Source organism: Microtus oregoni, unplaced genomic scaffold, assembly GCF_018167655.1.
Source record: "Microtus oregoni isolate MIOR12 unplaced genomic scaffold, Mior012 000003F_ref0000135, whole genome shotgun sequence".
NCBI classification, from domain to species: Eukaryota; Metazoa; Chordata; class Mammalia; order Rodentia; family Cricetidae; genus Microtus; species Microtus oregoni.
Window position 1 is genome coordinate 70078536 of NW_024543062.1, and position 119667 is coordinate 70198202.

A 119667-nucleotide genomic window follows, 5' to 3' on the forward strand; every position below is an offset into this window, starting at 1 on the left:
ATTTTCATATTGCATTATATATTATTCTTACCTCTGATCAAGATACTTACACATTGTTTACACTTTGAGGTCATTGTCCTCATTTGTTTCACATTTGTTTACAGATTATTTACTATTCTGACATGAAGTCTTAGTCTTTAAGTTAAACAGGTATTAAATATTATAGGTAAATAGTTGTTCATATTTGATATATATATATATATATATATTCAGATTAATTAGGTTCTTTAGATACATAGAAATTGTATTCTGCCTCGATAGGTAATCTTCAGCCACTTAAAGGATCTATAAAACATGACATTTAAATAACTTAGGGCTCTGTTGACATGAGACATGATTGCTCCTGACTGCACCAATCTATTCCTGAGAAAATGTTGAGCACCAAAGACACTGCACTTGGAGTTTGTTTTCTTCTTGGTACAATTGGCCTTTGGGCAAGGAACTGCCCATGCTTCAACCACTGACAAAGTACATGGTATCCAGAAATGAATAAGCAGGACACAAGGAAAAAGACTGTTAAACCTTGCTAAGACAGAGTAAGATGGTTCTGGAAAATTCCCTGCCTCTGAAAATGATCTGTCAGTTACTCTAATCCTTAGCCAAATTTGGTTGCTTCAATATTGCAAATGAGGCCTTGGGTGATTGCTCAGGTGGTCATATGTCTCTGTCATATACTGTTCATTTTGGAAGCTGCTTGATTATACATCCTGCCAGTTCAAGTAATATTATCTCCCTTCTCAGCCCTTTGATGGGGTTGAAGATTAGATAGTTGTAGTTACCATCCTCTTATGATTTAACCAAGCCTATTTTTGATGCAAGACTTAGACTCTTTGAAATAGAATGTCTATTAAAATATTTATCATGTGTTCCTTGCTTAATATTGTCTATGTTGGTTGTAATTTTATACTTAATATCTGTTCCTATTGTGTATAGTTTTGTATTGGGTTTAGATTGCTCTTATTTAGGCAGAAGGGGGAGGTGATGGGGAATATTTGCCAACCAATTATCTTTAAGAGGTGGGACCAAGTTAGGGTGTGGCTTTCTGGGACCTGGAAAAAAATGGGTGTGGCCCAGGTGCCATCTCTCTGTGTGGTTCCTTCGCAGCACAGCTGAGCTTGGGCTTCTTGTTCCTGTTTCATGTGTTTTCCTCTTATACTCAATAAAAATATAATTGTTTTTTTTAAAAAAAGAAATGTTAAAGTAAGGGTCGAACAGTGTCCAAGAGCACCTGGCAGGCCCAAGTGACCTCCAGGAGAAGCAGCCAGACCCAAGCAACCTCTGGAAGCAGCATGCAGGCAAAGGGACCTCTGGAAGCACAACTTGACTTCTGGCATGGTCAGAATTTTGACATTGATCCTACCCTGAGGAGCAATCGTCTGAACCTTTGACACACAGACACCTGGAGGAGGAACCACAGAAGAAACAAACCAAACTACACCAATTGGAGGAAAAGATAAGTAGACAAAATTTAAGAACACACACAATAGCAAAGAGCAACACAGAACCACCAAAACCTAGTGGCTCTATACAGCAAGATTTTGGGTGGCATTTAGTGCTATAAACTTTCTTCTTAGCAATGCTTTCATAATGTTCCATAGGCTTGGGTATATTGTGTCTTTATTTTCGTTGAATTCAAGGAAGACTTTAATTTTTTTCTTTATTTCTTACCTGACCCAGGGGTGGTTCAGTAGTTGACTATTCATTTTCCATGAGTTTGTAGGCTTTCTGGGGGTAGAATTGTTGTTAAATTCTAACTTTATTCCATGGAGATTTGATCAGACACAGGTGGTTACTAAGATTTTTTTGTATCTGTGGAAGTTTGCTTTGTTACCGAGTATGTGATCAATATTTGAGAAGGTTCCATGAGATGCTGAGAAGATATAGACTTTCTTATTTGGGTGGAATGTTCTATAGATATCTGTCAAGTTCATTTGATTCATTACCTCCATTAGTTCTCTTATTTCTCTGTTAGGTTTCTGTCTGGTTGACTTGCCCATTGGTGAAAGAGGAGTGTTGAAATCTCCTACTATTAGAGTGTGGGGTTTGATGTCTGCTTTGAGTTCTAGTAATGTTTCTTTTACATATGTGGGTGTTTTTATGTTAGGGGAGTAGATATTCAGGATTGAATTCACCCTGATGAATTGTTCCTGTTCTGAGTATAACGTGTCCATCTCCATCTCCTCTGATTGATTTTAGTTTGAAGTCAATTTTATTAGACATTGGTATAGCCACACCTGCTTGTTTCTTAGGTCCACTTGATTAAAAAACCTTTTCCCAAACCTTTACTCTGAGTAAATGTCTGTCTTTATCATTGAGGTGTATTTCTTGTAAACAATAGAATGTTGAATCTTGTTTTCGCATCCATTCTCTTAACCTGTGCCTTTTAATAGGTGAATTCAGTCCATTGATATTAAGTGATATTCATGACCAGTGGTTGTTAACTTTTTTTGTGGTAGAGTTTATGTGTTTCCCTTCTTTGTGTTGTGCTGGTAGAGGGTTGTTAGATGTTTGAATTATTGTGGGTGTTGTTGTGTTCCTTGGGTTGTAATTTTCCTTCTATTACTTTCTGTAAAGCTGGGTTTGTGGCTATGTATTGTTTAAATTTGTTTTTATCCTGGAATACCTTGTTTTCTCCATTGATGGCGAAAGATAGCTTGGCTGGGTATAGTAGTCTGGGCTTGCATCCTTGGTCTCTTAGTTTCTGAAGCACATCTATCCAAGACCTTCTGGCTTTCATGGTTTACCTTTATATGTTACTTGACCTTTTTCCTTTGCAGCTCTTAATATTCTTTCTTTATTCTATATGTTTTGTGTTTTCATTATTATATGGTAAGGGGATTTTTTTTATACAATCTGTTCGGTGTTCTGTATGCTTTTTGTACCTTCACAGGAATATTCTTTTTTAGGTTGGGAAAGTTTTTTTCTATAATTTTGTTGAATATATTTTCTGGGCCTTTGAGCTATAATTCATCTCCTTCTACCCCTACTATTCTTAGGTTTGGTCTTTTCATGGTGTCCCAGATTTCCTGGATGTTTTGTGTTAAGAATTTGTTGGATTTGCTGTTTTCTTTGATCAGTGTGTTTGTTTCCTCTATAGTATCTTCAGTGTCTGAGATAATTTCTTCTATCTCTTGTATTCTGTTGGTTATTCTTGTCTCTGTAGTTTCTGTTTGTTTACTCAGATTTTCTATGTCCTGCCATTTCTCAGTTTGTGTTTTCTTCATTGCCTCCATTTCAGTTTTAAAATCTTGAACTGTTTCTATTACCTGTTTGATTGTTTTTTCTTGGGTATCTTTGAGGGATTTATTCATTTCTTCCAACTTTTGTTAGTCTTCTCATCCATTTCTTTAAAGGAGTTTTTCACATCCTGTTTAATGGTCTTTTACACTTTTATAATGTTACGTTTAAAGTCTATTTCTTCTACTTCTTCTGGATTAGGGTGTTCAAGTCCTCCTGTTGTATGTTCACTAGATTCTGGTGTTATCATGTTGCTTTTCAGATCGTTGGAGGAATTTTTCCATTGGTGCCTCCCCATCTCTTCCTTCAAAAGCTGTTATAAGAGTCTTAGCGGCTTGGTCCGATCTTTGCTGTGGCTACCTGTGTAGTTGGGGTTTTTTCGTGGTCTGCCCTCTCTTAGGTCCCCTCAGCACTGGAGTTGTCTCTCAGATCCTCTTCACCCTGAAGTAGGCTGTAGTGGTGGAGCTAAGGACCCTGCATATGGAAAGAATTGCTTGGGGGCAAGCTGGGATGGGATACATAGAGAAAGGCATCCAGAGAGATGCCCCGCTGAATGGCCAAGAAGTTTAGGAGATTGGGGAGTGCCTGTGTTCCATTCTTGGGGTGTCCAGCCTTCCGGTCAGGCACTCACTTACCCCTCAGGATGGAATGTCTGGTACAGGAGCAGGGCTACTTGCTGGCCAGGGATCTTGCAGACAAAAGGGCGTCTTGTTGGGTGCAGGCTCAGTGGAACAAAGAATCTACCGTAACAGTTGCACTCATCACTTTGTCCCCAGACCCTCAGCCCCGAAGCAGGCTAAGTTGGGGTATCCTATGACCCCACAGATGGAAAGGGATGCTCAGGGGGAAGCTGGGATGGAATAAGAAGAGAAAGACAGTAGCCAGGGAGAAGCCTCCGCTGAATGGCCAGAAAGTTTAGCAGATTGGAGGGTACCTGTGCTCCTTTTCCAGAGTGTCTGGCCAGCTGGTCAGGTACACACTCACCCCTTAGCACGAAGTTATTACGTGAGACCAATAGTTATATAAACGCTATGACTGTAGAGAGGACTAAACAAATAATTAAGGACTTGACATCTAACTGTTGGAAAATGATTTCAGAGAGCAAAGAGGAAGGTCAGAATAACTATATATGTGTGAATTAGAATTGGAACATTTGTCTGAATTTCTCCTTAATTTGATATAGATACAGATGGGGAATTGTGGAATTCTATAGATGTGTATTTATTCATACCTTGTCATGCACACATGCATCTCGTAATTCTTTTTAGCATCTGTGGCCACGTGAATTTATTATTGTGTATTTATCACTGTTCCTGGTGTATTTAAGCTGTGATATATATATATATACACACACACACAGTTAAATAAATACTTAACATTTTTTTTTCTTTTTCTTCTTTCTTTCATTTTCCTGATCTGAATTAAAGTTTACTTTCTTTGTTTCCAGCTCCATACAAAACAAAAATAATAATATCCTTTCATTTTATGCTTCTAAGGTCAACAAATATTTTAATTTTAAAATAATGTGAAACTAGATAGACAACTCTGTCTGACTACATCTAACCCTGGAACCAATTCTGTGTGACTACATTGACAGTAGAATAGGTATAACAAGAGCCATTATTCCTCCAGGATATTTTGCAGCTGACTTTCAGCATTATTGTTTTCTTTCCAAAATTTCTATACTAAGATATAATTGGCACATCGAAAAAACCAAAAAAAAAGTATACCACTGCTCATTGTTAAGAACATATTCCTTATTACAAATCTCAATATAAAAAATATCTTGACATAGGTGACTTTCACCACAGTTAATGGTCTTTGAAAATCAGATGATATAACTATTTTTAGATACCAGAATAAAATAAAGTAGCTTTCTGTACTCTGATGTTTCCCAAAATCAATCATTACAATAAATCTGATTTGGACAACTGCCATGACAGGACTAAAGACAAAAAGGAGAAAAGTGCAATTGGCCTTTGTATTCACGTGTGTGACCATCTCTCAGTACATGAATTCCAACATTTTAGCCTTCATGAAATGGCAAATTGATCTGTGAACAATTAAAGAAGAGTTGCAAATATTATAAAAGACTCTCCAACACTTTGGCATATAAATCAATTTCTAGTTTATTGTTTTACTCAGAAAAATAAAGCTTTCTGTACCACCAATAAGCTTACAATAGACTAACAATTTCCCTTGTTCTTTACTGAAACTATAACATGGATCTATCGTCTACTAGTATTGCTAGAGAATAAATATTGTAATATACTTTTAAATAATTTTTGAGAAACACTTTGCAAGTAGAATTTTATTCCCTTATGCTACCTGATAGAAAAGTTTCTATTACATAATCAAATGTCTTCCGGTTGACCCACTCATATGTAAAAAAGGAATATTAATGTCAATATTATGTTTATTATAAATAAGTAGGATTTTAATATGACTAAAGCTTGGAAAATGGATTACTAGCAGTAATCAAATTACTTTTTATATGATGATATTATATCATATATTAAAATATGATCATCTACCCAAAAAAGCTTTTATATAGGCTTTATTTATTTGATTGCTATTATAAAAATTATCTTAAGGTAAGGTAATAGGCTTTTTTACTCTGAGGATAAAATAAAAATTATAATCATAAATTTAAAAAAATTAACTGGGAATGACAATAAGAAGACAATGAAATAAAGAACATATATCTTCCACAAGATTAGGAGATAGCAGGAATAAGAAAAGTCAATATTGTGGAAAGCAGTAAATGTCTCTTTGTACCAGACAGAGGCCATTACAGAAAACCACAATGAGTCAATATGAAGAATTGTGTACTCCAGACTACATCTACTGTACAAATCCTACACCAAAAATGTAAGAATTAGTGCTGAAGAGGGCATTGAAAGATTGTAAGACCCGGAGGATCAGGGGTTTTGCTTTGAGATTGTCTCCTAGTAATGCCAAAAGAAACATCTATAAAGTCACACTGATATGCATGCCTAAGAATGAGTTGAAGAGGGTTTTCAACAATGGACTGAGAGAAGCCCTTGAGTATTCAACATAATAATATTACAAGGAACTAATATCGACCAAGAAATATTGATAGCATGAGAAATAATCTTCCCCCCAAAAAAGCATACCAATTGTTTACCAATTCCATCAAATGTTCAGCCCAGAAATTATACATACAATTAACACTATACACTCTGAACAGTTTGTACATATTTGGAGCATGCCTAAATACATACCATAAATGCATATATTTATATATATTACTATTAACATTCATTAATAAATAAAGTGGGAATGAGTTGAAAGTGAGTAGTGAGAGGTATATGGGTTTGTGGGATGATAAAAAGGGGGGTTATTTAATTATAATCTCAAAATATAAAAAAGAGATTAAAAACCTCAATGAGAGAATAAAGAATATTTTTGCATCACATGGCCTAATAGAAATGAGTTCTGGCCAGTCTGACCATAGCTAGTCTCTCTTCCATACATATGAAGCAGTCCTTTCAGGGAAAATCTGTTATGGAATAAACTAGAAGTTCAGAAGGCAAATTTTATTCCAAATTGTATGTATGTGAAGGAAATATTGACACAATTTTATAGCATTTAAGTGTAATTTGCCATCAGGGCATTTATTGTGCTCCAGGGAAAAGTTACTGCTCTGCCTTTTGATGTCAAGGCTGTTTCCTCTGTTGCCTGGGTTGAGTTCATAGCTTTCAAGACCAAACAGGCTGATCATTTCAGGTATCCAAAAACAGTTTCTTCTTTCTTAACTGACACATTCATCTAATATCTCTCTCAGTTTCTTTAAGGAACTGAAAACATTTCCTATTTGAAACATCTATTCTTTACCATCTTTATACCGACAGTCCAATTAATTTACCTCTGGGAAGTTTCCCCCTATACCAACTAGGCCTGTGTCCAGCCACTGCTTCTTGCTTAGGTGGTCTGGTCTCTCTGGGGATATCCACTGTATAAATATTTTCTTAGAATAATAAGTATGGCCTTGTAAGATTAAAATATTTTGCGTCCTAATGTTTTTAAATTCAAAATCTTTACAGTCCACCTTTTTACAGAAGGATACTTAAAAGAAATCTCACACTAGCTCAGAATTGAGAATAATAGGCGGTTATTTATTTAGAGGTAGGTTCACAATCAGAATTCTCTGCTAGAATGGAGAACAGAAACTGAATCCCACAGCCAGAAAACAGACCAGACACATGCTTTACATCAGCATAACTAGTATATGAGGTTACACACCAGTGGGCAGGTAACTACTGGCTGTAGGATTTCCTGCAGCAGTTTTCTCTTGGTTGGTGCTTCTTGCTGGCCTCAGCTCATCTCATTTTCCCTCCTTTCAGTGTGGATTAGTTTCAGTGTACAGTGTTACTTTATGATATTAGATGATTCCTGACTTAGGGACTTTGAACTAAATGCTTTTATTTTATTTCTTGAGTGGTCTTAATTTCTGGTCTACTTTTGTGCATCAGCTCTTATGCTAACTCCTCAAAAAAATTTTCTTCACAACTCAGTGTTCCAAAATGTGTTTTTGCTATATTTCATTTCTCTTTTGTCTCCAGCAGACATTTTGTCTTTATTGATGACACCCTGGAAATGTTTCTGTTTGCAAAATATATGCAAGATGAAATATTATGAGTTAGAAAAAATGAGGGAGGGAAAAAAACTAACTAGTGACTTTTTTTAACCTTTAGTTACAGCCTAATCAATCAATAGTAAAAGTTAATTTGTGAACATTTGTTCCTCCACCACAGTCATATTGCAAGACGAGCTACAACTATGTACTGAAACTTAAACTTTAGATTTTTTTTTTATTTGAGACTGCTTGGGTTTCAGTAAGCTGTAGGAAGCCTGATGTTTACAACCATTTTTCTCTTGCACATCATAAGGACACTGTGGCCACACCCTTTTAGGAAGACAGCAAAGATTAAACAAATTTCTACAGCTTTGTGGATTTTTTGTTGTTGTTGTTTTGTTTTTTGAGACAGGGTTTCCCTGTAGTTTTGGGGTCTTGTCCTGGAACCAGCTCTTGTAGAACAGGCTGGCCTCGAACTCACAGAGATCTGACTGCCTCTGCCTCCCGAGTGCTGGGATTAAAGGCATGTACCATCACCACCTGATATAACAACTTTGTTTTTGAAACAAAATCCTGCCCTCAAATTCATTTCGCAATTCATTATGACCTTGGATTTGTTTCATCCTATATCTAGAGTGCTAGCATTATAGATACATAACACCACATCTAGTATTTATTTTCTTTCAAACACTTATCCTAGTTAATTTGTAGTTAAATGGCAATTAATCATTCAGGTCACTGGATTTTAAATTCCCTTCTGGTTACAGGAGAGAATTTAGAACTCAGTGCCCTTATGTAAGTGTTCTACAATGACTAGGTTCCTCCTTTATTAACTTCTCTCTTCAGGGGCAACATGTCTAATTATAAAAAAGAATCTGAGAATGTTTTCACTTCCTTACAGCTTCAAAATTTGGGTAAATAGCAAAAAAATGTATTTATATCCCTACAAACGATGAGTAAAAAGACCTTTTACTAGATTTTTTTTTACTTTTTCTAGTCTAATACACTCCTCTGTAAATATTTAAGTTGGACAGACCAGCTCAGGTATACCAGACAGATGCTTTGTATCTTTCAATGTTATCAAAGTTGTGTAACACTGCAGCATTGAAAGCCTCTGAGAATCATAGACAATGTATAATGTTTAAAAACAGAATTTTGAGCCTGTAGACATCTCCTTCTAAGATATAGTAAAAGCATATTGATCACATATACATAATTTTCAGTACATGTTCTCTTTGCTTTGTTAACTTTACTTCTCATGTGAAAAATTACATTGATAAACTTTATATCTTATAACTTAATATTGTTAGAATTAAATGATTAAGATATGGTAAAGATCTTTCAAACTTTCCAAAATTAATGTCAAAACAATAATATTCTTTAACTCACTCTTGGCACAAATCATGATTTCCAGGATATTACTTCAGTTTAGGGTCTTTGTTGTCCTTCTGAAAATGCTCTTTGAGAAAATAACCTAGATCAGAAAACTAATTACATTTTCCAGTGGAGCTGAATTCTTTAGCTAAGTGACTATATCCTTAGGTGTTTATTCATATGTCCTTCCTTAACTTATACATTTAAAGCTCAAATGACCCCATTGATAGTTCTTAAGTGTCAATATTACAGAAGCCTATTCTTGTAGACTGAAGAAATATCTGTGACCAATATTTTATGAGATAGATGTAACCAATCTATTCATCAGTTAGAAACTATAACTTTTTCAAATGATTTAAGCAGAGATAGTATTATGAAGGCAAACACCCATTTTTCTGACAGTTTCTTCTTGATGGATGTATTAGAATATTTTGATTGAAATTGAGTTTACATGAATGATTGCATGAAAGTAAGAGTAATTTTATTTTCGTGGCTTTTACCACACTTTATAAGGTGCAGAAATTTATCAAGTCTTGCATTTCCCTCTATTGTTCATGACTCAATTTTAACCATTGTCCTCATTTAAGTTTCAGAAAGGGTTGAACAGAGACTATTGTGCCTGAGATGTTCTAGTACACGGCAAGACGTTCATGTATGTACAGGGTAAATAACAAACACATGGTGGCTTAAATTACCTGGTACTTATTAAGTTTCATTTAATATTCCATGCATGCAAGGATGTTTGAGTTTTTCTTTATCACCTTTTGATAGTAAATAAAGAACATTGTTAAATCAAATTTCTGGTGCCAACCAGAAATTGTATGTGTGTGTGTGTGTGTGTGTGTGTGTGTGTGTGTGTGTGTGTGTTTATGAGGGTACTTACATGTATGGATGTCAGAGGACAAGTTGGAGGATTTTGCTCTAGTCTTCCAACATGAGGGTCCTGTGGATTGAAATTCAATTGTCAGGTTTGGCCTTCAGCACTCAACCCTTTTGATTGCCCCATCATTTTTTTTCTTTTATTTCCTTTCTTTTTGAGTTAAAATATCTTTTTATTACAGTATAATTTTAGCTCACATTTTTCTTTCATGCCCCAATCAGATTCTTCCCACATCCCTAACTACCCAACTTTATTCTATTTCTTTCTCTCAAAACAAAGCAAAGAAATATCTGCAAATACAAATATTAAGAATAACAAACAGAAAAACAATTGGAAAATATGTGCCAAAACAAAACAAAAGACATTAGTAAAACTACTGAGTTTGTTTTCTGTTGGAAAAACTACCTTTTGTCCTGAGCCCTGTCCTGGAGTGTGATTGATATACTAAGTGTCAGTCTATTAGAGAAACTTATTTTCACATTTGCAGAGAGAATCAATTGCAAATAGCTTCTTGGTAGGCATAAGACCTCATATCACCTTCCCCCCTCTCAGTTTTATGACCAAGATTGCCCTGAATATCTTTTGTTTGCCATCTCAGTCTCTGAGATTTCATATATGCATCAGTCCGGTGTGTCTGGAAGATACCATTGCTTTGTAGTAATCCACAGCTGCTGGTTCTTACAATCTTTCTGCCTTTTCTTCATAGATTCCTGGTTTTGAGAGAAAGGATTTGTTGACAACAATCTGTTTAGGACTGAGGGCTCCAAAGTCTCTTTCTTCCTCGTTATACAGTTGTGTGTTTCTGTGCTAACTCCATTCTTCTGCAAGAAGAAAGATTTCAGGTGAGGGCTCAGCTAGGCAGCCTGTCTTAGCCTAGTGTGCCCGCTGGGGATTCTCGGTAGAGAGTGGCTCTTTGGATCAACTGGTGTCACAAAGAAATGATGTTCACCTACAAATAAAGCTGAAGGGGGCAGTAGTATTATTTTATAAATAAATGTAAATTTGATCTTTCTTTTAAATATATAATGGCACATAAAGGTATTGGTGATTTGGAATGCACTTGGCTATTCATTGATTTTTAAAAACTGAATCCAGCATGTAAAACAAATTAATGAAGAATATGAAAATAAAATCTGGACACAATAAATTCTATGTCTATGTGGCTGATTTTTCTCAAAGAACCAAATCTTTTTCTCAGTGATACTTTGTATTGCTTTCTTTGTTTCTATTTTATTGATTTCAGCATTGAATTTGATTATTTCCTGGCATCTATACCTCCTGGGTGAGTTGGCCTTTTTTGTTCTATCGATTTTAGGTGTGATGTTAAGTTGCTAGTGTAAGATTTCTTCGGGTTCTTTATGTAGGCACTTAGTGCTATGAACTTTCCTTTAGCAGTGCTTTCAAAGTGTCCCATAAGTTTGAGTTTGCTGTCTATTCATTTTCATTGGATTCTAAAAAGTCTTAAATTTCTTTCTTATTTTTTCCTTGACCCAGTGGTTATTCATCTGAACAGTTTTTAAATTCTAAGAATTTGCAGGCTTTCTGAGTTTAGTGTTGTTGAATCCTAACTTTAAACCATGGTGATCTGATAAGATACAGGAGGTTTTTCCAATTCCTTTGTGTCTGTTGAGGTTTGCTTTGCTACCAAGTATGTGATCAGTTTTTAGGCAGGTTCAAAGATGTGCTGAGAATATTGTATCTTCTTTTGTGTTAGGGTGGAATGTTTTATAGATATCAGTTAAACCCATTTAAGTCATAACTTCTGTTAGCTCCTTAGTTTCTCTTAAGTTTTGGTGTGGCAATTCTGTCCAGTGAAGACAGTAAAGTGTTGAAGCCTCCCAAAATTAGTGTGTTTGATTTCATGTGAGATTTAAGCTTTAGCCATGTTAATTTTAAAATATGGGTGCCCTTGTTTTGGGGACATAGATGTTCAGAACCGAGACTTCATCTTGATGTATTTTTCCAGTGATAAATATGAACTTCAACTCTTTGATTAATTTTAGTTATAAGTTTATGTTGTTAGATATTAAGATAGCTATGGCAGTTTGTTTCTTAGGACCATTTGATTGGAAAATCATTTCCCAACCCTTTACTCTTGAGATAATGTCTCTCTTGAAAGTTGAGGAATGTTTTAGGTATATTGCAGAAGGATGGATCCTGTTTTCATATCCATTCGGTTAGCCCTTGCCTTTTTTTAATTTTTGATTTTTTTCATTAAAAATTTCCACCTCCTCCCCTCCTCCCATTACCCTCCCCCAACTCCTTCCCCTCCCTCTCCAGTCCAAAGAGCAGTCAGGGTTCTTTGCACTGTGGGAAGTCCAAGGTCCTCCCTGCTCCATCAAGGTCTAGGAAGGTGAGCATCCAAACAGACTAGGCTCCCACAAAGCCAGTACATGCAGTAGGATTGAAACCCAGTGCCATTGTACTTGGCTTCTCAGTCAGCCCTCGCTGTCAGCCACCTTTGGTTTAATCACATGCTCCATCAGTCCCAGGCCAGCTGGCCTTGGTGAGCTCCCATTAGATCAGCCCCACCGTCTCAGTGGGTGGGTGCACCCCTCACAGTCCTGACTTCCTTGCTCATGTTCTCCCTCCTTCTGCTCCTCATTTGAACCTTGGGAGCTCAGTCCAGTGCTCCAATGTGGGTTTCTGTCTCTATGTCCATCTATCACCAGATGAAGTTTCTATGGTGATATGCAAGATATTCATAAGTGTGGCTTAGGATAGGGTCATTTCAGGCGCCCTCTCAGTTGCCCAAGGAACTAGTTGGGGACATCTTCTTGGACACCTGGGAAGCCCTCTAGAGTCAAGTCTCTTGCCAACCCTAAAATGGCTCCCTTACTTAAGATATATACTTCCCTGCTCCCATATCCCACCTTCCTCCATCCCAACTGTCCCATTCCACTAAGCTCTCCCCATCCTTCCCTTCTCACTTTTCTCTCTCCATTTACCCTTAGCCCACCCCACCCCCACCCCCAAGCTCCCAATTTTTGCCTGGCAATTTGTCTACTTCCAGTATCCAGGAGGATAACTCTATGTTTTTCTTTGGGGTTCACCTTATTTAGCTTCTCTAGGATCACGAATTATAGGCTCAATGTTCTTTATTTATGGCTCGAATCCACTTATGAGTGAGTACATACCATATTCATCCTTTTGAGTCTGGGTTATCTCACTCAGGATAGTGTTTTCTATTTCCATCCATTTGCATGCAAAATTCAAGATGTCATTGTTTTTTACCGCTGAGTAGTACTCTAATGCATAGATATTCCACACTTTCTTTATCCATTCTTCCATTGAGGGGCATCTAGGTTGTTTTCAGGTTCAGGCTACTACAAATAATGCTGCTATGAATATAGTTGAACAAATGCCTTTTTATATGTGAAGTCTCAATCCTGTCTTATTGACCTGTCCATTGGTGAGAGAGGTGAGTTGAAGTCTCCTAATATTAGTGTGTGTGGTTTGATGTCTGCCTTGAGTTCTAATAGTGTTTCTTTTACATAAGTGGGTGCTTTTATATTAGCGGCATAGATATTCAGGATTGAGTCTTCATCTTGATGAATTGTTCCTGTTATGAGTATAAAATGAGCATTGCTATCTCTTCTGATTGATATTAGTTTGAAGTCAGATTTGTTAGAAATTAGTATGGCCACACCTGCTTGTTTCTTAGGTCCATTTGCTTGATAAGCCTTTTCCCAACCCTTTACTCTGAGTAGATGTCTGTCTGTGTGGTTGAGGTGTGTTTCTTGTAAACAGCAGAATGTTGGATCCTGATTTCGTATCCAATCTCTTAGCCTGTGCCTTTTTATAAGTGAATTGAGTCCATTGATATTAAGTTATATTAATGACCAGTGGTTGTTGACTCTGGTTATTATTATCTTTTTGGTAGTATAGTTTGTGTGTTTCCCTTCTTTGAGTTGTGCTGGTGAAGGGTCGCTAGATTTCTGAGTTATTGTAGGCAGTGTTGGCAATGTTGGATTCCTTGGGTTGTGATTTTCCTTCTATTACTTTCTGTAAGGCTGACTTTGTGGCTACGTATTGTTTAAATTTGTTTTTATCCTGGAATATTTTGTTTTCTCCATTGATAGTGAATGAAAGCTTGGCTGGGTATAGTAGTCTGGGCTTGCATCCATGGTCTCTTAGTTTCTGCTGCACATCTATCCAGGACCTTCTGGTTTTCATGGTTTCCATAGAGAAGTTCAGTGTAAGTCTGATAGGTTTACCTTTATAAATTACTTGACTTTATTCCTTTGCAGCTCGTAATACTCTTTCTTTATTTTGTATGTTTTGTGTTTTGATTATTATATGTTGAGGGGAAGTTTTTTTTTTTTTGATCCAGTCTATTCGATGTTCTGTATACTTCTTGAACCTTCATAGGAATACCTTTCTTTAGGTTGGGAAAGTTTTCTTCTTTAATTTTGTTGAATATATTTTCTGGGTTTTTGAGCTGTAATTCTTCTCCTTCTTCTACTCCTATTATTCTTAGGTTTGGTCTTTTTATTGTGTCCCAGATTTCCTGGATGTTTTGTGATGAGAATTTCTTGGATTTGCTGTTTTCTTTGACCAGTGTGTCTATTTTCTCTATGGTGTCTTCAGCATCTGAGATTCTTTCTTCTATCTCTTGTATTCTCTTGGTTATGCTTGTCTCTGTCATCTCTGTTCATTTACCTAGATTTTCCATATCCAGCTGGCCCTCTGTTTGTGTTTTCTTCATTGCCTCCATTTCAGTTTTCAAGTCTTGAACTGTTTCTATTTTCTGTTTGATTGTTTTTTCTTGGTTTCCTAGGGTATCTTTTACGAATTGACTCATTTCTTCGTACTTTTTGTCATTTTTTTTTCATCCATTTCTTTAAGGGAGTTTTTTACATACTTTTAAGGGACTCTATCATTGTCATAATGTCAATTTTTTCTACTTCTTCTGGATTAGGGTGTTCATGTCTTCCTGTTGTACGTTCACTGGGTTCTGGTGTTATCATGTTTTTCAGATTGTTGGAGGAATTCTTGCATTGCTGCCTGCCCATCTCTTCCTTCAAATGCTCTCCGATGGATCTTCTGGTACAGGATCAGGGCCCCTTGCTGGCCAGTGACATCACAGACAAAAAGCCTAGCTTGCTGCCTGCATGCTTGGTGAAACAAAGGCACTCCATCCCAGTTGCACTCAACACCCTGTCCCAGCCCTAAAACAGGCTGAGCTGGGGGATCTTATAGCCCCAAAGAAGGGAAGGGGTGCCTAAGCACAAGCTGGGATGGGATAGGAAAAGAGAGACAGTAGCTGGGGTGAGAAGTCCATGAAGAATGACCAGAAAGATTAGTGGACTGAGGAATGTCTGTGCTCCATTTCCGGGGCTTCTGCCGCCAGTCAGGAACACAACCCATCCCTCCGATGGATCTTCTGATACAGCTAGTCTTTGTCTTTTTATAAGTGAATTAAAGACCATTGATTAATATTAAGAGATATTAATGTCCAGTGATTGTTAGTACCTCTTAATTTTGGTTTAGTTGTGGTTGGTGGTATTATGTGTGTGTGTTCATGTTCCTTCTTGTGGGTTTTTCTGGTATGGGATTATCTATCTTGCTTGTGTTTTGCAGGTGTAGGTAGCCTCCTTGGTTTGGAGTTTTCCTTTTAGTACTTTTTGTAGGACTGGATTTTTGGATTGGTATTGACTAAATCTGGTTTTGTCATGGAATACCTTGTTTTTTCTGTTTATCATGATTGAAAACTTCACTGAGAATAGGCATTTGGGCTGGTATCTGTGGCCTCTTAGTGTCTGCTAAACATCTATACAGAGCCTTCTCCCTTTCATTGTTTCCATTGAGAGGTCAGGTGTAATTCTGATAGGTTTGCCTTTATATGCTATTTTGCTTTTTTTTCCTTTGCAGCTCTTAATATTCTTTCTTCATTCTGTATGTTTAGTGTTTTGATTATTATATGGTGAGGGGGCCTTTTTTTGTTCAATCTATTTGGTGTTCTGTATGCTTCTTGTACCTTCATAGGTACATGCTTTGGGTTGGGAAAATATTCTTCTATGATTTTGTTGAATATATTTTCTGTGCCTTCTAGTCAGACTTCTTCTTTTCCTTCTTCTTCTTCTTCTTCTTCTTCTTCTTCTTCTTCTTCTTCTTCTTCTTCTTCTTCTTCTTCTTCTTCTTCTAGTCCTATAATTCTTAGGTTTGGTCTTTTAATGGTGTTCCAGATTTCCTGGATATTTTCTGTTAAAAGTTTGTTGGATTTAACATTTTATTTGACCAATGTTGTATCTTCAACACACCTGAGATTCTCTCTTCCATTTCTTATATTCTGTTGGTTATACTTGCATCTGTAGTTCTTAATCATTTACCCAGATTTTCCATTTCCAAAATTCCCTTAGTTTCTGTTTTGTTTATTGCCTCTATTTCAGTTTTCATGTCTTGAAACATTTCCTTCAGCTGTTTGATTTTTTCTCTTGGCTTTTTTTAAAAAGGATTTGATGATTTCTTCCAATTTTTTATTTGCCTTTACTCTATATTTTTTGGAAATTTGTATTTCCTCTTTAAGGGCCTCTATTATCTTCATAAAAATATTTTTTAAGGTCATTGCTTTGTCTGTATTGGGATATTTGTGTCTTGCTGATTTATAACCACTAGTTTCTGGTAGTGCCATATTACTCTTTATGTTTTTGAATGTGGTTTTACACTTCCATCTGCCCATCACTTCCTCTACTGGGTGGCAGGTGGGGTCTGCACTTTAGAGTGTTCCCTTCCTCCAATTGGTACAGTTGGAGCTTATTGCTTCACCCAGGGCCAGGCATATTCATGGCTTTGTGGATGCTGATATAGCACTAAAACTCCTCCAGTTGTAGGTGGCACCAAGACTCTGGTGGTCCCAGATGTCATGGGTGCTGTTTGGGGGTACGGGCAGGCTGCTGACAGGTAGATTAGAGGTTGTTCCTCTGGGACCTAGGGCCTTTCAGCTGAGACCAAGATACTCATTTCTCCAAGTGCATTCAGGCCAAGGCGCTAGTGGTTACAGATGCCATGGAGGGTGATTGGGGGTGTGGGGAGCCTGTTCCCAATTCTGTGGGGCTTCAACAGGTGGGAGTACATCAAGGTTTGTGCCTGCAGGTGCTAGGACATAAAGGGTAGGTCCCTGCAGCCTGGAACCCAGTCACTCACAGATCCAAGTGTAGGTGGGGCTAAGGCCTGGGTGGTCTCAAATATGGGGTGGTTGGGACTGTGAGGAGGCTTCTCCCAGGTTTCTTGGGCTCTTGATGGTGGGGCGGGGCATAGGATCTGTCCCTGGTTCTATGGCCTAGAGAGTAATGTGTCACCTGATTTCACTAGAAAGCTGATTGATACTACTTATTGCCTACTTACACATTTTGACTGGTTGAAATCTCTCCCTCAATATGTTTCTAGTCAAAAAGGAAAAGAAAGAAGATACTGATCTCTCTCTCTCTCTCTCTCTCTCTCTCTCAAAGGGGGTTTATTTTGTGCATTATTGATGTGGGAGTGTCATATATCAATCTGTTGATTTCATTGGTTAAGAAATAATGAAACTGCTTGGCTGGCCCTCATAGGTTAAAACATAGGTGGGAGGAGTAAACAGAACAGAATGCTGGGAGGAAGAGGAAGTGAGCTCAGACTCGACAGCTCTCCTCTCGGGAGCAGATGCCTCAGAGAGATGTCATGCTCCGCTCTCCCAGGCACGAAGCTCCGACCCAGGATGGACGTAGGCTAGAACCTTCTTGGTAAGCCACCACGTGGGCTACATAGATGATCAGAAATGGGCTAATCCCGGTGCGGGAGTTAGCCAAGAAGAGGCTAGATAGAAATGGGCCAAGCAGTGATTAAATGAATACAGTTTGTGTGTTGTTACTTCAGGCATAAGCTAGCCTGGCGGCCAGGGTGCTGGGGACGCAGCCCCGCTGCTCCTATTACTACACATTATGACAGAACTTTTTCTAAGATCTACTTACCTTGTATGCTTGGCAGCAAGCACATTTAAGCCTCAATTTTTTTCTTGACATTGGAATTTGCAAATGTCCCCCAGTGTATGTGACAGTTATGAAAACATTTTTATCACATCAATCTCTAGAGCTTTAATCACAAGGTTTATGTTCAAATATTTTAGGGACATTTTATCTTAGATTCTTCAAACTGATATGCCTGAGAAAAATGTTATTCTTCCTACCCAAATAGTCAATAACTATAAAAGGCAAATTCTGGGTATTCTTTGTACAACTTGGATATATAGTGGTCATTATTGTCACTGCATGTGTTGTTACATACAAAATCTAAAAATTCCATGCATTTTTCCTGCTAACCCTCATTTCACAGCACCTACTTGGCTTCTCCTAGTCACTTTAAACTGTCTAAACCTTTGTGACCACAGTGAGGTCATTAATTTATATGTACATTCCAGGTGTGTTTCAAACCATCCATCCAAGACAGCTATATCGCCCTTAAGAAAAACAGGATGTGTATCTATACATTTAATTCTCATCACAAGTATCCCATGCCTCTTGAGAAGTATAAAAAAACTACAATTAATTTGTTAGAAATTACTTACACCATTTCCCTACTAATTATCACACACATCTGTTGTGGGAGGTTCTTCCGCTCCTCCAGCCAATAGCCACTTAGATACCAGCCCATTGGGGCATGGTCTCTCTCCCTTTAAAAAAGCGGCCACTTCCCTTCTTGCTCTCTCTTACTTCCTGCTCCGCTTCCAGCGACTAGACTCCCTTTCTGATTGCGCAGAGGGCTGTTGTCTGGGACGGTGATCTGTAAGTTTTTTCCCCTTTAAATAAATAACCATTCTATTAATCATAATTCTAAACTGGTGTGGGAATGTTTTTGACTTATGCCTTTGCCTTCACAGATCTTGATCTGTATTCTTTGGAAAGTAGTTTGACTTTTAAGGTTTTACTGGGATGTTTTTGTTTTTGTGTTACTTCTTCAATCATGCTAAATGCATCCCTCTGTAGCTTGTTCTTCCTCTCTTATTAAAGTCTGAAGTTCTTTTTTATTTTCTGTGACATGTCTCTCTTTTATTGAAGCCAATCAATCCCCCACAAGTTGGTCAGATTTCACTATGGCAGGATACTATAACTGCAGTACATATTTATATGATGCTGATTTATTTGAATTTGTTTAAAAAATTTATATTACTGTTTCTGATACTAAGAAGGGAAACAGATAATGTTAATCATTTTATGGTTCAAAATACAAAAAAAAAATGCTAGTGCTCATATAACAACATTAGCAGAGAACAACACTAAAAGTTTTATTGGAAACCAAAAATATTTACATTGATTAATAGGAATGTTGAGTGATCAGTTATGGCATCAGCTGTTCGTGCTGTAATATACAAGATACTTTATGTAAAACAATTAAATAGATGCAATAACTTTGCTGTTTGTAGGAGAATCTGGTGTTTGTCTCTTAAAGTATCAGTCACGTCACATTAGAAATCTCAGAGGTAAGTTTGCTTGACTCTTGTTAATGCTTTCTCATTATCATGAACTGTAATTATTTATGTCTTTACTTTTAGTTATTTTAATCTACTTCAGTCATTGTTCTATCCTACAGTGTTGCCTTTTACCTAATCAAAGCGCATTTTCTCACTACTTTATGGCTGGAAATGAATATATGATCAGTGCTCTATATAGTTGAAACAAAACAAAAAGCAGAATGTGATACAATCAATAATACCCACCCTCACAACCATGAGCACCTAATCCATCTCTTTGTATTGTTAATACTAATGCCTCATAAGAATTTTGGTCTACACAAATTTTACAGAATGTTTAATAGTTGTTATCATTTTGCTTAAAATGTTATTGATTGAAGAGGATGAATTGCAATTGAATATAAGTTTTTTTAAAGGAATATGCTTTGCAGGAAAGACAGTAGACAATATAGAATCCATTTAATTGAAGGTCATATTATAGGAAAATAACTTTATATTTTGTTATGTTTGCATATAGTCTCTAACCTTAGACAATTACTATCTTATATTTTAACTAAATGAATGAAACATAAAGGTAGATTAGCAAAAAATATGTGAGGATATTTGAGCCAGGGTTGTTTGACAGTATAAAAGAAAATGCTTGTCCATAGTTCACAATGCCCTCGTTCAATCCCTATCAATCATTTATCTTCAAAACAATAAAAACACATGAAACTGGTGAAAAGTTAAACAAAGCAAATGAAACACTAAATGGAAGAAAAATTACCTAAATATTGCTTAAGAAATGAGTGATATTTTCATGCTAGATTATATATTTGGAAGTTGTCAAAAAGTAATTTTTTCTGTAAGTATTTACTGTACAATAAAAATGAGATCGAAAAATATTCCAAATCACAAAGCAATGGGATATCACATTTTTAATGAGTTGGAGTAGGGAGCCCTCCTTTTCACACAGGTACCAACTTACTGATTCATGTTTTCTATGGTCACTGTCCCTGTAAAAGCGTGTTCTCTTTATCAAGCTTCCATGTAAGTAGGACCATACAGGTTCTGTGCTGGTCTACTGTACAATGGGTATGGTGAACTTGTGTACAGTTAAACTGATGTAAAGAACAGAAGCACAGTATGTAAAACATGACATTTTAATAGGCTTGTTTTGATCCTTTCAAACAATAAAACAGATGCAATCTATGCACCCAGAGCCTTAGAGTTTCACTATTAAATTCCTTTTTATTTGTAATATAAATACATTTACCATTTATTTAATGTGTATGTGTATCATGTGCAGGAACACACAAGGACATAAGCTTGCATAAGTTGGATTCCTGTGATTCACGGGGATCAAACTGAGGTCATAGGACTGTTGGCACACATCTTTACCTGCTGAGCAATTTTGCTGGCTTAAATTATGCTCAAGGAATGATTAATCCAGAGTCATTTTTACCAGCCATGAACAAAGGTATAAAGTATGCAAGTATATTTGGAGTAAGTAATTCTAAATTATTTATACAGCAAAAAACACAGAGTTTTATTGTGCAGTTTAGTTAAAAACAGCAGAATTCATTGAGTGCAAGTTTGGTGAAATTTTTTGAGTTGGGTAATTATAGAAAGAAAAAAGAGACCAAATTAATTCCACCAAATATGAACTCATATAAATGATGTGAAAAGTCTTCAGATGAAAATCTTTACTAATTTCAGTATGATCATATGTATTTGAGTGTATATGGAGACCTGAACCTTTAAAATGTCTTGGTCAAATTGACTTTTCCATTATAATATGGAACAAGGAACCAAGGTAATCTTTCAAACAAGTCATTATTCTGATGTTAAAATTTTTGTCCAGAATAGTGATGAATCTTTCCCCCCTTGCTGATTTCCCAGGAATTCATTGTCAGTTTCTGTAAATGATGGCAGGGAACCCATCCAAAGGTCAACTCTTTGTAGACTTGTCAAAAGTTAATGATTCTGGGTCTACCTTGCAAGTTACCCAACTCTGTTTTCACATAGAAACTTTGTTCATTCTTGTTGCTGCTTCCACATCTGAGGGGAATTGAAGCATTCAGGAAGCATTAGGCAAGTTTATTAACCCATGGATGGTTACATGTATTTATTTGTCTAAATCTTTATTGCATTGTTACCTACTCTGTCATTTCTAAGGTGTGTGACTGATTCTCTGCCTTAGTATCACCAGGCTTATTGACTTTTCACAGTGACTTGAAGGAAACTGATCTTGGATTCAAACTCTGTTACTAATTTCAGAAAAATACAGAACTCCCAATGTTAGAAAAGACTCACATGCACCACTTCCCATAATCCTGTATATGTGAACTTATATCATAAAACTTTATTACTGATTTTTAAAAAAAATATATAAAATATTATAATAGTATACCAAAAATAATTCTAGTTGTTTTACAATGATATATTATAAACACTGCATTGTGTACTATTTGACAATCTGAAACATTATGTATTTGTGTGTGTTTTGTATAAATTTACTTTAAGAAATCTAACAGCAAGTTAGCTATATAAAATTTGCTTATGTGCATAAAGGCTTTATAAGGAAGTATAGTACGAGGAAAACGTTCCCAAGAGCCAGCCAAAGCATTAGAAATAGACTGCCATGGGATTAACTCCCACTGTTAGGAGTGCCATAAATAGATCAAGCTACATAGATACAACATATATGTGTGGGGTTTAGGTCAGTCCATTGGAGGCTCCCTTGTTGTGAGTTCAGACTCTGTGCGTTCCTATGAGTGATGTGAGTTGTTTTGTGGATTTCCTTGTGATGTCCTTGACCCTTGGGGCTACTAAAAGCCATCTTCCCTCTTCTCAATAGGATTCTCTGAGCTATATCTAATGCTTGGTGTGGGTCTCTGTGTCTGTTCTCATCAGTTACTGAATGAAGGCTCCCTGTTCACCACTGGGGTAGTCACCAATCTGATCACAAGAAATGGTCCCTTCAGACTATGTATCCACTATTGCTAGGAGTCTTAGCTGGGATCATCATTGTAGATTTGTGGGAGTTTCTTTTGCATTAGGTTTTTACATGAATCTAGAAGTTCCCCTTCCAGTACTCTCCTTGTCCACTCACCCCCAACCTAATTACTCAGATTCCCATCACGGCCAACTCCCAGTCTAACTAGGAGATCTCTTCTGTTTACTCCTCTTCGGGAAGTTCATGAATTTCCCTTTGGGCTCTCCTTGTTACCTAGACTCTTTGGGGCTGTGGATTGTAGCATGATTATCCTATACTCTACATCTGATATCCATTTATGAGTGAGTACATATCATGTGTATCTTTCTGGATCTTATTATCTATCACTCAGTATAATGTTTTCTGTTTCCATCCATTTGCCTTCAAATTTATTCAGCCAAAGCATGGACAAAGAAAAGGAGGTACATTTGTACAATGGAATATTTGTTAGCACTTGTTTACTTTTGGTCAGTATATTTTTATCAACTAGAAAAAATGAATGTATATGGAATTTTGAGTCTTTAAAATGCCTTAGTGACTAATGATGCTTGTTTCTAAGTTAAGATCCTGAGTTCTTTCCCTTGGACCCACATGGTAGAAGGAGGAGATGCACTTCTTGAAGTAGTCTTCTGATCTTTACCATTACACACACACACACACACACACACACAGAGAGAGAGAGAGAGAGAGAGAGAGAGAGAGAGAGAGGGAGAGACTGCAATAAAAGAAATATAAAATTATGAACTTTGTTGTAGTTAATTATTCTGCACATAAATTTAATGAGTATCATAACCTGATTTCTTTTTCTTTTTTTTTTTTTCGAGACAGGGTTTAGCTTTGGTTCTTGTCCCGGAACTAGCTCTTGTAGACCAGGCTGGCCTCGAACTCACAGAGATCCACCTGCCTCTGCCTCCCGAGTGCTGGGATTAAAGGCATGAGCCACCATAACCCAGCTCATAATCTGATTTCTATACTTCTGTTTCATATAGGGATTAAAAAACATTAATAAAATTATACAGCAATTAAACATTTTTATGTGCTAGGTATTTCATGGAGAATTAGTATATTTAATTCTCATAATAGATAATAATTAAGTTAATAGCATTGCATTTCTGTTTCAGATGAGTATAAAGTTGAAATAAATTAAAGAATTTATCGATGTTATCACAGAGCTCATAAATAAAGGTTTGGATAGCACTGTTGTTACTACCAGTGTTGTTGTGCTTTTCTGTAGATTGGGGGGCTCTTCCTCCTGTAAGTTAGAGGGAATTTGTCCTCAATTTATATCTTCACCTGAACATTCAATGCAAGATTGATCATGTCAGTGTTTTTCAACCTTCCAAATGCTGTAAACCTTTAATTCAGTTCCTCATATTATAGTGACCCCAAACCATCCTTGCTACTTTATAAATGCAATGTAATGAATTCTAATATAAATATCAGTGTTTCTTCATTATTTAGGTAACCCCTATGAAAGGGTCACTTGACCCTAAAACAGGTCACTGCCCAGAGGTTGTGTGAATCTGTTCATGAGTGTGAAAGCAGAGACCATTCTCAGTGTCAGCTTGTTTTCCACAGTCCTTGAAAATAGTCTCTTCTTGTTCACTGCTGCATACACCAGGCTTATAGGCCCTTAGCTTTTAGAAAACTGCAATCTGTACCTCCCATTTTCCAGAAAGCAATTCCCAGACAAAGTTGGAATTATGCATGTGCCAATGTGTCTGGTTCCGGGATTTCAACTTAGGTCATCCAGCTTACACCTGGAGAGCCTTGTTATCATTCTGGTACCTGTTTTTAATTATGAGGCACAAATTAGAATTACAATGCCTACTAGTTTCATATAAAATGTTTATTTAAAAATTTCATAGTACAGCCTTGGTAAGTATACATATTAATTTTAATCTACTAAATAATTATAAATGGATCTAGTTTTATGTATAATAAGCAGTTCATTAACAAGGAGAGGTTGATATAAGTTTTACATTTTAAATTGTATTTTTAAAAAAAGCTTAAGCAAGTAATAGACAATAGTAATATTTTTATTATAATTAATTAAGTTGTAATGAGAAGTAGCTATCCAGTCACACAACAATATTGTTTGATTTGCAGACAGTGCAAAGTTAAGATGACTAAAAACATTCAATTGTAGATATTACTAGCAAAAACTGCTTTGTAAAATTCTTCAGCTACCTTAAACTATGGATATAATTAAAGGTCCTAACCTGCACTTAACTGATTGAAACGTTCTAGCATTTTAATTAAAGGCAAATAGAATATTTTATGAATGTGTGGCATTTGAGCACAGTCTCTTTATCAGAAAAATCTATGCATGTCTCTCCTAAAGCCATTTCTGAATGCAGATACACAACAACCAACCTCATCAAATGTGATGAGAGTATTGGAGTTCTTTGGCTACTCTGTGAATGAATTGATAATTATCTATATTAAAATATATTTTCAACATCTAATAGCTCCTAAGTCCTTATAAAGCATGTTGCAAGTTTGAGAGTTTTAGGAAAAACAAACATTGCTTAAATTCAGTATTAAATTTTGTACCTGAAGTAATAAAAACAGCTTTCTGTTTTCAGTGCTACAATTGTGTTGGCCTTAAAAATGGTTTACCATAACAATAACTGGTCAATTTTTCTATCATGCAAGCCTTTCCTACAACCATATGAACAATCATTAAATATAAATAATTTAAATACATACTTAATTTGAATGATTAGCACATAATTGAAAAAATGACCATTGTTACTCCAAATACTCTCTTGTGTTGTCTGCTCCCTCCCACCATCAACACATACACATGCTTATTACCTAAGGAAGCTTGGTGAAGGAGGTTTTTTCTATCTATGTGTTGCTTTCATTGGTTAATTAATAAAAAAAAAATCTGCTTGGCCTGATAGGGCAGAACATAGGTAGGTGGGGTAAACAAAACTGAATTCTGGGAGAAAGAAAGCAGGATCAGGGATAGCCGCCATGGAGTCAGCCACCAGGTCCGACATGCTAAATCTTTTCCGGTAAGCCACAACCTCATGGTGGAATACAGATTATTAGAAATGCATTAGATCAAGATGTGAGATTTAGCCAATGAGAGGCTAGAGCTTATGGGCCAAGCAGTAGTTTTATTAATACAATTTCTGTATGGTTATTTCAGGGGTTATGCTACCTGGGCAGCCAGGAACAAAAGCTGGCCCAAACTTCTTACTACAGAAGCTGTTTCTAACAGGGATCAGAATGGAATAGGAGGTTGAGTCACAACCAGAGGCACTTAGGGTCTGACGTTTTTTTCTAAGGTTCATGTCTTGATGTTGCTTTTATTAAAAAAATAAAGAACTTAGAACAAGTAAATTTTCAAAATAATTATTAAGATAGTATGAGTTTTAAAAGGTTGTTAAAATTATAGAATGTGTATTCTTACTTTAGAATTTGACAGGCTTGTGCAATTTTCTGAAAAATTTTCACAGTTATTCTAATCCTACCAGGAAATCAAAGATGCACATTACACACACACACACACACACACAAAAACCCACCCCTGACAGTGAGAGGATAAACATTTAGAGTTGGAAAAAAAAAAGTGACAGTGGAGCATGGATCATCAGCCACTACAGGAACACCTTTTATAGTATTGGTATTTATTTATTTTGTATAAAAAATATTTTATTTATTATTTGTAATATTCCTGATGATTTTGGTATTTACTGGCCTGGATGATTCAATTTGGTATTGTAGTATTCACTACCAGGGTCATATATGGGAAAGAAAGTCAAGCATTTGGTTTAGCAAATAGTTTATTAAATCATTCAAATATTTGTAAATTATGTCAGTGATTGACTAAATTCATCTGGTACTTGAACTAATTCATGTCCCAATTTACTCATTTTTATAGCTTTATTTATATAGTTAAGGTATACATTATTACATGGTATAGATATGTTTAATTTATATAAATTTCATTTTTATAAATTTTTATTTACTATATTGTATATATATGTAAATTTATAAGTCAAGTATTAAATTTTGTATGCACTATAATTAAGGTTATTTCTAGTACTACAATTGTTTGTATACACACATATATTCATATTCATGCTTACCATTTTATTTACCAAGGTATTATGTGGCCCAACTTGGCCTCAAACTCATTACAGTAGAGAATGACCTTGAAGTCGTGGTACTCTTGGCTCCAACATACAACTGTTGAAATTACAAGCATGTATAATCATTCTGAGCATGACTTTAGCATTTTTATATAAAACAAATACATATATTACAAATACTCATTGGTCAGAAGAATAAAGAAATACTTCCTTGTTTGTATTTCTCAAATATTTAATATACAATTAAATATTTGCAAATATTGATAGATTAATAGGGTATTATAGGAAACTTTCTTACACTTAATTAAGTTGTACTCAATCTGTAAAATTGCATATGGTCGTTACAACTATCAAATTTTGGCATTACTCTTTTTTTTTGTAAAGCTTTGTTATTTTATTTTTTTTTATTAAGAAAAGAAGAAAAAAAACATAAACAAAAAACAAGTTTCCACCTCCTCCCAGCCTCCCATTTCCCTCCCCCTCCTTCCACCCTTCTTCCCCTCCTCCAACCCTTCTCCCCCTCCCCCCACTCCTCTCCCCCTCCCTCTCCAGTCCACAGAGCAGTCCGGGTTTCCTGCCCTGTGGTAAGTCCTAGATCCTCCCCCCTCCGTCCATATCTAGGAAGGTGAACATCCAAACTGGCTAGGCTTCCACAAAGCCAGCACATTAAGTAGGATCAAAACCCCGTGCCATTGTCCTTGGCGTCTCATCAGCCCTCATTGTTCGCCATTTTCAGAGAGTCCGGTTTTATCCCATGCTTTTTCGGTCACAGTCCAGCTGGTCTTGGTGAACTCCCAGTAGATCAGCTCCACTGTCTGAGTGGGTAGGTGCACGCCTCGTGGTCCGGACTTCTTTGCTCATGTTCTCCCTCCTTCTGCTCCTCATTGGGTCCTTGGGAGTTCAGTCCAGTGCTCATGTGTGGGTCTCTGTCTCTATCTCTATCCATCACCAGATGAAGGTTCTATGATGATATGCAAGATATTCGTCAGTATTGCTCTAGGATAGGGTCATTTCAGGTTCCCAATCCTCAGCTGCCCAAGGAACTAACTGGGAACCTCATCTTGGGCACTTGGGAGCCCCTCTAGGGTCAAATCTCTTGCCCACCCTAAAGTGGCTCCCTTAACTAAGAATTGTGGTTCCGTGCTCCCCTATCACCTTTCCTTTATCCCAATTCTCCTGATTCCGCAAGTCCCCCCTCCTTCCCCTCTACCTTTTCTCTCCCCATCTTCCCTTACCCCCATCACACCCCACCCCCAAGATCCTAATTTTCTCCCCGGCAATTTGGTCTACTTCCCTTAGCCAAGAGGATAACTATATGTTTTTCCTTGGGTTCACCTTCTTACTTAGCTTCTTTAGGTTCACCTATTGTAGACTCTGTGGCCCTTATTTATGGCTAGAAACCAATTATGAGTGAGTACGTCCCATGTTCATCTTTTAGGGTCTGGGACACCTCACTCAGGATAGTGTTTTCTATTTCCATCCATTTGCATGCAAAATTCGAGAAGTCATTGTTTTTTACCGCAGCGTAGTACTCTAGTGTGTATATATTCCATACTTTCTTCATCCATTCTTCCATTGAAGGGCATCTAGGTTGTTTCCAGGTTCTGGCTATTACAAATAATACTGCTATGAACATAGTTGAACAAATGCTTTTGTCATATGATAGAGCATCTCTTGGGTATATTCCCAGGAGTGGTATTGCTGGGTCCAGGGGTAAGTTGATCCCGAATTTCCTGAGAAACCGAAACACTGACTTCCACAGTGGTTGCACAAGATTGCATTCCCACCAGCAATGGATGAGGGTACCCGTTCCTCCACAGCCTCTCCAGCAAAGGTTATCCTTGGTGTTTTTGACTTTAGCCATTCTGACAGGTGTAAGATGATATCTCAAAGTTGTTTTGATTTGCATTTCCCTGATTGCTAAGGAAGTTGAGCACGACTTTAAGTGTCTTTTGGCCATTTGAACTTCCTCTGCTGAGAATACTCTGTTCAGTTCAGTGGCCCATTTTTTAATTGGGTTAATTAGCATTTTAAAGTCTAGTTTCTTGAGTTCTCTATATATTTTGGAGATTAGACCTTTGTCTGTTGTGGGGTTGATGAAGATCTTCTCCCAGTCAGTAGGTTGCCTTTGTATCTTAGTGACTATGTCCTTTGCTTTACAGAAGCTTCTCAGTTTAAGTAGGTCCCATTTATTCAATGTTGCCCTTAATGTCTGTGCTTCTGGGGTTATATATAGGAAGCGATCTTCTGTGCCCATCTCCTGTAGGGTACTTTCCACTTTCTCCTCTATCAGGTTCAGTGTGTTTGGGCTGATATTGAGGTCTTTAATCCATTTGGACTTGAGTTTTGTGCACGGTGATAGATAAGGGTCTATTTTCATTCTTCTACAGGATGACATCCAGTTGTGCCAGCACCATTTGTTGAAGATGCTTTCTTTCTTCCATTGTATACTTTTAGCTCCTTTATCAAAAATGAGGTGTTCATAGGTTTGTGAGATAAAATCCGGGTCTTCTATATGATTCCATTGGTCACCTTCTCTGTTTTTATGCCAGTACCACACTGTTTTCATTATTGTAGCTCTGTAATAGAGTTTGAAGTCAGGGATGGTAATGCCTCCAGAAGATCCTTTATTGTATAGGATTGTTTTAGCTATCCTGGGTTTTTTGTTTTTCCATATAAAGTTGATTATTGTCCTCTCCAGATCTGTGAAGAATTTTGATGGGATCTTGATGGGGATTCATTGAATCTATAAATTGCCTTTGGTAGAATTGCCATTTTTACTATGTTGATCCTCCCAATCCAAGAGCAAGGGAGGTCCATCCATTTTTTGGTATCCTCTTCAATTTCTTTCTTCAATGCCTTAAAGTTCTTGTCAAATAGATCTTTCACTTCCTTGGTTAGATTTACCCCAAGATATTTTATGCTGTTTTTGGCTATTGTGAATGGTGAAGCTTCTCTGATTTCCCTCTCTGCTTCCATATCCTTTGTGTATAAGAGGGCGACTGATTTTTTGGAGTTGATCTTGTATCCTGCCACATTACTAAAGCTGTTTATCAGCTGTAAAAGTTCTTTGGTGGGGTTTTGGGGGTCGCTTATGTACACTATCATATCATCTGAAAATAACCAAATTTCACTTCTTCCTTTCCAATTCGAATCCCCTTGATCCCATTATGTTGTCTTATTGCTATTGCTAGAACTTCTAGCACTATATTGAAGAGGTATGGCGAGAGTGGACAGCCTGGTCGTGTTCCTGAGTTAAGTGGGATGGCTTTGAGTTTCTCTCCATTTAATTTGATGTTAGCTGTTGTCTTGCTGTATATAGCTTTTATTATATTTAGGTATGACCCTTGTATCCCTAATCTCTCCAAGACTTTTAACATTAATGGATGTTGAATTTTGTCAAATGCTTTTTCAGCATCTAATGAAATGATCTTATGGTTTTTTTTCTTTCAGTTGATTTATATGCTGGGTTACATTGATAGATTTTCGTATGTTGAACCAGCCCTGCATCTCAGGAATGAAGCCTACTTCATCATAATGGATAATTTTTCGGATGTGTTCTTGGATTCGGTTTGCCAGTATTTTGTTGAGGATTTTTGCGTCGATATTAATGAGTGAGATTGGCCTGTAGTTCTCTTTCCTGGTTGAGTCTTTGAGTGGTTTTGGTATCAGAGTAACTGTGGCTTCATAAAAGGAATTTGGTAATGACCCTTCTGTTTCTATATTGTGGAATACATTAAGGAGTATAGGTATTAGGTCTTCTTGGAAGTTCTGGTAGAATTCTGTATTGATACCATCAGGTCCTGGGCTTTTTTTGGTAGGGAGGTTTTTGATAACAGCTTCTAATTCTACGCGACTGACAGGTCTGTTTAGATTGTTCACCTGGTCCTGGTTTAACTTTGGTAAATTGTATTTATCTAAAAAGGTGTCCATTTCTTTTCCATTTTCCAGTTTTGTGGCATACAGGCTTTTGTAGTAAGATCTAATGACTCTCTGAATTTCCTCTGTGTCTGTCCCCCTTTTCATTTCTGATCTTATTAATTTGCAAATTCTCTCTCTGCCGTTTGATTAGCTTGGATAGTGGTTTGTCAATCTTGTTGATTTTCTCCAGGAACCAGCTTTTTGTTTCATTGATTCTTTGTATTGTTTTCTGTGTTTCTATTTTGTTGATTTCAGCCCTCAGTTTGATTATTTCCAGTCTTCTACTCCTCCTAGGTGAGACTGCTTTTTTTTTTCTAGAGCTTTCAGGTGGGCTGTTAAGTCTCCAATGTGAGCTTTCTCTGTTTTCTTTAAGTGGGCACTTAGTGCTATGAACTTTCCTCTTAGGACTGCTTTCATAGTGTCCCATAAGTTTGAGTATGTTGTTTCTTTATTTTCATTGAATTCCAGGAAGACTTTAATTTCTTTCTTTATTTCTTCCTTAATCCAGGTATGGTTCAATAGTTGACTGTTCAGTTTCCATGACTTTGTATGCTTTCTGGGGGTAGCATTATTGTTGAATTCTAACTTTAATCCATGGTGATCTGATAAGACACAGATGGTTACTAATATTTTTTTGTAACTGTGGATGTTTGCTTTGTTACCGACTATGTGGTCGATTTTCGAGAAGGTTCCATGAGTTGCAGAGAAGAAGGTATATTCTTTCCTATTTGGATGGAATGTTCTATAGATGTCTGTTAAGTCCATTTGATTCATTACCTCCATTAATTCTCTTATTTCTCTGTTAGGTTTCTGTCTGATTGACCTGTCCATTGGTGAGAGAGGAGTGTTGAAGTCTCCTACTATTAGTGTGTGCGGTTTGATGGCTGCCTTGAATTTTAGCAATGTTTCTTTTATGTACGTGGGTGCTTTTATATTAGGGGCATAGATGTTCAGGATTGAGACTTCATCCTGATGAACTGTTCCTGTTATGAGTATAAAATGCCCCTCTCCATCTCTTCTGATTGATTTAAGTTTGAAGTCAACTTTGTTAGAGATTAGTATGGCCACACCTGCCTGTTTCTTAGGTCCATTTGCTTGATAGGCCTTTCCCCAGTCCTTTACTCTGAGTAGGTGCCTGTCTTTGTGGTTGAGGTGTGTTTCTTGTAAACAGCAGAATGTTGGATCCTGTTTTCTTATCCAATCTCTTAGCCTGTGCCTTTTTATAGGTGAGTTGAGTCCATTGACATTAAGTGATTTTAATGACCAGTGGTTGTTAACTCCGGTCATTTTTTTTTAGTCGTAGAGTTTGTGTGTTTCCCTTCTTTGTTTTGTGTTGGTGAAGGGTCTCTAGATGTCTGAGTTATTGTGGTCATTGTTGGACTCTTTGGTTAGTGATTTTCCTTCAATTACTTTCTGTAAGGCTGGATTTGTGGCTGCGTATTGTTTAAATTTGTTTTTATCCTGGAAAATTTTATTTTCTCCATTGATAGTGAATGAAAGCTTGGCTGGGTATAGTAATCTGGGCTTGCACCCATGGTCTCTCAGTTTCTGCAGTACATCTATCCAGGACCTTCTGGCTTTCATGGTTTCCATGGAGAAGTCAGGTGTAAGTCTGATAGGTTTACCTGTATCAGTAATTTGGCCTTTTTCCTTTGCAGCTCTTAATATTCTTTCCTTATTCTGTATGCTTTGTGTTTTGATAATTATATGGCGAGGGGATGTTTTTTTTTTTTTTTTTTTTGATCCAGCCTATTCGGTGTTCTGTATGCTTCTTGAACCTTCATAGGTATATCTTTCTTTAGGTTGGGAAAGTTTTCTTCTATAATTTTATTAAATATATTTTCTGGACCATTGAGCTGCCCTTCTTCTCCTTCTTCTACTCCTATTATTCTTAGGTTTGGTCTTTTTATTGTGTCCCATATTTCCTGAATGTTTTGTGATGAGAGTTTGTTGGACTTGCTGTTTTCTTTGATCAGTGTGTTTATTTTCTCTATGGTATCTTCAGAATCCGAGAGTCTTTCTTCTATCTCTTGTATTCTGCTGGTTATGCTTGTTTCTGTAGTCTCTATTCGTTTACCTAGATTTTCCATGTCCAGCCGGCCCTCTGTTTGTGTTTTCTTCTTTGCCTCCATTTCAGTTTTCAGGTCTTGAACTGTTTCCATTATCTGTTTGATTGTTTTTCCTTGGTTTTCTAGGGTATCATTCACTGATTTATTCAATTCTTCAAACTTTCTGGTATATTTCTCATCCATTTCTATAAGGGCATTTTTTACATGCTGTTTAAGTATGTCAATCACTTTCATGAAGTCAATCTTTTCTCTTTCTTCTTGATTAAGGGGTTCTTGTCCTCCCGTTGTGAGGTCGCTTGTTTCTGGTGGCTTCATGTTGCTTTTCAGCTTGTTGGGCGAATTCTTGCCTTGACGTCGGCCCATCTCTTCTTCCAAATGCTCCCTATGGATCTTCTTTTACCGGATCAGGTCTCCTTGCCTACCCAACGTTGGCTCTCCCCAATGTTGGCTCTCCTGGCGCCGAGTGATCAGGCCTCCGTGCTGGTTGGGCAGCTCGCAAACAAAGCACCTACCCCGCTTGGTGCAGGCAGGCCACAGAAACAAAGGAACTGCTGCCTGCCCTGGAGCTCCGAGTACTCGGACCCAGCGCCCAGATAGGCTGGGCTGGGCGATGCCACGCGCCAAAAGAGGGCGGTGGGGCCGAAGTGGGGAGGGCTCTGGACGGAAGCTGGGTGGGCCAGGAAGAAAGAGGCAGCACCCAGGGAGTAGAGACCCTGCAGAGAGCCCAAGAAGGCAAGGGGCCAAGGAACCCCCGAGCTCCACATCCCAGGCTGGCGCCATGGGCCAGAAACTCACCCCAATGCTGGGTCTCCTGGCGCCGAGAGATCAGGCCTCTGTGCTGGTTGGGCAGCTCGCAAACAAAGCACCTACCCCGCTTGGTGCAGGCAGGCCACAGAAACAAAGGAACTGCTGCCCGCCCGGGAGCCCCGAGTACTCGGACCCAGCGCCCAGATAGGCTGGGCTGGGCGATGCCACACGCCAAAAGAGGGCAGTGGGGCCAAAGTGGGGAGGGCTCTGGACGGAAGCTGGGTGGGCCAGGAAGAAAGAGGCAGCACCCAGGGAGTAGAGACCCTGCAGAGAGCCCAAGAAGGACAGGGGGCCAAGGAACCCCCGAGCTCCCTGTCCCAGGCTGGCGCCGTGGGCCAGAAACTCACCCCAATGCTGGGTCTCCTGGCGCCGCCTTGGCATTACTCTTGATTTATCAACAGGAAAATAAATTTAGCTGGTTTGTTTTATTTAATGATTTAATTTATGAAACAAAACAGTAAACAAACACTTCTACAATAGAATGAATGGCAAATATTGGGACACTAAAAAACTTAAGAGTATATGTTTTATTTTAGAGTTTATCTCTGTAGAAGGAGTGGGCAACATCCCGCTACCTGGCTAGCTTAACCCATGAAATAACCATAGAGAAACTGTACTCATTTAAATACTGCCTGGCCCATTATTTCTAGTCTTTTATTGCCTAACTCTCACATATTAGTTTAACCCATCTCCATTAATGTGTATCACCACTTGACTGTGGCTTACTGGCATGAGTCTAAGCAGTGTCCATCTCTGGAAGGAGAATGGCATCTGCCACTCTGTCCTTCTTCCCAGCATTCAGTTTGGTCTACTCCACCTATCTACATTCTGCCTTACTAAAAGACCAAGGCAGTTTCTTTATTCAACCAAAGAAAGCAACACATAGACAGAAGAAATTCCGACACCATTTTCCCTTTTTCTGTTTTAACAAAAAGGAAGGCTTTAACTTTAACATAATAAAATTACATATAACAAAACAGTTATCAAGCAAGAATTACAGTTACAATACTTAGATCTATTTTATCTCTTATCACAACCATGAAAAACCATAACTATAACTATCTATCTATTCTTTAACTCCATCAAAGACTCCAGAAAGATATAATATTACCTAAGTAAACAGAAAGTGCACTGTAAGCAACTTTCAAAACTCTAGAAATGACAAGAGACATCCCGCTTCCTGGACAGTCATCCAAAGTCATTTTCTCTACAATTGGGGTATCCATCTTTGACCTTCAGACACATAGTATCCAGCAGACTTTTCCTTGAAGCAGGAATTTTAAAGATAGTTTAGTCACTTTTTTTTATATCCTGTAGAATGTCCTACAGACTTTTTATGAAGCAGGAAAACAGAAGGATCATCTCACCTTTAGGCAAGCTTAGCAGTCATCTCTCTGTGAGTTCTTCATGTCCAGTTTATGCATTAGTCCAGGCAAGAGCAGTTTTTTTTTTGCCCAAATGGCTATCAAACTCCATAAGGAGCCTGTTCAATGCCCATCTTCCTCTTAAAATAACTGTTGCTGATAGGAGCAGACATGTCTCATTGTCATGAAAAGCCCTAAGTTATTAAAACATTTTAAATACCATATTCTGTGGTCTTTGAAAGATATGAAGAATGCCTATCTAACTGAAATATATCTATATCTATCTAGAAAATCTAACTAACATGACTATAAGCTTCACTATTATCGATGATTATCAATTAACAACCTATATTACCTAATTATACATTACATTTTTAAATGAACTACACAATCACAATACCTTAATCAAGAGCAGAAATATACATATAACAAGAATGACCTTAAATTTGTATTAACAAATCAAGATTTATTCCAATGTAAATTGTTTACATCTATATCATACCCCCATTTAAATGTAAAAGAACATTTATAAACAATTTTGGGTATAAGGGCACAGTTATTTCTCTCCAAACTGCTTCATGCTGTGGGGGGGGTGCCGTTATTCATGTCTTTCATGGTGTATCTGATATGCTTGGTACATCTAAGTTAGCAGTTGAGCAAAGTAAGTTTTTGAGGGTACTTGGTCTATCATACCATATTGGTGTAGAAGGAATCCACAGGGTCTCATCCTCTGTGAAAACAAAAGAACCTCTTTTCCAAAGCATCATATTCTTAGACCCAAATTCTGAAGTCACGAAACCTTTATAATATAGATGCTGGTTTAGTTTAGCCCATACAATGAAATGTCTCTTTGTACTTAGCTCTTTTACTGTCAAAAAATTCAAAGAAAATACAATAATACACAGAATCCAGGCTCTGAATTTTCCATTTTTATGTAGCTTATTTTTTTTAATCTATGACTATCTGTACTCTGTCTCTTTAAAGACTTTATATGACTCTCTATACTCTTTAGGTTTTACATGGAATTAGTTGACCACGTTGAGGAAATATTCTGTAACATGGAGAGCTGACTGGTTGGGGTTTATGTCCTGCACAGACTACCAAAGAAGCAGGATGTGATCTACCCTGCTAAAAAAGATATTGAGCCATGTGGCTAACATAGATAAAAATAATGGGTTAATATAAGCTATAAGAGCTAATAAGAAGCCTGAGATACTGTGCCAATCAGTTTATAACATAATGTAGATTCTCTGTGTCATTTTCTTTGGGGGCTTACCAGCTGTGGGAACTGGGCAGGACATAAACCCCGACAAGCCAGCCCTCCATGTTACATATCTCCATTAAATACTCCAGGTGACAGTTATATAAATGATTAGATGTTAGCAAATTCTCAAGTGAATTTGAGCTTTAACAATTTCTTATTTGATATCTATATATTTATTAGAAGCTGTTGCCACATTTGCATCCTCTAAAGCTCTATATTCTTTTATCTATATAAATCAATTTCTTTAGATCACTATCAATTAAGTTCTTCACACAGCTTGTCCACTATGCATTGATATTATTGCATGTAGTGGAAGTTTTTTCTTCTGGGAATTGAATCCAAGCTCTTTGTTTTAGCTGTAGTTATTTCTGATAACTATATGTCAGTAATAGCATTAAAATGATTCTATGTGTCAGTAATAGTATTAAAATGATTTTCTACAAAAAAGGGTCACCCTTAAAGAAAACCCTCCATGTGAATTGGAAGTGGATAAATTGCAGAAAGGGGTGAAAAGAGACTGTTGGCCACCTATCATTGTTCTAAGAGGTGGGATGAGCAAGACAACTCTTAGGGTGATAGACTATATATAGTATGTACATTTCTAATCCTAGTTCCATACAAAAGACTTCGGATTTAATGATACCTAATACATTCTTCAGCATAATTCCCCACACAAGAAATAAGGAGTAGGAGTCTCCAAAAAAATTCCAAAGGTGAGTTGCATGATTTCACTGTTTTACTGAAAATGACGCTTAGAGAATGTTGCCTATTAACAATGTTAATTAGCAATCATGCCTCAATGTTTTCTTCAGAATTGTTTTGTTTGGATTAGTTTCTTGGGCTATTGTTTCTATTCTCCAGTGAAAACATTTTTTTTTTGAAGAATCTAAATTTATCACAAAGTGCCAGAAATATAAATCATTATGCATTTGAGAAAATAATAATCCTTAGGTCTTAAAATCACTACTTATGAAGGACTGAATCATGTTTTTTAGTTACTAAATTTGCAAATTGAAGAACATTAACAAGAGAAAAAGAATTTAGAATAAAAGTCTAACCATGTCCTCAGATTACAAACAAACAGTGAAATTTGACTTGAAACTTATAAGCATATCTGTTTGCTCTCTCTAACTAAGTAGTTCTAGCTGAGTTGGTTTAGCCAGAAAATAAAGATCAGCAGTATTCCTAATTTGTGCAAAGCATATTAATGAAGAAATAAAAGTAAAGTTCAACTTTTTTTTGTGCTAAATTCTGAAGTTCTCTGAACATGGAAGCTGAGTTCCCCCCCCCTCCACACACACACAAATATAGTCATTTTAAGCAAGATATGCAACTATCATTTAACTGTAAGCACAAGCATGCAGATGTGGACCAGGCAATGACAAAGCCACTCCAGCAGCATTTCAGTGTTGTTACTCTGTTTCTTGTCTGTGTTTAGGATACAGAGGCCTACTTCTTTCTGAGCAGCCACTGTTAAGTGGACAGCACATCTTTTGTAAGTTTTCTGAAACCCCCTCAGTACACTTTGTTTTCCACTCTGCAAGGTTTTTGCTTATTTTGAGTTAAAAAAAAAATTCAAAAAGCAAAAAAAAAAAAAAAAGTCAAACCTAATACTACACAAACCAACAAAGCAAACAAAAACAACAAGGGAAAAACAAAATAAAGATTGCTACAATGAAACTTTGAAACCTTAAATTTTCACTGAAGTTAAGGAACTATTTATAAACTATGACTATTTTAACATTAAAAACATTGTCCATTATGTCAACACACTTGTTTTATTAATACTTTACATTTTAGTAATCATCTAGCTAAATATGTCCTCCAAGGTAGAGTTTTGTTAAGATGGCCTAACTCTTCACAACCCCAAATGAAAGCAGATGGCTCAAGCAGATAATAATGGAATCAATTGGAGAATTTCTTTAAAAATACATACTGTTTTAAAAATTCTTTTCCAGTTATCTACAGTGGGGACTGGAATATTCGTTGTTTAAGAAGATATGTAGGAAACAGTTCGGTAACTTTTGACTTAAGATTTTTTTTTATGTATTTCTTAAGTGCAGACTTCTCTAAATCAAAATAACTTAAATAAATTGCTGGATTATGATTTCAGTTCTCAAAGAGATAATTTAACTACACTTTGTTTTGTATGAACTTGGATTAGTAAAAGGTAGTATGAGGGCTACATGACATGGTCCTGCACTTTATTTGAACTTCTTGCTCATATGCTTGTAAATTTAAAAAGAAATAAACATTCTCATCCTTTATTAGAAAATGTCTCCTATGAAGTGATTCTATTTCCACAAATTCATATGTTGAAGACTTAACTCTTAAATTCAAGATTTGAATATATCTAGAGATGAGGTGTTGACAAATTTCAGCGGAGTAATGAAGCAACTATTGGGAGTCTCTACTTAAAAGCAATGGTGTCCTACACAAGAAGACAATTTAAGAAAGGTGCATATATGAGGGTTTTTAAAGGAACATGAAAGTGAACAGAAGAGCAAAAGACATGCACTCAGCATAGGATCTCCCCTCACAACTCCAGAAAAAAAACATATTGCATATTGTTACTACCGAGAGTTCACTCTAGCATCTGGATCTGTGGGAATTTAGATTTCTGTGGATTAACCTGAGTTTATGGAGTTTTGTCAAAGCATCCCTGGATCTAATCACTGGACATCACCCATATACATGGTCAGAAAAGATCTCAAATAGTTCTTTTACTAATGTTTTTAAAAAGAACCTAGATGGGCTCCCAGGTGCCCAGGGCTATGTCCCCGGTTAGTTCCTTGGGCAGCTGAAGATAGGGAACCTGAAATGACCCTATCCTATAGCCATACTGATGAATATCTTGCATATCACCATAGAACCTTCATCTGGCGATGGATGGAGATAGAGACAGAGACCCACACTGGAGCATCAGACTGAGCTCCCAAGGTCCCAATGAAGAGCAGAAGGAGGGAGAACATGAGCGAGGAAGTCAGGACCACGAGGGGTACACCCACCCACTGAGACAGTGGGGCTGATCTATTGGGAGCTCACCAAGGCCAGCTGGACTGTGACTGAAAAAGCAGGGGATAAAACTGGACTCTTTGAACATGGCGGACAATGAGGGCTGACTGAGAAGCCAAAGACAATGGCACTGGGTTTTGATCCTACTTCATGTTCTGGCTTTGTGGGAGCCTAGCCAGGATGGATGTTCACCTTCCTAGACCTGGATGGAGGGGGGAGGACCTTGGACTTTCCACAGGGTAGGGAACCCTGACTGCTCTTTGGACTGGAGAGGGAGGGGGAGAGGAGTAGGGAGAGGAGGAGAAGAGTGGGAGGAGGGGGAGAGAAATGGGAGGCTGGGAGGAGGCGGGAATTTCTTTTTTTTCTTTCGATAATAAAAAAAAAGATTTAAATTGCTTCAAAAAATGTTGTGTGATTGACTATGTAGTTGTGATTGACTTTGTATGTTCTAATTGACAAAATTTGATTAAAGAAATAGGTGTTTGAAGTTAAAAAAAAAAAGTCAGGACTGAAGCAATGATCCAGTGGTTGACTGCATATACTGTTCTTATAAAGATCCCAACTTCACCTACCAGCACCTTTATCAAACGGCTTGCAACTACATATAGGTCCAGATGCAGGAGGCGTGGAACTGTCCTGTTATGGCTTCTAGAAGTACTTCCACACATGTGCCCCTTCCCACATGCAGAACACACAGACACACAACTAAAGTAAAAATTGAAAATAATTTCACTCCTTTTTTTCACATATAATATTTATTTTAATCCAGATCTTCCTTATTTTATGTAATTACAACTTAAGGTTTCCTAAATTGTTGGGCACAAAAATGGTTCAATTAGATCTGATACAGTAATGAATTTGAGCATAATTGTGTGTGTGTGTGTGTGTGCCTTATACTTTTACACATAGTTATAAATATTGTTTATATGACATTTTAATTTTAGAAATCTTACAGTCTTTCATTGAGAAGCAGGTGTGTAATATATATGTGTGTGTATATATATATATATATATACACACAAACAAATAATGTATAATATCTTCTACACTTAAATTTTAAAAATAAATATGAAAAGCTGTCATTGAAGTAAATGTTATCAATTTCTTATTGTCTGAAGTAAATTGGTAAGAAGTTAATAAAAAAAATACCTGTAAGGCCTAAAAGTTAAGTAGATGAAGCAACAGTAGTAGAATTCTGGAAATTGTAAAGCAAGTATATGCGTGAAAAGTGACTCATCCAGAGGAAGACAAAATTTAGGTTTAGATAGAAATGCCATCACACATGGCTGCTGTTGTCAAAGAGACCTCCAACGCCTTAGAAAATAAGGAAGCAGATATGTTTAAAGTAGGACTGTATGTAGGACTTATTCAAAATTGAGAAAGTAAGAGATTCCCTGGATCTCTCCACATTTGCATTACTGGTTACCATCTGAACTCTGGGAGAAGAGGTATGTTATTTGGGCAATTTGTTTTGTGTATCCACTACATTTTATCGCCGAAAGTAAATTTTAGTTGCCTAGGTACATGCTGTGTCTAAGTGGATTGAGAACTAATTGTTTGCTGTATTTTATATGCTTCTTCAAAGAAACATGTCTTGGGGAAGTTGTCCATCATAAAAGAAAATACTGAATATGTAGGTGTGTGTGTGTGTATGTGTGTGTGCATGTGCATTCATATGTTCATTTGTGGGGGAACATGTTCATAAATATCTACAAACATAAGCATGCATTCATATGTACACATAAGCATACAAAGTCAGAAATTCATGGTACAATATTTGATCAACCTATAATGATACCAAATATAATTCCACAAAAACTAGCATTCTTTTCCTAGCATTTGTCAGCTTTAAATTCTTCTCCTTGGCAAATGGTGCACACAGAATGTGACCTATTCAAATTTACAAGTTGAAGTACGGATCCCACAATTCACAGTTGAATTATATTTATATCCCGGAGTTTAAAATGGGAAATAAAGTTGAAAGGAAACCATTAGGATGGTTCCTAAGGTAGTGGTTGCTTTTGATATTAAGAACCACTACTAAAAGGCAGCCTTGTAAGGAGCCAGCCAAAGCATGTGGTCTGAGTGGAAAATCTCTGCCTTTGACATTTTATTAAGGACTGTGTTCTTCTAAACATTAAAAAGATTAATAAATTACTCTTATAAATAAGCCACCCAAGTTGGGAGTACTTTTGTAAAACTGCCTAAATAGAGAAGATATACTTTGCATTCATGATTTGAAAATAGCAAATGCCTAACGTACAGTACAGTCCCAAAAGGAAATAAGCTACTGCAATTGAAGTGGAACTGTGATGCTCTTCTTGACTTACCAAGGGCAGTTAACAGCAGAATGAATGCTACATGGTAATCACATCACAAATTAATTTTGAACTCTTGTCCAAAGATGTGGAACAAGAGAGGTGACCATGAGGACAGAATAGCAAACAGAAATTTATACTTTTTCTGACATGGAAAGTCAGTAGATATCATTTTAAAAGAAAAAAAAAGAAATCAAGAAATAAAAACTAATACCATCAAATTGAAAAATAAGGAAACCATAAGCAAATTATCAGTATTAAAGCTTAAAGTAAATTTTGTTTTATACAATAAGATGTATTAACTTGAAGGACAATGGACCCCAAAGGGAGTGGCGATATTAAGACATGTGGCTTTGTTGGAGTAGAAATGGCCTTTTTGATGGAGGAAGTATGGCATTCTGGGGGTGGCTTTTTGAGGTCATATATGCTCAAGTCACACACAGTGTCTCAGACCACATCCTGTTGCTAGGACACAATGTTGAACTCTCAGCTACCTCTCTAGCACCATGTCTGTCTTCATGTCTCCATGTCTCACCATGATGATAATGGACTAAACCGCTGAACTATAAGCTAACACCTCAATTAAAGATTTTCCTTTGTAAGTGTTGCCATAGGCATGGTGTCCCTTCATAACAATAGAAACCCTAACTAAGGCAAATGAAAAGAGAAAGCTGCTCCTTTATTTTCTGGACATTATAGAAATGGTGTCCATTTCAAGTACGTATGCATAAACCTTTAGTGTTTTTAATTAAATAGAAAATGGAAGTTGGACTGCTTTGGCAAAATTGATCTTAAAATGAGCCCTTGATGTCCAGGAGAGAAAGAGGGTCCTTTAATTCCAACTTTATGTAATCCTTGAGAGACCAATAAGACAGCAGATAAATTTTCAGTGGACTAACATGCAAACATTTATATGGTCATGTGCTTTTTATAGTTTGTTTTAAATTGAGCTATACATTATTCCCATTCCTCTTTCTTCCTTCCCTTGCCACTTCTACCCTCTTTCTTCAGCCCCCCATGTTCCCAGTTTACTCAAGAGATCCCCATATTTTTCTCCTTTCTAGGCAGATCCATGTATTTCCCTCTTAGGGACTTTTTGTTCTGTAAGTTCTCTGGGGTTGTGGATTATAGGCTGGTTATTCTTTGTTTTATGACTGAAAGTCACTTATGGGTAAGTACATATTGTATTTATTATGTGTCTAGATTACCTCACTCAGTATTTTTTTCTAGTTCCATCCATTTGCCTGCAAATTTCAATATTTAATTTTTATACAACTGAGTAGTACTTTATTGTGTGCATGTATCACTTTTTCTCTATCTATTTCCAGGTTCTGGCTATTGTGAATTATGCTGTTATGAACATTGTTGAGCAAATACCCATGGGGTATGATTGAGTACCCTTTAGGTATATGCGTAAGAATGGTGTTGTTGTGTCTTGAAATATCAATTTCTAATTTTCTGAGAAATCACCATACTGATTTTCAAAGTGGTTATACATGTTTCACTACCACCATCAATGGGGGAGTGTTCCCCTTACTCCACATCCTCTCTGGCCTAGGTTGTCAGCAGTGTATTTGATCTTAGTTATTCTGACAGGTGTAAGATGGTATCTCAGAATTGATTTGATTTATATTTCTCTGATGGCTAAAGATGTGGAACATTTCCTTAAGAGTCTTTCAACCAATGGAGGCTTTTGATCATGTATTTAAAAATACAAATGTTATCCTCAAATTTGATGAATTTTTTCTCTTTTATTCATGGCTACAATTCAATATTGTAAGATAAGCTAATCAAGGCCTAGTAAGATAAGTCGCATACCACATGTGACCTATTATTGAAATCTATGAAAAGACAGCATAGTGAGGAACTGGGAGATTTGGTGAAGTAAGTTAACCCTTCAATAGTCAATAAGTATTGTTAATGGGGATTCAGAAACAATGAACATAAAAGGAAAATATTTGGGGTGCTGGTAATCAAAGGGAACTTAAGGACAATAGAAACAAACATCCACATATGCATGATTACAGTAAATCAACATCTGTGCTTCTGTGCCAACAGTGAATAAATGGGACCTCCTGAAACTGAGAAACTTCTGTAAAGCAAAGGACATTGTCATTAGGACAAAAAGGCATCCTACTGAATGGGAGTAGATCTTTACCAACCCCGCATCAGACAAAGGTCTGATCTCCAAAATATACAAAGAACTCAAGAAAGTGGACATGAAAATTCTAATTAACCCAATTAAAAAATGGGGTACTGAACTGAAAAGAGAATTCTCATCAGACAAAGTTCAAATGGTCAAAAGACAGTTAAGGTCATGTTCAACCTCCTTAGTCATCAGGGACATGTAAATCAAAACAACTTTGAGATACCCTCTTACACCTGTCAGAATGGCTAAAATCAAAACCACCAATGACACCCTATGCTGGAAAGGATGTGTAGTAACGGGAAAAATCATTCATTGCTGGTGGGAATGCAAACTTGTACAACCACTTTGGAAATCATTGTGGCAGTTTCTCAGGAAAATGGGAATCAGTCTACCTCAGGATCCAGGAATACCACTCTTGGGGATATACCCAAGAGGTGCCCAACCATACTACAAAATCATTTGTTCAGCTATGTTCATAGCAGCATTATTTGTAATATCCATAACCTGGAAACAAGCTAGATGCCCCTCAATGGAAGAATGGATAAAGAAAGTATGGAATATATACACATTAAAGTACTACTTGATGGTAAAAAATAATGACATTTTGAATTTCGCATGCAAATGGATGGAAATAGAAAACACTATCCTGAGTGAGATAACCCAGACCCAAAAAGATAAATATGGTATGTACTCACTCTTTAGTTGACTCTAGCCATTAACAAAGGAAATTATTAAGCCTATAGTTCGTAAGCCTAGAGAAGCCAAATAACAAAGTGAACCTAAAGAAAAACATATATAGATCCTCCTGGAAATTGGAAGCAAACTAGTTTGCTGGGCAAAAGTTGTGAGCATGAAGGTGGGGGCAGGGGTGGTGGTGAGGTTGTGGGAAGGGGAGAGGGGGAGAGAGAAGGGAGAAGGGAAGGACTGGCAAGAGCTTGGGGGAGTGGGAGGGTGGATATGGAGGAAGGACAGATATAGGAGCAGGGAAGAAGATATCTACATTAAGGGAGCCATTTTTAGGGTTGGCAAGAGACTTGGCTCTAGAGAGGATTCCAGGTGTTCACGGGGTTGTCCCCAGCTAGGTCCTTGAGCAGCAGAGGAGATTGTGCCTGAACTGGCCTTGCCTCATTACCACACTGATGATTATCTCGAATATCACCATAGAATCTTTGTCCTGGGATAGATGGAGATTGAGACAGAGACCATCATCAGAGCAATAGACCTTGCCCCCAAGGTCCAGTTGAAGAGCAGAAGGAGGGAGAAGATGAGCAAGGAAATCTGGATCTCTAGGGGTTAGTCTACCCACTGAGACAGTGTGCCTGATCTAATGGGAGCTCACCAAATCCAGCTGGACTGGGTCTGAATGAGCATGCAATCAAACCGGACTCTGAATGTGGCTGAAAATGGAGGCTGACTGAGAAGCCATTGATAAAGGCACTGGGACTTGTTTCTACAGCATGTGCTGGCTTTTTGGGACCCTAGTCTATTTGGATGCAAAGCTTCCTAGGCCTGGATATAGGGGGAGGGCCTTGGACTTTGACTTCCCATAGTGCAGGGTTCCATGCCCTCTCTTAAGGAGGAAGGAGGAGAGAGGAGGGTGATTGGAGAAGCGGGAGGGGAATGGGAGGAGGGGAGGAAGTATAAATTTTTTAATGGAAAAAAATGAATAAAGAAAAGAAAAGAAAATGCTTTCTCCCATTGTTTACTTTTAGCTCCTTTGTCCAAAATCAGGTGTTCATAGGTTTGTGGGTTAAAATCTGGGGCTTATATTCAATTCCATTGGTCAACATCTCTGTTTTTGTGTTAGTACCATGCTGTTTTCATTACTGTAGCTCTGTAATAGAGTTTGAAGTCAGGAATGGTAATGCCTCTGGAGATACCTTTATTGTATAGGACTGTTTTGGCTGTCCTGGGTTTTTTATTTTTCCATATAAAGTTGATTATTGTTCTTTCAAGGTCTGTGAAGAATTTTGTTTGATTTTTGATGGGGATTGCATTGAATCTATGGATTGCTTTGGGTAAAATTGCCATTTTTACTATATTGATCCTCCCAATCCAAGAGCAAGGAAGATCCTTCCATTTTCTGGTATCATCTTCAATTTCTTATTTCAAAGATTTAAAGTTCTTGTCAAATAGATCTTTCACTTCCTTGGTTCAACTATGTTCACAACAGCATTATTTGTAATAGCCAGAACCTGGAAACAACCTAGATGCCCCTCAATGGAAGAATGGATAAAGTGTGGAATATGTATGCATTAGAGTATTACTCAGCTGTAAAAAAACAATGACATGTTGAATTTTGCATGCAAATTGAAAGAAATAGAAAACACTATCCTGAGTGAGGTGACCCAGACCCAAAAAGATGAATATGGTATGTACTCACTCATAAGTGAATTTTAGCCATAAATAAAGGACATTGAGCCTATAATCCGTGATCCTAGAGAAGCTAAATAAGAAGGTGAACCCAAAGAAAAACATATAGTTATCCTCCTGGATATTGGAAGGAGACATGATTGTCAGGCAAAAATTGGAAACTTGGGGGTGGGGGTGGGGAGGAGGTAAGGGGAGATGGGGAGAAAAAAGTGAGAGGGGGTATGGGGAGAGCTTGGGGGAATGGGACAGTTGGGATGGAGAAAGGGTGGATATGGGAGCACGGAAGTATATATCTTAATTAAGGGAGCCATTTTATGGTTAGCAAGAGACTCTAGAGGTGTACCCAAGTGTCCATGAAGATGTCCTCAGCTAGATCCTTGGGCAGCTGAGGGGAGGGAGCCTGGAATCGCCCTATACTATAGTCATACTGATGAATATCTTGAACATCAACATAGAACCTTCATCTGGCGATGGATGAAGCTAGAGACAGAAACCCACATTGGAGCACTGGACTCAGGTCCCAAGGTCCAAATGAGGAGCAGAAGAAGGGAGGACACAAGCAATGAAGTTAGGACCACAGGGGGTGCGCCCACCCACTGAGGCAGTGGGGCTAATCTAATGGGAGCTCACCAAAGCAAGCTGGACTGGGACTGATGGAATATGTGATCAAACCGGACTCTCTGAATGTGTAGGAGAAGGAGGGCGAACTGAGAAGCCAAGTACAATGGCACTGGGTTTTGATCCTACTGCATATACTGGCTTTGTGGGAGCCTAGTCTGTTTGGATGCTCACCTTCCTAGACCTCGATGGAGGGGAGAGGACCTTGGACTTCCCTCAGGACAGGGAACCCTGACTGCTCTTTTGACTGGAGGGGGAGGGGGAGGAGTGGGGGAGGGGGAGGGAATTGGGAGGAGGGGAGGAGGTGGAAATTTTTAAGTAAAAATAAATAAAAAAAGAAAAGAATATATCAGGTTTATTTTTTTCAGGAAATTGCAGGATATAAAATATATGAAGGAATATATAGGGTCATAGAGACAAAAAATACTGCAGTTTTCTCATTTGATTTATTTACATTAATTTTTCCAGAGTTATGAAAATAAATAAAATAGGAATTACACAGAATATTAATGGTTACAATTCTTGAGATATTTCCATATTTGCTTTAACTTTCTTTCTCTCGTATGGAAGTATAATATATTCCTACTACTTATTTTCATTAAAAATAAATTAACTTTAGTTATTACTTCAAAATGTTAGTGAGTATATATAGTTATAATAGCATTGCTGCTAAAACTATCAGTATAGTGATGAACCTTTTAAACTGGGTGTCTGATAATGCTGATAGCTCAGGATACATGGCGTGTAAACAGATAATTGGGCTCAAAGATCAAACTACGTTTTACCAGTACTGTGTTTGAATGCATGCATCTAGCACAACCTGATATGCTAGAATTATGCCTTACTATCTTGTTTGTGCCACAGATAGGTTGAATTAGGTAATCTATTAGCTAAATAATGAAAATAAACCTTTCTTTTTGCAATCTGGTGGCTGGGGCCACTTTCCTCCTACACATTTAATAAATGCTGGTCCATTAATTCCAAAACCTTCAGAACAACTGTATGTCACCTCTTCTCCATGTTGGTAACTGTCTAGTCCATGAGACACAATACCATGATGGATTGAAGGTGGAGGTCCACAAGGAAGCCCTAAAAATAACACAATGAGAAGAACATAGTAAAATGATTCCACATTGCACTAATTCAGAAGCTCACTTGTATGTGTCAGGTTTATGGGTAGTAGTTCTAGAGGGAAATGTGAACAAGTAAGATGTGCCAGCACAGAAGAGGTGGACAGTGTGTCCTATGAACACCTTCTGTTGTCTGGAATCTACTAAAATGCTTCAACACTGAGCAAGAACTTGACAAAATAATGTCTAGCAAATTATCACTGACAAAAGGAATTTTCAAAAGAGAAGTAAGAATGTCAGAAAACATAGCATTTACTGTGGGTGGGAGAGAGACTGAGGATTTTAACATCTAGTGACAAACAAAACACTACAACTCACATGAGCAGGGGAAGTCAGTATACTATGCATCATATTTAAAAAGTGAAATGCAAGAGAACAGTATATTTCAAAACAATAAATACAATGAATAAAGGGAGGATAGATCAAATTATGGAAATAGAAATTCATGGTAAAATATATAAAAAAATTACATGTGTCAATCTCAATCATTCTTCTGCTTTTGATGAGAGTAGATAATTGTTAAAGACTTGTTCTAAAACGAGAATTGAATTTCAATGCTGTTCTCACCGACACAATGAGGTGGAGCACTCCACTTTCCCATGTGACAGGTTACCCCGTGCTCCTCAGCCATCCTAAAACCATCATCACAAGCATAGCTGAGTGTAGTGCCATGTTCATAACTTCTGGACTCAGCTGTGTCTCTCCTTTCTTCTGATGACTTGGGCAATTTAATAGATCCATGGTCTATTTTGGGGGGTTGAGAACATGGAATTTTTGCTATATGATGAAGAGAAATAAAACAGTTAAGCATAGATTAAAAAGCATAGATTAAAAAGTTTCATTGGAAAATAAAGACAAACTGCTTGGATTATGTCTTCACAGTTTGTGTGTTAAGCCCTAGTTTTTTAATATCCCCCCCTTCACTTGGGTTCTCTTCAGTTTTTTGTGTTGTTGTTTTTTTTTTTTTTTTTTTTCCCTGAGACAGGGTTTCCTTCCTGGTACTTGTTCTGAAGCTCTGTAGTCCAAGCCGGTCCTGACCTCACAGAAATTCTCTTGCATCTGCCTGCCAAATGCTGGGATTAAATATTTGTGCTTCCACTGCCCAGTGAGTTCTCTTCAGTATTTAAAGAAAGAATGTTATAAAATAAGTCATAGCTACTGACCAACGCAGCGTGGTAATGACTGCCATCTTCCATCTTTGCACACCATCTCTTCTGTGTTCTGTAATATGTAATTATCTTGACAAAGAACAGATACTTTTTCTCCATCCAAGTATTTTACTGTGGTTTCCATTATTTGAGCATTTGGAATCTGTGGTGGAGGAGGGCAGGATTCTTTCTCTGCTCCCAAAATACATCAGAAACCAGAGTTGTTGATTAAATATAGTGCCTTAAATCACTGAATCAATAATTTTCATTTAATAATAAGTTAATTATGACCAAATAATAATTATGTATATTTTATACTTTTCATCTTGTTTAGCTATTTTCTAATTATTCTTGTCTTCATTTAATTGTTCTTATTTTTTCTTTTAAAAAGCAAATGGACACCAACCCCGCAACTGACAAAGGTCTGATCTCCAAAATATATAAAAAACTCAAGAAACTAGACCGTAAAAGACTAATCAACCCAATTATAAAACGGGGCACTGAGCTGAACAGAGAATTCTCAACAGAAGAAGTTCAAATGGCCAAAAGACACTTAGGGTCATGTTCAACTTCCTTAGCGATCAGGGAAATGCAAATCAAGCCAACTTTAAGATATCATCTTACACCTGTCAGAATGACTAAAATCAAAAACACCAATGATAGCCTTTGCTGGAGAGGTTGTGGAGAAAGGGGTACACTCATCCATTGCTGGTGGGAATGCACACTTGTGCAACCACTTTGGAATGCAGTGTGGCGGTTTCTCAGGAAATTCGGGATCAACTTACCCCTGGACCCAGCAATACCACTCTTGGGAATATACCGAAGAGAGGCCTTATCATACAACAAAAGTATATGCTCTACTATGTTCATAGCAGCATTGTTTGTAATAGCCAGAACCTGGAAACAACCTAGATGTCCTTCAATGGAAGAATGGATGAAGAAAGTATGGAATATATACATATTAGAGTACTACTCAGCAGTAAAAAACAAGGACTTCTTGAATTTTGCATGCAAATGGATGGAAATAGAAAACACTATCCTGAGTGAGGTAAGCCAGACCCAAAAAGAGGAGCATAGGTTGTACTCACTCATATTTGGTTTCTAGCCATAAACCAAGGACATTGAGCCTATTATTAGTGATCCTAGAGAAGCTAAATAAGGAGAACCCAAAGAAAAAACATATAGGCATCCTCCTGAATATTAACCTTCATCAGGCGATGAAAGGAGATAGAGACAGAGACCCACACTGGAGCACCGGACAGAAATCTCAAGGTCCAAATCAGGAGTAGGAGAGAGAGCACAAGCAAGGAACTCAGGACAGCGAGGGGTGCACCCACACACTGAGACAATGGGATGTTCTATTGGGAATTCACCAAGGCCAGCTGGCTTGGGCCTGAAAAAGCCTGGGATAAAACTGGACTTGCTGAACATAGCGGACAATGAGGACTACTGAGAACTCAAGAACAATGGCAATGGGTTTCTGATCCTACTGCACGTACTGGCTTTGTGGGAGCCTAGGCAGTTTGGATGCTCAACTTACTAGACCTGGATGGAGGTGGGGGTTCCTTGGACTTCCCACAGGACAGGGAACCCTGATTGCTCTTTAGGCTGAAGAGAGAGGGGGACTTGATTGGGGGAGGGGGAGGGAAATGGGAGGCGGTGGCGGGGAAGAGACAGAAATCTTTAATAAATAAATAAATTTATTTCAAAAAAGCAAATGGACTGGAGAGGGAGGGGGAAAGGGAATGGGGGAGAGGAGAGGAATGGGGGAGAGGAGTGGGGGGAGGGGGAGGGAAATGGGAGGCGGGGAGGAGGCAGAACTTTTTTCAATAAAAATAAATAAATAAAGCTAATTTGTAGTATTTCTTAAAATTTATTTAAGTTTATTCTAACCTTTATGATGTTTTAAATGAATTATAAGATGAAATATTGTAAATTAAGGTTACATGGAAATTTTTCTAGAGCTCTGTGAGAATATCTTTGATGTAATAGTTTGGTTTAGATTAAAAGTCCTGAGAGAGCATACTGATGAAAGTGATACCTCCATTTAGCTAGTATACTAGTGACTTTTCTCATGGCTGTGACTAAATACGTGACTAAAGCAACTTTATAAAGGAAGGAAGGAAGGGTTTGGCTTAGCTCATCAAACAGGGATGTAATCTAGCCCAAGTGTAAAGCAGCTAGTTGTACTCTGTCTATAGTACGGATATACAGAATCTAATGCAGATGTTTGGATTCTTTTTCCTTTTCACTTATTTCAAGAACCCTGACTATAAAATAATGCCACCTGCATTTATAGTGAATCTACCCACCTCAATGTATTATCTGAATATATATATATATATAAGTTTTTATTGTATGTATATATATGCATGTATTTGTATGTATATTACATATACATAAATATGTATATTGTAAAAAAGAAATCATGAAATGGACAGGAAGTACAGGGTACACAGAGGTGTTTAAGTAAAAGTGAAAGAGGTGGAAAAGGTAAAAATGCAGGACATGCATAAAAAATTCTGAAGAACAATTACTGTGATTTAAGAACTCAAAGCTACTAGTATCACAGGTGAGAAAGGACTAGAAAAACCACTAGAAGACAGTGCAAACAAGAGCTTACCTGTACAGGTTGGTTCATAAATCCAAACTCCATTCAAGCAGATTGAAAATTTATAATTTTGTATTCCTCTACATTTGTAAATCAAGATAAAATTTTGATTAAATCCAATCTTTTTTGCATGAATTGCTTTCATATCAGCTAATGTTGGTGTCTTACAATATCCCAGTTGATCTGTTGCTATGTGAAAATAAATCCAGGAAAAAATAAAAACAATTATAAAAAAATGATATAGCTAATAAAATAGCTATATAGTCAATGTACAAATGGAACTATTATTTATATCTATAAATTCTCCCAACTAAAATGCTAGGGTCACCATACAGAGTGTCCTATGGTGATTGAACTAGTTCTCATGTCAAATCTTTTACATATCAGAGGCAGGGATATGGGCACCAGGCAACTGTAATAACAATGCAAATCTTTGTCTCAGATGTTCTATGTAGGAAACAATTATGACTTGACTAGCTTTGGTCCCTACTTGAGAGCTGTGAAATGTTCACATTTGTGGCTCTCCTCTTATCTTAATTTCAGGCCATATTGTTAAAAATATTACATAAAAACATGAGTGTAAGAGGTTTGTAAGTTTGAATTCCCTTTCTTGATAAGATGTGTTATTAAAAAAGAATATGTAATATAAATGGTGTTAAACAATTGTTTGAGAGCCAGATTTGTATAACATATTAGATACTTGTAGTCATCATCTCTCTCCTTTATATTCCATTTGTAAGAGTTTATAAGATGTTATTTCCTATGCTAGATCATTCTATAATATAACAGCACTATGTATTAATAATCAAAATGTTTGATTGTGTTATGACTTAAGTAAGGGATATATATATATATATCTTTTAATATATTTGTGCTATAATTACTAAATGATGATGGGAATTGGACAAAAATTCAGTATAGGTCCTGGATAACATTTGCTAATAATTTGAAATAAAGAGTGAAATAGATAGATAGAATAAATAAATGTAAATTATTAGCCAAAGTTCTATAACTTTCTTCTAAAACAATACTTAAATATTGACCAGAATACTTCAAGAAATCGAAACACCCAAGAAAACAAGCCCCTTTTTAAGAATGGTTCGTAGGAATACAAAAAAAAATCTGTAAAGGTAAATTAGGAAAGACCAATAGTCGTGGGGGCATGGTGACTCTGTGATTGATTTGTTTCCTAAGAATCTCTTTTTTAATTTTTTTTTATTTATTTATTAAGGATTTCTGCCTCCTCCCCGCAACCGCTTCCCATTTCCCTCCCCCTCCCCCGATTAGGTCCCCCTCCCTCATCTGCTCAAAGAGCAATCAGGGTTCCCTGACCTGTGGGAAGCCCAAGGACCGCCCACCTCTATCCAGGTCTCTTAAGGTGAGCATCCAAACTGCCTAGGCTCCCCCTTTGTGAAGAGAATGCTATAGACATGGAGAAGACTAAGGATGTATAGTTGAAGAGTAATAAAATTTGTCCTGTAAGGCTAATGTTGCAGCACAGTTTGTGATAACTCAGGGGGTCATATGAAGTTCATTATTGGCAAATTAACCACCAGAACAAAACCTCAGAAATATGAACAATTAATAAAATAAAACTCCTAACAGAATGGAGAATTATTGTTTTCATTCCTGATTTGTCTGATGTTTCTGCCATATAAATTTATTGATCATACAGTTTTAAAACAGTCATGTGAATAGGAATTAAAGTATTGAAGTTAGAGATTTTTTTTTAAAAAAAGGTGCTTCTTATCAAAAATATAATGATTAATTGTATAACCACTTATTTACATGACAAAATGTTTTTTAGTTGGTTGGTATTCTGTGTATAGAGAAGATATCACTATACAGCATAGGCAAAAGTGCCCTTTCCAAAGGAGCTCCATTTTTCACTGGCATTAGCCAACACTTAAAATTCTAATGAAGAGTAAATATTGGGTATCAAGGATATTCTGAAGTAATGATCCAGGAACAGTCTAAGTAAAAGCTCAGTTTCAGAGAAAAGTGAATGTAGGCACCAAGATGTTTAAGCTTCTCATTAAAGATTCAGTCAGTAAAAGAACATGTGGCAAAAGTGGGAGGTTATTGCAGAATGAAAACACCCATGGGATAATGTCGCCCATTTAAGCCCAAATTTTTTGGTATAGATCAGTTCTAGAGTCAATGAGAGGACCTATGTTTCCACCTTAATCACACTGACTTCAACTTGTAGACTATTAAATAAAAGTTCTGGGAAAGAAAAGGTTGTTGTGAGAGAGTAGGAAATGGGTGATTTACATACTTGATTCCTTGACTTTCCATGATATGGAAGGAGAGTGCCATATAATAACAACAATGCTATTTGTACATTGTTGTATCTTGTGTTTTAGTATTCACATTTTACTAAGAGGAAAATTTATTACTAACAACTAGATTTAACTTAAGTGAAGCAAACACAGATTATATTAGTAATTTTATTCAGCATTATATTATAAACAATAAAATTTGGATACATATTTGCATAATATTTAGGACTAGATTGTTCTAAGAAGATTTCAAACTACATATATATATATATATATATATATATATATATATATATATATATGCATGAAACTGAACCATGTCCAATTATTGTAAATATTTCCTTGCAGGTGAACTCTACTGAATCTCCATGGTAGTAGGGAGGGACAAAAAACTTCACAGAGCTATGATCAAGTTTAGGAATGTCTGTACATGTTCTCACCTCCTCTGTAAACAGATGTTTTACAAATGTGCATTTATTATTAAAGCATATCATGAGATATAAAACAGTCTAAGTAGTAGCATTTTTATTACCAATACACTTTGGCAAGGTTGTCCACTTCCCGTCAATGCACTGGATTTTGTTGGGTCCCTTCAGTAGAAATCTAGGCTTGCAATCATATTCCACCACTTCACCATGGCTGTATTTTTCTTTCTTTGTTCCCCTAAGTTTCCCATTGAAGAGGTCAGGAGGGTGATCACATGATCTCACTTTACCTATTGTAGAATATTATGTGCATATAAATGAAAGTGTCCCTCTTGAAGTTTAAAAACCTAGTTAATGAAGAATCTAAGAATTTATTCACCATATCACTTTTTATAACACTTTATTAATTCAATATTATAAACATGAGACTCATATTTCACAATCATAACATGTCTATTGAAATAATATTGAAAGCATATTGAAAGTGGTACAATGCTTAGTAAACATAATACCTTGAATCAAAGACCCTAATAAAGGAGAGGTTGCCTGAACTGTCCTAAGCCTATAGTCATACTGAGGAATATTTTAAATATCACCATAGAACTTCACTCAGCAACTGATGGAAATAAAGGCAGAAACCCACAATAGAGCACTGGACTGCATTACCAAAGTCAAGTTGAAGAGTGGGAAAAGTGAGATAAGCAATGAGGTCAAGACCGTGATGAGAATACCCACTGAAACAGTTTACCTGAGCTAAGAGGAGCTCACCAATTCCAGCCAGACTGGGAAGGAACCAGCATAGGTCCAAATTAGTCCCTCTGAATGTGTGTAACAGTTGTATGACTGGGACAGACTGCAGGGCCACTGGCAATGGCACCAGGATTTATCCCCACTGTTTGTACTGGCTTTTTTGGAACCTATTCTCTTTGGATGGGTGCCTTGCTCAGCCTAGATACAATGCAGAGGGTCTTGGTCCTTCCCCAAAGCAATGTGCCTTACCCTTTCTGAAGAGTTGATGTGGAGTAGGGGAATAGGTGGAGGGAAGGGGAGGAGGGGAGGGAGTGGGAACTGGAATTGGTATGTAAAATGAAAAATGATAGTTGTTTTTCTTTTTTAAAAATAAAAATAAAAAAGAAATTAAAAAAGAAAACCATTCAGCCACTCTTGTTTTGTAAATATAGTGATTTTCACACTCTTAATATTTTTAGCATACAGTTATCCATTTGTAAAAAATATTAGTACTGTACAAAACATCTGATTACTATGTTTTAATTTTTGAATAAATGCTATTGAATTAATCAAGATCTGCTTTCATTCAGTTTAGACATTCTCTATGCAGTGTGAAGAAATGTTTATGCTGTAAAAATATCAGGATTAATGGTACTATAGACAGAATGATAGTTATCTTTGGACTCAAAGCCATCATGTCTATATATTTGCACACACTGATAACACATTTTCAGTTGGTGTGGTGGTGTGGGAAAAAAATCTGTATTCTGTCAATTATATTTTAAATAAACTGATTGGTCATTAGTTATGCAGGAAGTATAGGTGAGACAACCAGACAGGAAGTAGAAGCGGGTCAATGAGAACAGGAGAATTCTGAAAAGGAGGAAACCCATTCCTCTGTTGTCCTGATCCAGCCACAGAAAAAACAAGATGTGGTTGCCTCACTGAAAAAGGTACTGAGCAATGTGGCTAATATAGACAAGAATAATGGGTTAATATATGTTAAAAGAGTTAATAAGAAGCCTGAGCCAATCAGTTTATGTGTGATTTCTTTGGGACTTAAGAATTGTGGGAACCAGCAGGACAGAAAACCTCAGTCAACAAATAGTGCCCACATGGATAAGTGCATCCACATAAAGCCTGACAGAGCTTGGGAAGTTATTCTAGACAGAAAATAATAGGGTTAAGCATGGCTTATTGATAGCAGCATTTTCTCAAGTGGGCTCTGCTTGCTAGAGGCAAGCGCTCTCATGTAAGAGAGGCTTCCTGACTCAGTTTTAGCTGTAAAACCTTACAGCACTTTTAAGAGGTCCCGCCAAGAAACACTTAAATAGTGTTGATGAAAAGCTGACTGCAAGCTTTTTGGTTTTCAGCTGTAGCAGAATAAAAGCCATGTCATTTTAAAATGCCGGCTTTCTGGGCCATCCTGCCAACACAAAATCTAACTTTTTTCAGTCAGGAGCATTTGAATGTGGTTTCTAAGTACACTGCTGCAGTTTGCTTGCTGTTAGGGACCTTGAAACACCATAGAGCTGTGGCAATAAACATGGCTATAGGCAATATCTCCACCATGAGGCTGGAATCTCAGAAAGTTAAGAAATGGGCTGAATTCAGCCGTCAAAGCCACGGCTTTAATACTACCCATATTGCTTAGCAAATTAGAAACTCATGTGGTCAAAAAAAAAAAAAAACGAGATAGATATACAGTAAAGAGAGATTCAAAGATGAAGAAAACCTCTAAATGGTTTACAGTATGTTAAAATATATGTAGGCTTGGGAGAAAAAAATTAAAACAAAAAAGAAAGAGAGTATTTGGGTGTACAAAAAAGAAAGAGAGTAGTTGGGTTTGGTGGTACACACCTTTAATCTCAACACTTGGGAGACAGAGACAGGAGGACCTCTGTGACTTCAAGGCATGGTAGCATATGTCTTTAATCCCAAATCTTGGGAGGCAAAGTCAGACAGATCTCTGTGAATTCAAATTGTGGTGGCATACACCTCAATCCCAGCACTTGGGAGGCAGAGGCAGGCAGAACTTTGTAAGTTCAAGGACAGCCTGCTCTACAGAGGGAGTTCCAGGATGGCCAAAGATACACAGAGAACCTGTCTCAAAAAGCCAAAAATTAAAAGTAAAAATAAAAGAAATAGAGGTTAAAATAAAGCCACATAAAGATGAAAAATACACAGAGATTATAGATACTGTATGTTATTATGCTCTTTGAATTGTTTGAATGCTGAAGAAGGAGCAACAGCTGCCAAAAGATATTTGTTTATGAATGCTGCTAAATTAATCCAAGATAGGTATTTTTTAAAATATCTTGACTTCAAAATTGAAATCAAAAGACATGTTACTTTGGAGAAGAGGCTTTGCTTTTGTTTCCACAGAAAATGAGAGGCTATGGATTTATTCTGAGTTAAGGAAAATCAGGTTTGATCAAGGAAGACCACCTGAAAAATCTTGGGTAGGAACAGATGGCCCAGATTTCTAAGTTCTACATCCAGAACAGATTCAAGACTGCTGCCTGAGATGATCAAGTCTCACAGAATACTCTAGTCAGGACTTGATCATAATTCTAAATTTTCTTTAGTTCCCCCTAGGATTGTCAGTGTCCCCAACCAGCATGAAATAGCCTGGAAAACTATGCCCACATTCCCAAAAAATGGACTACGGATATTTCCCTTGCTTTTGTAAAAGAAAGGAGGGGAAGTGGTGTGGGTGAATGGTGAATACTCTGTCAATTATATTTTAAATAAATGTGATTGACCAGTAGCCAGGTAGGAAGTATAGGTGGGACAACCAGACAGGAAGTAGAGACGGGTCAATCAGAACAGGAAATTCTGGGATGGATGAAGCCCATTCCTCTGCAGTCCTGATCCATCCACAAAAGAAGCAAGATGTGACTGCCTCACTGCAAAAGGTACTGAGCCATATGGCCAACATAGATAAGAATAATAGGCTAATATACATTATAAGAGTTAATAAAAAGCCTGAGCTAATGGGCCAAACAGTTTATAGTTAATGTAGACCTCTGATTTCTTTGTGACTTAAGGACTGCAGGAATTGGGCAGGACAGAAAACCTCAGTCAACAGCGTGGTATTAACCTTGTAAGTAAGCGACTGTGCACTAGCCACACAACACGCAGATTGATCATGTTTGTCTGTAAGACTGAGAAATATTAGAAGGAAACTAAACCTCTGATTTTCATTCAGCAAATGTAAAACAGATTGTTACCTTTACATGTCGGGAAACTAGGTGACCATCCAAAAGAGTAGCATTGAACTGAATCTGGTCCAACTCTATGTCCTTGTCGGCAAGAAAATTTCAACAAATCTCCAACTTTATATTTGTCTTTAATGGGACTGATGAGCAAGTACTGGTCTAGAAATGGAATGCTGCATTCTTTTTCTTGAAAAGTAAAATAATTAGAGTACATATTTGATCAAGATGTAGTTTTATCTCTCTCATGTACATTCACAAGGAAACATTAACAACACTCTTCCTTATTAAAAAGGCTGCATTTTACATTTTATATAGACCCTTTATTTATATGGAAGTCTGATGAATGTATGCATTTATAGAATTGAATGCTGAAATTAACATATTTTACTGAATCTGAATTGCAGTAGAAAGTTATTAATGTTAAACTCAAAACTATCCTATTCTTATACAAAATCATTCTTTCATATTTGAAATTAATGCTACACAGTAAGCTTAATATAGTTTCAAAAATTATTTCAGTTTAATATATTGAGAAAGAAAAACAGGCAAAATAATTTCTAAAGTATTTGAGGTTAAGAAAATAAAATTAGGTATTTTCAAATAAAAAGAACATAAGAGACATGTGCAAAACCATAACATTATTTGAATGTTTGAATATTTACAGCACACTAAAGTAATTTATTGTGTTTTCAATTCTTATTGTTAACTGTTTAAGATTTTGACTCCAATTAAGTGTGTGTAACTTCTCCATTACAATTAATTGTTTTTAATTGTTGACATTAATAACTGTTTCAAAATATAAACATTTTTTGAAGTCTCATTTTTACTAATTTACATAATTAAAGTTTTCAGTTTTAAAAGTAGAGTTATACATAAAAGAAAATTCCTACATTCAAGAGTCAAGTGTTAGTACACACTGTTGGGAATATTTTTTAATACAAGCTCCCCGATGATGCAAAAATTTCCAATCAAACCAAATCAAAACAAGCCAAATTAAGAAATATACAGGTTTAATGGGAGATCTGCACTCTCAGGTGGCCCCTAGAGGGACACTGGGAAGCACAGAAGTGACCCCCGGGAGGAAGGAAGGGAGACCAGGTCTTTTTCTTTTGGGGGGATCACTTAAATACCCAGGGAATGGTCCTGACCCCACCCCTAGGGAGGGGTCAGGATCTGGCCTGCTGGGATTTGAAGTCCAGACCAGGCCTGGGGGCTGGGATAGATGCAAGGGACTGGGATCTATGCTTCCAACCTAACACATACCTAGTAACAGAAATGAATGGCAAGTTTTGAAAGCAATATCTAAAGCAAATAACCAAGACTTCATGTTGGATCTTTTTATAGAACACATTAGAATAGCACAACTAGAGTGTCTGAAAATGCATATAACCAAAACCTCATGTTGGATCTTGATACAGAACACACAAGAATAGCATAATTTGAGTGTCTTAAAATGTTTCTCAAATAATTTATTTGCTTTAATACTGAGTTTTTCAGGTTAACTGGGGAAATCAGTGTTATCAAGACCCACAGTTATTAAAAGGATTTGGTTCGAGAGCAGGCCTCAGATAGTGAACTCCATGAGAGCAGGAGTGGATCCAGACCAGGGTCATTTGTGGAATCAGTTAACTACCTAAGCCAAAGCAGGCCTGAAAAAACAAGCTCCGTGGGAGCCAGAGTGGATCCACACTAGGGAAATTTGAGGACACAGAATTGAGCTAGCAACCTGAGCCAGAGCATACCTGAGACAGTGAACTCTACAGAAGCAGGTACAGAGGAGCAAATGTTGAGCAAGTGGGCCAGAGACAGAAACTGTTATAGGTCTGGATATGAATCTGGGACCTTCAAGGGAGTAGACCTAAGCCAGGACCCCTGTGGGTCCCGGCATGAGTCAAGGACCTCCAAGGAACGAGGCCTGAGCCAGGACATTTATGGGTCTGGGCATACATCTGGGGCATCTGAAGAAGTAGGCAGCAATCAGAGATCTCTGCAGGTTCAGGCATGAATCTGGGACCTCTGAGGGAGTAAGCCTGAGCCAGGTTGTTTGTAGGCCTGGTAACTCCGAAGGAGTAGATCAGAGACAGAAACCATTGAGGAAGCAACTGCAAACCAGGAACTTCTACAGGAACAGAACCAGACCTGGGACATTTACAGAGACAGGTCTGAGCCAACAACCTATATCTAGAGAAAGTCTGAGACAGCAAACTCCAAGGGAGCAGAGCAAAGTCCAGGAGTGCTGAGAAATCTCCAGAAATACTGAGTGACCATTGGGGTAACTAGAACCATAGAACTGACTGTATCACAAGGAACAAACATCTGGGCCTTGAATTCACTGGCATCTAGAAGATTAATCAACAAAATCACAGACAGCCCCAACTACACCTATTAGAGGAAAGGAAGAGTAGGAAAGGTAAGAACACATGCAATACCACAAAGAGCAACACAACATCAGTAAAACTTAAAGACCCTACAACAGCAATACTTGAACAAACAAATAGAGAAGAAGCGGAAAAAAAAATGACCTAAAAAATAATTTCAGGAAAATGTATGAAACCCTTAAAGAGGAAATGAGAAATTCCCTCAACAAAATGAAGGAAAAGACACACAAAAAATTGGAAGTTATCAGCAAATACCTTAAAGAAAACCAAAAAATCAATCAAACATATGAATGAAACTATTCAATACTTTAAAACTTAAACAGAGACAATAAGGAAAACACAAGCCATGGGAATTGTCGAAACAGAAATCATAAGAAAACGATCAGGTACAACAAATGAAAGCATACAAAAGAATATAAGAGATGGAAGAGAGAATCTCAAGTGCTGAAGATACAATAGAGGAAAAGGACTCACCAGTCAAAAAAAAAATTAAATCTAACAGAAGCTTAACACAACATATATAAGAAATATTGGAAACCATAAAAAGACCAAACCTATGAATAATAGGTATAGAAAAAGGATAAAAGATCAACTCAGAAGCACAGAAAATATATTTAAGAAAATCATAGAAGAAAACTTTACCAACCTAGAAAAAGATATGCCTATGAAGATACAAGAAGCTTATAGAACACCAAACATACTGGATTAAAAAAATAAAGTTCCTTCACCACATAATAATCAAAAAATCAAAACACTAAACATGCAGTATAAAAAAAGAATATTAAGAGCTGCAAAGGAAAAGGCTAAGTAACATATAAAGGTAGGCCTATCAGAATTATACCTGACTTTTTGTTGGAGACAATGAAAGCCAGAAGGTCATGGTCAAGCATTATGCAGACATTAAGAGAACACAGATGCCAGCCCATCAAAACTTTCAATCATCATAAAATGACAAAATAAGATATTCAATGACAAAACCAGATTTAGTCAATATTTAGCCACAAACCCAATCCTATACAAAATACGAGAAAGAAAATTCCAAACCAAGGAAGTTGGCTACATCAACAAAAACACAAACAATTTATAGCCTCATGGCAGCAAATCCAAAAGAAGGGAAAAATGCAAAATTAACATCACTAATAATAAAAACTAAATTAACAGGGAATAGATATCCCTAGTAATTAATATCCCTTAATGTAAATGGACTCAACTAACCTAAAAAAGGCACAGGCTAACATATTGGATATGAAAACAGAATCCATCCTTCTTCTGCATACAAAAAACACACCCCAGCCTCAAAGTCAGACATCATCTTAGAGTAAAGGGTTGGGGAAAATATTCCAATCAAATGAACCTAAGAAACAAGCACGTGTGGCTATCCTAATATCTAACAAAATAGACTTCAAACTAAAATCTATCAAAAGAAACAAAAAGGACATTTCATAATAGTCACATGAAAAATCCATCAAGAGGAATTCTTAATACTGAAAATCTATGCCCCAAATACATAAGAACCCTCATTTGTAAATGAAATTCTTCTATAGCTTAAACCATATATTAAACCCCACACACTAATAGTGGGAAATTTCAACACTCCAATATCACCACTGGACAGGTCTACCTGAAAATTAACAGAGAAACAAGGGAACTAACAGATAATATGACTCAAATGGACTTAGCAGATATTTATAGAATATCCCATCCAAACATAAAAGAATATACCTTCTTCTTAGCACCTCATGGAACTTTCTCAAAAATTGACCACATACTTGGTAACAAAACAAACCTCAACAAATACAAAAAAAAAGGAATAACCCCATGTATCTTATCAGATCACCATGGCTGAAAACTAAAAGTCAACAGCAATAGTAATACTAGAATGCCCCACAAGCAAAAACATGGAAATTAAATAATGTTCATCTTAATCATTAATGGGTCAAGAAACAAATGAAGAGAGAATTTGAAGACTTCCTAAAATTCAATGAAAATGACCACACTACATACCCAAATTTATGAGACACAATGAAAACAGTCTTAAGAAGAAAGGTCATAGCACTAAATGCCTACATAAAGAAGCTGGAAAAATCCCATACTAGTGAATTAACAGAACATTTGAAAATGTTAGGACAAAAAGAAGCAAACTTACCCAAGAGAACTAGACAGCAAGAAATAATCAAACCGAGAGCTGAAATTAACAAAATAAAAACAAAGAAAACAATACAAAGAACCAATGAGACAAAGAGTTGGTTCTTTCAGAAAATCAACAAAATAGACAAATCTTTATTCAAACAAACCAAAAGGCAGAGAAAGAATATTTAAAATAACAAAATCAGAAATAAAAAAAGGGTTTATATCAACAGACATAAAGGAAATACAGAGAATCATCAGGTCATGTTTCAAAAAACCTATACTCCACAAAATTAGAAACATTAAAGTAAATTGACAACTTTCTAGATAAATATAATTTACCAAAATAAAATCAAGACCTGACAAGCAAATTAAACAGACCCATATCTGCTGAAGAAATAGAAACAGTCATCAAAAATCTCCCAACCAAAAAAATCCCAGGACCAGATGGTTTCAGCTCACAATTCTACAAGATTTTAAAGGAGAACTAATACCAATACCCCTCAAATTATTCTACACAATAGAAATAGAAGGACCATTGCCAACTCTTTTCATGAGGCTACAATTACCCTGATACCCAAACCACAGAAAGGCATTATTAAGAAAGAGAATTAAAGACCAATCTCACTTATGAACATTGTTGCAAAAATACCAAATAAAATACTGGCAAATCGAATCCAAGAACACATCAGAATCCATCATCCAACATAATCAAGTCAGCTTCATCCCATACATGCAGGGATGATTGAACATACAAAAATCTGTCAATGTAATCCACCATGTAAACAAACTGAAAAACAAAAACTATATGATCATCTCATTAGATGCCAAAAAAAGCTTTGCACAAAATATAACATCCCTTCATGATAAAGATCTTGAACAAAGCAGGGAAACAAGGAATATACCTAAACATAATAAAGATATTATGCAGCAAGCAAAGAGCCAACATCAAACTGAATGGAGAGAGACTCACAGTGATCCCACTGAAATCAGGAACAAGACAAGATTGTCCATCCTCACCATATCTGTTCAATATAGTTCTTGAGGTCCTAGCTAGATCAATAAGACAGCAAATATAGATGAAGGGGACACAAGTTGTAAAGAAGTCAAACCCTCTCTATTTGTTGATGATATGATAGTTTACATAAGTGACCCCAAAAATTCTACCAAAGACCTTCTACAATTCATAAACATTTTGTGTAATGTAGCAGAATACAAGGTTTTCAAGAACAATTGCAGTGGGTTATTGATCCTACTGCACGTACTGGCTTTGTGGGAGCCTAGGCAGTTTGAATGCTCACCTTACAAGACCTGGATAGAGGTGGGCAGTCCTTGGGCTTCCCACAGGTCAGGGAACCCTGATTGCTCTTCGAGCAGATGAGGGGGGGGGACTTGTTCGGGGGAGGGGGAGGGAAATGGGAAGCGGTTGTGGGGACGAGGCAGAAATCCTTAATAAATAAATAAATTTAAAAAAAATCAGTAGCCCTCTTGTACATAGATGATAAATGGTCTGAGAAAGAAATCAGAGAAACAACACCCTTCAAAATAGCCACAAATTGTAATAAATATCTCCAAGTAACTCTAACCAAACAAGTGGAACTCTGTATGACAAGAGATTTAAATCTTTGAAGAAAGAAGTTGAAGAAGACACCAGAAAATGGAAAGATCTCACATGCTCTTGGGTATGTAGAATTAAAATAGTAAAAATGGCAATATTACCAAAAGCAACCTACAGATTAAATGCATTGTCCATCAAAATCCCAGGCAAATTCCTCACAGACCATTTGAAAAAAAAATGGTACTTAACTTCATATGGAAAAGCAAAAATCCCAGGATAGCCAAAACAATCCAGTACAATAAAAAAAAAATACCTGACTTCAAACTCTACTACAAAGCTACAATACTGAAAACAGCCTAGTATTGGCATAAAAACTGACAGGAGGACTAAAGAAACCATATTGAATACCCAGTTATTAATCCACACTCTTCTGAACACCTGAGTTTTGACAAAGAAGCAAAAATATCAAATGGAAAAGGAGCATATTTAACAATTATGCTGGCATTACTGGATATTAACATGTAGAAGAGTGAAAATAGATCCATACCTATCACTAAGCACAAAACTCAAGCCCAAATGTATCAAAGGACTCAACATAAAGCGAGTCATATTGAACATAATAGAAGAGAAAGTGGGAAGCACACTTGAACACGTTGGCACAGGTGATCACTTTCTAAATTGAACCCCAATACCACAGACACTAGGAGAAACAATCAATAAATGGGAGCTCCTGAAACTGTAAAGCTTCTGCAAAGCAAAGGACATGGTCAACAGACAAAATGACAGCCACCAGAATGGGAAAAGATCTTCACTAATTTCACATCAGACAGAGGTCTGATCTCCAGAATATACAAAGAATTCAAGAAATTGGTCATCAAAAGAACAAATAAGCCTGTGCCGAGGAGATCCATCGAAAGGGGTGAGTGTGTATCCTCCCAGAAGGTCACTGGAAGGGAGTGCAGGGCACCTCCAGCTCCTGCTGCAAGGGCTCTTTGTTCCACACAACCCTGTTCCTCCAAATCTGCCTTTTTGTCTGTGGGTTCCTTGGCCCACCAGGAGTCCCTGTTCCTGTGCTGAGGAGATCCACTCAGATGGGTGAGTGTGTGCCCCCTGGTTGGGAGGACAGTCCAGAAAAGGGTACAAGGCCCCTCCAGCTCCTGCTGCTGGGGCTTTTTTGTTCCACATGACCCTGACTCCCCCAAGCCTTCCCTATTGTCTGTGAGTCCTTGGCCCAGGAACAGATCCTACTCCTGCACAGAAGAGATCAAGCCAGAGGGCACTCCTTTCCATCTGTGCGGTCCTTAGATCCACCATCACAACCATCTCCAGTGGTGAGTGGCCCTAAGAGAAGCCAGGCCAAGAAAATTTCCCAAATACACAGTCAGTCACAGCAAAGATTGGACCAAGACACCAAGACTCTCCTAGCTGCATTTGAAGGAAGAGAAGGGCAGGTGCCAATGCAAGAATTCCTCCAACAACCTGAAAGGCAACATGACAACAACAGAATCCAGGGATCATGCAACAAGAAGATTTGAACACCCTATTCCAGAAAACGTAGAAGAAATCGACTTTAAATGTAACATTATGAAAATAATAGAGGACTTTAAACAGGATATGAAAAACTCCTTTAAAGAAATGAAGAAGACAAACAAAAAGAAGAAATGAATAAATCTCTCAAAGATACCCAAGAAAACCAAGAAAAAGCAGTCAAACAGGTAATGGAAAAGTTCAACACTTGAAAAATGAAATGGAGGTAATGAAAAAAAAGACAAACAAAGGGAAGGCGGGATATGGAAAATCTGGGAAAACAGACAGGAACTACAGAGACAAGTATAACCAACAGAATACAAGAGATAGAAGAAAGAATCTCAGACACTAAAGATAGTATAGAGGAAATAAACTCATTGATTAAAGAAAATAACAAATCCAACAAATTCTTTTTATTTATTTATTTATTAAAGATTTCTGTCTCTTCCCCGCCACCGCCTCCCATTTCCCTCCCCCTTCCCCAATTAAGTCCCCCCCCCCTCAGCCCGAAAAGCAATCAGGGTTCCCTGTCCTGTGGGAAGTCCAAGGAACCCCTACCTCCATCCAGGTCTACCAACAAATTCTTAACACAAACAATCCAGAAAATCTAGGACACAACGAAAAGACCAAACCTAAGAATAATAGGGGTAGAAGAAGGAGAAGTACAACTCAAATGCCCAGAAAATATATTCAACAAAATTATAGAAGAAAACTTTCCCAACCTAAAGAAGGATATTCCTATGAAAGTACAAGAAGCATACAGAACACCAAATAGACTGGATCAAAAAGAAAAAAAGAAAACATCCCCTTGACATATGATAATCAAAACACAAAACATACAGAATAAAGAGTGAATATTAAGAGCTGCAAGAGAAAAAATGTCAAGTAACATATAAATGCAAACCTATCAGAATTATACCTGACTTCTCTATGGAAACCATGAAAGACAGAAGGTCGTGGATAGATGTGCTGCAGACACTAAGAGACCATGGATGCAAGCCCAGACTATTGTACCCAGCAAAGCTTGCATTCTTCATCAATGGAGAAAACAAGATATTCCAGGACAAAAACAGATTTAAACAATACACAGCCGCAAACCCAGCCTTACAGTAAACACTAGAAGGAAAACCACAAACAAAGGAAGCCCACAACACCCATAATAACACAAGCATCTGACAAACCTCCACCAGTACAACTCAAAGAAGGGAGACACACAAACACTACCACCAGAAAAAATAACCGGAGTTAACAACCACTGGTCATTAATATCACTTAATATCAATGGCCTCAATTCACCTATAAAAAGGTGAGAGAATGGATACGAAAACAGGATCCAACAATCTGCTGTTTACAAGAAACACACCTCAAGCTCAAAGAAAGACACTACCTCAGACTAAAGGGTTGGGAAAAGGTTTTCTAATCAAATGGACCAAAGAAACAAGCAGGTGTGGCTATACTAATATCTAACAAAATTTATTTCAAACTAAAATCAATCAGAAGAGATGGAGAAGTACATTTTATACACATAACAGGAACAATTAATCCCGAGGAAGTCTCAATCCTGAGTATCTATGCCCCTAATATAAAAGTACAAACATATGTAAAAGAAATACTACTAGAACAAAAAGCATACATCAAACCCTACACTCTAATAGTAGGAGATTTCAACACTCCTCTGTCACCAATGGACAGGTAAAACCAGACAGAAACCTAACAGAGAAATAAGAGAACTAAGAGATATAATGAACCAAATGGACTTAACAGACATCTATAGAACATTACACCCAAACAGAAAAGAATATACCTTCTTCTCAGCATCTCATGGAACCTTTTCAAAAATTGATCACATAATTGGTAACAAAGCAAACTTCTACAGACACAAAAACATTGTAGTAATCACCTGTGTACTATCGAATCACCATTGAATAAAGTTAGAATTCAACAACAATGCTACCCCCAGAAAGCCTACAAACTCATGGAAACTGAATAGTCAACTACTGAACCACCTCTGGGGCGGGAAAAAAATAAAGAAAAAAAATTAAAGTCTTCCTTGAATTCAAACAACAATAAAGCACAACATTCCCAAACCTATGGGACACTATGAAAGCAGTGCTGAGAGGAAAGTTCAAAGCACTAAGTGCCCACATTAAAAAAAACAAATGGAGAAATCTCACATTAGAGACTTAAGAGCACACCTGAAAGCTCTACAAAAAAATAGAGGCGGACTCACACAGGAGGAGTAGAAGACTGGAAATAATCAAACTGAGGGCTGAAACCAACAAAATAGAAACACAGAAAACAATTCAAAGAATCTATGAAACAAAAAGCTGGTTCTTGGAGAAAATCAACAAGATTGACAAACCCCTATCCAAACTAATCAAACGGCAGAGAGAGAACACGCAAATTAATAAGATCAGAAATGAAAAGGGGGACATAACCACTGACACAGAGGAAATTCAGAGAATCATTAGACCTTACTACAAAAGCCTGTATGCCACAAAATTGGAAAATATGAAAGAAATGGACACTTTTTTTAGATAAGTATCATATACCAAAATTAAATCAAGACCAAGTGAACAGTTTAAATAGACTTGTAATTCACAAAGTATTAGAAGCTGTCATCAAAAACCTCCCTACCAAAAAAGCCCAGGACCAGATGGTTTCAATGCAGATTTCTACCAGAACTTCCAGGAAGAGCTAATACCTTAATGAGTTTCGCAAAATGGAAACAGAAGACTCATTGCCAAATTCCTTTTTTTTTATATATATGCTTTACTTTTATTTTTCTTTATTGAGAAAAGGAGAAAAAAAAACAAGTTTCCACCTCCTCCCAGCCTCCCATTTCCCTCCCCCTTCTCCCACCCTTCTCCCCCTCCTCCCACCCTTCTCCCCCTCCCTCCACTCCTCTCCCCCTCCCTCTCCAGTCCAAAGAGCAGACCTGGTTCCCTGCCCTGTGGTAAGTCCTAGGTCCTCCCCCCTCCGGACACTGTCACTAAGACACAAAGGCAACCTACTGACTGGGAGAAGATCTTCACCAACCCCGCAACAGACAAAGGTCTGATCTCCAAAATATATAGAGAACTCAAGAAACTAGACTTTAAAATGCTAATTAACCCAATTAAAAAATGGGGCACTGAACTGAACAGAGAATTCTCAACAGAAGAAGTTCAAATGGCCAAAAGACACTTAAGGTCATGCTCAACTTCCTTAGCAATCAGGGAAATGCAAGTCAAAACAACTTTGAGATATCATCTTACACCTGTCAGAATGGCTAAAGTCAAAAACACCAAGGATAGCCTTTGCTGGAGAGGCTGTGGAGGAAGGGATACCCTCATCCATTGCTGGTGGGAATGCAATCTTGTGCAACCACTGTGGAAGTCAGTGTTTCGGTTTCTCAGGAAATTCGGGATCAACCTTCCCCTGGACCCAGCAATACCACTCCTGGGAATATACCCAAGAGATGCTCTATAATATGACAAAAGCATTTGTTCAACTATGTTCATAGCAGTATTATTTATAATAGCCAAATTCCTTTTATGGAGCTACAGTTACCCTGATACCAAAACCACAGAAAAACTCAACCAAGAAAGAGAATTACACCAATCTCACTCATGAATATCGAAGAAAAAAATTCTCAATAAAATATTGGCAAACTGAATCCAAGAACATATCCATAAAATTATCCATTATGATCAAGTAGGCTTCATCCCAGAGATGCAGGACTGGTGCAACATACGAAAATCTATCAATGTAATCCATCATATAAATAAATGTAAAGAAAAAAACACATGATTATTTCAATAGATACTGAAAAAGCCTTTGACAAAATGATCAATGTCTTGGAAAGACTAGGGATACAATGTTCATACCTAAATAAAATAAAAGCAATATACAGCAAGCCAACAGCTAACGTCAAATTAAATAGAAAGAAACTTAAAGCCATTCCACTAAAATCAGGAACAAGATAAAACTGTCCACTCTCTTCATACCTCTTCAACATAGTGCTTGAAGTTCTAGTAATAGCAATAAGACAAAATAAGGGGATCAAGGGGATTCGAATTGGAAAGGAAGAAGTCAGACTTTCTTTACTTGCAGATGATAATATACATAAGCGACCCCCAAAACTCTACCAAAGAACTCCTACAGCTAATAATCACCTTTAGTGATGTGGCAGGATACAAGATCAACTCCAAAAAATCAGTAGCCCTCATATACACAAAAAACAACAAAGAAGAGAAGGAAATCATGGAAAGAAAAACTTTCACAATAGCCACAAACAGCATAAAATATCTTGGGGTAAATCTAACTAAGGCAGTGAAAGATCTATTTGGCAAGAACTTTAAGTCTTTGAAGAAAGAAATTGAAGACGATACCAGAAAATAGAAGGATCTCCCTTGCTCTTGGATTGGGAAGATCAACATAGTAAAAATGCCAATTGTACCAGAAGAAATCTATAGATTCAATGCAATCCCCATCAAAATCCCAACAAAATTCTTCACAGACCTTGAGAGAACAATAATTAAATTTATATGGAAAAACAACAACAACAAAAAAAAACAGGATAGCCAAAACAATCCTATACAATAAAAGTACTTCTGGAGGCATTACCATCCCTGACTTCAAACTCTATTACAGAGCTACAGTAATAAAAACAGCTTGGTATTGGCATAAAAACAGAGATGTTGACCAATGGAATCAAATAGAAGACCCAGATTTTAACCCACAAACATATGAACACCTGATTTTCGACAAGGGAGCTAAAAGTATACAATGGAAGAAAGAAAGCATCTTTAACAAATGGTGCTGGCATAACTGGATGTCAACCTGTAGAAGAATGAAAATAGATTTATATCTATCACCATGCACAAATCTTAAATCCAAATGGATTAATGACCTCAATATAAATATGACCACACTGAACCTGAGAGATGAGAAAGTTAGAAGCAGACTGCAACACATGGCCACACGAGACCACCTCCTATGTATAAACCCAGTAGCACAGACAACAAGAGCAACAATGAATAAATGGTACTTCCTGGAACTGAGAAGCTTCTGTAAAGCAAAGGATACTGTCGTTAAGACAAAAAGGCAACCTATTGAATGGGAGAAGATCTTCACTAACCTCACATCAGACAAATCTTTGATCTTCAAAACATATAAAGAACTCAAGAAACTAGATATTAAAATTCTAGATAACCCAATTAAAAATGGGGTACTGCTCAGTGAGCTGCTGTTGGGTGGCACTCCTAGAGGGCTGGATGATCCTGTGTACTTCTGGCTTGATACTCACTGCTTTCCTTTGCAAATTATATGTTTGATAATTAAAAAAAATGGGGGTACTGAACTGAAAAGAGAATTCTCAACAGAAGAAGTTCAAATGGCTAAAAGATACTTAAGGTCATGCTCAACCTCCTTAGCAATCAGGGAAATGCAAATCAAAAGATACCATATTACACCTGTCAGAATGGCTAAAATCAAAAACTCCCATGATAACTTATGCTGGAGAGGATGTGGAGTAAGGGGAACACTTATTCATTGCTGGTGGGAATACAAACGTGTGCAACCACTTTGGAAATCATTGTGGCGGTTTCTCAGGAAACTGGGAGTCAACCTATTTTAGGATCCAGTAATTCCACTCCTGGGAATATACCCAAGATGTGCCCAATCATAATACAAAAGCATTTGTTCAACTATGTTCATAGCAGCATTATTTGTAATAGCCAGAACCTGGAAACAACTTAGGTGACCCTCAATGGATGAATGGATAAAGAAGGATTTGCACATATACACATTAGAGTTCTACTCAGTGGTAGAAAACAATGACATCTTGAATTTTGCATGCAAATTGAAGGAAATAGAAAACACTTTATTGAGTGAGATAACCCATACCCCAAAAGATGATTATGGTATGTACTCATTCATTAGTGGATTCTAATCATAAACAAAGGACATTGAGCCTATAGTTCGCGATCCTAGAGAAATTAATAAGAAGGTGAACCCAAAGAAAAACATATATTTATCCTCCTAGATATTAGAAGTAGCCAAGATCGCTGGGCAAAAGTTGGGAGCGTGGGGGTGGGGATTGGTTGGGGGTTGGTGAGATGGTGAGAGAGAAGGGAGATGGGAAGGACTGGGGAGAGCTTGGGGGAATGTGATGGTTGAGAATGAGGAAGAGTGGATATGGGAGCAGGGAAGAAGATATCTTAATTAAGGGAGCCATTTTAGGGTTGGCAAGACACTTGTCTCTAGAGGGCTACCCAGGTATCCAAGGGTATATCCCCAACTAGGTCCTTGGGTAGCAGAGGAGAGGCTTCCTGAACTTGCCTTCTCCCATGGCCACACTGATGAATATCTTGCATATCACCATATAACCTTCATCCAGTGATGGATGGAGATAGAGAAAGAGACCCACATTGGAGCACTGGACTGAGCTCCCAAGATTCAGATGAAGAGCAGGAGGAGGGAGAACATGGGCAAGGAAGTTAGGACCGTGAGGGGTACGTCCACCCACTGAGAAGGTGGGAGCTCAACAAGGCCACTCACTGGACAGGGACTGAAGAACATGTGATCAGACTGGCCTCTGGGTGTGATTGATAATGTGGGCTGACTGAGAAGCCAATGATAATGGCACTGGGATTTGATTCTACTGCATGTACTGGCTTTTTGGGAACATAGTCTGTTTGGATGCACACCTTTTTAGACCTGGATGGACGGGGGAGGACCTTGGACTTCCCACAGGGCAGGGCACCCTGACTTCTCTTAGGACTGGAGAGGAAAGGGGAAGGGGAGTGGGAGGGAAATGGGAGGAGGGGAAGAGGTGGAAATGTTTAATAAACAAATAAAAATATGTATTAACAAAAAAGAACAAATAATCCAATAAAAATGGAGTATAGATCTAAACATAGAACTCTAAACAAAGGAATCTAAAATGGCTGTAAGTCACTTAAAGGAAACATTCTTAGTCATCAGAGAAGTGCAAATCAAAACAACTCTGAGATTCCTTCTTACGCCTGTATGAATGGCTAAGATCAAAAGCACTGATGACAACTTATGCTGGAGAGGTTGTGTGGTAAAGGAAACACTCCTTTTTGTTGGTGGGAATGCAAGCTGGTACAGCCCCTTTGGATATCAGTATGGCGATTTCTCAGAAAATTAGGAAACAACCTTCCTCAAGACCCAGTATATAACCAATCTCAATCGTGCCACAAGAACAAGTGCTCAACTATGCTCATAGCAGCATTATTTGTCATAGCCAGAACCTGGAAACAACCTAAATGCCCCTCAACTGAAGAATGGATAAGAAAACTGGGGTACATTTACACAATAGAGTACTACACAGCAGAAAAAAAATAACATCTTGAATTTTGCAAGCACATGGATGGATCTAAAAAACATCATACTTAGTGAGGTAATCCAGACCCAGAAAGACAATTATCATATACTCACTCATAAGTGGTATTTATTTTTATTCTTTTGAACCTTTTTTTTTTATTGATTTTTATTGAGCTCTACATTTTTCTCTGCTCTGCTCCCCGCCTCTTCTTAAACCCTCTCAAACCCTCCCTCAAGGTGCCCATGTTCCTAATTTACTCAAGAGATCTTGTCTTTTTCTACTTCCCATGTAGATTAGATCTATGTATGTCTCTCTTAGGGTCCTGTTGTCTAAGTTCTCTGGGATTGTGATATGTGGGCTGATTTTATTTGCTTTATGTTTAAAAACCACTTATGAGTGAGTACATGTGATAATTGTCTTTCGGGTTCTGTGTTTCTTAACTCAGAATGATGTTTTCTAGCTCCATCCATTTGCCTGCAAAATTCAAGATGTCATTTTTTTTCTACTGTGTAGTAAGCACTCCATTTTGCAAATGTGCCATACTTTCCTTATCCATTCTTTCTTTGAATGGCATTTAGGTTGTTTCTAGGTTCTGGCTATGACAAACAATGCTGCTATGAAGATAGTTGAGCAAGTGTCCTTGTGGCATGATAGAACATCCTTTAGATATATATACCCCAATGTGATATTACTAGGTTTTGTGGAAGGTTGTTTCCTAAATCCTGAGAAATCACAATACTGACATCCAAAGGGACTGTACCAGCTTGTATTCCCACCATAAATGCAGAAGGAGATCAAGGGAATACAAATCAGAAAGGAAGAGTCAATCTCTCACTATTTGCTGATGATTTGATGGTTTACATAAGTGACCCCAAAATTCTACCAAGGAACTTCTATAACTCATTAACACTTTCAGTAATGTAGAATGATACAAGATTAGCTCAAAAAATCAGTAGCTTTCCTGTACACAGACGATAAAAGGGCTGAAAAAGAAATCTTTAGTTTAAACATAAAGCAAAGAAAACCATCCCACAAATCACAATCCCAGAGAACCAAGACAACAATGAAGACCCTAAGAGAGACATACATAGATCTAATTTACATGGGAAGTAGAAAAAGACAAGATCTGCTGAGTAAAGTGGGAGAAAAGGGACCTTGGGAGAGGGTTGAAGGGGAGGGGAGAGTCAGGGAGAGGTGTAGAGAAATACATAGAGCTCAATAAAAATCAATAAAAAATACAGTTAGAGAAAATAACAGCAGTATCAACAAGATAGTTCTGGCCTCATTAACAAGAAAGCTTCATTTTCTTTAGCCCCCCCCCCACCCCGCACAAATAAAAGTCTGGGGTCACTCAGGTATTCATCGTAACAATGAATAAATTTTAATAAGAAGAGGGTTTTTTATTTCATTACTGGTTACCAAGGATTTGGGACCATATCTGCAAAAGTATATGGAATTTATTGTGTGAGAGTTCATCTAGTATTAAAACATCCCATCCTACAGGGAAGTTTTTTTAGTAGGAAGGTAAAGAACGTCAGGAAGACACTGAACCTGACCAGATTCAGGAAACCCCTCACTCCAAAGTAAACAAGCCAAGCTGATGAGTCATTTCCCAATAAGGCAAGCTGCAAAGAAGATAGGAAGACAAGGTTAGGTACAAAATAGAAGACTTTGAGACCTTTTAAACTGCCTGGACGAAACAAAACCAGCCAAGCTCCTTGGAAGAAGTTTAGATCAGCTGAGTCCCTTGGAAAAAGAAAAACATTCTTCAACCTGTTTAGCTTACTGCAGATTTGTAGTGTACTCCAAGGTTCCTTGCTTTTGTGAGCAGTTACCCATGCTGGTGGGCCTTGGTGATAATGCTATCTTTGAATCTTTTCTAATCCTATTAGTAACTCTTCACCCATCTGTCAATAATCCCAATGAAACTCATTGATCATCAAGTTGGGCTTTGGTAGTATCTGTATGTTGATTTATCATGAATTCCTTATCTGGGCTTGGTGAGTAGATGCCTATATGCCATCTTCACAGGCAGTTTTGTCACATTCATAAATGATATCATAATATTTTTAGTTTTATTTTTAATGCTACGACTAACCATAAGGCTGTGGGCTACCCAAATGTCCCAATGAACTAGTAACTCTGCCTTTGCATTCTATTTTAGTAATGTACTGTAGAAAACCCTGATTTCATAATCTTTAACTGTTTATAATCAAAGAGAAATCAATGATCACCATTTGTTTAGTTTTATTTTTTTAATTGGGGTGTCATTTTATTCTGTTTTTTTTTTCCTTTTTTAATAATAGGCCTTCATATGTCTCCCAGACTGGTCTCAAATTCAAGACTCTAAATTTCTACTGCCCAAGTCCTGGGATTACAAGTAGGTACCACCTTGTCAGGTGTAGACATCCTTCATGATTTACATTTGAGTGGACCCTTGATGCTGCAAGTCAAATTTCTAAATTTCTGCTGCTATTTTTTCTAAAGGGATTCTGGTAGACCCAGGCATGGCAAACATGTCTCTGACAGACTTTGCCCTTCTTCCCATTCCCCCTGCCTTGACTATAAACCATTAGATTACATTCCTAAACTAGCCACCAAGGTCTATTCTCTTATTTGGCCACTTCCTCCTCCCGATACTGACTACCAAAATTCAGCTATCAAAGTATTGAAGTCCAGCAATTGAAAGCCCCTTTTCACTCACCTAATTATCAAGTCCCAATAAGATCAAACACCTCATACTGAAGGGTTTAACTTTTACAAATGAATTTAGGTTTCAGTTCTCTGAGAAGGGTAAACTTGTTTCTCTTCCAACAAAGGATCATTTATCAACAAATTACTTTCAGGGACAAAGGAGAGAGCACAAGGTCTTAGTCAGCTCAACAATGTTTCAAGAAACAGTTCCAGAAACCCTCTTTAAACTTACCTGAGAGAACTGCCTTATTTTTGGTTCACTAAAATGGGACAGAGCTAAACTGACAGCCCTCAGAAAAACTACAGCCTTCTGCTAGCTCAGCAAGCATCCCATGGCCCCTTCCACTAGTTCAGTAGGCTCCCAAAGCCATTTTGCTGGCTCAGCAGGTAACCCCCAGTCTCCTGATAACTAAAGATAACTTTCCCTATCTGCAACTACTGGAAGGTCCCTGACTACTAGGACCTTTTGCCATTCAGCCACCATACTAATCTTTCCTCCACCAATCAGCTCCAGATTAATCCCTCCTCTCTGGAATTCCTCTAACTCCACTTAAAAGATAAAAATAAACCTTGTTTTGCATTCTGGATTTGACTGGATTCCGGTGGTGTCTCTCTGGGGGCGTCTCAGCTTGGGCATAATATTTGGTGAGCTGGCCGGGACTCCAGCCGGGGCCCTCGAAGGTCTAGAGGTTTATTTTAATACCGGTAAGATATATGTATGTATGTGCTGATTGTTCGGCCTAGAAAAAGAGAGGCTCGCTAGGAGGCAAAACTTTCTGGGAGAGAGAGCTGACTCTAGACTAGAGAGCAGACTCACTAGCAGGAGACATTGTCTGAGAGAGAGCTGATTGGCTAGTCCGAGTGATAATCAGGCTCTCACTAAGGGACAGACGTGTCAGGACAGTAATCTTGGTAGGAGAAAGAGACATCTCGATCCCGCTGAGGTTATTATAGCTAGTTAGAATCTGGCTGCTGCAGAGGTTGAGGAGAGTCTGGCTGAAGCAAACCTCAAAATAGCTCAAGTGAGGTTTCAGCAGACTCCTACAGGGAGCAATCAAGAACCTCTGGTGGAGGTCCGGTTCCAGTTCAGGAGTGTTTTTAGGCTTCTTCCCTTGCCAAAAGAAGAGGAGGTATCTTGTGCTTTGTCCCAGGACATTGTCAAAGTCTGGATTTGTTTTTTGTTTGTCCTAATTAGCATACGTGTTTTTGTTGCTGTTTGTATTAAGTAATTTCACCTCTCCCTCTGTTATCATGGGAAACACTCCCTCTACCCCCTGAAATTCCAGGAAGCCTGGTTGTCTGATTGTTTTCTAAATGAGACAGAGCTTAACTGTGGGGATAGGAAAGGGAGCACGACAGGAAAGCCAAACCATGAGACTGGGGGAAGTGCAATGTGGCAGAGGACCTGGGACTAGGTGGTGGCAAACTCTGTGCAAGCTGAATGCACTGGGGTCCCTCTGGGGATGATGAATCGGGCAGGGCTCCAAGGCCATGGAGCAGAGGTGCCAGGGATGGAATAGATGGCAAAATTGTCCTGCACCCTGCTGAGGGCAGAGGGCAGGGGCGAGGCGCGCAGATTGGAACAGTCCAGGCAGGAGGAGAAAACAGCATGGGCCCAAGAAGCACCACAGTCCCGGAGCACAGCTGGGCCTTACCGGGAGCCTACCGGGAACAGTCAGGGACCTGAGCATTTTCCTCCATGTCTTGCTCTGCAAGCCCTGTCTCAGCATCTTGAGGGCTCGGCAGACCTCTTTGGGCAGGAGGGAGGGACCTGCATGCCTGTTCATAGGGAACTGACTGCTTACAATCGAAAAACTGCGCAAATGTAAAACAGAGAATCTGAGATTATGGACAGAGATAAGTAAAGAAAATTTTTTTTAGGAACATCGGCAGATAGCCAAGGACACTCTTGTGCCCACCACTGCTGCCTCCCTCTTTTCTTTCCTAAGCTAAGTTTTTCTTCCTTGTGATAACATTCAAGGTCTCTTCAGCTGGCCAGCACTTTCCCATCTTAATCCATTTCTAGCCTGATACTGCTTATAAGAAATGTTAAATTATACTAACCTGTATACTTTATAAAGCGTTGATTTAAAAGTAAATGTTAAAGATGCATTATGTTTGGGAAAATATGCTTTTATTTCCATAGGAAAAGAAAAATATATGGGCTTTAGTCATTTATGTCCAATGGGTTACACTTATCATCTTTGATTAAGATGTATACATTTTTGCTTTTGTTTTAAATATCTTATTTATGCCATGTTCTGCTGGACAAAATTACAGAAAAATACTTTGATGGAAATTTGTATAATGTCTAAAAAATGAGAGGAAAGGCAAAAAAGTTTTTAATGGCAAAAAAGTTTTTAATGGAAGTTTTATGTTGTCTGAAAAGCAAAAAATTGCAGAAGTTATAAAAACGTCATAAAAGGCCAGAGGATGTGAACTGTTTGCTATGTTTTATCATAGTTTCTCATACCTACAAATACTAAATTTAAAAAGGAAGACATCAAAATAAGCTAAATGTTTAACATACTAGATTAGTTATGGCTTTAAAAAGTCTTGTAAAAGGGTCATGTCAAGATTGCCAGGCAAAATCTGGGAGCTTGGGGGCGGGGGTGGAGTGGGGGTAAGGGTAGATGGGGAGAGAAAAGTGAGAAGGGGAGGATGGGGAGAACTTGGGGGAATGAGAATGGTTGGGATGGAGGAAGGTTGGATACGGGAGCAGGGAAGTATATATCTTAAGTAAGGGAGCCATTTTAGGGTTGGCAAGAGACTTGACTCCAGAGGTGTTCCCAGGTGTCCATGGAGATGTCCCCAGCTAGTTCCTTGGGAAGCTGAGGAGAGGGCACCTGAAATGGCCCTAGCCTATAGCCATACTGATGAATATCTTGCATATCACCATAGAACCTTCATCTGGCGATGGATGGAGATAGAGACAAGGACCCACTTTGGAGCACTGGACTGAGCTACCGAGGTCCAAATGAGGAGCAGAAGGAGGGAGAATATGAGCAAGGAAGTCAGGACTGCGAAGGGTGCGTCCACCCACTGAGAAGATGGGGCTGATCTAATGGGAGCTCATCAAGGCCAGATGGAGCATGTGATCAAACCGGACTCTCTGAAGGTGACTGACAATGAGGACTGACTGAGAAGTCAAGGACAATGGCACTGGGTTTTGATCCTACTGCATGTACTGGCTTTGTGGGAGCCTAGTCTGTTTGGATGCTCACCTTACTAGACCTGGATGGAGGGGGGAGGGCCTTGGACTTCCCACAGGTCAGGAAACCCTGACTGCTCTCTGGACTAGAGAGAGAGGGAGAGGGAGAGATATTGAGGGGAGGGGGAGGGAATGGGAGGAGGGGAGGAGGTAGAAATTTTTAATAATAATAAAAAATAAAATAAAGGCTCATGTCAATATCTTGAGAAAATTGTGTAGGCTTGTTTTGTTGAAAAGTTTGCCTATGGTAATTGAAAGTATTGTACTTGTTCTCTGAGCTCTCTGGTCACTAGGTACAGGTTAGCAGGAATTTGGATGTCTTTTTGATATAGATAATGTTAAAACTGTTTTATGCTGTTCTTTTTTGAAAAGCTGCACCTCGATGCTTTTATACACAAGAATGTACTTTGCTCTGTCAGTTAAACCTTGTAATTCAAGAGTCACTCAGATAAAGGACTAAAAGGGATCACTGAGAACAACTGAGACTAGAGTCCCAAAGAAAGAACAGTTGCAAGGATGGACCTTAACAGTTTTAGAAACACCAATGCCAGGATATAGTCACCAGAAGTGTCAGCTACAATAAAATAAAATTGATTATGAGACATATGTGCTTGCAAAAGTTTTTATATTGTTAATGTTAGATTTTAGCCTTATTATCTTTGCTAACTTTGTTAAGTTTAAGCTATTTGGATAAACTGAATGTTATATACTAAAAGGAACTAATGGCTCTTCCATTAATATATGGCAATATAATACAAATTTGTTCTGTTTTTTTTTACACTCAGAAAGGCTAATTTGGTTTCTTTATTAGCTTCAATGTAAAATCATTTATTTAAAGGTTAAATCTGATAACATATGATATAAAGTCCTGGCCTTATTAAAGATGCAAAGACTGTTAGAAATACAAGTTATGAATCAGTTAACCTTAAATTACTGATATAATTACAGAGATATGCCTTATTTAGTCCCCTGTATATGTTTTTAAAGTCAAGCTTAAAACAAGTAATTAATAGTAAAGTTTGTCTGATCAGATATACCTGGGAAGCCCTAAATACTTCAGAGATCTATGAAATAAGACATTTAAAATAGTGATTTAAAAGCTTATTTCAGACAGAGACTCCCAGATCCTAGCAATGACCCAAAGTCTCCAGAGAAGATTATGAGGCACCACAATGGCTGTACCTGGATAATGATGACACTGATCACTGGACAAGATGCCCCAATGCACCACCTGCTGCCAGGATCCAGCCCAGACTATGGACACTGGAGAATTGATTGAACCACTTTTACCTAGACAAAATAAGGTCAGTCTTTTCCATGTCCCTCTTCAACAGGAACCTCTCATCTTATGGGCCTGGTAAAGCTGTTGTTCTGGTACTTCAATAGCCTTCAGTGCTATGGAGACCTGGGTATGACTGCACATGGTCTGATCTCTGTCTTTTTTCAATAGTTTTGAAAGCTGTTTGGTCTGTATTTAAATATAATTTATTTATCCTTCTGAGATCTCTGACAGTATTTATGGCTGGGCTAGCTATAGCTTTGTTAATTTGGCAGCATCAAATTTTAAGACATAAATTAATTAAAATATGACTTCTTACTGTTTGGATCACAAGTTCAAAATTTTAAATTTCTTTTAGTTGTCTACGCACTTATAACCCAAATCTAAGTTTTTGCTAGATCTCAAAGGTATGAGTCTATTTTTGCTGTTTTATATCTGTTATTTGTTTTTTCCCTATAATATAAATTTTAATATGGGCCTAAAAGTTTCAAATGTATTAAACTTCTGTTCCTAGTTTGAATTTGTCTCGACACGTTTCCCCTTGGTTGATAGATACAACCAAGCATTAATTACTGACTACAGTCTGCTCCAAATGACTGTGGACCCTGGACTTGCTGAAAACTGATATGGACTATTTTGGCCTGTGTGAATGCTTCCTGGGTCTTCAACAGTTCACAAACCAGATGCTCCTAATAAATACCCCATTGCCTAAATTTTCTCTTTGTTTTTGACTAGCATTTCCCCTCTGTTAACTCTTGACATTGATGCCCCAACTTTTAACTGGAAACAGTTAAAAGAATACATTGTCCTATAATCCCTGGTTGAGACACTAAGTCAAAAGGGAACTTCCTTACATAGAAAGACTCTGCAGTTTTTGGAGAGAAATTCTGTTTTTACATTTACTATTCAGAAATTATAAGAGATAATTTGGTCAAAGTTAGGAAAAGATTGGCTAAGCAGAGAAAAAATTAGACCCTTCCCAAGGATGGTTTGAGTCCTGGTTTTCATAGTCCCCCTGGCTAACAATGTTGATAGCTGGGCTAATGGAGCTCATAATAATACTCATGCTACTGTTAACTTTTGGACCATGCATCGTAAATTGCCCTCTCGACCCTTTCAATATCAGGGAAGAAAGGTATGTTGCCCCTGCTTGGCCCTAAGGGGAACCAAAATTGGTCCCCCAAGTTACAAGAGAAGGGGGAAATGTAAGGACATGGAAAATTTTAAGAGACTTTGATCAATCAGTAGTTGGTTAAGACATTGGGTTCAAGAAATTTTGAAACATCAAGAGATAGTTGAAAACAGGTACCTCTGCAAAAATGTTCCTAGCAGCTAGCCACCTGTCAACATCCAGCTTTGAGGTCTAGACAGAAGCAGGAGTAATAGCTGGGGGTAGAGGGTGGGTGGCATGCACAGAAGCAGAAGAAGCCTTTAAAGGAGGAAGGGGGTATGCAGAAGTAGCCCACATCCTTGGTTTAGCAAGACCAACCCCCTTGACACAATATGTGTCAACCCCAAATGAGAAATGGGAGCTCTCCCTACTGCACTACTGGACAGATCCCGGTTAGCTGGAAAGAATAAACCTTGCTTTGCATTCTGGATTTAACTGGATTCCGGTGGTGTCTCTTTGGGGGTCTCAAATTGGGCATAACACTCTTGTTATTGCATTTGTGGCTGTTGGTCTTCTTTGGGGGCTTCTTTCAGACCCTATAATTTCCCAAGTATGTCCAAAGATAAAACCTCAGCTAATTGAAAATACACTAATGTAACAGCTGCTTGATTAATCAATTATGTCTGAGATGACTAAACCATCTCTGAAGTTCCTCTATCTATTCTTAAAATGACCCGGCATGTTCCTCTCAGGATTGCCACCATTTTGTATAGGTGAATGGCTCCACATGCATGCTGAAATATTAATAAATGCTTTTGCTCTTGCCTACTACTCAAGTCTGGGGTCTCCTTCAGTGTTTCCTCAGACCAAACAATCCTAACACGGGGTTCCCCTAGTACTTTTATAAACCACATTTTCCTATGTGCCTTGTCTGTCTCCTCTCTTTCCAGAGGTGGTCCTGTGTCCTGAATCAATACTTTTCCTTTCACTTTCAATTTTTTTCTCTTCCAAATTGTCCATCTCTTCCCTTTCTACTTTTCAAATTTGCATGATATGTCATACTTCAAATTATAATTTTGATAGTGGAGAACTAATTTAAATAACTAAGAGCATGCCTTTATGATAATGAAACAATTATACTTTAATCAGAGATACTTGGTATACACATGCCATATAAAGGAATTATTAATTTAATATTATTAATTTTGTTTATTGTGTGTTTAACACAACTCAATATGTCCAACATGTCCTCCAACTTAAAACCTCTTCCAGAGTCATAAGAATCACAAGAATGAGATATCTATACCTGATGAATACATTATTTTAAAAACAGATTAAAAGGCTGCTGAGAAGGCTCAGTCAGTGAGAGGGCCTGCCTCCCAGCTTGGTGACAGGAGTTCAATCCCTGAAATTCACATGATGAAAAGAAAGAGCTGACTCACAAGTTCTCTGATACCTTTATGTGTAACGTGGTATGCACACGTCCACAGACATGCACATGCACTCACTGTGCACATAGAGGAAACATAATTGAATGCAATGAAATAATAAATACAAATATGATCATCTGTCAGGCCGTGGTGGCACATGCCTTTAATCCCAGTACTCAGGAGGCAGAGGCAGGCAGATCTTTGTGAGTTTGAGGCCAGCCTGGTCTAAAGAGCTAGTTTGAGGACAGGCTCAAAGCTACAGAGAAACCCTGTCTTGAAGAAAAAGAAAAAAAAAAATCAAAAACGTCCTTTCTCCTAGTTTACATTAATTTGGACGGAATATTCTAGGAAGTTAATTTTTTATATAACACATAAATAATTTTGTTTTGTAAAAAAATTTAGAGACAATAGTACTCACCAAAACATGAGGGCCTATCAGACCATCCGTCATAATTACATATTATGGAGCCTTTGGTATCTTTATGTCTGTTTTCATATCCAACATGGCATTCATAGTCTAATTTGTCATTGAGCTTAAACCATATGCTATTATTTTTAGTCCCAGCATTCTCAAATACAGGTCTATCACAAAACTCTAATACAAAATAAAATGGAAGATTTCATTTTTCAGTGTTAATGAACAAACTGAGCAATTCTCATGAGAGCTATAGTAGTCCCAGGTTAATCTATGATAGCAATTAAATACTGTATAAAAATACCCTTAGAAGACCAACAAGAAATCATTTTCTTGAAAGAGTTATTAAATAAAAAGTACATCACTATTCCCATTTACTTCCTCAGTTAAGTTTCATAAAACTTTACTTTAAAAATAATTTTTTCAGCTAATTTTTATTGTATTTATCACATACTGGAAATAAATAGATAAGAGCAGATGTATTTAGTTTTAGGGAAGTGTGATAGCATTTTGCAAATAAAGTCCCATATTTAGTAGTTTATATGCAACCTAGTTTAGAAAAGTAGATTAGTTAAATTTGAAAAAGGTGCCTTTTCTGTACTGTATCAAAGTTTTTTTCTTTTATAATAAGAAAATCCAAAAAGACTTGTTAATTATAATTTAATATATATGAGTACATGGGCAAAATTTAATAGTTTTTCTTTAAATAGATTCTGTAAAAGTACAATAAGTGAAAACTTGAAATTAAGAAAGCAGAAAGAATCTTAAATCACTTTATCATTTAAGTTATGTTGAATAGTTCTTGAAAAAAAGAGCACTGGCTAGCTTTCTGATGAGTAAAACAAACTGAACTAATTATTAGTAAAAAAAAAAAAAAACTTCATTAACTGTAAGTCTTAAAATGCCAAAATTGCTTCCACATGGAAACATTTCTTTCTTTCCAATATTGAGAAATTTGGAAAGTATTTTTAAGATGGAGACTTTCTGAAATGAACTTTAATTGATAGAATCAAATACATATATGGTTATCACATATTCTGAAATTTAAAATACAGATATATATCTTCACCTAAAACTTTACCTTTATATCTAGGAGCAATGGCTTTGATAAGGAAGGCAGAACATCTTTAACAAGGCAGCTGGTCAAAGCATCCTTTACTATATTTAAAACTAGAGGGTATGTAAAGCAATGGAAAGGAAAATGAGCTGAAAATGCAAGAATGAGTCCAAAAAGAAAAGCAAATAGTAAAATAATTTTCTTGAAGTTTAAAATTCAACTTTCAAATAAAATAACATCAGTTACCTCAATAAATAATAAAGTTAAACTCATATATCTCTAGTATAATGACAGCAATATAATGGGGTACTCACTAAAGCATGCGGGTTGAGCTGACCATCCATTTTGGAGGCACGTAACCGTTCCTGATGTCTCTCCATTTGCTGTTACATACCCCTGTTTGCACCTAAACTGTGTTTTTCTATTTATGTCATATGTAAGATCAGATTCAGAAAGAAATCCATTCTGAATTTCTATATTTGACTTTAAACATTTTTCTAAAAAGGAAAGAAGTAAGAAAAAGTCAAGTGTGTTCTCAGTAACTTAAGGGTTTACAATACAAAAATATATTAAAATAGTCATTACTCACTTATACATGAAGACTTGAAATCAAAATCATTCACATTGCTGAAGCCAGAAGATTCGAAGATACGAAATATCTTGTTTGAAGCGTCTCTAAAATAGGTATTTAAATCACTCATAATTCCACCTAAAAACAAAATGTGTTAAAAGTTTTTGTCCAAGGAAATCCACAGTCCTACAGAAAGTCAGAGCTCTGTACAATATTTTTTTCTTGTACTTTCTTTAAACTTGAGAATAGTTAGCTCTCTTAGGGACTTAACCTTATCCCAACTAGGGTTCCTGAGGTTGAATGATAACACTGGAAAATTGATCTACACAGTTGCTACAGATTTCAATGCCAAAAATTTGAAATACTTTTGTAACTTCATGTCTAAAATACAATGGAGTCAATATCTGAAGAATATCGTGAGGAACAAAATTATTTACTCTTCTCACAACAAGAGATTTGTCTCCTCAAGTCTTAAATGACTGAACTTGAAGGTGTAAAAGTAAATATTTTAATTCCACATTTCTTTTCAGCTGAATATTTCATTGTGAAATGTACCAGGTAAAAATATATTCAATGAAAAAAATAATTTAATAAGATACTATAAAAGTATATTTCCAGTTACTAGATATCTTCCCAGTACACATATTTGCTTCTATACGGATAAGTATGAAATCAAAGAAGAAAATTTTAAATATTTTTTGTAAATGACAATTAAAACATTAGCTAATATATTGGGAGGTATCAATAAATAGTGAAGAAGCAGAAACTTCATCAAACAACTAGAAAATATTAAAATATAAAATCCAGTAAGGAATAAGTATTTTCACATCGTTAACTTGGAAAAGTAAATAAATACTAATAAAGCACAAATTGAAGAAACTGAAAAAAGTGAACAGTGTTCATGTAGAAGACAAATGAGGAAAAGGTAATGAAGTTGTGATTTTTTAGAGGAATGTAATAAAATTGTAAAGAAAAGAACAACAGAGTGCCAGCTACAAACAAGAAGGGAACAGAGAAATATCTTGAAAATTACCAATGGCTGCTAGTAGGAGAAAAAGAACACAAGATTAGAATTTCAGAGTAGCAATAGATTAATGAGTTCTATTATCATTATCAAGGGCTGTACGTATGGAGGAATTTTTCAAAAAATAGCAGTGAGAAAGATTCTGACCTTCAAAAAAAAAGCAATAAAAAACTTTAAAAAAATGGGTATTTTACTGATTTTCAGAACCAAAAATCAGTCTTTTCAAATTAATTGAAGCCTCTGGACCTGTGATGTAAAAAAGCAGAAAAGAGTAAACAGCAGATCTTCATCACCATCCTCTAGCTTCTCTGGCCAGATGCCAGCATACTACAACACAGTACAAGATTCTGTGACAAAAGAACAGGAGAAGAAAAACGCCCACAGATTTTAAGGTCAGAGGTTCCCAGAATGCCAGCCATGTGAGATATTCAAATAGGAAAAGTAGAACAGCTCCATTTGATTATCCAAATACCTTAGTAAAATTCCAGAAGAAGTTTATCAATACTCTGAACACACTAGCTGGAAAGAAAAAGCTCCTAAACCAGTCTAAATAAATTTCAAAGGGAACAAAGTGATCAATCAAATTCAGCTTCCACTTATGCAGATTTCATTAGCATCAAGTGTTTTAAACCAGATACTGCTTCTTTATTCCAAAGATTGTGGTGGATGTGAGTGAAAATACACTGTGGCAACATTTTATTTTCCCAACAAAAATTTCCAGAAAACCTTTGACAATTTTTAACCCATGTGTCAATGAATAAACCACATAAGCAAATTGTGGGACAGCAATAAAGGCCATGGAGGAAGCTGCCTTCACAGAGCATACACATAGAAAAGGACAGTCTCCCCTATCCGCTACCCCAGATTCTCTTAACACATTAGAAAAAGAAGAAATTAAAGTTAAAGTGAGTAGAAATGTGTTTTTGTGTGTAGGGGGCTGTCACATCCTGAACTGAAACAATGAAGCAGAAAAGTAAAAGGAATAATGTTTGTAATACTCAAACACATTCATATATAAAATAAACTTTAAACATTGATACTACAAAAATTCTTAAATTAATAACATTTAAACAGATTTAGCAGAGAAAAGTAGAGACAGCACCAATATCAGGAATGACTGGAAATATATCTTTTTTAAAACCTATTTTTAGAAGAACAGACAGAGAAGATTATGGATGTTCATGTCAATTAATTTTTATTTATTTATTTATTTATTTATTTATTAAAGATTTCTGTCTCTTCCCCGCCACCGCCTCCCATTTCCCCCCCCTCCCCCAATAAGTCTCCCCTCCTCCTCAGCCCAAGAAGCAATCAGGGTTCCCTGTCCTGTGGGAAGTCCAAGGAACCCCCACCTCCATCCAGGTCTAGCAAGTTGAGCATCCAAACTGCCTAGGCTCCCACAAAGCCAGTGCATGCAGTAGGATCAGAAACCCATTCTTGAGTTCTCAGTAGTCCTCATTGTCCGCTATGTTCAGAGTCCGGTTTTATCCCAGGCTTTTCCAAACCCAAGCCAGCTGGCCTTGGTGAGTTCCAAGTAGAACATCTCCATTGTCTCAGTGTGTGGGTGCACCCCTCGCTGTCCTGAGTTCCTTGCTCGCTCGTGCTCTCTCTCCTTCTGCTCCTGATTTGGACCTTGATATTTATGTCTGGTGCTCCAATGTGGGTCTCTGTCTCTGCCTCCTTTCATCGCCTGATGAAGGTTAATATTCAGGAGGATGCCTATATGTTTTTCTTTGGGCTCTCCTTATTTAGCTTCTCTAGGATCACTAATTATAGGCTCAATGTCCTTGGTTTATGGCTAGAAACCAAATATGAGTGAGTACATCCCATGCTCCTCTTTTTGGGTCTGGCTTACCTCACTCAGGATAGTGTTTTCTATTTCCATCCATTTGCATGCAAAATTCAAGAAGTCCTTGTTTTTTACTGCTGAGTAGTACTCTAATATGTATATATTCCATACTTTCTTCATCCATTCTTCCATTGAAGGGCATCTAGGATGTTCCCAGGTTCTGGCTATTACAAACAATGCTGCTATGAACATAGTTGAGCATATATTTTGTTGTATGATAGGACATCTTTTGGGTATATTCCCAAGAGTGGTATTGCTGGGTCCAGAGGTGGTTGATCCCGAATTTCGTGAGAAACCGCCACACTGCTTTCCAAAGTGTTTGCACAAGTTTGCATTCCCACCAGCAATGGATGAGTGTACCCCTTGCTCCACAACCTCTCCAGCAAAGGCTATCATTGGTGTTTTTGATTTTAGCCATTCTGACAGGTGTAAGATGGTATCTCAGAGTTGTCTTGATTTGCATTTCCCTGATCGCTAAGGAGGTTGAGCATGACCTTAAGTGTCTTTTGGCCATTTGAACTTCTTCTGTTGAGAATTCTCTGTTCAGTTCAGTGCCCCATTTATAATTGGGTTGAGTAGCCTTTTACAGTCAAGTTTCTTGAGTTCTTTATGCATTTTGGAGATCAGAACTTTGTCAGTTGCAGGGATGGTGAAGATCTTCTTCCAGTTTCCTTTTTGTCTTAGTGACACACTGCTTTACAGAAGGTTCTCAGTCTCACGAGGTCCCATTTATTCAGAGATGCCCTTAATGTCTGTGCTGCTGGAGTTATACGTAGGAAGTGGTCTCCTGTGTCCATGTGTTGTAGAGTACTTCCCACTTTCTCTTCTATCAGGTTCAGTTTGTTATCCTAAAGAAGCTAGATAAGAAGGTGAACCCATAGAAAAACATATAGCTATCCTCCTGGGTATGGGAAGTAGATAAGATTGCCAGGCAAAAATCGGGATCTTAAGGGTGGGGTGGGAGGGAGGTAAGGGGAGATGGCGAGAGAAAAGTGAGAAGAGTAGGATGGGGAGAACTTGGGGCAACGGTATGATTGGGATAAAGGAAGGTTGGACAGGGGACCAGGGAAGCACATATCTTAATTAAGGGAGCCATCTTAGGGTTGGCAAGAGACTTGGACTTAGAGGGGCTTCCAGGTGCCCAAGGCAAGGTCCCCAGTTAGTTCCTGGGGCAGCTGAGGATAGGGAACCTTAAATGATCCTATCCTATCGCCATACTGATGAATATTTTCATCCATTTGTATGCAAAATTCAAGAAGTCCTTGTTTTTTACTGCTGAGTAGTACTATAATATGTATATATTCCATACTTTCTTCATCCATTCTTCCATTGAAGGGCATCTAGGTTGTTTCCAGGTTCTGGCTATTACAAACAATGCTGCTATGAACATCGTAGAGCATATACTTTTGTTGTATGATAAAGCCTCTCTTGGGTATATTCCCAAGAGTGGTATTGCTGGATCCAGGGGTAGGTTGATCCCGAATTTCGTGAGAAACCGCCACACTGCTTTCCAAAGTGGTTGCACAAGTTTGCATTTCCACCAGCAATGGATGAGGGTACCCCTTTCTCCACAACCTCTCCAACAATGGCTGTCATTGGTGTTTTTGATTTTAGCCATTCTGACAGGTATAAGATGGTATCTTAAAGTTGTCTTGGTTTGCATTTCCCTGATCGCTAAGGAAGTTGCGCATGACCTTAAGTGTCTTTTGGCCATTTGAAGTGTCAATTAATTTGACAAGTTAAAACTTAATGGAGTTTATAGACTATGCAACTCACTCAAGAAAAATATTAAGATGGATATAGTTGCTTCAATATGAAAAATATGTACTAGCTAAACATTTAAAGAATAACACAGGACCTTCTGCTGCACACAACGGAATAGTGCTTTAAGGAATCAAAGATCTAAGTACACAGGTATAACATAATCATTAATAGGAAAATTAAATGATTCTGTATCAATTGTCTCTAATTGTATTCCAGAAAAGCATTTTACATTCATGACCAAACACAATGTAGAAGTCACATGGCAAAAGACCACAGCAGCAAAATATTCAAAATGTAAAATGATACAGATATTTTAAACCTAATATAAATATTAGAAGTGTGTTAATTAACAGAAATGTCATACTTCTCCAATAATAGGTTTCTACAACCTATGCTTTTGCTGTTATACATTTGAGTGATTCAAATTACATTGTTCAGAAAGAAAAGAATTGAAGGTCTAATATTACAGTAGTCACTAAAGATCGTTTGATGTTGGGGAATGTAAAAGTATACATAATAGTGGAAGAGAACTGCACACACATAAGATAAGTACATACTTAGGAATAATTAATATCAATTTTGTAGTAGAAGGTGACCTTTTAACAAATAAAACATTAACATTTAGGCATTCAAATACAAAATAATAAGTTTAAGATTTTTTTCTCACACTCATATAAAATTATCATAAATATTGATCATGTTCCTAAAGGGAAAATCTAAACTTCTAGAAAAGCATCTGCTTTTGACTTAGGCAATGGCATTTTAGATGACAGAAAAAGAATAAATATTGATAATTTTTTGATATTTGAATAATATCAATGTTATAGCAATTTACCTGGATAGAACTTTTATAAAATGAAAAGTCACAGAAATATTAAGAATCATTGTTTTCATATAGATCAGCACTATTAACAAAGACACTAGAAAAAATCAAAAAAATCAAAAAATGAGCAAAACCAGCATGGTGGAAAAGCTATCAAATAACTCAGTAGAAATTTTTTTCTTTTTATTATTATTATTATTTTTGTTTATTTTTTTTAGTTGTTGAAAAAAAAATTCCACCTCCTCCCCATTTCCCATTTTCCTTCCCCTCCTCCCACACATTGTCCCCTTCCCGCACTCCCCTCCCCCTCTCCCCCCCCACTCCATTCCCCCTCCCTCTCAAGAATGAATAGCAGTCCAGATTCCCTGCCCTGCGGGAAGTCCATGATCCTCCCACTTCTATCCAGGTCCAGGAAGGTGAGCATCCAAACAGGCTAGGCTCCCACAAAGCCAGATCATGTACTAGGATCGAAACCTAGTGCCATTGTCCTTAGCTTCTCAATGGGAAGTAGACAAGACTGCCGGGCAAAAACTCAGTAGAAATTTTAAGCAGGTCATTAACATTATTCAAATAAAATTTTAAATCAATGAAGATAAAATTTCTTAGAGATTAAATACATAATGAACAGTATCAAAAAATAATGCTAGCAAAATATCTCATCAGCAAAATAGTACAACAGAGCACAGTTGACAAACATTCAAAAACTTTTAAATATATTGCATTAATAAATATGAATAGTCAATATGCTTATGTAATTATTTCAAAATTTTTCTGAAAATTCAAGAAATCTAACAAAGGTTGTTTAAAAGAAGTTGAAAATCTATATTAAATAAAGAGTACATGCAAATCAAACAAACTAACTTTTAGAATTCTTAATACTGCAGCAAACTAATTACAAGTGCATTTATTTAAAAATACTGTACTTAAAAAATTAAAATTCTTGACTGAAAATTGACTTAGAATTATATTTTTAAAACACAAATGATAATGAAAGGAATTCAAATCAGCACTATTATGTTTATCATTTTAGAGACATTTATTTTGAAAATAAAGTATGACTTTACACAGTCATTTACAAGAACATAGAACATGAAGTAACTGTCAGTACAAACGTATTAGCACAGAGATTAGAGAAAACATGAAAGCCAGATAATACACAATACCTCAAAATTTCCTTCCCAGCTACACATCATGGAAAATTCAGCAACAATATCAGTACTTTAAAATGACATGTCACTATTTGAATATATGAATGATGTGTATAGCTGTTATTATATTTGTTATTTTTAAACTATATTTTTATAGTTATTGTGATAGCAAAGTATAGAGTACTATATATTAAATGAAAATTTACTCAGTATTTTGTTTTAATGTCTGATATTTGTGTTTACTTTGCTATATACTTACCAAGAATCCTAAGATTTAACTCATACGCACTTGGAAAGAAATATTTGACACAGTTAATATAGATGGGACAGGGAGTCAAGAGTATCTGATGATCTCAGAGCCGGTTACTTACTGACACGGATGCATTTGGGTTCAGGAGACCAGCCATTCTCTGTACATGTAATAGTGTCCTGATCATTTGGAAGACTGTAGCCAGGGCAACACTCGACACTTACAGACTCGTCTTGTATGTAGTTTCCTTTCTGTTGTAGAATTTCCCCATTCTCTATATGATAGATGCCACATAGCCCTAAGGACCATAAATTAACCATAAATATTAAATTAAAAAGAAACAACATTCATTTTTTTTAAAAAAAACTATGGTTTATCTATAATAGTTAAATAAGAATGTGTGACATCAACAATAAAACCAATATCAAAAGTTTCAAGAAGTAGCACTTATCTTTAGATTTTATGAAGAAAACATGCAAGCAATGAAGATAATCTCATAGTCCTCATTTTTCACATTCATTTCATGAAAAGATGCTCACAAGACAGAAACTAGTCATTTTTGTTCACAAATTTTTCTGTTTCTTATTTTCTTATGAGAGACTTAACTGTAATTACATATGTGCTCTTCTCTTTCCATTCTTTGATATAATTAAACATGATTTAATACAGACATTGACTTACTGCGGCATGGGACTGCTGGCTCCCACCCTCGTGCAGTGCAGTGAATTCTGTCCCAGTATGTCCTTGAAGGAGGCAAAAATCCTCTGTTGCAGTAATATTCAAATGACTTTTCTGTAGCTACTGGGAGGTCGGGTTTTTGTTCCTTTTTCTCATATAGACCTCCATTTTTGATTTGTGGAAAATCACAATGTTGACCTTGCAATAAAAACAAAATGACAGAGAAACACTCATATCAGAGATAAACCACTTGACCAGTAAATTAGTTTCTATTAATTACAATAACTGCAAGTCTAGAGAGTGTCCTGAAGAAGGAGTTGAATAGAATCCAGACTACTGAAGTATGTGAGGAGGTCTTTTCTCATGATTTCAGGTTATGCCTGACATGTTACCAGAGAAGTGGGTCAGGAATATTTGTTAATATCCAATGTGATAATTGCTTATTTATAATTTTTATCAGAACTGAAACCTAATTCAATTAAATCAAAGTGAACTATTCTTATAACTTCATATTGAAGTACTATATTGATCTTTGTATTAATAAATTTATAGGTAATGCTAATTTTTTCTCTTCATGCTATTTTTTATAAATAATATCAGAAAAGTATTAACTTTTCTATGAAGTATGATTTTACTTCAGGGATCCTCATGCGGTATGTTAAAAGAATTTATCCAATGCATGACAAAACACAGAAATCTCATAGCTTCCTTGTTCATTCACACACACTCACATTTTTACATAGCTTATGAGTTTAAATTCTTTTTATCTTGAGTGTTCTTTTTTAAAATTTTAGAATTTTGCTTTTCATCGGACATCAAGAACCTAAATTAGCTCACTGAGATTTCTTTATAAAGGGTTCTAAAAGGGGACATGATTTTAAATAGGGATATTTTAAACTTATAGACACATTCCTCTGCCTCTTACATAATCTTAATTCTCATGTGGGCAGTTATGAATCTGTGTTTTTCCCTTTTATAAATGATTCCTCAAAACAAATCTAATATTCCTCAAAGTGAATGACCAGTAGAGGTAGTCAGTACTTATAGCTGCCCCATTTAAATATTATACTTTTACAGAGGCAGGTTGTGGCCCCATCAGCAGTGATGGTTGGCCCACCACAGTTTTAATTCAGGCTGCTCACAACATTAATTAATATATTTACTTACTTTCACCTGTTTTAAATAAGTATTACATAGTTCATTTTTTGATGTGTCTCAGGAACTCCTAATTTTTATTGTCAAATTTCATCCTTCTTCAGATTCAACTTAGCACACAAGATCAATTTGTAGACTCCCTCCTAATGAAATTCATGTTTATCATCTGCTGTATTAATTCAGTTTTGAATTTTCTGTATTTTCCCCAGAGCAAAAAACAATTTGATGAAAGAGATGAGTAATTGAACAGGCCTGAGAAGAGAGCACTATACATTTTAAATAAAAAAAATGTATTTAATAAGATTACAATGAGATTTGCCATCTTTATTTTACTCAGTGAAACACCAGAAATTCTGTTGGAAAAAAACTCAAATTCAGATATCAGTTCACAGACAATCCTGGAATCTTTGGGAAGATCTATATTGTGGATTTTGGGTTTGAGGTTCACTGAACTACTCAGATTCCACAAATGTAATTGTAAATGTACTCAAAAGCCTATGGCAGGGATTTCATGAGATCCTGGGGGAATTTAATTCTGTTATTGTGATAAATTGACATGACACTGAACAATCTTCTAAATATATATGTTCATATTTTGCATAATCAACACTGTCAGCATCAAACAGAGATGCTTCTCTTTTCCAATAAATTGTGATGAATATAGAGCCTTGTTAATGCCCAAGGTACGGGGAGTAGTGAGAGTGCACTCATCATTAAACAAGACATTTACACCATCCCTCAAAAGTTCAAGGAGCATGTGGATGGAAGGGCACAAAGATTCTAGGAGCCAGAATGTACTCATCATGACTGTGAAATATCTTCAGGACTATTCAGAGCCATTATAATCACAAGCTACATCAACAGGTCAGCATCTACAGGTGTCTGTACTGAGTCTATCAAGAATGACCCATCAACAACCAGGCATGAATGGAGTAAGCTCTGGGAACTCTAGCCCTACCTCTGAACAATTTCATCTGATTGATTCAGAAAACAAAAACAAAAACAAACAAACAAACAAACAAATAAAGGACATTGAACCTATAATTCGTGATCCTAGAGAAAAAATAAGAAGGAGAACCCAAAGAAAAACATATAGGCATCCTCCTGAATATTAACCTTCATCAGGCGATGAAAGGAGACAGAGACAGAGACCCACATTGGAGCACCAGACATAAATATCAAGGTCCAAATCAGGAGCAGAAGGAGAGAGAGCACGAGCAAGGAACTCAGGACAGCGAGGGGTGCACCCACACACTGAGACAATGGGGATGTTCTATTGGGAACTCACCAAGGCCAGCTGACCTGGGTCTGAAAAAGCCTGGGATAAAACCGGACTTGCTGAACATAGGGGACAATGAAGATTACTGAGAACTCAAGAACAATGGCAATGGGTTTTTGATCCTACTGCACGTACTAACATTGTGGGAGCCTAGGCAGTTTGGATGCTCACCTTACTAGACCTGGATGGAGATGGGTGGTCCTTGGACTTCCCACAGGGCAGGGAACCCTCAATGCTCTTTGGGCTGACGAGGGAGGGGGACTTGATTGGGGGAGGGGGGGGGAAATGGGAGGCTGTGGCGGGGAAGAGACAGAAATCTTTAATAAATAAATAAATATAATTTAAAAAAACCAGAAAACAAAAACAAAAACATGGGTGTCATTGATTTTATGTGTATTCCCACTAGTGACTACAGTAGCTTCAAAAATTCAGTAGCAATTCAACTATTGCACATATGCCCTTCATTAAACTATATGTACCATTTATCAGATCCCAAACTTGGGAATCTAGGGAGAAGACATGCAAATATAAGGTATTTTTGGTAAAGTTGTAATGTGAAAAAATAAGGGGATGGATATCCAGAATATTTTATATACACGTAAGAAATTGTCAAATAAATAAGTTAAAAAATAAAATATTAAAAGAACATTAATTTTCCCTTACAATTATCATACATCAATTCTCATACAATCAATACATATCTTACCAAAAATAGCATCTTTCATTCTTATTATGGTTTGGATCTCATGTATCTCAAAGTCTCACTTTAGTGGAATCTTGGTTTCTCATTGCTGGTGATTTTTGGGAGAGGGTGTAATGTTCAGAAGTTGCTAGCATGGTTAAAATAAGTCAGATCATTGGTGCTGTGCAATGAAGGGCTACTGGGACCTTGGTCATTCTTTTATAGCTTTGTTTTCTGGTGGGCAGGAGGGAAGCAGCTTTGCTTTAGCACTCATTCCTTGAGAAAATGCTATGTCTGTCACAGGCTTAAAATGGTGGGACTAGCTGACAATGAACCCAAGTCACCAAAGGCACCAAAACTCTAAATAAGGCCCTATTCTAACTTATTGCTTCAGTAATATTGACACAGAGACAAAAAGTGACTAAGAAGAGATCCTTGACCACTCTTTTTCCACTGTAGGTTTTGTTTGTTTGGCTGAAGGGATACCAAGCTTAGGTATGATATACATTTATCAATGTCTTCTAGACAGGAAGAAAGGAATATGAATTCAGATAGGCAAGAACCTGAAAAGAAAGGAAGAAGTACACTGAAATAAAATGTCTTGACTCAATTGACACTGATGCATGTGTTTTAAGAAGCCATTGAAATCCTTCAAAGCAACTGTCTCCAATGAAGGTAGCATAATTTTCCTATTCATGTGTGAGTAGGGCTAAGAACGTAAAGAACTACCATGTCCAAAACAATTGTGAGTAGATCATAGACGGGCTCTGGGCATCCAGGGTCTCTTGGTTTAGTGACTCTCTAATAAGTGAGGTGATATCAAGCAATCTATGCGGAGGTTAATACGTAAGGAACTGAAGCCTTTTGCCAAAGCCATGTGAGTGTGACATAGAGTCTAATGTCCAGCCAAAGCTCATGATAACTGACAGCCACGGCAGTCTCTGATAGCACCACACGGATGCAAATATAGTATACCCAATCATCTTCAAATATGGCCCATAGAAATGGGGAGACAACAAAGGTTTGTTATGAAGCAAATATTTCTGATTTATACTTACTACAATGCAAATAAATAACTAAAATTAAATATCATATGTCATTTTTCCCAATAATTTGCTGAAAATCTATGAAAATGTTTCATAATTTAAAAATGTACATATGCACATATACATAAATTCGAGTAGCAGCAAATTATGAATTTAAGTGTTCTAAAATTTGTTTTTAATATTATTTAAAATCTTAAATTTTAATGTTTCTTAAAACTTAAATGTTACTTAAAGGAAAACTAAGTAGCTGCCTACAGATCTTATTTCTCTCTCCGTTCCACTTGATACAAATCCCCTAGCCTCAACCCCAGCTCTGCAAAAACACACCTGTGGGCCCTTTTGTCTATGGGGTCTTTGGACTAACAGAAGACCCTATTTCAGAGCTCAGGAGTTCCTTCCAGACGGGTGAGAGTGTGCCATCCCCAGTGGACTGTCCTGGAAGGGAGCACAGCCCCCCCTCCCCCAGCTCTTGCTGCAGGGGCTTCTTTATTACACACGACCCTGCCTCCCCCAAGCCTCCCCTATTGTCTGCAAGGTCCTTGGCCTAGGAACAGTTCCTGCTCCTGCACTAAAACTATCCACCCAGAGGGGTGAGGTTCTGCCAGCCAGGCAGGCCGGAAGGTCCCTACAAGGGAGTGCAGGGCACCTTCAGCTTCTGCTGCAGGGTCTTCTGTGTTTCCCTTTCTTAGCCCTCCCCCCACATTCACCCTTTTGTCTGCAGGGTCCTTGGACTACCAGGAGACTCTGTTTCTGTGCTGAGGAGTTCTATCCAGACAGGAACAGTTCCTGCTCCTGCACTGAGGAGATCCACCCAGAGAGCAAAGATTGGACCAAGACACGGAGACTCTCCTGGCTCCATTTGAAGGAAGAGATGGGCAGGCACCAATGCAAGAATTCCTTCAACAACCTGAAAGGAAACATGATATCACCAGAATCCAGGAATCACGAAACAGGAAGAATTGAACACCCTACTCCAGAAGAAATAGAAGAAATCCACATAAAATGGAACATTATGAAAATAATAGAGGACCTTAAAGAGGACGTGAAAAACTCCTTTAAATAAATGGAGATAACAAAAAAAAGGGTAGAGGAAATGAATAAATCTCTCAAAGATACCCAAGAAAAACAAGAAAAAAAAAAGAAAAAGCAATCAAACAGGTAAGGGAAACAGTTCAAGACTTGAAAAATGAAATGGAGGTAATGAAGAAAACACAAACCAAGGGAAGGCTGGATATGGAAAATCTGGGTAAATGAACAGGAACTACATACACAAGTATTACCAAGAGAATACAAGAGATAGAAAAAAGAATCTCAGACACTGAAGATACTAGAGAGGAAATAAAATCACTGATTAGAGAACAAAACAAATCCAACAAATTCTTAACACTAAACATCCAGGAAATCTAGAACACTGTGAAAAGACCATACCTAAGAATAATAAAGGTAGAAGAAGGAGAATTACAGCTAAAAGGCCCAGAAAATATACTCAACAAAATTATAGAAGAAAACTTTCCCAACCTAAAGAAGGATATTCCTATGAAGGTACAAGAAGCATACAGAACAACAAATAGACTTGATTAAAAAAAAAAGAAAACATCCTCTGGCCATATATTAATCAGAACACAAAACATACAGAATAAAGAATATTAAGAGCTGCAAGGGAAAAATGTCAAGAAACATATAAAGGCAAATCTATCAGAATTACACCCGATTTCTCAATGGAAACCATGAAAGCCAGAATGTCGTGGATAGATGTGCTGCAGACACTAAGAGACCATGGATGCAAGTCCAGACTACTATACCCAGAAAAGCTTGCATTTGCCATCAATGGAGAAAACAAGATATTCCAGGACAAAAACAGATTTAAACAATACATAGCCACAAACCCAGCCTTACAGTAAATACTAGAAGGAAAACCACAATCAAAGGAAGCCAACAACACCCACAATAACACAAGCATCTGACAAATCTCCACCAGCACAACTCAAAGAAGGGAAACACACAAACTCTAACACCAGAAAAAAAAAACTGGAGTTAACAACCACTGGTCATTAATATCACTTAATATCAATGGATTCAATTAATCTATAGAAAGGCACAGTTTAAGAGAATGGATACAAAATCAGGATCCAATATTCTGCTGTTTAAAAGAAACACACCTCAAACTCAAAGACAGACACTATCTCAGAGTAAAAAGTTGGGAAAAGGTTTTTCAATCAAATGGACCAAAGAATCAAGCGAGTGTGGCTTTACTAATATCTAACAAAGTTGATTTTAGACTAAAATCAATCAGAAGAGATTGAGATGTACACTTTATACTCATAACAGGAAAATTTCATCAGGATGAAGTCTCAATCCTGAATAACTATGCCCGATTTATAAAACACCCACATATGTAAAAGAAACAATACTAGAACTCAAAACATACATCAAACCCCACACTCTAATAGTAGAAGACTTCAACGCTCCGGTCTCACCAATGGACAGTAAACCAGACAGAAACTTAACAGAGAAATAAGAGAACTAACAGATGTAATGAACCAAATGGACTTAACAGACATCTATAGAATATTCTACCCAAGAATATACCTTTTTCTCAGCATCTCATAGAACCTTCTCAAGAATTGATCACATTAATGGTAACAAAGCAAACATCCATAGATACAAAAAAATTGTAGTAACCACCTGTGTACTATCGGATCACCATGGAATAAAGTTAGAATTCAACAACAATTCTAACCCCAGAAAGCCTATAAACTCATGAAAACTGAACAGTCAACTACTGAACCACCCCTGGGTCAAGGAAAAAATAAAAAAATTAAAGTCTTCCTTGAATTCAATGAAAATAAAGACACATCATATCCAAACCTATGCGACACTATGAAAGCAGTTCTAAGAGGAAAATTCATTGTACCAAGTGCCCACATAAAGTAAATGGAGAAAGAAAACATTAGAGACTAAAGAGCACACCTGAAAGGTCTAGAAAAAAAGAGGCAGATTCACCCAGGAGGAATAAAAGACTGGAAACAATCAAACTGAGGGCTGAAATCAACAAAATAGAAACACAGAAAACAATACAAAGAATCAATGAAACAAAAAGCTGGTTCCTGGAGAAAATCAACAAGATTGATAAACCCCTATCCAAACTAATCAAATGGCAGAGAGAAAACACAAATTAACAAGATCAGAAATGTAACGAGGGACATAACCACAGACACAGAGGAAATTCAGAGAATCATTAGATCTTACTACAAAAGCCTATATGCCACCAAAGTGGAAAATGTGAAAGAAATGGACACTTTTTTAGATCCGTACCATATTAAAATTAAATCGAGATCAGGTGAACAGTTTAAATAGACCTGTAAGTCTCAAGGAATTAGAAGCTGTCATCAGAAATCTCCTTACCAAAAAAAGACCCGGAACAGATGGTTTAAATGCAGATTTCTACCAGAACTTCCAAGAGGAGCTAATACCTATACTCTTTAATGTGTTTCACAAAATAGAAACAGAAGAGTCATTGCCAGACTCCTTTTATGAAGCTACACTCACCCTGATACCAAAACCACACAAACACTTAACCAAGAAAGAGAATTACAGACCAATCTCTCTCATGAACGTCGATGCAAAAATTCTCAATTAAATACTGGCAAACCAAATCCAAGAATAGATCCAAAAAATTATCCATTATGATCAAATGGGCTTCATCCCAGGGAGGCAGGGCTGGTTTAACATATGAAAATCGATCAGTGTAATCCATTATATAAATAAATTGAAGGAAAAACAACATATGATCATTTTATTAGATGCTGAAAAAACAATTGACAAAATTCAACACCCCTTTATGATAAAGGTCTTGGAGAGATTAGGGATACAAGGTTCATTCCTAAATATAATAAAAGTAATATACAGCAAGCCAAAAGCTGACATTAAATTAAACAGAGGGAAACTCAAAGCTATTCCACTATAATCAGGAAAAAGACAAGGCTGTCCACTCTCTCCATACCTCTTCAATATAGTGCTTGAAGTTCTAGAAAAGCAATAAGACAGCATAAGGAGATCAAGGGGATTCGAATTGGAAAGGAAGAATTCAAACTTCCGTTATTTGCAGATGATATGATAGTGTACATGAGCGACCCCAAAAACTCTACCAAAGAATTTCTACAGCTGATAATCACCTTTAGTAATGTGGCAGGATACAAGGTCAACTCCAAAAAATCATTGCCCTTCTATATATTAAGAAAAAAAAAAGCAGAGAGGGAAATTAAAGAAACATTACTTTTCACAATAGCCACAAATAGCATAAAGTATCTTGGGGTAACTCTAACTAAGGCAGTGAAAGATCTATTTGACAAGAACTTTAAGTCTTTGAAGAAAGAAATTGAAGACAATACCAGAAAATGAAAGGATCGCCCATGCTCTTGGATTAGGAGGATCAACATAGTAAAAATGGCAATTCTACCAAAAGAAATCTATAGATTCAATGCAATCCCCATCAAAATCCCAACAAAATTCTTCACAGACTTTGAGAGAACAATAATCAACTTTATATGGAAAAACAAAAAACCCAGGATAGCCAAAACAATCCTATACAATCAAAGTACTTCCGGAGGCATTATCATCCCTGACGTCAAACTCTATTACATAGCTACAGTAATAAAAACAGCTTGGTATTGGCATAAAAACAGAGATGTTGACCAATGGAATCGAATTGAAGACCAGGATATTAACCCACAAACCTATGAACACCTGATTTTTGACAAGGTAGCTAAAAGTATACAATGGAAGACAGAAAGCATCTTCAACAAATGGTGCTGGCATAATTGGATGTCAACCTGTAGAAGAATAAAAGTAGATCCATATCTATCACCATGTATAAAACTCAAGTCCAAATGGATTAAAGACCTCAATATTAATCTGAGCACAGTGAACCTGAGAGAAGAGAAAGTGGGAAGTAGACTGCAACACATGAGCACAGGAAAATACTTCCTACATAGAACCCCAGTAGCACAGACAATAAGAGCAACAATGAGTAAATGGGACCTCCTGAAACTGAGAAGCTTCTGTAAAGCCAAGGATACTGTCATTAAGACAAAATGGCAACCTACTGATTGGGAGAAAATCTTCACCAACCCCACATCAGATAAAAGTCTGATCTGCAAAATATATAAAGAACTCAAGAAACTAGACTTTAAAACTGTAATTAACCCAATTAAAAAATGGGGTACTGAACTGAACAGAGAATTCTCAACAGAGGAAGTCCAAATGGCCAAAAGACACTTAAGGTCATGCTCAACCTCCTTAGTGATCAGGGAAATGCATATCAAAACAACTTTGAGATACCATCTTACACCTATCAGAAAAGCTAATATCAAAAACACCAATGATAGCCTATGCTGGAGAGGATGTGGAGTAAGGGGAACAGTCATTCATTGTTGGTGGGAATGCAAACTTGTGCAACCACTTTGGAAATCAGTGTAGCAATTTCTCAGGAAACTGGAGTCAGCCTGCCTCAGGAACCAGCAATTCCACTCTTGGGAATATACCCAAGAGATGCCCACTCATACTATAAAAGCATTTGTTCAACTATGTTCATACAGATTTTATTTTATGCCAGTCCCTTGTGGTTTTTATTACTATTGCCTGCAGTACAAATTGAAATCAGGAATGGTGATATCTCCAGCAGTTCTTTTATTGTTCAAGATTATTTTAGCTCTCCTGTTTTTTTTTCTTTTTTTTTTCTTTTTTCTTATTGTTCTTGCATCTGAAGTTTGAGACTGTAATCTATAAAGAATTGTGTTGTAATTTTAATGGGTGTTGCATTGAATTTGTGTTTTGCTTTGGTAGGGTGTCCATTTTTACAATGTTAATCCTACCAATCCATGAGTATGGGAGATCTTTCCATCTTCTGATATCTTCTTCAATTTCTTTCTTGAAAGACTTTAACTTTTGATCATACCACAAGGGACTGGCATAAAAAATGACACAAAGACCCAAACATAAAACAAGAAACCTATGGACACCTAAATTTTGAAGATTAACACACACACACACACACACACACACACACACACAATGTGAATGGGGAAGGGAGGTAAGAGAGAGGGAGAGAATTTGGGGAGAGACAGTTGAGGGATAAAGCATGTGAAGGGGATCCTAATAAGGTCTCCTGATAATGGGGTATACATAGTCTCAACTGGGCCTTCTTTTGTCATTAAACACACTTCCAGTACCGAGACTGGATTGCATCCAACTGAGTTTTTGATCAAGAGGGTTCCATGGAATTCTCCCAAATCCTAGGCTTTTGCTAAAAATAATGGGTTCTTCTTTGCACATTGAGAGTGGTCCTCCATGTCAGGACGACACCTACAAGCTCTCTGAACATGGAGAAGTTGAGCTGGTCTCTACGTGGAGTCTTCAGCCCTAGAGTCTAGTGCTTTCGGTGCTGGAAGGTCCTCTGCAGGCTAACAAAAATGTAAATACTACCTGAGTCCCAAATCGTCTCATCTACAATCTATCCTGCCTGCTTAATGCTCCGGGGAAGTACTAGCACAGAACTTATGGTCATAGCTAACCAATGTTTTATTTGATCTAAGACCTCCTCCATAAGAAAGAATCCATACCAAACACTTCTTGAGTAACTAAGAACTAGAGATTAGATAGCCCACAGACCACCTAGGGTAAAACCAAACACTACTGGTAAATAAATACGACAGACAGACAGGAAGGTTTAACATGAAGGGCCAGGCCTTCTTGTTGGGGTTTCTGTCCCACCCCATACCCCACAGCCTGAAAGCCCCAAAGAAATAACACAGAGATCTCTATAAGTTATAAAGCTGATTGGCTTATTAGGTCTTGCCTCTCACTGGCTAACTCTCGCATCTTGATTAACCCATTTTTCTGATCTATGTTAGCCATGTGGCTCAGTACCTTTTTTGGTGATTGCAGATCACATCCTGCTGCTTCGGTGGTCTGGGCAGGAGTGGGAGGAATCAACTTCCTCCTTCCCAGAATTCTCCTATTCTCATTACATCATTTCTACTTCCTATCTGGTTTTCACACCTATACTTTCTGCCTGGCCAATCAGTGTTTATTTCAAACATGATTGACAGATTACAGACAATTCTCTTGCACCAGGAAGGAAGGAGAGGAAGAAGAAATGTAGAGACGGAGGCAGGGAGGGTGGGAGGCAGTGAGAGAGGAAGAGAGGGAGGGAGGAAGGGAGGCAGGAAGTGAGAGAGGGAGAGAGGGAGGGAGGAAGGGCAGAAGGAAGGAAGGGAGGGAGGAAGGGTGGAAGGAAGAAAGGAAGGAAGGAAGGAAGGAAGGGAGGGAGGGAGGAAGGAAGGATGAAGGTATTATGCTATACTTGTAGACCAGTATTTTATCCAGTCATCATCCTATCTCTGTCAGCAGATGGGAACAGAGGCAGAGACTCACAGTCAGATATTAGGTGGAGAGTTTAAATTGAGCTCTCCATCAAATCCTCTCCCACAGAGCCGTGGGAATCACATAGAAGAAGATGACAACGAAAGAATATAAGACACAGAGGGAATGGAGGACACCAGGAGAACAAGACCCTGTATATTATTAATCAATCAAGGCTCATATGAGCTCACAGACACTGAAGCAGCAAGCACAGGGAATGCTCAGAGCTACAGCAGGTCCTCTGTGTATGTATTATAGCTATTAGTTTTACATTACTATGGGTCTCTTGACTGTCACAAGTGAGTCTCTGACTATTGTTCATGCTTTTGAGAATCTTTTCTTCCTACTGGGCTAGAATTATGGCTATGGAATATTAGTGCTATGGAAAAGAATTTTTTTAATGATGCCTGTTACTTAAATTTACAATAAATCCCCTAATGTTTAAATTAATGTGTTTGTAAAACCCAGAATCTTGGTTCCTAAATGTGAGATTACAGGGCTTTTTATTATTTATATCTTTAAAATTATTACTTTAATTGCTATATTTATTTTACTTCATAATTTCGTAAGAATTCACCACTCTATTCTAAACTTTATCTTTTTTTTTTTTTTTTTTTTTTTTTTTTTTGGTTTTTCGAGACAGGGTTTCTCTGTGCTTTTGGAGCTTGTCCTGGAACTAGCTCTTGTAGACCAGGCTGGTCTTGAACTCACAGAGATCCACCTGCCTCTGCCTCCCTAGTGCTGGGATTAAAAGCGTGCACCACAGCCGCACGGCTTAAACTTTATCTTTTTTTTTTTTTTTGTTTTTGGTTTTGGTTTTTTAAAGACAACCTGAGGCAAGTTCCATGTACAACTTGTATCTCTAAGATGCCATTTTACCACACGTGATAAAAATAATAAAAAAAAATATAGCTTACAGAAGAATAAAAGTCTTGCTTAGGTTGTCAGGAACACATATTTCCTTTGAGTATTTTTCTAATATTTAGAACACTTGTCTTAGTGAACTTGTGTAATCAATTACATTCCATTAATTTTCATCATTTCAGTAACTAAGCTTTTGTACACTAGATGGTGCTAATACCCCACCACCACTGCAGCAAAAAACCTGGTGCTTCAAAATGTGAGCTCTCTGAAAATGAAGATTCCTTCTGTTTTCAGGTACTGTTGAGACCTTCTTCCCTTCAAATGAACGTGTTGTTTGTTCTTGTTTAGATTCTCAACATAACATGGACCAGTAACTCGTGTTATAGATAAAATCATTAATGATTCACCATATTTCTACAATGAGAGTTAGATGTGTCTTATGATGGTGACAGACAACAGGGCTTCTCAAGTTCCACTGAAAAATATTCTCAGAGTTCTAAATAGGCTGTAACAAGTTCTTTTATATCATATAGTCTATTTTATATAAATATGCAAAAAATTTTCTTGAAATAGATGGGAAATTGTTAGCAAAATAGAGCAGGCATCTATTAAACAGGGAGCACAGCAATGGGAAAATGAAAAACACTTTCAGGGGGATGATTCACCTTAAAACCCCTGAAAAGGGGGCACGCCTTCTGTATTCAACCACCAGTGAATGGGTGGACTCACCTTTCTTGTGCCTACATACTTATTCAGGTCAGAACAAATAAAGTCTGATCCTGTGTGTTTGCAATAATGTAACTGACAGTTTATGGTGCTTTTGAAAACCACCTGTGCTGATTTTCTCCATACTTGTCTGAATTAGAAACATCCCTGTGTATAGGTTTCACTATCTGATAACAGGACCCTTTTTTTTTTACTTTATCTTGAGGGAGATAATTGTGTAATTTTTAAAAGTTAAAGCAAATATCTGATATTTAGTAATTATGATTCACCAGTTTTTCATATTCAAATTTTAAAGAAGTAATGTGCACACACAAACAAGATACAATTCCCTATTTCCAATTGCAATTTGTTTCTAAATGACTGTTTGAAAAATTCTTGCAGAAATGAAATAAATATTAATGAATTTTCATATTTTGTAAGACATATCTCTTGTACCCACACTTTTAGTAGATAAAAATCAAAGGAAGCCTCTTTGTTTATTTACTAAAGCTTCTTAAAAGTTTTTAGAGTTTTCTATTTCCATCCATTTGCATGCAAAATTTGAGAAGTCATTGTTTTTTTACCGCAGCGTAGTACTCTAATATGTAGATATTCCACACTTTCTTCATCCATTCTTCCATTGAAGGGCATCTAGGTTGTTTCCAGGTTCTGGCTATTACAAATAATACTGCTATGAACATAGTTGAACAAATGCTCTTGTCGTATGATAGGGCATCTCTTGGGTATATTCCCAGGAGTGGTATTGCTGGGTCCAGGGGTAGGTTGATACCGAATTTCCTGAGGAACCGAAACACCGATTTCCAAAGTCGTTGCACAAGATTGCATTCCCACCAGCAATGGATGAGGGTACCCCTTCCTCCACAGCCTCTCCAGCAAAGGCTATCATTGGTGTTTTTGATTTTAGCCATTCTGACAGGTGTAAGATGATATCTCAAAGTTGTTTTGATTTGCATTTCCCTGATCGCTAAGGAGGTTGAGCATGACCTTAAGTGTCTTTTGGCCATTTGAACTTCCTCTGCTGAGAATTCTCTGTTCAGTTCAGTGCCCCATTTTTTAATTGGGTTAATTAGCATTTTAAAGTCTAGTTTCCTGAGTTCTCTATATATTTTGGAGATCAGACCTTTGTCTGTGGCGAGGTTGGTGAATATCTTCTCCCAGTCAGTAGGTTGCCTTTTTGTCTTGGTGACAGTGTCCTTTGCTTTACAGAAGCTTCTCAGTTTTAGTAGGACCCATTTATTCAATGTTGCCCTTAATGTCTGTGCTGTTGGGGTTACACATAGGAAGCGATCTCCTGTGCCCATCTCCTGTAGGGTACTTCCCAGACAGAGACCCACACTGAAGCACTGGACTGAGCTCCCAAGGTCCCAATGAGGAGCAAAAGGAGGGAGAACATGAGCAAAGAAGTCGGGACCACGAGGGGAGCACCCACCCACTGAGACAGTGGAGCTTATCTATTGGGAGCTCACCAAGGCCAGCTGGACTGGGACTGAAAAACCATGGGATAAAACTGGACTCTCTGACCATGGCGAACAATGAGGGCTGATGAGAAGCCAAGGACAATGGCACGGGGTTTTGAACCTATGTAATGTGCTGACTTTGTGGGAGCCTAGCCAGTTTGGATGTTCACCTTCCTAGAAATGGACGGAGGGGGGAGGACCTAGGACTTACCACAGGGCAGGGAACCCTGACTGGTCTTTGGACTGGCAAGGGAGGGGGAGAGGAGTGGGGGGAGGGGGAGAAGGGTGGGAGGAGGGGGAGAAGGGTGGGAGGAGGGGGAGGGAAATGGGAGGCTGGGAGGAGTAGGAAACATTTTTTTTCTCCTTTTCTCAATTAACAAAAAGTTTTTAGAAAAAAATAGACGGTATCAATTTAAAAATATTATCTATTAATAGATGGTTGAATATGCTACAATTGAAAGCTACAAGTTCCTTAGAAAAAATGAAACAAATGAATAAAATAGAAGTATCAAAATAGGTATTTTCATTACATTTCCCTTCTGCCTTCTTATTGATATAAACATATATTAATTTTATGACTATTTGGTGAGCCAAAGAGATTTTCTTAATTAAAAATATTCAGAGTAATTTATGAATAGTGGAAGGATATAGAGTTTGTTATATTTTGAACAAATAAATATTACTTGCAATAAAATACCTTAAAAAACAAACTATAAAAATTTAGGTTCAAATGACACTTAAGAAATTTGAAAATATAAATTTGTATTTCTAAAATATAAAGGGATAATCACATCGCTTAATTGTAAAAATGTTAACCTTGAGGAAAGCATAGATCATAAAGGGTACATGCCGAAACCTCACAGAAATTGTCAGGAGAAGCTGGCAGTTGTGTCATTGTGAGGAGGCAGCATGAAATGCATTCATTCAAAACATCTGAAATGGGCACTGCTTGTACTGCAGTCTCCAAACACCAAGTATTATTTCAAGCACGTTGCTGTCTTTTTAAAATAAACTGTTAGTTTATATTGAATGGTTTTCCTTAGGCTTGAAAGACTGCCTCAAAAAGTAGCTTACCTGCAGGATGGAACAAATAAATATAGCCAGTTAGATAGCAAAAATTCAGAGCGTTATCAGTAAGATCCAGAGGATAAGGATGAAAACAAAAGGGAAGCAACTCTTTTCCAAACTGTAGTGGTATTTATTATTTAATAATAAAGCTTACCTGAGGATCAGAAAATTAAAACAGCCACACTGGCCAGTCTTACAGACCAGGCAGCAATGACACACAACTTTAATCCCAGTAGCAATATTAATTTGCCATAGAAACCAACCAGACAGTAATGGTACATGCCCTTAATCCCAGAATTAGAGAGGATTATAAAATGGGAGGAGACAGCTCTCAGTCTCAATGTCATCCTGAGATTCCTGGAGGCAGGATCACCACATCAGATCGAGGTCTAGGTAACAACCAGTGGTGGCTGCTTTGCTTTTCTGGTCTTCAGGTTAAACCCCAATATCTGTCTCTGAGTTTTTCATGACCATGCTTTATGAAACCTTACTCCTAAAGTTAACTTGTAGAAGTTAAGGAGACTTTACTTGGATCTGTAGAGGTGAGTTTCTGTTTTACAGAACCACTTTATTTCTTTCTGTATAACTTATATTTTCCCAAACCATTAACCTTTTGCCATCATCTGACTAACTTCCTATGCAGTTTTCAAAATCTGCCTACATGAGGCTCCATGCCTTTTAACATATTGGAGAAGGGAGATTGTTATTTGAGACCAGCTTGTGCTGTTTAGTATGACTCTGTTTCAGATAAACAACGTAAAACTAAAGCAGCAAAAGTATATCTAGCAAACGTCATTGGTGCTGGAGAATTGTCTATAATCTGTCAATCATGTTTTAAATAAATGCTGATTGGCCAAGCAGCAAGTATAGGCAGGTCAATCAGGCAGGAAGTAAAGGTAGGGCGATGAGAACAGGAGAATTCTGTGAAGGAGGAAGCCCATTTCTCGCATTCCTGCCCAGATCACTGAAGAAGCAAGATGTGATCTACCCTGCTGAAAAAGGTACTGAGCCACGTGGCTAACATAGATAAGGATAATGGATTAATATACGCTACAAGAGCTAATAAGAAGCCTGAGCTAATGGGCCAATCAGTTTATAACTAATGGAGACCTCTGTGTGATTTTCTTTGGGGCTTGCCAGCTGTGGGGTACCGGGTAGGACAGAAACCTCAACAAGTCAGCCCTCATGTTACATCCTCTCTCCCTCCTGACCCATTCTAATTTTTATTTTTAATTTTACTTTTAAATTAGTATACAGAGGGTTAGATTTTATTATCACCCCCCATCCCATACCATGAGACAGTGATTTTCTGTGTAGTCCTGGATGTCCTGGAAGTCAATTTGAAGCCAAGCTGGCCTTGAACTCACAAAGGTCTATCTGCTTCTGCCTCCCTAGTACTGGGATTTAAGGCATGCTCCACCCCACCTGGCTTTTCTTACAGTTTTTCAAAACTGGGAGGAAAAAAAAGACAAGGAAACCATTGTCTGGTGAATTTGAAGGCCTGTTGTCTGCATTGACAACTCTCCACAACCATACTGTTCATCTATTCATCTCCCAAATTGTTGTGTTCTAGCCGCCCTCATTCCCCCTGACAGACAGGGGAACTTCCTTGTGGCCAGTGATTTTCCTGCAGAAGCTTCCTAATATAAAACACTTTAGCTGGGGCAAAATGAAGGTTGCTGTTCTTCCACCTGAAAAGAAGCTTCTGTGTCTCAATCCCAGCACCCCCAGCCAGTCTAGGCATTCAGGCTGCCCTTGCTGCAGCACCAAGTGTGAGTCTATATTGCAGTGTTTCAGTCAGAAACCTCTTGCATTTAGGGCAAAGTATAAAAAGTTCTTAGGAATCTTTGAAGGGGTGTTTCTACAATCATCCTCTGTCTATTGCATTTCCAGTTAGCACTGTTTGTGAGAAACTAAGCTTTCTAAGTTAATATGTCAAAACAAAAGTGCTCTGTCAAATTCTTGTGCTCTTTTTTATTATTTCCAGGTAGAAATTTCCTTTTATTCCCCTCTGGTTACTTGACTTTCTCTGAAATTATTTTTTTTTAATTCATTTTAACCAAAATGTAACAGTTTTCTCCCAGTTACCTTGTGTATTTTTCATGTGCTAAGTTCTGAGAAGAACTGAAGAACTGGGTGAGCCACACATCAGTCAACTGAGCACACATGACTTGGTTGTCAGCATCTCCTCATATAATGAAAGGTAGGTGTGGTGCGTGCGTGCGTGCTTGTGTGTGTGTGTGTGTGTGTGTGTGTGTAGAGGAAAGTGGTAACAACTTATTGACAATTAGAGATAGCCAACAAAAATGGATTAACCTGGAGGGTGGGGAGATTTCAAAATTGAGCAATCTAAGTCCAAAATGAATACTATTTACTATGTGGCAATTTCTACCTCAGAATAACTCTAGATCACAATACCTAAGAGTTGCAGTTTAAAATTATATTCAGGTAAAGGGCATGCGCATTTCTAGAATATGGCTGTGCTAAAAATAAGCAAGGTTTTCCATCACAATCCACCCTACTCCCTGCCTGTGAGCAGTTTCTCCAGTCTTTGACAACTTCCACAGCATTTCACACTGAAATGCTTCCTGTCTCAGAAAAACTTGGTTGCTTACCACTGCCCAGTCTCATCCTCTATCAGTGAAATTTTACACAGAATAAGTTTCACAGAATATCACTAAATTTAACTGTATTGTCTCTTTCATGTAAATTACAGGTTGGTTGGGTTTGTGATACTATAAACATGTCAGGTATGTTAAGAGTTGCAGAAGAGAAAACACAGAAGAGAAATGGGACACAGAACAATGCCAAAAAGCACCAGTTAAGGAAATGCAACACAATTCTTGAAAACATGGGTCTTGTGGGTAAGGGTTATTTGTCCTACTGAAATTAAAACCTAATTTGGATAATTAACTAATATTGCCCATTTTTCTAGCTTACATAAAGATCTACAACACTCACATACTCTCTTAGGGTGGATTGTGAAGAAGCAAATGTCTGCATAACTGGACCTCTAGCCCCTGGGACTGTGATGACGACCATGGAGACGTTGTGTAAATGTCTAGACTGTGCGGGGACCTTACTACACAGGGCACATGTTTTCCTGACCTTGTCTCTGTAGCTTTTTCTTATGAAAATCTAAATTCAAGGATCAAAAAAGAATGTCTATGCTGTCTTCTCTTTTACATTCCTGATTTTTTTTATTTTTATATACTTTACTGTTTTTAATCGAGTTATACATTTCCCTACTTTCCCTAGGGAAATGTCAGAGTCTCCTTCCTTCCATGGCTTGTGATGAAAGGATTACTTCCCTTTACTTACAATTCTCAGATTCAGCACAGGGAGGCTCTGTTTGCTTAATTGTAAAGCTATAGCTTTGCAAGTGGAAGGGGATTATTTAATTTGCAACAGGTGCTTCCTTTGTAGTTGTGAATTCTTTCCCCTTTGCCCCAAAGAAGAAAGTCAAAGAAATTTCAAGGATGGGTGAATTCAGCGTTTTTAATATGTCTTCCCGCTTTGAAACTATTATGATACTCACAGTTTAGACTGCAGCAGTAATTCTAATTATTCACTATAATTTAAAATAAAGGAAATGTTTAAAAGGTGCATACATGTAAGTCCTGGCTTATGCTATGACTTATCAAGTTTACAAACCCTTGATAGGAACATAAAGGCAAGATGCCAAGATTGGTTTCATGAGTAACCTAAACCATTGCAGACACATCTTTTTACTATGTAAATCCACATTATTTTCTAATTTCTATGGAAATTCCTATTTTTTTACTATTATTTCTTTTAACTACAATATCATTACATTTTCCCATTCCTTTTGTCACTCCCTTACCTCCCATATAAACCTTCTCGCTCTCTTTCAAATTAATGGACTCTTATTTTCATCATTGTTATTACCTGCATATATGATATTCATATATTTTTCTAAATATAACTTGTTCAGTTTGTATAATGTTACTCTATTACATGTTTTAAGGACTGGTCACTTCTCTTTTAATCAAAGATTTTTTTTCTTTTCTACTTCGGAAGAAAATTATTTATGGCTTCTTTAAAAGGTTTTAACAATCTGGAATTTAAAAGAATTTTTACCCATTCTTCTAAAGAAGGACCAGCTATTCCTGTTAATTTAGTTGAGAAATGGTGATAAAAACCTGAGCAGGTGTTTCTAGATGTTGAATTCTAGTAAGTCGGAAGCTCAGACTGGAGGACGAGGAGTACAAGGCCAGCTTGGGTCATAAGATAAAACTCTATCTCAAACAATAAAAGTGAAGACTGGAGGAATGGGTTTTGTGGTTTTCAGTTACTATGATGGTGGTGGCACACACACCTTTTTAAAATTTATTTTATTGAGCTATACATTTTTCTCTGATCCCCTTTCTTCCTCTCCCCTTTCCTTCTACTCTCTCCCATGATACCCACACTCCCAATTTACTCAGGAGATCTTATCTTTGTCTACTTTCCATGTAAATTCAATCGATGTATGTCTTTCTCAGGGTCCAGGTTGTTGTCTAGGTTCTCCGGGATTGTGAATTCTAGGCTGGTTTTCTTTGCTTTATGTCAAAAGCCACTTATGAGTGAGTACATATGATATTTGTTTTTCTGGGTCTGGGTTACCTCACTCAATATGATGTTTTATAGATCCATCCATTTGCTTTCAGTTTTTAAGATGTCACGATTTTTTTCTTCTGTGGAGTACTCCACTGTGTAAATGTACATTTTCCTTATCCATTCTTTGGTCAAGGAGCATTTAGGTTGTTTCCAGGTTCTGGCTATAACTAAAAATGCTGCTATGAACATAGTTGAGCACATCTACTTGTGATATGATTAAGAATCATTTGGGTATATACCCAAAAGTGGTATTACTGGATCTTAGAGAAGATTGTTTCCTAATTTTATGAAAAATAGCCATACTGATATCCATAGGGGCTGTACCAGCTTTCACTACCAATAGAAATACAGGAGTGTTCCCTTTACCCCACATCTTCTCTAACATAAGTTCCCATCAGTGTTTTTGAACTTGGTCATTCTTACAGGTGTAAGATGGAATCTCAAAGTTGTTTTGATTTCCATTTCTCTGACGGCTAAGGATGTTGAGCATTTTATCAATAATCTTTCAGACATTTTAGATTCCTTTGCTGAGGAGTTCTCTGTTTAGGTCTACCCCATTTTTAAATTAGATTATCTGTTTTTGTTTTTTTTTATGACCAATTTATTGAGTATATTATTGTAACCAGTCCTCATCTTTAATCCCAGCACTGAGGAAACAGAGGCAGGTGTGTCTCTGTAAATTTGAGGCCAGCCTGGCATATAAAGCTATATCCAGGACAGGTGCCAAAGTTACACAGAGAAACTCTGTCTCGAAAATAGAAAAAAAAAAGATGGGGCAAACTCTACACTACTGTGAACATAGAATGAAAGAAAAAGTATGAGCACTTTCCATATAAATTCTTTTTCTTAAGGAAAAAAATAGTTTACATCACAGTTAACATTTTGCCATTTATCATAGCATTTTAAATAAAAGCATAAATAACTTTTCCTTCTAATCTCTAAAGGGTACCTATTATTAATTCATAATTAATATATGTAAGATCAAATTTTCTAAATCAAAGTCAAATTAAACTTGAAAACATCTTACACTTAAAATAACATAATATAGAATTAAATGAATTCTCCATTCTATGATTAAAATCTTGAAGCCTAAAAGAACGTTTTTGTTCTTTAGACCTCCAGGATCAAAGAACACTTATCTCCCCTGGAAGTCTGCAGTGGTTATTTGGTTGTGATTCTGCACAAATTTAATTGGTTTGTTTCAGTAATTTTGGGCTGTGGACAATTTCACACAATATCCAATTGTGAGGGTAAAATGTGTGCTTGGAAAACTTGGGTATAATCCATTCTCCAGAACTGAAATTACACAGCTTAATTAAGGAACTCTTATGTTACAGGTTGTCCTGTAAATCTTACCCAATCTGAACAGCATGTGATTTTGCAAGAATCAGCATTTAAAGTTCCCAGGAGCTAGGAGCGTAAACACAGGCAGGTCCTATACTAAAAATATATTAGGCAGCCTTGACATATGGAAAAGCGAGGACAAAGACAAAGCTAGGTTCATAGTTCTTCCCTTTTAAAATTTTTGTTAAATTTGTACTTTTCTTTTTTGTTTTTAATATGGGCAGGTGTGATATCCTGTGGCCATGCTTGCCTATGGAAACTGGAACATGGCCTGCAGAAGGTGTTTTTCTTGCTTTCACCTTGTAGGTTCCATGGATTTAACTCAAGTAGTCAGATTCTGTTGCAAGAAAGTTCATTAACCAGTTCAGCCTTCCTGTTGGTCCAGTTAATCTTGGTTTTGGAAGAATGTTGATATTTATCAAAGCAGAAGTGATTTATGAAATGCTTGCCTCTTCTTCCAGGCTTAGGAAAGCATTAGGGTAGCATTTCACAATCATTTTTTTAATCAGCCCAGTAGCCAGTGTCTGATGTTGGAAAAAGAAACAATCGAAACTATTGAAGCATATATGTAACAATTTTAATTGATTCAAGTTCTGTTGCATGGGGGAATTCCTGTTAAGTTGACAGACTGTTGAAATTGTTTACTTTTCAGACAGACCCAGGCTACTAGCCAAGCTAAGAATGAAGAGGGAGCTCTGTGTCCACTGAATGTCCATGAAACTTCTCACACCTGTCTCTTCATTGTGTGAATTTGTGAATATCATAAGGTTACTCTACATAATGCTTTTAATATTAAACTCCTTCATCTCTTACTGTAAAGCCCTTGGAACAGTAATGTGGATAGTGCAGCCCAGCTCACAAGTAAGAACGAGCACCGCATTTCAATACATAATGATGAAAAATCATATCCAACAATAACAAGAAAATCAGCTGGAATCCATGGTATGAGGATTTTAAATCATTAACATTAATTTTTCATGTAAATTGGAGGGTACTTCCTTATAATATTTAAATTCCACTTAGTGTTTATATAAAAGCTTGATTTAATTTCTATAATTTCTTAAGATTTAAGAATTAGTTAAAAATAAAATAGATATTTGTTTATAATATATACCTTCAAAAATATCTCTGTATGAACATAGACCATTAATGTAAAAGACCAAAACATTGACTTATGACAAGAAAAAAGGTTGAGTTATAGTTAATAATATCAACACTGCTTTAGAAATCTTAGCCAATATAATCATATCTCATTTTAATAATAATACTTATATTTAATAATACTTATATTTTCATTTATATGAAAATGAATGCTTTAGTCTAAACGGTATCTGAATATAAGACTTATAAGCTAAAATTCAAAAAATAATATTACAAAATATAATTGAAAAGTTCATTCAAAAATATTCAACAAATTTATGGAACTTGATTAAAAGATATAACTGAGAAACCATATCTGTCTTTCTTGTCTAGAGAGGTACGTGTCCAGTTAGAGCTTGTTTGTTAATATTCTTCAGTGAGTAGAGGCCACAGCAAAGGCTCAAACTGCAAAGTGTTGGCTAAGTGAAACATCTGGAAAAATGATTAACATTGCGTTATTCACTTGATATAACAAGTGCTAAGTCAAGTTACTAGGACCTGTAACCTCAGCACATAGAGGGCTGACACAGGATTACGGTGAGTTTATGGACAAAGCAGAGTGTTAGTGAAAGACCCTCACCCACTGGGTGAAGGCCCAAGAGAGAGAAGTCCCCCGGCCCAATTAACCAGTCCAGCAGATGTAAGAAGCAAGAGGGTTTATTAAGGATCACGTGACCAGATGTCTCTAGTCTCCAAAGAGGCAGAGCAACCCGCCCGAACAGCAATTCCAGCAAGTTTTTATAGGTAAAATCCACAACATTAAAATAATGGATATAAGATACAAAACAATTGGATACAACATTTAGCATTTTGGGTCCGTTTTAGGCCATAGCTATTTGTTCCTTCTATTTCCCAGATATGCCATAAAAACCCCAAACCCTGTACTGGAAAGTCCCCAAGCCCTATCATGGGTGCTAGGTGTTTCTTGGCAGGCTGGTGGTGCAGGGTACCATGGTCAGGGTGCAAGTTTTGGCACTCAGGGCTGTTTTGCAAGTTTTGTACTTTTCCACTGCTGATCTAGGGCATATGTTTAAAGCAATTGCAAACAGGATTTTTGAGTTGGTGTCTTACATTACAACACCCTATTTTTAAAATCCAGAACAACAAAAATAAGTCAATTGAATGCTTGTCACATCACTATGTACTAGAAAAGTGAACCCCTTCATTGAATAAAGCATATTATTTTGATGGAATTTAACTCAATGATAGAGTTGGAACTTCTCTTTTTGACATGGGGGAAGAGCTCTCACACTCACATTATACAGGCCACAAAAGAATTTCACAAGGGTATATGTTCCATATACACTCTTGGGAAAACAGAAACCAAATACATAAGATCTTACAAATGTCATATAAAGATTATGTGTCAAATTTTATAACCACTTTAGTTTCATACATGCCGTTCTTATGTATCAAACTTTAAAGTCATGGCAATCTCAGTTGTAAGTGATGGGTCATCTTGAAAGTTGCAGGTAAATGGATGGATCTACAAAACATCATATTGAGTGAGGCAACCAAGACCCAGAGAAACAAATATCTTATGTGGTCCCTCATAAATGACTTTTAGACATAAAGCAAAAAAAAAAAACAGCCTACAATTCACAAGAAGTTAAATAACAAAGAAGACCCTAAGAAAGACATACATGGATAATCTACATAGGAAGTAGAAAAAGACAAGATCTCCTGAGTAAATTGGAAGCATTGGGGACCTTGGGAGAGGGTTGAAGGGGACAGACAGGGAGGGGAACAGAGAAAAATATACTGCTCAATAAAACAATAAAAAAGAATTTTAAAAAGATAACACAAAGCAGAAAAAAAGACAAACCATGATCAAGAAATGCCATAAAAAGAATTATGCCTAAAATAAATTCACTCCCTAAAAAATTTGTAAAAGTTTTCACTAAGTACAGATATTTACATATTTCTCACTTGTTTTACATGAAGTATTTCAGGGACACTCATACAAAAAAGGGGTTTGTATTTCATGATGACTACAAGCTAAATGATTATACCGAACTATTACTTGCAAAAACATTTTTCAAGGACTGTTTGTGTTTTACATTGGGAGGAACCATCAATTATGGCAATCAAATGAACTGCTTGCAACCTTTAAACTTAGCACCAAAGGCCATTAAGTTACAGACCAGTAATTCCTTCACATTTTGTAGACTTTATTTCAATGGTTGCTATGAGAATTATTATCTCCAAATGTTATAGAGTGCAGCTCAGCCAGAATGGAGAAAGGCAATCTGTTTAAAACTTACCTTGTGCTACACAAACAGTCCATAACATAAGCCAGATAATTCTTGCTGATAGTCCCATGGTTTGGATCTTTCTTGGAGGCAGAGAAGTACAGCACCACCAGTCTCTGTTAAGAACTGTCCTTACTGCAGGGAAAGACTTGCCCCAAAGTGAAGTTGAAAGTCAGCTTAGGAAATCAGGATCACTAAATGATCTGCTCCCCAGCAACTTCTGCAAAGTAAACTAAAAACATAGACTACAAGTTTAGCCGCTTGAGTGTTTGATCCCTGCCCTTGCTGTGCCTGCCTGTGACCTGCTGATTATTATTGTAAATGCCAGCTTGTTTTCTTTGGAAACAAGTTCAGGTTTCTCGGAATGTGAGGAGCAGGGGCTGGTGATCACTTCTGGGTTTCATAACCACACAACAGAAAGCAGTGAAGGCTCTTTTAAAAGTCATTGGGGAGCTTCAGTTTGGCAGGGCTTTCAGGACCATAACCCAGGGACCAGTCAAGAAACTTCTGTCTTCATTTCTAACTGCTGTGCTCTCCAGTTTTCAATCAATGTCGCTGTCTCCAAGAACATGGACTCTATTTGTCTGTACTTAGTGTATGTAAGTGGGGGAGAACCAATTTGCTTCTTTGTTTAGTTAGAGTCCTTTACTCAGAAATTTATTTGAGACATCACTTTGCACAACATGGCTCTTGATTGTCAATTTTTGTTCTATGTAGTATTCAATTTGAATTTTGGACAAACTAATTTTAACTATATATATTACAAAACCTAAATGGTCATCCCTAAACACTTATATTGTAGAAACATTAATTAGACCCACTAGATTGTTGGTGTACACATATAATTCATATAAGATGCTGATTATAGAATAAGAGGTCAAGATTTAGAGAGGGGCAAGAAAGCCATAGGAAGAGTTGGAAGGGGGGAGAGAATTGTAGAAATCATTCAAATTCAGCATATTCATGTATAAAATTTTCAAAAATTCAAATTAAAAATTTGAAAGTAAGGCCTGAACAGTGTCCAAGAGCATCAGGCAGGCCCAAGTGACCTGCAGGAGAAGCAGTCAGATCCAAGCAATCTCTGGAAGCTGCATGCAGGAAAAGAGGCCTCTCTTTCTCATAGGCAGAGATACTATTTTGTAGGCATAGACTGCTGATTTGTTTCACAACCACCAATACCAAAAATCGTCATACAGAAACTTTATTAATTACAACACCGTTTGGCCAATTAGCTCATGCATTTTTATAGATAACTCTTTTTTTTAAGTATAATAAGGGGTATTTTATTTAAGAGGGGCTCACAGATCATAGTCCTCTGCAAGAACAGGGAATAGGAACTGAATCCAACATCGAGAAGAGAGGAGAGAGAGGGCAGGCATGCGAGCCTAGACCTTTTTTTTTTTTTTTTTTTTTTTTTTTTTTTTTTTTTTTTATTTTTTATTTTTTATTTTTTATTTTAATTTATTTATTTATTAAGAATTTCTGCCTCGTCCCCACAACCGCTTCCAGTTTCCCTCCCCCTCCCCCGATCAAGTCCCCCCCCCCTCATCTGCTCGAAGAGCAATCAGGGTTCCCTGACCTGTGGGAAGCCCAAGGACTGCCCACCTCTATCCAGGTCTCCTAAGGTGAGCATTCAAACTGCCTAGGCTCCCACAAAGCCAGTACGTGCAGTAGGATCAAAAACCCACTGCAATTGTTCTTGAGTTCTCAGTATTCCTCATTGTCCGCTATGTTCAGCTAGTCTGGATTTATCCCATGCTTTTTCAGACCTAGGCCAGCTGGCCTTGGTGAGATCCCAATAGAACATCCCCTTTTTAGTACCCCAAACCACGCTCAACCAGCCTCTTAAAGGCCATTGGCTGAAGGAGGTTCCCTATTACCTCCCCCTTTTGTCTAAATTGGAGAGTTCCAAACCTAATACAAAACTATATACAATAAGAACACATATCAAGTATAAAAATTAGAACTAGCATAGACAGTACTAAGCAAGAAACACATGTTAAATGTTTTAATAATTATTTTAACCTAAGGAGTCTAAGTCTCATATTATAAATGGCTTGATTAAGTCATAAGAAGAAAGTAACTACGACTGTCTTTTTTTTTTTTTTACACCATTGAAGACCTGAGAAGGAAGATGATATTACTTGAGTAGACAGCAAGGTAGCAAGTGCAATCAAGCAGCTTTGAAAATGCACAGAAAATGACAGAGAAAACTGGCTACCATTTTTAGAGGCAGGAAAATTGTCAAAATCATATTATTCTGTCTTGGAAAAGTTTGGCAGTCTTTTTTTTTTTTTTTAAATCAGGTTTGTCCAGTCCGGA

At 37.3% G+C, this 119667-nt stretch overlaps 1 protein-coding gene across 1 annotated transcript; it reads right to left on the reverse strand.

Moving 5' to 3' along the window:
* Positions 1 to 46944: 46944 nt before the first annotated feature.
* LOC121446120 (complement factor H-like) lies at positions 46945 to 117550 on the reverse strand. Its single transcript, XM_041648518.1, has 12 exons — positions 117358 to 117550; positions 92294 to 92488; positions 91734 to 91910; positions 84773 to 84892; positions 84498 to 84680; positions 83130 to 83306; positions 58076 to 58249; positions 54221 to 54403; positions 51419 to 51595; positions 48811 to 48987; positions 48215 to 48424; positions 46945 to 47606 (listed from the first exon to the last, which is right to left on the reverse strand). The coding sequence occupies exons 1-12, from the start codon at positions 117413 to 117415 to the stop codon at positions 47404 to 47406; spliced, it is 2034 nt and encodes a 677-aa protein (XP_041504452.1). The 5' UTR covers positions 117416 to 117550; the 3' UTR covers positions 46945 to 47403.
* Positions 117551 to 119667: the final 2117 nt, after the last annotated feature.

Bases quoted from the DNA above. Each gene is read 5' to 3' on its own strand.
- LOC121446120 (XM_041648518.1), bottom strand. From the start codon at position 117,415: ATGGGACTATCAGCAAGAATTATCTGGCTTATGTTATGGACTGTTTGT. The intron at 84,893-91,733 runs GTAAGTAACCGG...TTTTGTTTTTAG, and splicing joins ACCCAAATGCATCCGTGTCA to GTGGAATTATGAGTGATTTA. The intron at 58,250-83,129 runs GTGAGTACTATT...TTACTTTTCAAG, and splicing joins TGATAGGCCCTCATGTTTTG to AAAAAGAATGCAGCATTCCA.